At 36.7% G+C, this 138815-nt stretch overlaps 17 protein-coding genes and 1 long non-coding RNA gene across 22 annotated transcripts; 6 read left to right on the forward strand and 12 right to left on the reverse strand.

Annotated features, from left to right (window-relative positions):
* The first annotated feature begins 264 nt into the window (after positions 1 to 264).
* On the forward strand, positions 265 to 3444 carry LOC106155512 (uncharacterized). The gene is made up of 4 exons (XM_086994469.1): positions 265 to 414; positions 1267 to 1328; positions 1986 to 2049; positions 2890 to 3444. The coding sequence occupies exons 1-4, from the start codon at positions 395 to 397 to the stop codon at positions 3149 to 3151; spliced, it is 408 nt and encodes a 135-aa protein (XP_086850595.1). The 5' UTR covers positions 265 to 394; the 3' UTR covers positions 3152 to 3444.
* Positions 3445 to 7570: 4126 nt separating this feature from the next.
* LOC147760534 (uncharacterized) lies at positions 7571 to 10836 on the forward strand. Its single transcript, XR_015335677.1, has 4 exons — positions 7571 to 7616; positions 10009 to 10068; positions 10468 to 10529; positions 10790 to 10836. It is a non-coding gene; the product is annotated as an uncharacterized LOC147760534 (long non-coding RNA).
* Positions 10837 to 19037: 8201 nt separating this feature from the next.
* On the reverse strand, positions 19038 to 21355 carry LOC106155515 (uncharacterized). Its single transcript, XM_013530398.2, has 3 exons — positions 21217 to 21355; positions 20592 to 20787; positions 19038 to 19745 (listed from the first exon to the last, which is right to left on the reverse strand). The coding sequence occupies exons 1-3, from the start codon at positions 21217 to 21219 to the stop codon at positions 19510 to 19512; spliced, it is 435 nt and encodes a 144-aa protein (XP_013385852.2). The 5' UTR covers positions 21220 to 21355; the 3' UTR covers positions 19038 to 19509.
* Positions 21356 to 22992: 1637 nt separating this feature from the next.
* Positions 22993 to 26101, forward strand: LOC106173036 (uncharacterized). The gene is made up of 3 exons (XM_013554015.2): positions 22993 to 23181; positions 24653 to 24890; positions 25644 to 26101. The coding sequence occupies exons 1-3, from the start codon at positions 23179 to 23181 to the stop codon at positions 25880 to 25882; spliced, it is 480 nt and encodes a 159-aa protein (XP_013409469.1). The 5' UTR covers positions 22993 to 23178; the 3' UTR covers positions 25883 to 26101.
* Positions 26102 to 26107: 6 nt separating this feature from the next.
* Positions 26108 to 32120, reverse strand: LOC106173035 (uncharacterized). Its single transcript, XM_013554014.2, has 7 exons — positions 32064 to 32120; positions 31540 to 31715; positions 30956 to 31199; positions 30372 to 30533; positions 29993 to 30076; positions 27415 to 27630; positions 26108 to 27030 (listed from the first exon to the last, which is right to left on the reverse strand). Exons 1-7 carry the CDS (start codon positions 32116 to 32118, stop codon positions 26603 to 26605), a joined length of 1365 nt encoding a protein of 454 aa, XP_013409468.2. The 5' UTR covers positions 32119 to 32120; the 3' UTR covers positions 26108 to 26602.
* Positions 32121 to 32545: 425 nt separating this feature from the next.
* On the reverse strand, positions 32546 to 37628 carry LOC106173051 (uncharacterized). Its single transcript, XM_013554030.2, has 8 exons — positions 37527 to 37628; positions 36167 to 36351; positions 35618 to 35879; positions 34944 to 35105; positions 34547 to 34573; positions 34112 to 34141; positions 33378 to 33521; positions 32546 to 33111 (listed from the first exon to the last, which is right to left on the reverse strand). Exons 1-8 carry the CDS (start codon positions 37579 to 37581, stop codon positions 32732 to 32734), a joined length of 1245 nt encoding a protein of 414 aa, XP_013409484.2. The 5' UTR covers positions 37582 to 37628; the 3' UTR covers positions 32546 to 32731.
* Positions 37629 to 38257: 629 nt separating this feature from the next.
* Positions 38258 to 46594, reverse strand: LOC147760535 (uncharacterized). The gene is made up of 5 exons (XM_087018910.1): positions 46521 to 46594; positions 46000 to 46178; positions 40853 to 41075; positions 40233 to 40432; positions 38258 to 39842 (listed from the first exon to the last, which is right to left on the reverse strand). The coding sequence occupies exons 1-5, from the start codon at positions 46570 to 46572 to the stop codon at positions 39345 to 39347; spliced, it is 1152 nt and encodes a 383-aa protein (XP_086875036.1). The 5' UTR covers positions 46573 to 46594; the 3' UTR covers positions 38258 to 39344.
* A 2599-nt stretch (positions 46595 to 49193) lies between these two features.
* LOC147760536 (uncharacterized) lies at positions 49194 to 54369 on the reverse strand. 2 transcript variants are annotated; one of them, XM_087018905.1, is made up of 7 exons: positions 54262 to 54369; positions 53783 to 53961; positions 53295 to 53517; positions 51995 to 52156; positions 51619 to 51705; positions 50453 to 50632; positions 49194 to 50128 (listed from the first exon to the last, which is right to left on the reverse strand). In XM_087018905.1, exons 1-7 carry the CDS (start codon positions 54311 to 54313, stop codon positions 49683 to 49685), a joined length of 1329 nt encoding a protein of 442 aa, XP_086875031.1. In that variant the 5' UTR covers positions 54314 to 54369; the 3' UTR covers positions 49194 to 49682. The 2 variants fall into 2 exon arrangements, with proteins under 2 accessions (XP_086875031.1, XP_086875030.1); XM_087018904.1 differs by having other exon boundaries at positions 51613 to 51705.
* A 1703-nt stretch (positions 54370 to 56072) lies between these two features.
* Positions 56073 to 59887, reverse strand: LOC106179592 (uncharacterized). Its single transcript, XM_087018906.1, has 6 exons — positions 59765 to 59887; positions 58915 to 59090; positions 58306 to 58549; positions 57640 to 57801; positions 57210 to 57353; positions 56073 to 56926 (listed from the first exon to the last, which is right to left on the reverse strand). Exons 1-6 carry the CDS (start codon positions 59847 to 59849, stop codon positions 56529 to 56531), a joined length of 1209 nt encoding a protein of 402 aa, XP_086875032.1. The 5' UTR covers positions 59850 to 59887; the 3' UTR covers positions 56073 to 56528.
* Positions 59888 to 67337: 7450 nt separating this feature from the next.
* Positions 67338 to 72926, reverse strand: LOC106179590 (uncharacterized). The gene is made up of 8 exons (XM_087018814.1): positions 71786 to 72926; positions 71170 to 71354; positions 70256 to 70517; positions 69165 to 69326; positions 68914 to 68940; positions 68467 to 68496; positions 67999 to 68142; positions 67338 to 67693 (listed from the first exon to the last, which is right to left on the reverse strand). Exons 1-8 carry the CDS (start codon positions 71838 to 71840, stop codon positions 67338 to 67340), a joined length of 1221 nt encoding a protein of 406 aa, XP_086874940.1. The 5' UTR covers positions 71841 to 72926.
* Positions 72927 to 73303: 377 nt separating this feature from the next.
* LOC106179589 (uncharacterized) lies at positions 73304 to 76385 on the reverse strand. The gene is made up of 5 exons (XM_013563301.2): positions 76265 to 76385; positions 75781 to 75959; positions 75328 to 75550; positions 74735 to 74934; positions 73304 to 74407 (listed from the first exon to the last, which is right to left on the reverse strand). The coding sequence occupies exons 1-5, from the start codon at positions 76314 to 76316 to the stop codon at positions 73844 to 73846; spliced, it is 1218 nt and encodes a 405-aa protein (XP_013418755.2). The 5' UTR covers positions 76317 to 76385; the 3' UTR covers positions 73304 to 73843.
* A 319-nt stretch (positions 76386 to 76704) lies between these two features.
* LOC147760537 (uncharacterized) lies at positions 76705 to 82675 on the reverse strand. Of its 2 annotated transcripts, XM_087018907.1 has the most exons (6): positions 82571 to 82675; positions 81726 to 81901; positions 80507 to 80750; positions 79856 to 80017; positions 79412 to 79555; positions 76706 to 79083 (listed from the first exon to the last, which is right to left on the reverse strand). In XM_087018907.1, the coding sequence occupies exons 1-6, from the start codon at positions 82623 to 82625 to the stop codon at positions 78686 to 78688; spliced, it is 1179 nt and encodes a 392-aa protein (XP_086875033.1). In that variant the 5' UTR covers positions 82626 to 82675; the 3' UTR covers positions 76706 to 78685. The 2 variants fall into 2 exon arrangements, with proteins under 2 accessions (XP_086875034.1, XP_086875033.1); XM_087018908.1 differs by lacking the exons at positions 81726 to 81901; positions 82571 to 82675 and adding an exon at positions 81107 to 81161 and having other exon boundaries at positions 76705 to 79083.
* A 293-nt stretch (positions 82676 to 82968) lies between these two features.
* Positions 82969 to 87755, reverse strand: LOC106179580 (uncharacterized). Its single transcript, XM_013563284.2, has 8 exons — positions 87620 to 87755; positions 86548 to 86732; positions 85926 to 86187; positions 85288 to 85449; positions 84828 to 84854; positions 84373 to 84402; positions 83863 to 84006; positions 82969 to 83595 (listed from the first exon to the last, which is right to left on the reverse strand). Exons 1-8 carry the CDS (start codon positions 87672 to 87674, stop codon positions 83240 to 83242), a joined length of 1221 nt encoding a protein of 406 aa, XP_013418738.2. The 5' UTR covers positions 87675 to 87755; the 3' UTR covers positions 82969 to 83239.
* Positions 87756 to 90789: 3034 nt separating this feature from the next.
* LOC106179591 (uncharacterized) lies at positions 90790 to 94177 on the reverse strand. The gene is made up of 5 exons (XM_013563304.2): positions 94067 to 94177; positions 93583 to 93761; positions 92871 to 93090; positions 91984 to 92183; positions 90790 to 91610 (listed from the first exon to the last, which is right to left on the reverse strand). The coding sequence occupies exons 1-5, from the start codon at positions 94170 to 94172 to the stop codon at positions 91188 to 91190; spliced, it is 1128 nt and encodes a 375-aa protein (XP_013418758.2). The 5' UTR covers positions 94173 to 94177; the 3' UTR covers positions 90790 to 91187.
* A 915-nt stretch (positions 94178 to 95092) lies between these two features.
* Positions 95093 to 107896, reverse strand: LOC106179586 (uncharacterized). Its single transcript, XM_013563298.2, has 14 exons — positions 107547 to 107896; positions 107189 to 107271; positions 106526 to 106643; positions 105972 to 106104; positions 105255 to 105397; positions 104526 to 104702; positions 103977 to 104042; positions 103465 to 103673; positions 102935 to 103168; positions 99392 to 99573; positions 98930 to 99108; positions 97685 to 97907; positions 96645 to 96844; positions 95093 to 96282 (listed from the first exon to the last, which is right to left on the reverse strand). Exons 1-14 carry the CDS (start codon positions 107682 to 107684, stop codon positions 95575 to 95577), a joined length of 2793 nt encoding a protein of 930 aa, XP_013418752.2. The 5' UTR covers positions 107685 to 107896; the 3' UTR covers positions 95093 to 95574.
* On the forward strand, positions 107805 to 112435 carry LOC106172694 (17-beta-hydroxysteroid dehydrogenase 13-like). Of its 2 annotated transcripts, XM_087018912.1 has the most exons (8): positions 107805 to 107823; positions 108121 to 108421; positions 108880 to 109033; positions 109513 to 109598; positions 110113 to 110219; positions 110509 to 110646; positions 111086 to 111202; positions 111794 to 112435. In XM_087018912.1, the coding sequence occupies exons 2-8, from the start codon at positions 108206 to 108208 to the stop codon at positions 111873 to 111875; spliced, it is 900 nt and encodes a 299-aa protein (XP_086875038.1). In that variant the 5' UTR covers positions 107805 to 107823; positions 108121 to 108205; the 3' UTR covers positions 111876 to 112435. The 2 variants fall into 2 exon arrangements, with proteins under 2 accessions (XP_086875038.1, XP_013408959.2); XM_013553505.2 differs by lacking the exon at positions 107805 to 107823 and having other exon boundaries at positions 108017 to 108421.
* A 1622-nt stretch (positions 112436 to 114057) lies between these two features.
* On the forward strand, positions 114058 to 118838 carry LOC106179588 (uncharacterized). The gene is made up of 5 exons (XM_013563300.3): positions 114058 to 114596; positions 115355 to 115547; positions 115900 to 116136; positions 117015 to 117226; positions 118292 to 118838. Exons 1-5 carry the CDS (start codon positions 114264 to 114266, stop codon positions 118613 to 118615), a joined length of 1299 nt encoding a protein of 432 aa, XP_013418754.2. The 5' UTR covers positions 114058 to 114263; the 3' UTR covers positions 118616 to 118838.
* A 6397-nt stretch (positions 118839 to 125235) lies between these two features.
* LOC106179584 (uncharacterized) lies at positions 125236 to 133988 on the forward strand. Of its 2 annotated transcripts, XM_087018850.1 has the most exons (5): positions 125236 to 125824; positions 126005 to 126269; positions 126579 to 126674; positions 129464 to 129551; positions 132989 to 133988. In XM_087018850.1, the coding sequence occupies exons 2-5, from the start codon at positions 126219 to 126221 to the stop codon at positions 133561 to 133563; spliced, it is 810 nt and encodes a 269-aa protein (XP_086874976.1). In that variant the 5' UTR covers positions 125236 to 125824; positions 126005 to 126218; the 3' UTR covers positions 133564 to 133988. The 2 variants fall into 2 exon arrangements, with proteins under 2 accessions (XP_086874976.1, XP_013418743.2); XM_013563289.2 differs by having other exon boundaries at positions 125236 to 126269.
* The last annotated feature ends 4827 nt before the right edge of the window (positions 133989 to 138815 follow it).

The raw sequence follows: 138815 nt of genomic DNA on the forward strand, positions 1-138815 counted from the left end.
TTTGATTCCAACTTACTCGTATACTCACCAGCTTTTCTGTATTCTACTCATCGCCAGGAGGAGGCGCGGCATCCATTTAAGCTGATTGCACTCAACGAGAGCCTCCCCGGAGTTGGGTCGATCTAAGTAGACTGAAGGTGTCTTTGGGAATGGAACCTAAGGTTATTAATGAAGAGATGTAATCCTTCGTTTTCTCGTTAATAGCATCATTTTGATGATAGGTTTTCTATTGATTAATACAAGACAAATACTGTGTAATTAGCATGGGATGGAGTGTATTTACGTAGACCTAACGAAGTTGTATAAATAGAAGCAAGTTGCTGCACTCCTGCGCTGCTTTCAAATCTACGAACCAGCTACGCTTACGATTGCGACGACAGACCGAGAGAGTAAAATGAAGCAGAGTTTCATCGGGTAAGTTTTATTATTATAATTGCTATTATTATTTATCAAATATTTTTAAAAGGGATATTATGTTTTAAAGACTCCATTCTTTATTGAATTATTTATTATTCAGAAGTGATTGTTTTGAAAGGAGCAAGAAAATTATGTAGCCATGTACACAGAAAGCTTACAATACAATAAATTCACGTCCGACATGAAATACACGTGCCTTACATGTATTAAACCTTAAGTATTCTTTCTCTGACGAAAATCAATAAACAATTTTAAACCACATTGCCAAAGACAAACTAAACAAGAACATGTACAGATACTCGTTGATACAATATAGACAGAACTGAAGTAACAGGTAAGTGGACTAGAGAGAGAGAGAGGAGTTTCAGAAAAGAAGGGTGCTCAAGAAAACCTTTAAAAGGGTATATGAAATTTTAGTTTTCGTGTTGTATCACCTATAGTCAAAAACAGACCAAATATGGCGCCCACTTGAAATCATGCTGCATACGTTAGTTGAGCTTCTTATTAGATTAGATTGTTTCTTGGCGACTCCAGTAAAGTTGTATGGTCGCTGAGGAGGCATGTTTACAGAATCAGAATCTGACGACACAATGTTTACTTCACGGGAGCGTTCTTTCAACTGAATCAACTGATCCAAGACCAATGAGCACGCGAGATTAACATTGATCTGCCACTGCAGGAATGTTGCGCGCGGGAGGCGGGTAACCTTTTAGGGGATCACGCATCAAGCTATTAAGTAAGGTGCGCCATATTTGATATGCGGCTCAATTAGTCTGCGGATCAAGTCAGTTGTGGACAGAGCCATAGGCTAAATAACTGTGTAATAATTTCACTTTTGTCTTTTTATAGGATCTTTTTGGCTCTGACCATTGTATTTGGTCTTGTCTGGGACGTGACTGCAGAGTTAGAAGGTATAGGGTCAAATTAATATATAATGCATTGCCCGCAAGAAAATGCAGTAGTATCGAAGTAGCAAAGAAGCATTAACGCAGTAGTGGTGTGGAGCATATTTGCAGTAGAAATGCAGCATAGCCTACTGCAATTCTACTTCAAAAATTACATAGGGTTGTACAGAGGAGGAGCATTAATGCAGTAGATTAGCAGCATGATAGAAGCATGTTTCAAATATGCTAATTAGCTCCCCAATCGAAGCAGATTTGAAGCATGTTTGTAGTATGATTGCAGTAGTCTACTGCGCTGGAGTATCTACTTCGTTTTCGTGCGGGTGACGATAAGTTGCGCTCGAGCTGTCATAAATTATTAGTAAAATGCGATTTCTGTTAAAGGACTGTTAAAACACATAAAATATGTGCATGGCAAAAAAAAAAAAAAAAAAAAAAAAAAAATTAAACTGTCAATACTGTTGTACAATGATACTGATATCTGTTTTGATAATGTAATATCCAAAGATTACGAAGGTATTGCGTTATCAGAAAACTTCAGTCGTGGGTTATGGTGTGCTCACACAAATGTAATCAAACTTCAATGTTTTATTTACTTACCTATTGCTCATGTATTTATTTATTATTTTGTTTATTTAACCATTTATTTAACCATTTTTTATTTAGACGCAGATTTTTCGACTGAGGTTGAGAAAACGGAGAAAGTGGAAGAAGTGCACGTGTCCAAACGGTAAGACCATTCTATCTTGCACTCAACTCGGTCATGGTTTAGAGGCTGAGATAAATACACATCCCTAGCAGATTGCATCTTCTTTAATATTAGCCACCCTCTTAACAAGGGCAAATAACTGGCGAGTTTAGAAGTTAACAGTTCGACAACGTATTTAACCATGGTAATTTTCTCAACGGTTTCGGAGAATGTATTTTACTATATTTTGGCCATATTATTTCCATTATTTTTTCTACAGAATTTCCGCCTTAACATTTTCCCACTGTTAATGGGAATCGTTCTAGATAGCACAATGTCTCATGCCTTTGCATAACATCAAGCGAGATTATCGCGGGATTGTGAGGAAGGTAAATATGAAAAATAATGGCAAACTGTAGTGAGTGCGGTGCGGCAGCTTATAAAATTTATCCATATATATTCTTATGATTATTTTCACCTAATTGTTTTGTCGAGTTATTGTCTTGTGCACAGCAGTACGCACTCACCATGTTTTGCGTAATCTTTGTATTGCTCCCTGGGACGACATTCCCGCCTCACAGGCATTCTCGCCAGTTTTAAGCTATCTCGAACGATATCCATCGTAGTATGATCCTCAAATAGTACCCTCTACCAGGGCGGCAGATATTATATGCACTTTTCCACCAGCCACCCTGTAACTTTTGGCCAGTAGGAATCAATTGAATTTGCACTCGAGAAGAAGTCATTGTACCAGTTTGAAGATCGACCACATTAAGCCAGAGACATTATATGTGAATATCTAGTGAATAAGGCAATTAGTGGACCTGGTAGAGGGTACTTAAATACTGGGACCGTTGCTGAATGTTATATTCTTATTTATAGTGCCTTCACCGGCGCGGTGCTCCGTGGTGCTCTCAGAGCCCTAAGGTCAAGGCCGGCGCGGACCGTGTTGCGCAAACTGGCCCAATACTACGGGAAGAGAAGCAGCGTGTACGCGATCGTTGAGGTTATAGAAGAGGTGACCAAAATAATTGGAAGATATGAAATGGCGGTCAGCAGTCATTTCATAGACGCGGCCGTCCGTCTCGGTTTCAGTCGTGACTTTGGCCTGGCGGTTTTCAACCTTGTCTATTGGCTGATATAACACTGATTGAATACGCAAGCTGCACTGCTGTAGCCACACGGTATATTCAACCTACAGGCACAGCTATTTGTTCAATTAAACCACCTTTCTATCCCTGGCAGTACAACAGCATCGTAATAATAATAATAAAAAATAATGTATTGCCTTCAAGTGGTTATCTAAACTCGTTTACTTTTAGTCAAAATGATGTATCTGTACTAGTAACATATACTGTACAAGTCGACTTAAAAAGTAAAATAAAACTTCTAGCATGCAAATTAATGAAATTGTGCATGAGGATTTCCACAAAAATACATGCATGTTTTCTAGAGTTTTTATTTATTTGTTTGCTTATTTATTTCTTTATTTACTTTATTGTTCTCTGATACATGATCTAGTGTAACTAATGTCAAGACAAACGTATTAATTTTTTCTGGATTTTTTTTTTTTTTTTTTTTTTTTTTGATTAACCTAATGTAAATCACCGACCAAAAAAGCATTACAATGTCTTTCCCATACTGTATACCTATTACATGTAAGACAGAATCGTATAATTATAAATTGCCGCGTTTAATTATTAAAATTTTTGAAGTTTTCACTTTTGTAACATGCATAGTCAACTTTATTTGTAGTAAATATTAAATGATTTTCCTTTTATTCTAATCCAGCAGCGCGGGAAGTAATACGTACTATGAAATTCTATCTACACACACTGGACAATAGAAGTGTCGCCCCTACTGAACCAATACTTTGGGGGAGATAAATGACTGTAAATGATATGCTCCTGGTATCATTTTATTAACATCAAATTTCACAAAAAAAATCACAAAATGAGAACAAAATATACATTCTACCAAGATATGCAGTTTCAATTCCAAAATCAATACTTAGTGGCATAGCCACGTGACCTAATAATAGCTGCTAGTCTGCGAGGCAAGGATTCATATAATTGTCTGATGCTTTCAGGGCTTATGCTGGCCCAAGCATGAAACACTGAATCTAACATAGTTTGTCTGCTGGTTGAACGGGCATTTGTCAAAAATTTTGACATATCATTCCACACATTTTCTATTATGTTTGTATCCGGACTCTTGGCAGGCCACATCACCCTGTGAATGTCCTGTTGGTCAAACCAACCACCATCTGCTCTGGGCCTGTTACAAGGAGCACTGTCATCCTGGTGAACAAATGGATAATTCCTGTCACAAAACATGTTAGTAATAGTTGGTAGCAAGCCTGACTCCAAAACATCGATATATTTCTGGTGATTCATGTTTCCATCAACCACTACCAATTCGCCCACGCCATGGATGCTGATGTAGCCCCACACCATGATGGATATGCTGCTCCGGGTTCGCCCTCCACAATATGAAAAAATTTAGGGGCCCTTTTTATGCTAGGTTCTAAATATGTAAATACGTATACACTGTACAAAACAAAACAAAGTAAAAAGAATTAACTTGTATATTTGTTTAAGAGAAAGAGAGAGAGAGGTAGCAAGCAAATGAAACGTACACAATTCAGTGACACCATTATTTTTTGGACGTAAACTCTACTAGTATAAAATCATGATTAATGACTTGAGCGCATTTTAATCATTCGATATTAGGGATACTGTGGAACTCGAAATGTCCCTTTATCAGTTTGAACATGCGGTAATATAGAATTTCCAGGCTCTGACCCTGACGCCGACAAATCTAAGGTTGAAGGAGGAGATTTTTTCCAAGTCCTACCTCTCCCACCCAGACATACGAACAATTCGTTTTATGTACTTGTTATCAGATGAATCTCTGGAATTTACCAATAAGCTTTTTGATCCACAATTATTACTAATATAAACGCTGGTAGTCAATAATTTTAATTATTTAAAAATTTAAAAATCACTGATGTGACGAAAGCTTACCCGTAAAAGCTTTTCGATGATTTCATATCTTCAGGTATGCACTTTTAAACATATGGCACAGGAAAGATACTAACACTAGAAAAAAAAAACTTTCTGGTAACATATAAAACGATGTACTCGGTAAACTGTAATTGCACCCCATGAGGGAGGTGAACGTTTTTCCTTATGTTTATATTTAATTGAATCAAACTCCCAGTTAGAGCTTAGGCAGTTTTTTTTTTCAACTATAACTGGTTTTCTTAAATGATGTATTTATAGATAAACCATACAAAAAAGGCAATTCTAAAAGATCCAAATGAATATCACGATTTATGGCACATTCAGTCCTTTCTATATGAACTCTGAGCCTTTCTCTCTCTCTCTCCCTCTCTCTCTCTCTCTCTCTCTCTCTCATCCAAATTAGAGGAGATAAAAGTTTAAAACAAAGTTTGAATAAATCTTGATCGTTTATAGACAATTCAACTTGATGCATTAACTGAGCTAAGTTTTCATAGTAGTTCAAGAAAAACAACATGCTGTAGATTAAAGCTGAAAGGAAGAGAAGAATTTGAGAACTGGATGCATTAGGGAGATATTATCTCAATGTAGTGATTGAAAACGACCTCACATTTCACATAGCCTGAAATCTGTTTCATCGTATTTCTGAGAAGGCAACTCTAGACGAAATCAAAGTGCATGCGGCGACCTCACCTGTTAGAAGTGAGTTAGGTTTTGAAATCGTGCTGATGTCGAAGACAATTAATATGCCATTGTCAATTAACGAGTAGTAATGTATAATTTATTGCAGACGTGTCGTGTAACAAAAATGGACCCCAGAACCATCATACAGCATAACGCTTTAATTTTTTTTTTCTTTTTTTTGCACTGAAGCTAACAAAAAATAAGTAATAACTGTAAATACTGTCGTCGGTCATTTACAGCGATCTAATATATAGTCGTATAAAATGAACCAAAGCCCTATGACTTCATTTTTGTTTTTTCTGCATGCAGTCGAAATTTTGCAACTTGTTGTATAAAATGAGCTGTCTTAAGTTAAAAGATAATTTGGAATTCGATATTAGTTTTCAGAATAACAACAACATTTGGATTCTGTCTTACTTATCTGCAACATTACTTAGACCATTAGGGTATTCGATGCTTTTGTAGTTTCTATGTATATGATGTACGTTGGGTCTTTTTATAGCAAAATAAACTCAGCAATTATCCTTTTTATCAGAATATTATATCCTGTAAATAATATAAGTGGTAATTTTGTCAAAAGTTTAAGATATGGTGCATATACAGCTATTCCGTGGCGACAAAGGAAAAAGTGCTGAAATATTTAAATTCAAGATTGCAATTGAAGATGACACGCTTGTTACTATTTTACGTAAAATTCAGTGCTTACCTAAAATATTTAAAAATCAGTTTATTTGAAATCAATTTAAAATAATGTATTTAGTGAACAACGTGCTGATTTTATTAAATTCCCCTCTATTCAATATTACTGACACTATTTTTGTAACATTAATTTCATTCATTTTTAAAAGACTGCGAACTCACGCTACTCACTTAGCCTCTTCGGGTCTCTCGTTCTCTCTCTCTCTCTCTCTCTCTCTCTCTCTCTCTCATCGACTTTAGAGGGGTAAGGCATAACTTTTGCTCATGATTTAAGTCGCGACGAATCGACTTGAGAATTTGAGACATTATCGTGTTCTTGGGGATATCACGTAGACGTCTTGATTGTAAACAACTTAACATTTCAAATAGCCTGAAATCTGTTTCATCAAACTTCCGAGAAGTCAACCCTAGACGAAATCAAAGTGTATACATCTACCTCACCTCTTAAAAGTTCAGTTAGGTTATGAACTCATGTTTCAGTCTGTGACAATAAGCCTTAGTGTGTTATTGTCATGCAGTTAAAGGTTAGTAAAATAAAGTTTTGTTTATCCCTTAACTTGCGTAGGCCTCCAAACCTACAGCGTTGTTTAGCGTTACATTTACAATGCATCCAATCAAACCAATATCTGTTCACATTAAAGATAAAACGCTGCAAATAGTTCACGACTGTAAATCGTGATGTCCAAAGTTTACACAGGTATGACATTCAAAGTGATATGGATTTTATCAAAGCTTTAGGAATCCATTTTGTTTTCTCGTCATTTCACAGAAAGTTTATTATTTATATAGGACTTGGAAGGATTGAATAAAATCAGTTAGTTGGTAATTGTTTAAAACTTGTTTACGACTAAATACCTGGCTGATTTATTAAGAATGTATCATTAATATGACGGATAATTTTTTCTCTGCATTTCACGGATAGTAAGTATAATAGAAAGCTCCTTCAATCACAACACTAGCACGTGCTTATGTTTATTGTCTTTTTCAAGGAAACGTAGGGGTAAAACTTTCCTAGAACCCCAACAAAGAAACTGCGATGAAATGTGATTCATAGAATCAGATAGTCATCGAAATTACTTGAAAAGTGACTACACAAATGGTATATAAGAGAGATGGATTGGCTACTTAGCCATCATCTTCAATATCGCAAGACGATAGAGACACCCGGCCGAAAATACCAGCGCCAGACGTCCCTTGTTAAAGGTGAGAGTTTATTTCGTGTTCGTATGTTTTTTTTTAATTGTGAATCACACTTGTAGCACTTGATTTTATTAATTTCTAAAATATTACAAAAGCATCAAGCAACTAAAAATAGTAACCTGCAGCAAAATACGTCTCAAAGATTTTTCTCAAAGTCCGTTTATATTTTGTGTCAGAATAACTAAATTTTTTGCAACGAATTAAGTTGCTAAACTGATGTTCCGGTAAGTAAAGTGCCACTTGGACAATTATTTTTCGCTCGCTTCCTTTTAATAAAATAAAATATGCTTATTGGATTTATATATATATATATATATATATATATATATATATATATATATATATATATATATATATATATATTATAATCAGTGACTATGTTAAAATTTAATTGAAACAAGGTCCCATTCAGAGCTTAGGCATTTTTAAAATTGTAACTGGTTTCTCAATCCCGTCTGACCTTGAAATAGTATAAGAAAATTTGACAAAGATACAACTTAAGTTCACTTTACGACCAGGCACACAAAATATATATATTGCTGTATACTGCCATGTAATTAAGACAAAATATATGTATTGTTTTATACTGGCATTTAATTAAGACAAAATATATGTATTGCTGTATACTGCCATGTAATTAAGACAAAATAGAGGCGTTTGCCTTTTAAAATAGGGTTAATCTGAATTGCAGTCAGGTTTTAAAACAAGAAAACGTGACAAAATGTTTTCTTCGACCTCTGATAATCAAAATGTTTGGGAAGCAAGCAATATGGTCACCTGCCTTGCAATTTTTTTTACAACTTAACGAATGACTTCGTTGCCGATTTGATTTTCTTTATCAGTAAATGTATGAAGTATTTGATTTTATAGCAAACTTTCAATGCATTCCTTAAGGAAAAAAACGAACCCAAGGTATTCCTTCTAAAGCATTTAAAAAAGAAAGAAGCATATGTCTCAGATTTTTGATGTGTTTTTAATTACCTAAGATACACCAATTAACACTGTCACCACTTCAATTACTGAAACACTAAGAGTGCATTCCAGGAGATTTAGATCGATCCATCTGGATCGAACTAACTCCCTGGGGGTTCACGCTAGATTGCAGTCAGCCGAGATCGCACGACAGTTAATTACCCCCTTACAGCTTTTAGTAGGCGGGACAGACATTTAAGCCGGTTAAGCTGACACCAATCTAGTGAGACTCCCCGGGGGGATAGATCGATCTAAATATCTATGGAAATGGGGTCTAAGACAAAGCTTGGATCTAACGAATAAATAGGTTCTAATTAGTTTTGACACTAGCATACCTGAAAATCTCTCTCCAAGAAAACATATTAGGCGCTATATCTATTTGTTATAAAATTATGATATGAAATAAGTAGCTGTTGAAATAATCTTTTTTTCTGATATACCACAAGCTGGTATCTGTCTGCACATTGAAATGCTATTTAAGGGGGAATGTACCCAAACAGGGCTAAAAATCACGTTTATATAGATTAAAACAACAGTAAGTCTTTAAAGAAAAATGCCCGAATCCCTTTTGTAGTACTTTGTTCAAGCATCATAATACCATCAAAAGCATGTTTATAGCTGTCCAGGTGACTGAGAAAATCAGGAAACCAAAAAACATGTTTTTGCCCCCAAATTACCAATATTACGTCACACGATGAACTTGGAGCTGTGTTTCAAGCAAAATTAGATGTTTTGAAGATACATTAAATTGAATGCAACAGGAATAAAAAAGCTAAGACCTTTAATTTAAGATAAAATCTCCAAACTGCAGTCCTAACTTAAAAACTAAATGCACAGGAAAATGGCTTCACGAGGATTTAAACCCCTCAGATGAGTAGGAAGTGAATGGGGAGTTTGAAAAGTCATCTTACAGGTAGATAATGACAGCTCAGTTTGATAGCTTTTGAGAGATTTAAATTAAAACATACTGGCTCCCACCCTGTGAGACAGAATCGGCAACATTTACGTCACTCGACCACGTGACCGTGTAGCTCATTTACAGTTAGATCCATCAAAAGGAATACATTTTTAAAGCTCGGTATCTACAAAATGAACTTTCATTTTGTATATTTTGATTTAAAAAAAAGCATTAGTTTGGCATGTTTTCTAAAGGACATGCTCCATTTAAGCTATTCAGAATGTCTGTCTCTTATCATATTTTGAACTATTAAAATATTCATGTTCTTTCTAAGTCACTTACCGAGATGTTCTCCATACCGGTATTGTGATTACATTATATAAATATAAGAACAAAATATAAGTCTAATTGTAAAGCGGTTCATTTTGATATTAACTTTCTGTATGAAATTTATGTGTCACAATTAAAATTCAGTGGTGCTTTATACATGTATATCATATGACTTACGGAAAATACTTTTTTCAGTATAAATACGGGCAGTTGTAAAAGATATTGCTGAATCAACATGAAAACCACGTTGTTGGGGTAAGTATTTCACATTTGTAACCTGCGACTCATTGTTGTCAATTTTTCTTAAGCCTCTGTCTGTATAGGCCTACCATAAAAACGTAGAAACTTAGTGAGCATTATAATTCGAACTACTGTGCGTTATCGATGTATTTTTTTAACTTTATTTTATTTTATATATTATTTAATTTAATTATTTATTTTTTGTGTGAATCAATACTTGTTTAACATGGAAAGTGAACTTTGAAACAATTGTACTAGTGAAAGAAGTGTCTGGCGTCTTTTGAAATCCTGCCGTCACCTCAATGTCCTGACGCTGACCTGACAATGATAATGGTGACTTGTCCAAGTCCATTTCTATTTTAACATACTGTTGCGATGTGATAGCCACTCTGAGCAAATTTGTTTACGTTTCAGATTGTTCTTTGTTCTGACCATCACGTCAGGGTATGTCTTAAGTGAGGCTGTCAAGCTGACAGGTATGTAACCACAGATATAGTACAGAGATCGTATTTAGCCTATATATTTTACATGTATGTTATCCGAGAAAACAATGAAAATCCGTTTAAATGGAGTTTGCTTTGAAATAAATGTTAGACATTTTGGTCTTATAGATAATTCAACTACACACAAACAACAACAACAATAATAATAATAATAATAATAATAATAATAATAATAATAATAAACATTTTTTCTGTCTTTAATGTAGCATTCAAATCTACCATTTTTAATTCAGATGCAGAAAATGCCGTAGAAAAGACTAAGGAAGTCCACGTCTCAAAACGGTAAGTCTTTCTTGGGTGTCTCTGAGACGTGAAGTATCTGCATTTCAATCCCATTCTCATCATTTTTGTGTGACCTCGTGTTACTGATTGCGCATCACACACATCTCACCTAACATATTTTGACGCAAATAAAGAAAGAAAGAAAGAAAGAACGAAAGAAAGAAAGAAAAAAGTACATGAAACTCGAAGCGATAGAAAATTAATCTCGAGAGCTACTGTCTTTGTTCATATTTATCCTTTAGAAGAAATAACAGACATTAATTATTAAAAGATTGTACATCAGAAAACCAGCCAAACTGCAGACGATGCAACAAGGTGGGGGTCAATGGATTTGGTGTATTTGATCATCTGAACAATACCTGAAGTTGCAATATTTCCCAAAATAGATCCCTATTTAAAGAGATATAGTCAGTGGCATTTTGGGGGTCAATCAACCAAAAATTAAGCTGAAAAACAGAGCAATTTGGATATGCCTTTTTTTTTTTTTTTTTTTTTTTTTTTTTTTTTTTTTTTTTTTTTTTTTTTTTATTGACATCACAAAACAAAACATACATTTTCACACTAAACGCATATTACAACATATATGCAACAGACAAACTAGCATACAGTAGTCTCATTGGACATTAACAGCACAAGGGAGTGACAGAATACGTTGCACAAAATAACAGAAGTTAATAGTATACAATACACATAACACAAACTGATTAACATCGTAACATATAAACAAAACAAACCAGATTATTATCATATATGAGTCACACCGGATTCAACATATTACTAACGTACCATTTATACCACAGTCACAATATATATTATTATACCGATTGTCGGGAATAACAGAAAGCATCACTCACATGATCATACAGAACAAATAAGCGTACAATAGTCTTCACTTAGCTGTGAGCTCAGGTACACATAACAAGTTGCTACACATAACACGAACTGATTAACATATATGGTAACATATAAACAAACAAACCAGCTATTATCATATATAAGTCACACCAGATTCTACATATTACTAACGTACCATTTTTACCACAGTCACAACATATGTTATTATGCCGATTGTCGGGAATAACGGAAAGTATCACTCACTTACATGATCATACAGAACAAATAAGCGTACAATAATCTCCACTCAGCTGTGAACTCAGGTACACATAACAAGTTGCTACACATTACATAACCAACATATAACAAGTATCCATGAACAGTCTGGTGCAACACCAAAGACTGACAGTACAGACTATCGAGATGTGAACTTAGGTACGCAAAGATATTAGACATGCACAATTGGCTATGACTCCAAACAGTAAGAGATTGTCATACATTTACACTCGACACGTATTGTATCATTCTAAGCAAGTCTAAGTATTAAATTGTGCAAGCAAACGTACATGGCCTTAAGGTGGTCCGAATTCTGTACCGAGTCCAGATATTTTTTAGCAAATTCAACAAAAGAAATAAGTAATAATTGTTTGTTTCTGCACCTAAAGCTGTAGATATAGTATTTGATTAACATATTTAGGACATTATACGAATCTTTATTATTTTCATTTTTGTCAAGAATTCCAAATATAAATGTTTTTTTCTCTAAAGTCATATTCAGCTTGTCTTTGATTACATTTAAAAAGGTTTCAGTTACAGAACAATCCCATAGTACATGAATAATTGTCTCCGTCTCTTTCTCGCACCTTTTACAAAGGGGGGTGTTAACTAAACCAGTTTTTGCAAGATAACTATTTGTCGGTAATATATGTTGATTTATTTTATACTGGAACCATTTAAATTTAGGACTGATAGGAAGGTTGAAAGGCAGTTTATTTATTAGAGACCATTCTTTGTCATTAATATCAAACAATTTATTCCAATTTATTTTGCCCTTTGAAATAGAAGCATTCTTACTAAGAATTTTATAAAAATCTTGGCAGCCCTTCTTACTTTTAAAGAAGATACTTAAATACTCTGGGAGTTTAGGGAGCATTACTTCAGATTCGTTTATATCATGCAATTTCAAGTATCGCTTAATAATGCTTACCACCCCTTGATATTCTAGGAAGTTGGTCTGAATGCCATATCGCTTATTTATTTCTTCTTGTGAAAAAAAGGTAATTGTTTTAGTGTCTTTTATAAAGTCCCTTATTGTAGATATACCTTTATTAAACCAGTGCTTATAGTATATTACCTTACTGTCTACTTTTAGGGCTTCGTTATACCAGACAGGGGTGTCCAAAACGGGCTTGTTTTTCCCCCTTAACTTGTCTTCCTTAACCCTGAGTTCTTTCCATGCAAGTAACACATCCCCCCAGAACCGGTTTCTGCAAACTTTTAGACATTTATTCAAATACTCATTACCACCCACTGACAAAAGTTCAAAATTTAGATATTTAGCTACGATAATTTGCCATTTTTTCCTTTTTGTATAAATACGTCTAATCCATGTTAATTTTAGTGATGATATCAGTGAAGGCAAGTGTGTCATTTTGATACCACCTTCATCGTAATTTTTAATAATTATATCCCGCTTAACTTTATCGATCTTTGAGTTCCACAAAAAGTGGAAGAGGTCACTCTGAAGGTCATTGATAAACCTTTGACTAGGATTCGGTAAGGATATAAACAAGTGATTTAATTGGGAAATTATTAAGGATTTTATAATTATACACTTGCCGATGGGGGTGATCATTCTTCTGTTCCATCCATTAAGAATAGACTTAATTTTTACTAATTTCTTATCGAAATTAAGTTTGGGGATTTGAAATAGATTAACATGAAATTCAATTCCCAAAAGATTAAACTGGTGCTTTCCCCAATCAAGATGCATATGTGGCAAAAATTTTAAATTACTGAACTTCATACGTCCTATCCATACTATTTTTGTTTTATCTTTGTTTATTTTCAACCCTGATATTTTTGAAAATTTCTCTAATTCAATCATAAGTTCGGATAAAGACTTTTCTGAGCCATCAAGCATCACAGTCGTATCGTCTGCGTATTGGGTTAATAAAATGGGGGCGTCATCAATAGTGATACTTTTTATATTTTTGTTATTCTTAAGTATTATTGAGAGTATTTCTGCGCATAAAATAAACAAATAGGGGGCTATTGGGTCTCCCTGCCTGCAACCTCTTTTAATGTAAAAGGACTCTGAGAGATTGCCTCCTTGATTTATTGTTGCTTGTGCACCCTTATTAAAAATATTTATCCATTTAATAATACTTTCACCAAAATTAAAAAAAACTAGTACCCTGTCAATAAATTTCCACGACACAGCGTCAAAGGCCTTTTCGAAATCTAATAGCACTAACATTCCAGGAATATCGTTATCTTCTGTGTATTGCATAATATCGTATACAGTACGGATACTTTCCCCGATGTATCTCCCGGATATGAAACCGCATTGATCGTCTGAAATAAGTTTGCCCAGGTATTTCTTGACTCTGGATGCTATGACTCCGGAGGCTATTTTATAGGTAACGTTTAACAAAGAGATCGGTCTCCAGTTTTTCAAGTATTGCTTGGGCTTTTCACCCTTAGGGAGACACGTAATTATACTTTGTCGCTGTGTAATTGAAAGCTGGCCAGTCGAGTAACCCCAGTTTATGGATCTAACAACAAAATTGCCGAGCTGTGACCAGAATACCTTGAAGAATTCGACAGTGAACCCATCCGAGCCTGGACTCTTATTACTTTTCATTTTTTTCAGAATTTGGGAGGCTTCATTTAGACTAATTATACCCTCTAGTTCACTTGACTCAACGTCTGTGAGCCTCAATGGATAATTGTGCGGTAAAATTGTGCTTAAGTCAACATCAATCACTTCATTAGACTCTGCAAATAACTGTTCGTAGTAGCATTTAATTTCTTTTAAAATTAATGTTTGGGTAGTAATTTCTTCTCCGTTATCTTTAACTATCTTGGGTATTATTTTTGAAGTGAAATTTCGGTTTTCTAGGTTTAAAAAATATTCAGTGGGTTTTTCACCCTCTTCCAGCCACTTTGTCCTGGATCTTATCATACTACCCCTTATTTTATTTTCCCTGATGTATTTTAGTTCCTCTTGTAATCTCTCTATATTATTTGCGTTTAGATTGTAATTTCTCTCCAAATTACTTATTTCTGTTATCAATTTTTTTTCTCTGTCATCAACTAGTTTTTTCTTATAAGATGAAACGGAAATGGTTTTGCCCCTGATATGCCTTACTGTTTATACAAGTGCAACAAAGTGATTTAGTTTGGTGATGCTTTAAAACGTAAGGATAGGGGATTAAAATGAGATACCGCATATTGACATTGTTTGTTTCTATGGCAAAGAAACGATTTTTTTTTCTACGGGCTACGAATCCCACCCTATTTGAACACCTCCTTCTATGTTTGTCAATATCTTCATCTTCATCGATGGATTTGGAGGAAAGTAGAGTTAGAAATAATGACAAACTATAGCGAGTGCGGTGCAACAACCAATAAAATATATCCATGGATATTCTTATGATTATTTTTCTCTTAATTGTTGTCTTTTGTCCAACAGTGCGCACTCACCATGTTAACTTTTATATTATTGTCTGGGTTGACATTTCCGTTACACGCATTCTCGCCCGTTTTAAGCTATCTCGAATGATATCCATCGGACTATGATCCTATCATATTAGGACCGTTGCTGAATGCTATATTCTTATTTGTAGTGCCTTCACCGGCGTGGTGCTCCGTGGTGCTCTCAGAGCCCTAAGGTCAAGGCCGGCGCGGGCCGTGTTGCGCAAACTGGCCCAATACTACGGGAAGAGAAGCAACGTGTACGAGATCATTGAGGTTATAGAAGAAGTGGCCAGAATAGTTGGAAGATATGATAGGGCGTTCTCCAGTCATTTCATGGACGCGGCTGTGCGGCTCGGTTTTAGCCGTGACTTTGGCCTGGCGGTATACAACCTTGTCTATTGGCTGATATAGATAGAGTTGGCTGCAGTACTGTAGTCCTGCGATATATTCAACCGACAGGCACCTATCTGTTCAATTGAACCATTAAACTCGCTTACTTGTAGTTAAAATTATGTTCTAGTTACATGTACTTGTACAAGTCGACTTGAATATTAGAATAAAACTTCTAGCATGCAAAATGATGAAAATGTGCATGATAATTTCTGCAAAAATACAGTAGGTATCGAGGAAAGTTGGTCTAAATTTTTAGTCTGTTTTGAGCAAAGTTAAATCAGTACTACATGTAGTCAACTGAAATGGAATGCCTGTACTATAAATAGAGAGATGACTGACCAAAAAGTCACTTGAATATATAGACTATTTCCGTTTTTTACCAAAATTATGATTTAAAAGTTACGACCAAATTCAGTGTTATTTATTTATTTATTAGTTATTGAAAACGATACCAGCATATATACTAGACCAATAACACGTTGTTCTGCTCTTTTCGAATTAGTTCTTATATCATAACGTAAATTCTAATGGCCAATTTACGAAATCATCCGCTGTTTGATAACTATCAGAGTTTTTCGTCTTTTGTAGTTTTCTCACAATCAAATAATCTCACTTACCTCATTTAGTTTATTAAACTGTCAATTAGAAAATGTCACTTTATCATTTGATGTCAGGAGAAGAAAGATATTTAAATAGGTTTGCCTGATATAATGCATCATTAGATTAATTAACTGCAAAACCCGAGTACATGAAATTCCAAATTATTGACTAAATTTTAAAAAATCGTGTGATCACAAGGGGGTCTATGACGTAACTGAGAAGTTGGTATGGGACTGGGATAAATAATGTTCGCCTTGAAACAGTAGACGAGGATAATTGTACTAATACATGTACGAACGCTATATATAAATATGTAAGAAACAGATATGAAAAATGTGTTTGGTTCTGTCTTGTTGGCTTCGTTATATTGCGTTTCTATAGCTAGTTGTTGTTGTTGATGATGATGTTGTTCACATTGGTGATGGTGATATTGCTATTGTTGTTGTTGATGATGCGTTGTTGTTTTTGTTGTTGATGATAATGATGTTGTTATTGTTGATATTGTTGTTACTAGCGGTTGATGTCGTTGTTAATGATGTTGTTATTATTGACATTGTCTGACACTGTCTGTCGGGATATGCTATTGCAACTAAACAAAAACCACCCAGTCCGTTCAGAATGAGGGGTAAATTGCCACCAAAACGCATTTTTCAAGGCCCTTAGCGAACACCAAACTGGTTTTAGCTGGTTAGAATACCAGACGACTTCAGGGGAACCCACTGTAAACAGCAAAACATCGTTGTATGTTTCTCTAATGAATTGGGGACCCTGATCGTTTCTGAGTTGAACACTGAAACCTCGTGACTTTCTTTATTGAGGTCAGCTTTCACCTGTACCGCTCAACCAGTCAAAACAGAGTTTACAGACATCCAGAAGAGGCCAACGACTAAGCGTGTGCCGCGTCTAAAGTGACTAAGGTCATTAACAGCGTCAGTAATTGGAGTGGATACCACACTGGTGCCAAAACACCAATGATGGTCACCCACGAAAACCTGAACCAGATCAAATAAAGGAATAATCTGAGAACCACTTAACTATCATTTGATAGGGGGCACCTTAGGAACAATTTTAGGTTGCACGGTGGAATTCCCGGTACACACATAGCACTTTTAATAGCAGATTACTTACAAAACCAAGGGAATGAGCAGCTACCTTGGTAATCAAAATCGCCATATTTGAACCACATAGACAATATGTGGGTAGGCCATTACTCGCCGAATCAATGGTCACATGTCCTACAACAAAACTGGACTAAATTGGACAGATTTTGACCGATGCCTGGAATGTTATTCCAGATTGAACTCTAAAAACCTAACCCAAGGAATGCCTTGCCACTTGAGAGCGCTGCTAGCAAACAGAAGAGGTCAAGCGTAACAGCGACCGTTACTGTGACTAGACACTGACATGGGGGTTCTTTGTGAGGCGTGTATCTCTTTTACAGAAAATAATTTGGAAAATATGGAGATCCAAAATATCTCTTTTAATTGTTGTCGTCTGACATAGAATAGGCAATGTGTTTCTGTTTGCTTCTCTGGCGAATTCCATTAATGAACTGATGTCACAATGATATCAAAGAGATAATTAAAAGTTATTAAAACACGATTTTAATCTTTATTTTCATTTATCAGTCAGAAAAATAGAAAAAAATTGATGAAAAATGATTTGGAAAAAAATATTCCATATTAAATGTCAAGTCTGTAGTACAGGAGACTCGAAGCGTTAGAAAATTTATTTTTGAGAGCCACTGTCTTTGTTCAAGTTAATCCTTTAGAAGAAATAAAGAGAAATTATTAATCATAACAACTTTAAGTTGTGTTTGTATGTTTAATGTGTAATTATCTCAAGCATTTAACTATATTAATTTATTTTGAATAAAGATATCTTTCAGCCTTATACTAACACAAAATATAAATATAACACACGGAACATCTAAACTGCCATTATACCTCATTATATTTTTTCTCCAGCGCATTCGCCGCTGCAACCCTGAGGGCTGCTCTACGGGGGCTGAGGTCCAAACCAGCGCAGACTGTGCTCAGAAAATTAGCCGAATACTACGGTAAAAAGTCCAGCATCAGCAGAGTTGCCGACGTGATTGAAGAAGTCCTTTCTGTAATGGGAAAGTACGATACAGCATTCAGCTCTTACTTCGTGGATGCCGCTGTGCGTCTGGGACTGGGCCGCGATTTTGGGCTCGCAGTGTACAATTTGATTTGGTTTTTGGTTTAATTTTGTTGAATTCTGTTTGTTTGGAAAGGCTTCATATGGAGTGATATTAAATGAGTGTTTCAGTCTAACTCGTTTTTTATTATCATTTTAAATCCAGGTCCTACTAAAGAAGTTACTTTCGAATTTTTGGTGTGTGTGTGTGTGTGTGTGTGTGTGTGTGTGTGTGTGTGTGTGTGTGTGTTTGAGTTGAACACACACACAGAGAGAGAGAGAGAGAGAGAGAGAGAGAGAGAGACTGAGAGAGAGAGTGTGTCAGAGTCACGACCCATCAGTATCAAACATGTAAAATATCCAGATTAATTTTACTCAGGGTGGATTCGCGCGTTTCATTATGATTTCTAATGTGAAATATTATCTTTGTTCATTCAACAGTTCATTGATCTACCAGTACTTCCATTATCTTCATTTTACATCCTAAACCATGAAAAGACAATCACTTGATTATGTGGATCACTTATGAAACCCTTTAATAACTTGTTGAATCATTCTATTAATGTTAAACACAGAAATGTACAAACACAGAATACGTGTCATTTATTGAGTAAAAAGTACTAGTCCATTTCATAACGACCCTGAACATAACTTTTGTTCGAAAAGATAACCATTAATTGTCAACTGCAATGAAGATTTGACATTATAACTGAAAAAAAATTAAAGGGAGGTCTCGTTGCCTTTTTGACGCATGTGTATAACTGCAAGTTCTGTAAATCAAAGCAGAGTACTGGCCCTAGAGTCAACAACATGGTGAGAAAAACACCCGTTTCAAGCAAAATTCTAGATGGGCTGTTCTGTCTCAGCATTCTTAATTTCACATACACTAATACATGTACCTCATTATTCACGTCAGACTTTCAGTAATAATAATAATAATAATAATAATGACGAATAGAGAAAAAATCCAAACAGTTCATTTCTAAGCTCTCTCCAGCTTAAACTGCTGGTTCGCACCTCCGTGTCTGTCCCACAGTTTCACCTCTGCCCCCTGGTGGGTGGCGTTATTCATGACGTCAAGGGCATAGTTGCCAAGTTGCGTGACGATGGTACCGTCCGCGTTTGGTATCCAACGCTGATTTGCTCCGTCATTGAAGTCCCATAAGATGACGTCACATCCGGGATAAGCGTGACCATCTTTGACGTCAAGCACCTTACCTAGAACATAGAGTAACTTGTTCATGATTGAGATATGATATGTTTTTCTTTTTCTTTCTTTCCAATTTTTTTTTCCTTTTTTTTCTACCACACGGAATAATGACCAAAATCTTATAAAACTATATACAGTGTATGTATCCCAATACAAAGTAAATGCATGCAGGCACCAACTAACGGTTTTGATTACATATTGTTGTCAGCGTAACATGGATAGGGCCTCTCTTTGGGATCTACTAGTACATGTCAAATTGTAGTTAGTGCTTAAGGATCTAAAACTATTTTTACAATTTTATTAGAGTAACCATTGCAAAGTGCTGTTAAACATCTGTAATGTACAAACAGACACCGTATCAGAGCCTTTGCACCACTAGCCTTCTTTGAACTTCAATATAAACACAAGTGGCCGGTGGCGATAACATATACCAATCCTCTAGAGTTCAAGGATCAAGACAGGAATAATGCAGATTTATCAAATAATTCAGGTCAACTGACATTCATCAAATCTACCTTCGGACTGGACAGGTTCCCCCTCCCCCTGATTGTCCTTAATATCTATTTATCAAAATAAATTAGTCTGTCATAGGTCCAAGATAAAGGCTAGGGGGTGTCTTGTTGTGACCATCAAATAGGGGATCTAATTATATGCATAAGTAATCAATAGAATAATAAACACAAGATTAATACAAGATTAATAAATTAAAAGATGCTCAAGAAATACTAGTGCTCATTAAATCAAGGAATGAATGTATAAAAACGGTTAAGCCGACTAAAATGACATTGAACAAACCTTAATTAAACAAATAAATTTATGAATGAATATCATAAATAAATAAATAAATAACTCACCGTGCATTTTACTTTTAATCACGCCGTCATGGTATGTCCAGAGCTGGTTGTCCCCCCCGTTCTGCGGCCACAGGCAGATGGTGGCCCCGTTATGGCGGGCACAGTCCCTGATGTCTAGCACCATCCCCGTTGGTTTGTGTTTTACTATATAATATGCACCGTGATGGTGGCTGGCATGATGACTGTGGTCTGCGCCCTGGAGGATAATCAAGGATTAAATGAATAAACTCAAAGATGAGGAGATGAGGTTAATCAATTTTTTTAGAATAAGATGAATTAAAGCAATGATAAAATGAAGTGATATTTAAAAAAATACAAATAAAAAAAACGTTTTTGTCTAGATAGTTTATAATAGGTTCGAAAGCTACTTTACTGCGTTGGCTTTGTATGGGAAATTGGAAGGGAAATTTCAAACACAGTTTTTGCAACTGTTTCGAGCACTATTTTTACCATGTTTAGACTAATACATGTACTAATACAAACGCGCGCCGCATGCACTTTTTTCTGCTTATTACAAACAAATTTTGCTTTAAAACAACAAAAAAATGTGCGCAAGAGTGAAACAATATTCAGTAATTAAGCTGAACTAAAAATGAGTCAAACTGAATATAAAAGTAGCACTCACCATTGTTCTGTGTATATTCAGTTAGAAATCCACAACTCAGAGCACCTGTTTGCAGTCGTAGTGTTTGCAGCAGAGTAGGGGGCGTGTGCCTTTAATATAAGTGGACAGCATACATTGTTACTTCATATCGAGGTCTGTTTATACGAGATCCTTTCTGGACCGAAAACCGGGTCTAAGATGCGTCTTTAGACGATTTGGGACCGATTTGATGAAATCACCGTCGAAGTACAGTAAAAAGCTTGGTTAGCTTATTTTTTTCTCTTCGTCGCATTTTTTATTGCAGAAAATATAATGAAAAAGTATAAAATAATAAATTAACTGATAAAATAATTAACCTGTATGTAAACACTATTAGTGATACCAGTGGCGAGAAAATAATTTTATTGAGAGAAACAGAAAATAATAATAATGAGAAAATAATAATAATGAAAATTATAAAAAAGTATTCATTGAAAAAACAACGACACATAGCTAAGTAATGAATAACTTCACGACTAATGAGAATAAAGTCAGAAAGAAACTAGAAAAGCACTTCGAGAGCCGGACCTCCGCCAAGGCAGCCATTTTTATTATTATTATTATTGATTATTGATTGATAATTGATCCAGATCACCACCAAAAACTAATTATCTGTTCCTTCGCCCACTTCTGACACTTCCTGAAAATTTCATCAAAATCGGTCCATAACTTTTTGAGTTATATTGATGACAGACAGACAAACAGAAAGACAGACAGACAGACAAACAAACAGGGGTGAAAACATAACCTCCTTGGCGGAGTTAATAACCAAAAAGATAAAAAGAGAAAATATAGTTCGCTTATTCTTGGCCATGCTTATTTCACTTGAAATGAATATTTAAGGAAGTCAGTTACGATGACGACGGTCTGAGCAAGGCGTCCTCCCCCAGTTTAATCAAAACGGACTTCCATTTTAATATACAGTAAGGTTTCTGTGTAATCAGGTGTTTGTTAATGACGCAAGTTGGTCCTAATTTCGGTGTAAATGAACAGCCCCCGTCTGATGCTACCCCTATCAATGAACGATCAGAGCGCTATCTGTTTGCAGGAAGTGATAACGACGTCAGACTCATGTGATTTAGGATTGTGAGCAGCAATTCAGAGTCGTGTGATTTAAACGGGGTGAGGAAGAAGTGGGCGATATTTGAGTCATTTTAAGCATCATGCATTTAGTGATTTTTTTCTTTTGTTTAGACGTGACAGATTACAAGGAAGTCTGCGGTTTCAAAATGTCGAATAGATTTTTTGAAAATCTGACAATATCCATGGTCCATGTAGTCTTATTTTATATTGCTATACTTTATTTTATTTTGATGACGCAGTGCAAATTGATGGAGAGAAAATAAGTTCTGAACATAGTTGAAAAGTATATATAAAATGCTAATAACATGGTTGATTTTCAAAGTTGATCAAAGTGACCCAAATCGATCATATATAATTCGAACAAATTATACATCACAAATATATGATAACAGGAATATATTAATTAGCCTCACCTGATAGAATATATCAATATCAAAGTGTATTATATCGTGTAAACTGAAACAAGTTTTTTTTTTCTCAGTAAAGACGGAGGGGGGCAGTTATAAACACTATCTACAAAGTTAAAAGTGGCAACCTAAACTTCTCCCCCCCCCCCCCCCCAACCCCCCTCTTACCCCCTCTCCTTAACAGTCGCATTACACAAGACGCTACGTATCAAGTAGACACGCTATTCGGGTCACGTAAATCTGGTAAATATAGGCCTACCTACTTTAACATGTACCCGTGGCCTTGATGATGGCACGCTGACCGAGATACGCAGACCACGTGACTGTGATACAGCACCTAGTTGCACTGGGAACGGCTACACACCCCCTGACTGTTGAGGAAGAGATTTAAAGGAGGCTGGATCCAAGTTGAACCATCCACTAGCGTCTGGGAGTATTTCGATCTTAACCCAAAATGGTAAGGGGCAGAAATAGTTTGAAAACTGGTCGTTGTTTTCGTATTTAATAGTAAACAACTCAGTGAAAGACGTAAATAAAAAAAATAGAAAATCGATAGTTATACGTTAAAGACTGTAGGTTAAGTATACAAAGTATATCGCTGTGATCGTCGCAATATTAAGCGTTGTTGTCACCCTTACTCCATTACAATGTACATGTACCGACATAGCCTGTATGACGTACGTGACAGACGCTTTGCTTCATCTTAGCAATGGTAAAAATACACACGTTTATGTTTTGTCTGCTGAGGTGGGTCTTAGGGTCGGGTTGACATGGGGGTGGGGTGGGGGGGGGGGGGAGAGGGACCATGTCTGCTCTAGAGATGCCCTGCTCAAAAAGCTTAAGATTGACCCACCCGAATTGTCATTGTAACGCAAGCCAGCTGAGGTTATAAAGGGTTTATTGACATACGCACACATAATAATACAATAATACGGGGCACACAGCCGTAGAATGGTATGGCAACGTAACATGGTGCAGTGTAGGCCTACGTAGCGGAATGTACATAACGGAGTACTGTAAAAGAGTGGAACGCAACAAGTTCATTTTCGAGCCATATGTACCCATCCCACTGCCACCTTACCCCCGCAACATTAATTTCACGAAGCGATATTAGGCTGGTTATTTGTTCTACGGCTAAGAACCTGTTATCAGTGTAATGACTGAGAAAGTGAAAGCGGAAGTATTAGTAGGACTCATTAAAGGCTTTCAAAAGAGTTGTACTTTATTGCGTTAAACATTCCTCGTTGTGACAATTTATCAGATCTTAATCAGTGCTACTTATACGTCGATATGAAAAAGAATATGAGTTGTAATACAATTGGTATAAAATCTCAATTAAGGGTTTACCCCTCTGTGTCTCCGTGAAAAGTATTAATTCGCTAAGTCAAATAGTTGTTGTTGACATAGTAAGCTTTTCTGTTGTTAGGAAGCTATTTCGTGTGTAGCAGCAAAATATGTGTTGAGGGCAGCTTCTGCGTGTAAAATATTTAAAAAATTTTCTCACTTGACATCAAATCTCTATAGAAGAAGAGGGGGGGGGGGGGCAATGGATCATGCCCCTCCCCCCTTCATTAGATTCAGAGGCGCCATTCCCCCTCCCTCCCCCTTACCAACGTTATAATTGATAAGGACATGAAAGTTTAAAATGGAAAGAGAAACTGGAAGGGGAACTCTATCTAATAATGACAGCAAATAAACACGGAAACTTCATTATTTGCTATTTGAATATTTATTTATTCTAATTCATTTACATTATTTACTTATCTGTTTATTCAGTTATTGATTTATTCGATGATATACAAAAGAGAGAGAGAGAGAGAGAGAGAGAGAGAGAGAGAGAGAAGGGGGGAGAGCTTGTTTTTATATCTTTCTAACAGAGAGAGAGATTCCCTTCAACAATAGCAAACGCCCATTTTTTTCTGTTACAGTGGGGAAATCGCGGACATCACGGACATCACGGACATCACGGCTTCCCAGGTCCTTATCCTGGTCAATACCCTCCCCCTGAGACATATTACTACATACGTCACAGACAGACGGGAATGGTGATAGACATCCGGGACTGTGCCCGCCATAGCGGGGCCACCATCTGCCTGTGGCCGCAGAACGGGGGAGACAACCAGCTCTGGACATACCATGACGGAGTGTTAAGGAGCAAGATGCATGGTGAGAACAGGCTATCAGTGTTATTTATTTATTTGATTTTAGAAGGTTTGTGAAGGTTATGAACTTACAGTTATTTTTTTATCTGTCTGTATGCCTTCATAATGCTGGGTTTTTGTGAAGAGATGTTGAGATTGGTTGGGAGACGCTAAGCTTAAACAAAAAATGGGGCATCCGCCAGAACCTTTCTACCTGGATTCATATTTGTCTTATTTTATTCTTAAAACAGAAGTGCGAATTAAAAAGCCACGCGGCATTTAGTACCGCATTTGTAATAGCTAATAATTCACACAATATTTAATCCCCTGTATCTTATCACTATGTTGGTGAACTGAAGGTCAGTGGGCCCTATTGTACCTATGATAAAAGGATGTGTCTTTTGAAATATGTGCTGATACGGCGTGTTAGGACACATTTGGTACAATGTGCAGAATGTCATTGGTAAACAAGCATGCACCACGCGTGGGTGGGATGGGGCGTTGGGTGCTACTTCAGTGAGATTGGGGGGGGGGGGGGGGGGGGCACTGTGCGAGAGTCCCAGTACATGTAGTTGATGCCATTTTTAAATTGCTGTAAAATAAGGTTTATTTTACAGCAATTGAATTTTAATTTTGTAGTATTTGTCTAATATTTTCTTGTGGTTATGTAGAAATTAGGTGGTGTTGGGTTGGAGTGTGTGTGTGTGTGTGTGTGTGTGAGAGAGAGAGAGAGAGAGAGAACATGTAATAAAGCGCAACATGTAATTCGTCATTTTAGGGAAAGTCCTGGATGTGAAAGACAACAGGCCGCACCCTGGGAATGATGTCATTTTGTGGGACTACAACGGCGGCAATAACCAGCGTTGGCGCGTGGAGTACGACGGCACCATCGTCAGTTACCTTGGCAACGTGGCCCTTGATGTCATGAACAACGCCACTCACCAGGGGGCAGAGGTGAAGCTGTGGAACAGACACGGGGCGCCCAACCAGCAGTTTGTGCTTGATCGGGCGTATTAAGCTTAAAGGACGTTCTAACTTCTTTATACAGTGTCATAAAGTGTTAGAAAGACTGCTATTTTATTGTTGATTCTGGATTGAAAGGACATTGACAAACTTCACGTAGAATCCAGATATGGATAGATGTTTAAAAGTATTTTTATAATTTGACACCGAGGTTTGAAGGTTAAATGATAAATAACTGTAAAAGAGAATAGTAATAAATCCTTTTATAACAAATTTGATTTCACCATTTTATTACATTAGATTTTATTTTAAAAAAAGGAATACAAGCACTACACTGGGATAACTGTAGGAAGCAAATCTCTTCTTATCTATGATTATTTTTTGAAATTCTTAATTTGCTTTGATAAATAATTTCACTTATTTCTCACAAAATATTTCTCTCATATGGGGATAAGGATAGAAGATCGCTGATAATCATAAATATGAATATATGTAATACATGAACTGCATCATTCTAACAAATGAAGGTTTAAATCAGTAATCTGAAGCCTACTAGTAATCTCAAGGCTCCCCTTCGATGAATTGGGACTAATGATATATTGTATGAACCCTGACGCACAATCTTTACCATTTTCAACTTTCTTTCAATACGATATAAGAATTTCTAGTGACTCTGAAGACTGGGTTCACGGGGTCTATTGTCACGGGGTTTGTCTTCAACATAGTGGCTCTGCGTTTTCATCACCAACGTTACAAGACAGTTGGGCATTGTTTTTAATTTGCGTTTAGGATGCCTTCCATTTCTTCATACCTGTGGTTTTCCCTTTTCAGGCACACACATCCTTTTGTTAAGAATACTTTATTAGGCATGCACAGCCTAAGTTTTTCCCCGAATTTTTCTAGATCTTGTTCTATTTCATTTTTTTCTTTATTTTCTTCTGCGGGCCACTTAAGTATTATACCAGGTCTACAAAACGTACCGTCCATTAATTTGAGGATCAATTCATTAGTTTCATCTCTTTCAAGTTCATCTCGCTGGATCTCTTGGAGAATGATTGCAATGATTTTCAATTTTCCTGCGTTCACCTGATGTTGTGCAACTCCCAAAATGTCTTTGTGTTTCGGTGTAAAATACTTCTCGGAGACGAGCATGATGAACAGTCGACTTTGCATTATTTTTTTATGAAAATTGTCTTCAAGTACTGAAGCGAGAAAAAAAGTTATGGTGATTCAGTGCATGTTTACTCATTAATAACGATGTAGAGGGGATCAGTTATCTATATGTTCATAATATTTTAAGTAGGACTCTATAAAATCATAAAATCTTTTATTTAACTCTGAATGAATACACGCACGGATTCTTGTGCTTAGTGATATGTGTAGAAATCAGAAAATAATATTGTGTGAACAAACATACGTTATTATACGAAATAATGGGAAATTTTGTGTTAAGTCGGGAGTGTTTAAAGACGAAAAATGAATTAGAAAGGTAAATTACCTTCCGATTAAAATGGACTGTTATTATTATAATCAAAACATTTTTATTAACCGAGAATTAAGTATAAGTATGTATTATATCCACTTACTCCCGAAGACTTCTTCCCGCAGTACTATTTTGTAATCACCTCGATCTCTTAGGCGTTTAAGCTCGTTTAAGCACTTATTTAGCTTGTTCTTTTCATGCGCATTCCCTATTTCTTCTTCTGGCTCTTCTCCATCACCATTCCCTATATCTTCTTCTTGTTGCTCTTCATCTTCTTTGTGGTCATAATAGGAGACAATCGCGTCATACCTATATGAACCTGTAAAGAACAAACAACCCTGCGTGATGCACTTAGTGCAACCCACACCCCCATAGTCAATCATAGATACTGCCTCTGACTGTGAGTGGTTCATTCACACAGAAGACATTACAGAGATATGGTGCAAAAGAGAACACACAATTGTGAGTTCAATGTTTTGCTTATATATTCGGAGGTGGTATTTGGTTTTTTGGATATATACATATTAATATGGAATTAACATGGAATATTTCAGTTCTAAAGGTATACCTAGGTAAAAATGCATTCTTTTCTTAAAAAAAATTCAGATCTCACATAAGATATCTGACTGGAGAAGTATGAAGTCAGGTGTCTGGCTACCATTTAATTGACTACCAAGTCTGTTGCACTGCTGCATTGTGTAATTTGCAGTGGTTGAATTGGCTAGTGCTCCTTTGGGCTGGTCAAAGGTTGGCTTTGATGAAGCACGGTTCTGTCATAAAAGTATCCATATGTCGGCAACTACCGTAGGCCTATCGACGAATTTGACATTTTGCATGCAAACGGTCGGTTTTGTAGTGCTTAAAATGAGTTAAGCAGTGTTTTATAAAAATGTTAAGCTCTGTCAGAATGACGCTAAAAAGACAGAAAGTGTCAGACGGATTATTGTGTTAAACGGAATTAATGTTCTGTACAGTTTTATAGAGTAATACCCAGACTGATGTACCTACACAGAAACCACGCCCAATGTATCGACATCTTACCACCAGGACACAGGACTCACTCTCCTTCAGGATATGCTGCTGCAATTAAACCAAAACCACCCAGTCCGTTTTGAATGAGGCACAAATTGTCACCTAAACGCGTTTTTCAAGGCTTTTAGCGAACACCAAAATGGTTTCAGCAGGTTAGAATATCAGGTGACCTCCGAGGAAGCCACTGTAAACAGCAAAACAGCGTAGTCTGTTTCTCTAATCCCAATCTAGTCCAATTACTAACTGGCCTAGACCACATCCCAATTGCATCGTTAATAACATAATGAGCATGTTAATTGACCAAGTAATTAATTGGTGAACTGCCAGTTTGTTTGATTGGCATGTGTAATTAAAAAGGGGATGACATAGATCAAGGCATACATTTTGAAACCTACCGGTGAAACAGAAGAAATATAGTTGTATTCATTATAAGTGGTTTGTAAAGTACATCCGAGGACGATACTTTTAAAAATAATTGCATAAATGTTTAAAGAAAAAGCAGATTGATTTAGTACTTAATATAGGATTTTTAAATTAAAGTTAAGACACCATTTGTTTGTGTGTTATTTATTTAGTTTTTGTACAGATTATAGGAAAAAGTCTGTTTATTCATGTTTTGTTCAGCTTTTTTTTTTTTTTTTTTTTTGAAAATATTTTTTATCTTTAGGATTAATTACAAAAAAGAGTAAATTAATAGCTAAACCTCGTTATTTTGCAGGCTAATCTATTTGGTAATTTTTTTCAGGTGAAACAGATTATCATTCTTAAAGGAGGTTTTGATTAGCTTGATCACAGCCACGGCAACTTGTTGTCCATTTGAATTTTTCACAGCTGATTAATTAAAATTTAATAGATTAATTAATGCCACAAGATTAACCGACCTGAAATGTGTGACAAACCTTATCAAAGTCACTGTACTGTGATTAAAAGCTGCCTGAAAACGACTGTGAAATGAACAACAGTAGGTTGAAACGTTTGTATTTGGTATTATTTTTAACATGAAAATAGTTCTTGAATAATATTGCATTAGCATGATACCAATGGATTCCTGATCCTTATTTTCAAAATAAGCCTTCTTATCACTGTTTAATAATGTCATAGGTTAACATGTATATTTTTTCACTTGGATAAAATCCACGTTTTTGTTATTTAAATACCGGTTTACTCTTCATAAAATTTATACAAATATAAAACTGCTAGCTTTCCCTGCTATGCCCTTGATTAAACATCCTTTACGAGATATTTTAATTAATCTGTATTTTGATATGTCTTTTACATTGTATAAGATTTTAAAATTAAAATGTTTTCCCTTTAAATATTTATGCAATAATCTTTAAACATTAACGTCTCATGAATTCAACATTTTATACCTCGATCTATGACATCCCCTATTTCACTACACCTTTCATGCAAACAAACTGGCAGCGCACCTGTAAATTAATTGGACAATTTATATGGTCATTTTGCTTTTAACAATGCAAAGACCATATTGTGATGTGGTCTAGGCTGATTAAGTAGTAAACTTGATTGGGATCTGGCCTGTGACATGTCTACATATATATAATGTGCTCTAAGCCCGAAAGGTGTTTTTGCCAGTTATGTAAGCATACTTTGTCTTTTTATTACAGATTTGTCTTCTTATTACTTACAGCAACACGGTGAACAGCAAGCCAGTGAACAAAGGCAACAGATATCCTTCTTTGTAACACACAAAGCATCATCCCTCACAGGACCTGTCGGAATGAATAAAGAAAATATTAGCAACAATTAGGAATGTGTTTTCTCTTCAACTTATTTTGACAGTATGTTTTCATAAATAAACTTTCTTATTTCCTGAATGTATTTCTGAAAAGGTTTCCTACTTCCAGTGAAAGTGAAACAAACAAGTATTTCGATTTTTAACTATACCAACATAAACTTAAATAAATGCGCGAAGAGTAAAGTAATACGTTGTGTACACGAACATCACATGTCACTATTGCAATATTTGGGTAATGAGGCAAATTGCTATAAAATAATATAACAAACAGCATTGCCAGTTGGTGAAAAACATGTAGTTCCACTTCAGAACATAGAGGTTGTTAGGATGCTTCAGACACCACACTCGAAGACCGGTTGCAATCAGGATAACTAGTGTCAAGGCTATAACCCTCGCTATGATGGCCCATGGCAGGTAAGAGTTGACAATAGCTGCAATGATAGATGAAATAAAACGAATAATAAATGATGACAAACGTAACATGATGTGCTTTGATATCGAATGATTGAAAACAACAAATAATACAATTGATTTATCAATTATGATACCAATAAGTCGTTATAAAATAAGTCTACATTTTATTATTACAGTCTAAGAAATACGTAATGCATCAGTGATACATTCAGTTCGATATTTAAAACAAAAAAAAAACAAAAAAACATCTAGTAGTCGACATTTGAACAATGAAAACTGCACGCCATGTTACATCGAATCTGTTTTTCAAGAACAGTTATATTTGCTCAAACAATACAAATACATTTACATTCACCATTTTTTCACTTATCCGTGAATTACCATTGCCTCATCCTCTGTGCGTGTGTGTGTGTGTGTTTGTGTGTGTGTCACCACCTACCAGTCGGCAACGGGTTAACATTCTTCACTTCAGCATTACATCGGTCTTCATCACTACAGTAGCATTCAACACCTTCAAAATCTTCAAACTTTCCCGTTCTGAAGTAACTAAAAAACCTCTCGAATCCTATCATTCTCAAATCCGTTGAGCCTTTTCGCGCGTAATCCCCAGTCATGTAACGACATCCGTCTCCCTCGGGGCGCTTTGCGGCACAATACCGTAAGCTATAGGCTACCGTATGGTTCTGTGAACATACAAATGATAAAATTTGCATAATAATAATAATAAGAAGAACAATAATAATAAAAACGATTTATTTATCTAAATTTGTTCTTGTAGACTTTACAAGAATGCAACGTGAATAAAAAATATAAAAAGGCTTGTAAACGAAATGTAGCAAAGAGCTACATAATATTTATCACTTTTTGAGATTTTACCATTCTACAAGTACAGTTAAGTTTTTTACATTCAAAAAAAAAAAAAGAATAATAAATAAATAAATAAATAAATGTTAACGCCCCAAAACCCACCCCACCCACCCCTTTGATTACATCATTTCCTACGACATTTTTTGTTTAACTCACCTCCTGTTTATTTATATGTCGAAAAGAAAATCCCATCTGTACACAGCCTTCACTGCACTCGGCGGTCGTGTTCACGGTCGTGTGGCTGCTATTACAGCGCACGTCTCCTAGTGGACCCAACACACTAACGCCATCTATCTCAAGGTATTTGCAGTCGATGCACAGAATGCCAAGAACTGAAATTTAACACTGTGTTGATATCAAATTTAGCTGATATATATATATATATATATATATATATATATATATATATATATATATATATATATGTGCCCCCCTACCCCATCCGCGGAGTATAAATCTGGATCCGGGCGGTAACTAATTTTGATATGTGGCTCACTGCTTTGTCTGCTCGTTAGCAAGGATAAATAGCATGGGATTTTTGTTGATATGTTTTTGTCCCAGAAAGAATGGCGTTTGTACACATAAAAGTATCTTTGCTACAATTTCACATGTTTTAGACATGATCAGATGTTAACGAGACGTGACTGTTTTATTTGTGACCACGTTAGAGATTACCTTACCTCTGCGGTTGAATGTGACGAGAAGAAACACTGCAGCCGTACACAGCTGTCGCATGCTGGGTGTTAAATGCATTAAGCCACAGAGCAAAGAAAGTGCATGTAGTACACGTTTTTACTTCGAATCAATGCGCCTATAATACCAGCCATTGAATAAGACATTGATTTACTATACAAATAAATTGAAGTGTCTTTTAAAACGCTCCCCCCGGTTGCAGTAATTGTGTTTTTTAGCGAAATAATTAGAACCAGTTAATCTACTTTATTGATTTTTGGTTTTTTACTATTAATACTTGACGAGGCGTATTTACATAAGATAACGACATTTTCTACCGGTTATTGAACATTTCAACCACAGTAGGTCGGTTTTCATGTCATTACCTATACGCTGTAGACAGCTGGTTGAGAACAATGGGTTCGATTTTTTTAACAATCATACTTAAGAGTCGGGGAAAATAAACACAAAGCTTCACACAATGTTTCGCCATACCATATGATGTTTATTCATTCAAAATTATTTCAATAACGTGCAAATAAAAAGTATAGTTGTAACATAAGTGGTATATGTCATTGGCAGGGAAATAAGAACTTTTCTCAACGATTCTGTGCAACCGATTTTCAGTTCCACATACAGCCTGTTTGATGCAAACATAGACAAAGATATATCAATATCACTCGCCCCCGTTGCCATTAATCTCAACATCTAATTCAATTTGTTCTTGGTGCAGTCCGTCTCTATCAGCTCTTTCAGCTTGGTTTTCAAGCATTGGCATGAAGTCCACGATGTCATTAAAAAACTTATCCATAGCGTCTTCATTGGGTTTTTCAAAACGCGGCTGTTTCATTAGTTCTCTTACAGACGCATATTGTTTATTTTGTTTCAGTTTGCGGTCGAAATCTTCCAAAATTATTGGAATTATTCTTATTTTGTCGTCGTTTAGCTTTTTCCTTGCTCTTCCACATTGGTCATTCACGCCTTCCATTTCAAAATACCGCGGTGAGACGATCATGATGAACCGACTGCTGGCTTCAATGCCAATGTCTTCCTTTTCTGGAAATACACAAAATGTACAAATTTGAATGATTTACTCTGATAATAAACACACACACATACAGCGTGTATTGTTTGAGAACAATGGTCGAGGGTTACTACCCTGTGCTTCAAACTCCTCTTTCAAACCCAAAAATAATGGAAAACTTTCAACATTAAAAAAGCAGCTTACGTATGGACTTCAATCTTATGGCTGCAAATAAACACATTTGTTAACTACACGAGTTGAGCATTTGTATCTTTCATTAATATGAAATTCCGCTTACGTCTTGCAATATCCCCGACCCTTTCGTCGGGTTTATATATTCTAAAACCACGGCGTTCCAACTCTGGTATTAGCCTCCCTTTCACAAACGCTTTGTCCTCTTTTGCGTACTCATTGTACGAAATAAAGGCATGATAGTAGAATCCTAGAAAATAGAGACGCTTGATATTAGAGCATGACAGAGTTAAATCATGGAGTTGCTACTCTCTCTCTCTCTCTCTCTCTCTCTCTCTCTCTCTCTCTCTCTCTCTCTCTATATATATATATATATATATATATATATATATATATATACGTAAGAATTAAGTTCAAATCTATAAATTAAAAGATAATAACAGGGTATCAACCAAAAAGAATTTAACCATTTTCTCACAATCAACAGACTGAAAGATTTTAATATTAAGATTTAATTTTAATATAAAGTTTTAATTCTTCATCCAACAAACAGTATTCAGGGTAAACCCTGCAGGCGCAAATGGTCTGTAAGCATTTCACCTTCTTAACTAACCCCTTTTTAGTTTTAACAACAATATTTAAACTCTCATAAATGTTCGACGTTACCAAGATGAAACAACATACGAATATTGTATATTAATCCATTTTTTCATTGAGAAACTCAACACGTTTTGACAGCACATATTACCACAACGTTTAACGTTCTGCAGAATGCTTCCTGGTGACTGACTCTCAATTAAAGAATTGCTTTAATTTACCGTCATAGATGTCGAATATTACCTTTTATTTCACCGGTTTCTCTCCACTCATCTGAAAGAGTTATGGCAGAGAGCGTTAACATAAATATGAATCATTAGAAATCTGAACATGGATATTGAAGGACAATTTTTGTATTAAATACGTTGTTATAGATACGAAACATTTGACGATGGCGGGAGTTTCAGACAGGGTTTAAGTCATACAGCATGCTGTTTAAAAACAGAAACATAATCTAAAAACAGTTGTCCGTCTTATTGAGTTTCCTTCAGTCTTAACTTTAATATCTGGTCTTAAACCACTATGAAATAAGAAATTAAAATAAAACAGAATCCATGTCTGTTTTTCTCTACCTTTTTCTCTACCAACGCGTTTGGACAACATTTGTCAGTATACAAAATGCAAATCACTATTGTCTTATAACGCTAAGGGTTATCGTTAACGGCAGCTATTTTTTACCTTCGGCGTCTCCTTCTTTCAAATCATCTGGAACAATTCAAGCAACGATTACATAATAACAATAATAATAATAATTTTCCATTAAATGTTATAAAATTAAATTTGTTAAAATATTAGTTAAAATTATTTACAAAACTGATGACAAACACTGGGCGAATTAAAAGTTTTAGTCTTGCAACCTGAAACCTTCTAGAAAGCATTTTAGATACAGATGGTGGAAATGACAATGAGGCCTTCGAGCTGTTTTCTTGAAAATGAAATCATGAAAAATATACGCATGCACAATTAGAAAACAAAATAGCGAACAGCAATTGTCAAACGCCAAGATCTTATTCACGTTGAAATCAAAGTTGCAAATCTTGTAGTGCCTGACCACGGCGTGAGAAAATAAACTTACTATCGCCTTCAAAATTTCTCGTTCTTGCAGTCAACTTTACTCTAAGAATTATGCCTTTCCGTAGTGCCCAGATAAAAACTATTGGTGCTGAAACTATGATAACGATGCCCACGGAAGCACAAGGAATGATGATATTCAACGCAGGTCTCACACTGGGGATGGCTGCAATTAATGTAAAATAAATATAAACTAAGTTTAAAAACTGAATTCATACATATACACAATCCGTATTATTGCGATGTGTAATTATGTAGGACAGTATGTTGAATCGAATATTTTGCAAAGGAAAAACATTTGTTACATACTGCACCGGTATTGTTAGGCTACAGAGGTGTAAATGCCGACGATTTTCTTATACTTAAAAATTATATTGCATTTCATAAGGACAGTAGTTGACTTAAAATTATTTGAAGGCAGTTAAAGATTATTTCAACACCACCTCCTCACGTGGCACCATAGGGTTCCTTTGACAAAGATATCGAACAAACTTGTGGTGTTGCAGTTTTTGTTTCATCCTTTAGTTCATTTCTAAAAATCATCACCGGTACTTGAACGCAAGGGTCGACTATTGGAATTATAGAGACACTATAGCCGATAATACAATGTAACTGTCAGCTGTAATCAAAGCAAAATCAAAAGAAAAGAGCCGCTTAGGAAAAACACACAATGCCTACCCGTTGGGAGTGGGCCCAAATTAATGATATCTTTATTACACATATCACCGTCATTGCAGAAGCATTCTTTTCCCTGGATGTCCACGATAGTGAAATACTGAAATATAGGTAGCAGTTGATGTACGTCCGAAACAGCTTTGTGACTCAGTTCCTGAAACAATGGACTCTGCGCATCATTCGACATATCCCGACATCCGGGGGTCACCAGGAGCTCCACTGCGCAGGACCGGAAGTAAATTGTCATGTTCACAGCTTTGTTTACCTAAAGAAAAAAATGACAATTTATAACAATTTACTCTTGATTTCTTTTTTCTCTTTATTCTCTTCGCGAGTAGGTGTTTCTTTAAAAATCGGTATGCCATTAATTACATGTATGTTGCAACCACTTCATATTACATGTAAATATGTATAGGGCTTACATGCACTTGTGGTAATGAAAACGCTTACTAAAATGTGAGCCAACTTTCATAATAAATAGAGCCAGCCAGACTTTGTCACCTCTAATCTTTTATCTTAGCAGGCCCAAATATATGAAAGACACATATTTACCGATTCGTACACGGTTACCATGCTAACTTGGAACTGGATACATGCTTCGCTGCAATTTCTGGTGACATTTATAGCGGTCGGGCTGTCCATGCAGCGGGGGTCAGCTTGTAAAGCTCGGTTCATAAGGGCTATGGCACTCGTCTCATTACCCTCCAGATACATACAATCTACGCACTGTAGTGCTCCTTGAAAAAAATAACACGATGATAAGACGTTAATATAAAGACCAGCTATAGTTCTATGTTAGATAAGAAGTGCCTTCTTCAGGACTTCTCCGTGGATTATTCTGAATTTTTAGCAGGCACACTTGTACAAGCAGGCACACAAGCAGAAAACTTTAACAGATGTGGCAGCAACACCAGTCTAACAGAACCAGTTTGGTTGCTTGTGCATAGCATTAAAATCGGTCGTTTTATACAATTTGTTTTAAGCCATATTCGCCCAAGGTTCTAATGAAATGAAAACGAATATATCAAAATAGCCGTAATTAATAATTGCGGCAGAGATGTGGTTTCTCGGGAGAATTATGAGATTATCTTGGACAGAGAGAATAACAAATCAGGAAGTTTTGGAGAGAGCAAGAACAAAGCGTTTCCTTCTAAAAAGCATACGAAAGAGACAGTTGGAATTTTTAGGACACGTAATGCGGAAGGAAGAGCTGGAACATCTTAGTGTGACAGGCAAGATCAATGGAAAGCGAAGCAGGGGCGAAGCAGGGGCAGGCAAAGATTAACCTGGGAAAACATGTCCTATGGACGTGCATTCCCTGGAATGTACTGTCCTACCCGGACCTAGATTCCCAGCTGTATCTTTACGCAGCTAGGACATGTATTCCTGTCGGACATAATTTCCTTTCACAGTCTAGCTGGGAAAATACGTCCGACTAGGACATCGATACCTGTCTGCAGGACTTAGAATACTAAGTAATGGGTGTCCCCTGGACGTTAGATCCCAGGAAATTATGTCCTAAGACATGCGTTCCGAGGAATGGAAGAGCCAGGACATGCATTCATAGGACTTTGTGTCCGCAGGACATTCATTCCTAGGAATACATGTCCTACGGACATGCATTACGGCGGACATCCATTCCCTTCACACCGGCGGCACATGTAGCATTCATAGAACACATTCAGAACAGCGGACTATTGAAAAGCTTGCCGCTTAATTCTCGATTAGACACTGAATAGATTCCCAGCGGGGATTACGCAATAAGCATTCAAGTGGGGCGGCCATATTTGATCGGCCATATTTGATTCGGTTAGTCCGCTGTTCTGAATGCGGTCATACATGTACTAACAAACATGCAACTTTTGTTATCTTTTAGTTTCGTAAAAAGCCTCACGTTTTTACTGGTACTTACCAACATTCGGAATAACTATAAAATATAAAAGACAAAAAGCCTGCCATAAGTTCATTACGGATTCTTAGTTCTCACACTTCAAGAACTGACACTGCAGCAAATTTATTCTTGTACATGTACTAGTATGCGTGCGCATATTGCAATGTAAATATCGACTAATACCAATCGAAAAAAACTGAGCGCGGTTTGAAAAACGAACTTCATTCAGATCGACCCGAGAGGTTTACAATTGCGCAATCAATAAAATGATTGCGGGCCAAATTGGTCCGCTTTCACATTGAAATCTACGTAAACATATACATGTCAGGGACCATTCCCAGACCCTATCGTACTAACTGTGGATCTATCTATCTCCAAGGGGATTCTCGCTAAATTGCAATCAACTTAGGCGGAACAGATGTCTGGCACGCCTACTGGAGGTGCTAGGGGGTTATTAATTATCGTATAGCAGCTTCAGTACACTTGCCAGACATCTAAGCCGCTTAAGCAGAAAGTAATTTAGCGAGAAAAGCCTAGGAAATGGATCGATACTGTTAGATCGATCTAGGTGTGCGAGCCAAGTCTAATTCTTAACAATGTTTACGAAAGAACTAAAACGTCTGAATTAAGTCTTTCAGTTTGATGATCGATTTGCCTCCCCACTGTGCAGGGTTGTATTTGATCGTTAAAATTCCACTATCAATGACAGAACGACCTTCGGGTCATGTTATCTTATACGTTCAGAGCGCTGAAGGTTTTATTTCGGTTTTTGTTTCATTCGCAGACAATTGACAAATAACTTGATTTTCGGTTGAATTACTCCTCGCATTAAGTCCGACAATTTCCATTGTGCACATTTGTTATTCAAAACCACATTATAAATATGGTTGGAGACTTTCACGAGTTGTCTACGGGATTTAATATGTAAGATTCAGATTCTGATCTTAAATCTAATATGTAAGATCCTGAAAATATCTATCCATTCTTTCACCCATTTATCTAATCTAATCGGTGGATCCCAGATTTACAGGTATACCGGTATTCAACAAAGTATTTCTTAAATTATGATAGTGTTTTTATTACTTCACTCAATCTAAATCAACACTGTTTTAAGCTCATTCAACAACAACACAAAACGCCATGAGACGGAATAGAGACAATTATAATCACATTTGTTAGGTTAAGAACCACCCCAGCATTAGCTACATGTGCATTTACAGTGTATGTTGCACAATCTACACGCATCCTGTCCTATACGATATTGAAATATTTGAATGCAAATAATTTGGCTGTCGTTAAAAAAGGATATAATTGTAGCGGAGAACGTATTGACACGGAATGCTAACAAATAAACACTCCCAACTAAAGCATCGGTCATGCAGTTTCAAACAAAAAACTTCCAGTGACTGACATCTTTGTTTCAGTACTCTCATGGACACATGCACACATATTACCCTATCAGTATTATTTATTAATTAACCAAATGATGGATTGAAACCAGAATATGAAGCCCATTTCTCGCATATATATATATATATATAAACAAATGATGGATTGAAATAAGAATAAGTAGCCCATTTCTCCCCTATTCATTTACAGAATTTGGAGTTCACTCAGTGATTAACAGAAACATGACATAGTCAGAAAATTAACGAACGTAGATATTTCTAAATCTTCAAGATGCATGTATATATAGAATATATTATCTTTGTTATAAGTGCTACGGGATGAAGTATTTTCTGATGCAACAGTATGGTCCAAAAGAGATAGGCAGTGCATAAAAGTCACATATACAGGTAAGTGCACATGAATAAACTATACTTGAAACTAATCGTCATCTTAATACAAACACCATAACATGCAGTACGTGGCAGCCATTAGGGTGGTTAGCAACAGTTCCAGACTGCACACGCCGCTGCAGCTTGAAGTTTGAGGCTTGTGTGTAGCAGTAACAGCACTTGAACTGGTCTCTTTAATTCCTTTGGTAGATTTCGAAGACAAAGTCGTCGTGGGATGTGTGGGTTTTGTAGACTTAGCTGTGATCCTAGTTGTAGATGACTTTGTGGGCGTGGTCGGGGTCACAGATGATTTTGTGGGCGTGGTCGTGGACGTAGATGCACTGGAAAGTGTTGTCATCGGTCTGGTACATCCATTTTGGTTACATGTGCAGACTTCGGCTGATGTGGTGTGACTTTGTAGGCCGGTGCCAGTCAAGGCATCCAATGAAAACAACCCAGTCATGGCTGCGTCACTGTCTGTCAATCGTGAACATCTGTCAGCAGATTTACTCGCAGAGCATAACCGCTCCGTCAGCTTCATAGTGACGGTCACCAATGACTTAATTAAAGAAAGAAAATATAGTGAAAATAAAAAAAGCCACTTTAGAACCAACATGACAATCACTTTTTGTTAGTTGGTTTGTTTGTATTCTGTAGGAGAACAAAAAGAATCAATATAGACTTTGATTGGTGGCATGAAATTTAATTGACATTTTTTCTCGTTTACATTACTGTATTCCACTTAACGTGCTTCTGAAAATTTATGTTGCTTCACCTGCCAACATTTCACATATTCTATTTCATAATGGTTTCAGGCAATGGAATACAAAGCAAAACATATCTATTTATAAATGTGCTTGAACTTTCTTGTTTGTTTGTTTGTTGGCTCGTTATTTTTTTAGTTTGTTTGTTTGTATGTATTTTTTTTTTGAATAATTTATTTTCTTACCGCAGAAATCGTCCCTTCGCCCACAGAGCTCAGACATGACCCACGGCAGCTGACAGTCTTTGTCTGAGATGGATTCGACACACACTTTTGGTCCATTTCCCCCAGAAACCAGTTCCCAATAAGTCCTAGGAGTAACTGTACCATGAAGTCGCTGGAGGTATACTCCATGTACTCACATTTGGGGCATTGCACTGCTGGAACTTTTGCATAAATGATGGATGAATACCAGTAAATAAATAAATGAAATAATTGATTTAAAAAGAAACAAGTAATCATCATTTTTACAAACTAATGAAAATGAACATTATGCATTCAAATAAAACTTCCGTAAATATTACTTGTAAATCATACTAATGGAAGAGACCTATAACAGTATGACAAAAAAAGTTCTAAAAATGTCGATGATGATACATGTATTAGAATAATAATAACTATCATTAATAATAATAATAATAATAATAATAATCTTTATTGGAGAAATCGCAACCCGAAGGTTGAAGTTATACAATTACATATATGAATATTTAAGTCAAGGAATCCTGGTCATTTTTGCACTGGTGCACTCCGTAGGCGGTCTCACCTCCCTGGGGAGCATACATCATTAATATTGCAATCCCTACCTTGTGGTAATGTCGCAAGACTCGTGGTATCCACATTACATCGGTCTGAGTTACACACACACAGGCGTCCCTCCATGGCGGTCACAGTGGATACACTGTTTGGGAGGATGTTCTGAATGTCCTCCAGATTAGCCAAGGTCAGATTCATACACCCTTCTTCGACACTGGTCGTTGCTAAGCAACCGCGTACCCAGTCACGTGAGTTAAGAGCGGCGTTGGTGTCCTAGAGAGATAGATATTGGGGATAGGATTTAGGCCATCTTCTGAGTCTTCCAGAAGACGGTCAGATTTTCAAGTTTACATTGACGGGTATCTGTCTTTTTCTGTCGGAAGACGGTCAAAAATGGGGGATGGATCCACAAATATAATTTGGAAAACTGTCAGAAAATATCTCTGGATCCGCCCCTGCAGGTACACTGTACCGTATAGCCAATAAAAAACAAGACTACTGGTACGCGTTTAATCGATAACTGATTTAATACTCGTCAGATTACCATCCGCCCCCTTCCTTATGAATAGGTATTACTTTATTAATACAATGCAACCGACGTGTAGCCGCATGTTAGAAGACAATGTGTGTTACGCACAGCAGTAGGAGGCCGCTAGCCCTTCCCAGCAAGGAGTCAACTAAGCCGCAAGTTAGAAGACAATGCGTGATTACTAACAGCAGTAGGAGGCCGCTACCGCTCCCCAGCAAGGAGTCAACACAGCAGTGCGTAACCCGGGCTTAATTAGGGGTTATTAGTTGTCCACTTATGATCGGTATTGTTCGTCTTGATTGCAGCACACTTCCTACTCACTATTGGTTCGCCCGCCTCTTCTTTAAATGCTCTCTCAAACCATTCCTCAGTCAGCCGAGAATGGAAACACGTTTATCTGCCGATAAACTTCGTCGTTGATGTATTATTTGGCATCATTCTACAGTGGGTCATAAGGCTCTATCTATGATTTTTTTTCGTCTGGCATTTTACCAGATTAAGCTGACGCTTGAAAACTGAATTTAATGAATAATTTTCTCACGTGCACGTATCCAGCTAATTTTACGACAATAACTTCCAGGGCACCTCCGCCATTTGCAATTGTAGACGAACCACGTGTTTCCAACTGATAGGTCAATACAACTATACCAGACCCATTGCACGATAAAAAACAGTTTATATTTAATGAATTAAAAAAAACATTTGAGGATCGCGATTTTCTATTGATAAACTATCGATGGTATCCCTGTATTAAATCATCCACTGCTACCCCCTCTGTTGTAGTGTAGCATGACTCGTATCACAAGATGGTCTTAGAAATGAAGTAATTAAGACAGGCCTACACTCTGATAGTTTTAAGTCTATTATTAACCCTAATGTCGTTTAATTTCTTGTCATTCTTTCTAGAACTCCCTGAGCCATCGCAAAGTTATTTGCCAGGACATTAAAAGGCTACTTCTTAACGGATTTTTATTTTATTTTCACCGAGTCCAAAAATGTTCGAGGACGTCTCTGTCGTTATCGCCGTTTCTCGGACGTCATTTAAACGGCGTTGAACGGCAGTCCCAGACAAAGGATCGGCAGTTTCTAAATAAAAGAACTTGTAAATGCTGCATCTAGCCAGTTATTGTTCCTAAGTAAAGAGAGGCGATAATGATCTGTTCTTTCTTCTAGCTTAGTTTGTCGACTAAAATGAACAATTTTAGGCCTACAATGCAACCACCAATTATTACGACCATTAGGGCCTAATGAGGTTCTGTTCTTTGCTACACTCCCTTTCTTCATGATCGCCAAACCTGTGGGGTGCTGTGTTTTAAATATATAAAAGGGGTCTCGCGAGGTAAAGCTATAACAATGAACTAAAATCCTATGAATAGGCCTATCTAATAAACCATGAAGCACGTAGCCTAGGCCTCTTTGACCGACATCAAATTTTTACATTCTTTGTTATAATAAGGGGGCGAACGTAGTCTAATTTGTCTTTTCGTGGTGATTTTGCTCGAAATAGCGGAGTCAAGTAAATCGGTGATTTACCGTTGGTAAAATCATCGCTCCTGCGTCCTCACAGATTACTTTCTAATCCCCCGTAATTAACGCAGTCAGGAATAAGCGCTGAAATAGGGGATTTTGTATCAGGGAAAAAATTAGTATTTATCTTTTGTTATCACGTATCTGTATTATGTAATCCTGTAACTCATTTTCCCAAGGCAACCACCAATTATGACGACCATTAATGAAGTTCTCTGCTACACTCTCTCCTCATGATCACTTGCTCGATCGTGAAACCCTGGAGGTGTTGGGTATATATTTGGGGTAGTTTACTATAGCATGCTACACTCTCCTCATGATCACTTGCTCGATCGTGAAATCTGGAGTGAAACCCTTTGTTTGTCTAACAATGGTTTAAATAAATAAAAAGGGTGTTACGGAGGTGAGGTTGCTTAAGTCATAAGAATAATGAACGAAAAAATACGATGAACATTTAATACACCACGAGGCACGTATGTTTTGACCGCCATCGCCTTTTTTACATAAGATGTTTCATCAAGAGGGCAGATGTAGTCCAATATGTCTTTTGTTGGTTATTCTGCTTCAGGTGGCTGAGATTAGTTGATCGATGATGTACTGTTGGTAAGAGTAGCTATCATCACATCCGCGTCCTAACGGATTACTTTCCAACCCCCCATAATTAACGCAGCCAGGAATAGGCGCTGAAATAGGGGGTATTATATCTGAAATTAATTTTTGTAATTATCTATCCGTAAAATAAGAATCGTTACATTATCACGTATTTTTCCAGATTGAAAATATATTATAATATGCACACTGATCAAATTATAAAGAAAATCTCCAGATGTAAACAAAGGACAGTCAAGTATCACTCATCCCAGGCTGCAGGGCAGATAAAGAGAATTGAATGGAGCGCGAGTGATCTGGCAACCCTACAATTTCGTCATAATGATTCATGGGCAAACAATAGAAGCATGAAATTAACACCTTTTACAGTGTGAAGGACGACACCTAATGAGGCTTTTGTTTTCCCCCTGGATGGTTATTACAAAGTAAGAATGTTGACGTAAGTGTTATCTGCTTCCTGGTGAAGACTTTTGCGTGTTCAAAGGAACAATGGAAATGTCATTTCAAAACAAAGAGCCACATTTCCCTACTTAGGTGGCCAAAATTTTGTCAATGAAACGAAAAAAAAAAAAAAAAAAAAAAAAAAAAGAGACAAAATCACCAGCTGTTACTGACTGAGTCTAACTCAAATGCAAAAAGGTACGCACAGCGACAAAGCGCTATTGTAAACAGTGACCCGACGATGAGATCAATAGATGTATAAATGACTTATTGTACTATAAAATTGTACCCCTGCCCCTACTTGTATATTATTACACACATAAGGCCATCCTATACCAGAGTTGCAGATTGATTTTCCATTATGCAGTCTCTTGCACTGAAGAAAAATACTCATATATAATTTGCGGTCCTAGTAGAGGGTCGGTCCTCACTCAAATCAAAATAAACTAGCAAACATGAAAATTGACAAGCTGTATTAGGATGTAAAGTGTTGAGAACCCTTTAAACACGGTGTATGGTAATATGCACGTTTAGACAAATTTTAATTTTAATTTCAATTTAATTTAATTTTATTTTTAATTAAAATTAATATTACCGAAATGAGGAAATGTCGTTTGCGTCATGTATCAATATTTGTGCGCATAATAGTACCTACGTTATAAACATTCAGCAAAGATCTTTGGAAGGCCGATATTTCGTCGTTTATATCAAATGAAAACTATCTGATACCCATCGTATCAATCATTATACATGATGAGCGATTAGCATACTAATTTATGTCCCCAGTCATAATAACTTTAACAATTACAACAATCCTCCCTACTCTGCTTTTCGTTGCAAAAACAATTAGCCACAACTGTTTTAACATTAAAAGATATCAATAATAATGATAATTCCAAAATTTCAAAAGTACCTTTGGGGTACGAACTCCCGTCGGGTAGGTTACAACGTTTGCAACGACGTTAACCGTTATTCCACCAGTGCTATTACACTTTCACACCGATATCGACAGATCTGTATTGCCGCGCATGCCGAAGCTTTGCGGAAATTGCCGAAGGCTAGGAAAATTCTTCAAAATATATAATTTTATTACTTTTAATCAACTCTCTCACTGCCCTGAGGTATAATGGCTAAAACCTTTCAGTTGTCACCAGACTTTGTAATTTGGGAGAAAAAAGTGAAACAGGAACTTCTGGTGATGAATAATAGATTATAGTGCTGCAAGGTCTTGTTTTCTATCCCTGATGTACGAGTAGCTTTTTTACAGTTTCTATAATTCTCTTAACGTATGAAAATATGCAGGTTTTCTGATACAATAAGACTTTGATAAAATCAAAACCAATTTTACTTTTCAAGTCGGGAGTCGGGATAAATATCGGCAAGGTGGAGATATTTCTCGCCGGCGCTTCCGCAACAGCAAGACTGAAGGACGCAAGTTACAAAGCGAAACATATTTAGTCAAGTTAAAGACTTAATTACCGGCCTAACAGCGGCGATAGTGACTCCCGCTGTGAGCGACTTGCGCTGTCTATCGTAATCCCCCTATCATTAACACTGTCGGGGGCACACGCACGTTCGCCGTGCGTGTGCTATTAAAGTGACCGGGGACTAAATAGCTACACGGTACATCGAAATAATTACACATCCTCATATCCTCTTTTGTATATTTGTATCAGTATATATTAACAAATATTATTCATTTATGGGTTGCCACAATAAATTTACGTGAGCTAAGTCAAGGTCGCATACATTTTTTGTAATATTTGCAGTTTTGACTTTTCCCATTATCCCCGAAGTATAAATATTTTCACTGTTGACGTCCATAGTATCCATCAATGTGAATAGAAATCAAATATGTTTTGAATGTTCTATAAATCATCAGTGCAAATATTTCACAAAATACGGGGGTCACAGACATGACCAAAATGTTCATTTTTTTCTGAAATGGCACTTATCTGGTATTTTATTATTTTGAATATCGGGATAAGCTTTGGGGAAGAGAGAGAAAAACAAATAAATAGATTGGCGCCCTTCTTACTGCTCTACCCCTGATACCTGCACTACCAGACTTGAGACACCGTGGATACTTACTGTCTTTGTTAAGGACTGGGAAACCCTCAGATAATAGCAGGACCCACTGCACTCTCCAAAGCTTGTCGCCGCAGAGGGGTTATCCTCACACCGCCGGTCGTAATTCCGGTAAAGGGTTTGTGAGAGAGGGTCCAAGTTGTAACCAAATGACTGGCAGATAAGGCATTGAATGGCTGTTCCTAGTTTTGACAAATATATAAATTCAAAAGAAATAACAAGTCCCTTGCTCTCACGGGTCTTCCTCAAGTTTATAAGTTTTTAAAGGGGATTAAATAAACCCAACTCTTCTCCATACACCCTTTATATTTACATACGACTGGTTATTTGTGCAATAAAATAAGATAAAATAAGATTAAATAATATTAAATTGAATTCAATAAAATAAATAAAATTTAAAAATAATTTAGATCAGTCGCACTTCTCTCCCTCCCCTATTTTTTACTGTATTTGTACTATCTAAAGGCAAAACTATTTGGTCTATGTACATGTAGCATGAAAGTGCACAAATACATGTAATTTACCTGACTCCACAAAACACAGGAGGAACACCAAGCTTTGGCCAATAGAAGCCATGTTGAGACGACTGCACTTTCTGCAGTTAGTCAATCAACATATAATGCACACGGTGTTGTTTTACTTGCTCGTTTTTGAAAACAGGAAAAAAAAACGCATGCGCATTTTTGACACTTCCAAGAAGTGCAATAACAGGACCTTCAATGCGGTGCCTCATTCAACAGAAGTATTTTTTGATCAATTTGTTCGTGCAGTGACAAAACAGTTTTTATTGATTTCTGTTAAAACTTCTACAGTGTGGCTTCATTGATAGTACCTGTAGACTACTAAAACAGCTAGTTTACACAATCAGAGACAAAATGTCAATCAATTAATATTAGAGGAACTCATGTCAGTTAAGTATCCCAGTTCAAACTGTTGGGTGTTTTTATCATTAACAATCTTAAATGGTCTGAACATGTTGATTTAACTATAAAAAAGCATGCATACGATTATTTTTTCTGCGCCAGCTTAAACGTGCTAAACTGTCCTCATCTGATCTTGTTCAGGTATATCAGAGTTTAATTCGGACTGTGGTTGAATATGCTTGTCCTGTGTGGCACCCTGGATTAACTGGAGAACAATGTAAAATAATAGAATCCATCCAGTCAAGGGCACTTAGGATCATTTTCCCTGAATTAACTTATGTTGATGCTCTAGACAAAGCAAAACTTATTACATTAAAAGAGCGCAGAGTTGAACTCTGCAAATCATTCTTTGCAAAAATACAAAATGACACAGACAAGCTGAACTACCTTTTCACCTGCAATCCACACAGGAGACTAAGAAATAGCCTGTCAAATTTTAACATACCAAAAATTAGAACTGAACGTTTTAAAAACACTTTTATTCCTTTCTCTTTGTTAAACCATTAGTGGGCTAATTTTTTTCTTTTAAAAAATTATTTTGGCCTTTGTTGTATTTAATTATCATAACTCCATCCTCTTTTACACTAACTTTCAGATGCCTGTGCAAAAATTTACTTTGTTCATTTATTTTAATGTGTCCCTTTTTTATCTCATTAAGTTTTATTTGCATATCCTATATTATACCTGTATATTATTATTTTAATTTGTAAATTTTATTCTCACTCCATTTTATGTATAACTTCAACCTTTTGGTTGCCATGTCTTAATAAACTTATTTACATATTTACATTTAATAACTGATTTATAATCACTTTAAAAATAAGACTAGATTTTCATGCAACGATACAGATTAGAACCGACGGGTCGAAAATCACACAGCAAAGCGGGTAAATTCAGAATATATATATACCAACCAGCAAATGATAATACAGGTGATGATAAAACACAGAGGCAATATAACAACACAAATAACATTCTAGAGAGCTTTCAGTTTCTTACAAAGAGAAAAGAACAGAGAAAAGAGCGATTTATTTTGAGTAAGTCCTTATATACAAGTTCGGTTAGTACATGTTCGCCAACCAAATTAAATTATACAATGATCAGTTTTACCTATAAGAGAGTAGTATAGATTACGCAACGTTACAGGAAGAGATTCAAACTTGCACACCGGACTGTACTTTACTTAAAGAGACGTCTACCGGTAACAATACAAAACAATATCAACTAACACAGTACAGGTACTGTACCTATGATAGGCACACTTAGAAAGCTTTTTATTCTGAGAAATTAGAGATGGTACCATTCTACCGGTACCTTCCACCTTTCACCATCATATCCATCTTCCGCGGTACATCGACACTCTTTCTCATTGCATCCCTCTACACAGAACTTATTGTTGTTGTGACCGTAACCCCGGTGACCCATTACTATTGTGCTACACGTAACTTTACATGTAGGTCTACTGTATATAGTCTGTATGATGTACGTGACAGAAGCTTAGCTTCATCTTAGCAATGGAAGAAATACACATTTTGTTTGCTGAGATGGGTTTAAGGGTTGGGTTGACATGGGGGGGGGGGGGGGGGGGGACCATGACGGCACCATCGTTACTCACCTTGCGTAACTTACTCGCAATGCCACCCAACAGGGGGGCAGAGGTGAAGCTGTGGAACAGACACGGGGGGGGGACCAGCAGTTTATGCTTGATCGGACGTAGTTATACCCCCGTCACACTAGAGGCAGAATGAACAAGAATGCCGTCTGAAAGACAATTCTTTGTGCATTCCTGGATATTCAAGGAGCATTCTAAAAATTCTGAGTGCATTTCAAATAGTTTACCCATGTTTGTGGTCGGCCTGAATGTTAAAAACTTTCGAAGCGCATTCCAAGTGGAAAGTTATCGAATGGCATTTGAATAGTATTCTAACAGCAATGTGACTGCATTCTTAATATTTTCACGGCATTCCGACAACATTGAAAACATTCTGATCACATTCGAGGGATATTCGAACTGGCACGCGACTTGAGGGCCCCGTCGCACTTATTCCGAACCAGCAGAAATCAAGATAGAACCAGCCAGAATGAATAAATTGAAAAATTCCTGCCTTTATCGGGAGGGAATTTCAAATTGCAGTCAGAATATTCCGAATGAAATTCAAATGCCGTACGAGTGTGGTTTGACTGCTTATTATAATTTGATACTGAGGTATGAAGGTTAAATGATAAATGACTGTAAAAGAGAATAGTAATAAATCCTTTTATAACAAATTTGGTTTCACCATTTTATTACATCATATTTTATTTTAAAAAAAGCAATACAATCACTACACTGGGATAAATGTATTGCAGCAAGCCAATCAAATTTATTTATCATTATTTTTTTTTCTAAATTTGCTTTGATAAATAATTTCACTTAATTCTCACAAAATATTTCTCTCATATGGTGATAAGGATAGACGATAGCTGATAATCATAAATGACAATAGGAATTTAACTGCATTTTTCTAACATTGAAGGTTTAAATCAGTAATATGGTGTCTTCGGTAAACTGGGACTAATGACATATGATCCATGACGCACAGTCTTTTTTTTTCAACTTTCTTTCAACACGATATTAGAATTCCTAGTACTTGTGACTCGGGAGTTTCTGGGCTCACGAGGTTTATTTTGTTTCATAAGTTTATGAAACGCACATTGTGTTTAGCACTGTGGCTCAGCATTTTTCATCACCAACGTTTCAATCCTGTTGGGCATTGTTTTTGTTTAAATTGCGTCTTGAATTTCCACCCTTTCTTCATACCTATGGTACCTTGCCTCGTGGTTTCTCCTTTTCAGGCAAAAACATTTTATATCTAAGATATCCTTATTAGGCATACACAGCCGAAGTTTTTCCCGGAATTTTTCTAGATCTCGCTCTACTTCATTTTCTTCTCCGTTCTCTTCTGCCGGCCACCTAAGTTGTATAGTAGGTCTGCAAAACGTACCGTCTATTAAGTTGAGGATCAGTTTATTTGTTTCATCTGTTTCAAGTTTATCTCGGTCAATATCCTGGAGGATGATTGCAATGATTTTCAACTTGTCAGCGTTTACCTGGGCTTGTGCCACTGCCAAAATGTCTTTGTGTTTTGGTGTAAAACACTTTTCGGAGACGAGCATGATGAACAGTCGACTTTGTCTTATTATTACTTCTAAATGGTCTGGAACTAAATCTGAAATGAGAAAAGAAGTCATTATAATTTAATACATGCTTATTCCTTAACACCGATGCAGAGGGGGGTCACTGTGCATCCAGTTGTGACTAAGGTTTTATACAAATAAGGAATCTATAAAATCAAAGCATCATCGAAATAAGTTCAATAGTTGTGTTTACAAGGGAGTGTTTACAGTGTATTTACGATGGCAACGACATAAGTACAATATAGTGCACAAGCAAATTACTTTCCGATCACAATGAACTCTTTAAACATTTTTTATTGTAATCAAACCTTTTCTATTAATCGGAGATATGAATATAATCTATGTCATGTACCTACCCCCGGGGACATCATCCTGGAATTTCACGTTGTAATCACCCCTTAGGCGATTAAGCTCGTGTAAGCATTTCTTTATTCTTTCCTTTTCATTCTTATTCCCTATTTCTTCTTCTGGCTCTTCGTCTTCATCATCGGTGTCATAAAAAGAAACAACTGCGTCATACTTGTACGTATCTGAACCTGTCAGAATGAATAAGGAAAACAACAGAAACTGATAAGAATTATTTTACACTAATTCAACTCATTTTAAGATTTTTTTTCAAAAATAAACCTTCTTATTTAATGAATATATTTGTGAAAAGGTTTCTTTGTTCAGAAAAAAGTGAAACAAACGTGTATGTCCTTTTTTTTAACATTAACATTTAACATTTTTATTTGCATTTAAATTAACTTAAATAAGTATGTGAATAGTAAGAGTCATGCACGTTGATGCAAATGAAGTATACTAGAACATCACATGTCACTATTGCAGTTTTTTGGGTAAAGAGGCAAACTGCAATATAAAATAATATAGCAAACAACATTGGCTTTTGTTGTAAGCTTTGGAGAAATGGTTCCACTTCAGAACATAGAAGTTGTTAGGGTGCTTCAGACACAACACTCCTAGACTGAAGACACAGAAAACATTACAGAAATATGAAGTTAGAAATATGAAGATTTAGTGGTGCAAAAGAAGACATAAATTGTAAGTTCATTGTTATGCTCATATATTGGGAGGTGTTATTTGTTTTTGTGCTTATATATACATATATATCTTCGGCATAGAATGACCGTTCACAGACAACAAATAAGACAACCTAAATATCAGTGCATGTCTGTGAGTGGGCACATTAGGAATGCTCTATGAACTAAAACCAAGGACTTTGCGGTATTCCCATTTTATAAATTCACTAGGGAAACAACCCAAACAGAAAGGGAAATGAAAGAAAATCTATTCATTAATGTGTATAAACCTACACTGAATATATAAAAGCACTGGTAAAAGCAACAATTAAACACCCATTGTTACAGACGTCACATTTTAGCCTTCATGACATCACCTAGTAACAAATAAACAAAAACCCCTGAAGAAAGAATAAAACCGGTATATATATGATGTGCTCAAAACTTCAAAGGGTTTTTGTCAGTTATGTAAGCATATTTTTGTCTTTTTTACGTACAGTTACACTTGTGTAAACAGCAAGCCACTGAACAAAGCATATGAGTGCAGATAGCCTTCTTTGTATCACTCGAAGCGTCATCCGTCACAGGACCTGTCAGAATGAATAAAGGAAACAATAGCGACAGATAGGAATTATTTTCAATTAATTTTGACAATATTTTTCCGGAACAAACCCTTATTTTCTGAATATATTTTTGAAAAGGTTTCCTACTTAAAGTGAAAGTGAAACAAACAATTATTTCGATTTTTAAGTATGCCAACACTAACTTAAATAAATCCGTGAATAGCCAAAGTAATACATGTTGTTTACACGAACATCATATGTCATTATTGCAATGTTTGGGTAAAGAGGCAAATTGCTATAAAATAATATAACAAACAGCATTGCCAGTTGGTGAAAAACATGTAGTTCCACTTCAGAACATAGAGGTTGTTAGGGTGCTTCAGACACAACACTCGAAGACCGGTTGCAATCAGGATAACCAGCGTCAAGGTTATTACTGGTGCTATGATGGTCCATGGGAGGTAATATTTGACAATTTCTACAATGACATAAAACTAATAATAAATTATGACAAACGTAAAATAATGTATTTTATCCAATGGAAACAATAAATTATACAATTGTGTCAATGACATGTATTATACCAATAAATCGTTATAAAATATAAGTCTACACTTTATTAATATAGTCTAACAAATACGTAATGCATCAGTGATATGTTCAGTTCGATATTTAAAACATAAAACAACCAGTCGACATTTGAACAATGGAAACTGCACATTATGTTACATTCAATTTGTTTTTCAAAACATTTGTTGTCACTCAAATTTTACAATTGCATTTTTATACAGGAAGTGACTTGTGACAGTCAGTATCTGTAAGAAAGTAATGTAGGTTTCTCTCTCTCTCTCTCTCTCTCTCTCTCTCTCTCTGTGTGTGTGTGTGTGTGTGTGTGTGTGTGAAACAGACGCCAAGTCTCAGGAGTAATTGTAACATAAAGTCGCTGGACGTATACTCCATGTACTCACATTTGGGACATATTACACTGCTCGAATTGTAAGGATTTACATAAATAATGGATGAATACCAGTGTTTATACTAATGCAATATTTGATTAAAAAAAACAATTATCATTTATGCAAATTAATGGAAATGAACACTGTGTATGCAGTTATTAACTTTGGCTGAAATTTCCCCGTGGCTTTCTTCAACCCCAAGCAGAAATAATTGACCGACAACGAAGGATTTGATAAATGTTCAAACATACACTGTATTTTTTAGATTTTATAACTTATAAAAACAAAAGTGATAAATTTGGTGTTGTATCTAGATCATGGAGATTCAATGACATGAGGTCCATTAACTAAAATTGATTGCCCTCACGTGACTGCCTCTCGGCCAATCGGGAAGCTTCAAAATTCATGATCATGCAACACTACTTGAAGCTTGATTGGATCTTAGGGACATGAAATTATCATTTACAGTTGATGAGGGGTCCACTTCATTGCATTAATGCGTGAATGAGAAGACGTGAAAGAATATAAAACCTCCGTATATATTACTTGTAAATTATACTTATGGGAGAGACCTATAACTGTATGATAAAAAAAAATTCCAAAAAATGTCGATGATGATATTAAAATGATTATAATTATTATTAATATTGTAATCCCTACCTTGCGGTAATGTCACAAGACTCGTGGTATCGACATTACATCGGTCTGAGTTACACACACACAGGCGTCCCTCCATGGCGGTCACATTGGACACGCTGTTCGGGAGGATGTTCCGAATGTCCTCCAGATTAGCCAAGGTCAGATTCATACACCCTTCCTCGACATTGATCGTTGCTAAGCAACCGCGTACCCAGTCACGTGAGTTGACAGCGGAGTTAGTGTCCTAGAGTGATACTTTTTTTAATATTTATTTATCTATTATTATTTTTAACAACAAGTGAGATCCACAAGGGGGTTCATAGGTAGGTATATAAGGTGCAAAACTAAGAGTAAATACAAATGACCCTTATATATTACTGTTTTAAATATTACTGTTTTGGATATATAGCACAACTAAGCTAAGGAAAAATGAGTGAACAAAACCAAAATAGCCTGACCCCACCTCCTCAGTTCTTCTCAAGAAACCCACTACCACACCAGAGACTTACTGTCTTTGTTAAGGACCGGGAAACCCTCAGAAAATAGCAGGACCCACTGCACTCTCCAAAGCTTGTCGCCGCAGAAGGGTTATCCTCACACCGCCGGTCGTAATTCCGGTATAGGTTTTGTGAAATGGAGTCCAAATTGTAACCAAATGACTGGCAGATAAGGCACTGAATGGCTGTTCCTAGTTTTGAAAAATTAATAAAGTTAAACTCCTAACAAGTTCCTTGCTTTCACGGTTCGCAATCAAGTTTAAATTTGAAAAAGGGGATTAAGTAAATCCAAAACTTCTCCAAGCACTCTTGAAATGTAAACTTGGTTGTGTAAAACATACATGGAACAGTCGCGCCTCTCCTCCCCTCCCCTATCTTTCTATCATATGTGTACTGTTTATAGGCAAAACTATTAGGCCTATATATATATATATACTGGTATGTACCCCCTGTACCTGTAGCATGAATGTACATAAATACACGTAATTTACCTGGCTGTACAAAACACAGGAGGACAACCAAGCTTTGACCAATAGAAGCCATGTTGAAACGACTGTACTTTCTGCAGTTAGTCGATCAATATAGACCCTGCGTTAATATATTTGTCTCGTTTTTGAAAACAGGAAAAACGCATGCGCATTTTTGCCACTTCCAAGAAGTGCAATAACAGTGGTACCCTCAATGCAGTGTCTCATTCAAGACGGGGTTTTCAACAGAATAATTGCTGATCAATCTGTTCATTACAGTGACAAAATCGTTTTTATTGATCTCAATTAAAACGCCTGCAGCGCGACTTTGTTGATAAAACGTGTAGACTGCTGATAAGATAATAACAACCGATGTATAATTACTTTAAAACAAGACTAGATTGTCATGCAACTATACAGTTTAGAACCGACGGTTCAAATCTTAGACAGTGAAGCGGGTAAATAATAATACTAATGATGATAATATAAAACCGAGAAAATATAATAATTCAAAGAACTTACTAGACAGTTTTAAGCTTCTTACAAAGAGGGAAGAGCAGAGAAGAGAGATATTTATTTTGAGTAGGCCCCTACAATGAACAGTTTTACCAATAAGAGAGTAGTGTAGATCACGCAACGTTACAGGAAGAGGTTCCAACTTGCACACCGGACGGTGCTTTACTTCTTGAGAAATCTGCTGCTAACAATATAAAACTAGTAAAGCACTCCTAGAGCGCAGACCTCCGCCAAGGCAGCAAAGTCTCCACCCAATGCAGTTGCACCCCTAATTTTTTTTTATTATTATTGATTGATTATTGATTGATTATAGGTCCGGATCACCACCAAAAACTAATAACTTCTAAGTTAACCCATTTCTGACCTACCCTGAAAAATTCCATCGAAATTCATCCATAACTTTTTGAGTTCTGTTGATTATAAACAGACAGACAGAAAGACAAACAGGAGTGAAACATAACCTCCTTGGCGGAGGTAACAATCTCAACTAGCGCAGTACAGGTACTGTGCCTATGATAGTCACACTTAGATACTTTTTTATTCTAAGGCCTGGGAGATGGTACTGGTGCCATTCTTCCTTGCTATTTTGGCAATCACAACCTATTTATCTACACCGACCCTCTTTGTCATTGCATCCTTCTACACAGAACTTATTGTTGTTGTTACCCTAACCCCAGTGTCCCATTACTATTGTGCTTCACGTAACTTGGCATGTACTGTATATAGCCTGTATGACGTACGCAACAGTACGCTTAGCTTCATCTTAGCAATAGAAGAAATACACATGGTTATGTTTACATGTAGTTTTGTTTGTTGAGGTGGGTCTAAGGATTGGGTTGACATGGAGGTGGGGGAGTGGAGGTCATATCTGACCTTGAGATGCCATGCTCAAAAGCTTAAAGGACCGATACAGACGGTTATATTGCATAATAATGGATTTTTCTCTGAAACTTTGCCTATTTTCTCCTGAACCCAAAGGCATACTAACTACCTCACACAAAACAGTTGAGAAAATAACGATCAAATGATAGGTTTTTAAGATTACTTAAGGAAAAAAAAAGCGCAGCATTTTTTGTCTCCACTTCTGAAAAATTTTACGTAAAATACAGAAATAAATAAATGTTTAGAAATATATTTTTTAATTTGATACCGAGGCATGAAGATTAATTGATAAATTACTGTAATAAATAAAATAAGATAATAGTAATGAATAATTTTATAACAAATTTGGTACCACCGTTTTATTACATGAGATTTTATAAAAAAATAAGCAATACAGACACTACACTGGGATACTTCAGGAAGTCAACCTCTTATTTATTTATTTATTTATTCATTTATTTATTATTATTATTATTATTATTATTATTATTATTATTATTATTTGTAATTCTAAATTGACTTTCATAAATAATTTCACATAATATTAAAAAAAATATTGCTCTCCTATTGAGAAAAGAAACTGATAGTCATAAATATCAATAGGAATTACATGAACTGCATCATTCTAACAATGAAGGTTAAGATCAGTAATATGAGGTCTAATTTCAAAACTCCCCTTCGATGATGTGTGGGGACTAATGATATATGAACCATAACGTACAATCTTTACTTTATTCAACTTTAACACGATTTAAAAAATTCTAGTGACTCTGGGCGCACGAGGTCGATTTTGTTTCACTTGTTTGTGAAACAAATATGTGAAACTCATATTGTCTCTAGCACTGTGGCTCTGCATTTTCAGCACCGACTTTTCAGTCTTGATGGGCATTGTTTTATAGAAATCCCACCCTCTCTTCATTCTGATGGTAGTTTTCCCTATTCACTTTAGGCAAGCACAACCTAATTTTTTCCAGGAGTTTTTTTAGACTTTTTTCCCTTTTATTTTGTTCAAGTGCGTTCCTTTCTGCGGGCCACCTGAGTTTTACAGTAGGCTTACAAAACGTGCCGTCCATTAAGTCAAGGATCAATTTATTTGTTTCATCCTTTTTAAGTTTATCTCGGTCAATCTCCTGGAGGAAGATTGCAATGATTTTCATTTTTCCAGCGTTTACCTGGGTTTGTGCCACTGCCAAAATGTCTTTGTGTTTCGGTGTAAAATAATTCTCGGAGACGAGCATGATGAACAGTCTACTTTGCCTTATCATTTCATCTAAGGCTTCTGAAATTTGACCTGAAGTGAGAAAAAAGAAATTATGGTAATTAAGTGATGTTTACTCATTAACACCGATTAAAGTGGTTGGAGGTCTGCACATTTTCATCCATGTAAGTAGGACTGTATAAAAAGGTTTAACAACTGTGTTATGTACGGAGTGTTTACAGTGCGTTTACGATGGCAATGACATTATACCAATGTAGTACACCAGGAAATTAACTTCCGATCAAAAAATATTTTTTCTTAGTATAATCAAACTTTTTAATAGGGGATATTAATATAATGTATTACATCTACTTACGCCCGGGTTTACCAGTCTGGAGCATCACTTTGTAATCAACTTCTAGGCGTTTGACAAGCTCCTGTACGCATTCTTTTGCATCTTCCTCTGGCTTTTCTTCGTCGGTCTCACAAAAAGAAATGGCCACGTCATACATATATGAATCTGTCGGAATGAATAAGTAAAACAATAGTAACAAATAATCATCATTTTCCATTTATCTAATTTTGAGATTTTGTTTCAAAAATAAACCTAATTTTCTAAATATATATTGTAGAAAAGGGTCCTTCTCCAAGTAAAAGTGAAAAAAGTATTCGATTCTTTACTATACCAATATTAACTTTAATAAATGCGTAATACATGTAGTATACACGAACATCACATGTCACTATTGCAATTTTTGGGCAAAGAGGCAAATTGCAATATGAAACAATATAACAAACAGCATTGCCTTCTGCTGCTGCAGCTTCGGTGCAATGGTTCCACTTCAGAACATAGAGGTTGTTAGGAAGCTTCAGACACAACACTCGAAGACCGGTTGCAATCAGGATAACCAGCGTCAAGGCTATAACAGGTGCTATGATGACCCATGGGAGGTACAACTTGACAATAGCTGCAGTGGTAGATGACATTAAACGAATGATAAATGATGACAAACGTATCATAATGTGCTTTATCCAATGACTGAAAAAGAAATAATAGAACTGATTCATCAATTAAAATACAATAGATTGTTATAACATATAATACCACATATTACAATTATAGTCTAACAATTATAAAAAACATCAGTGATATATTCAGTCCGATACTGAAGGTACATGTACGTAGGCCTACTTATGCATAAAACAGCTAGTAGTCGACATTTGTATATGGGAACCATGCGACATTGAATCTGTTTTGCCGAACACTTATAATATATATTATTTGCTCGAACAATTGCATTTGCATTCAGCGTTTTGGCAGTTAGTATACATAAGTAGATCACTTTGTTTATTTCTCTTATCAGTGAAAAGCAGGTGATCTTCTCTCTCTCTCTCTCTCTCTCTCTCTCTCTGTGTGTGTGTGTGTGTGTGTGTGTGTGTGTGTGTGTGTTCGTGCGCGTGTCACCACCTACCAGTTGGCAACGGGTTAACATTCTTCACTTCAGCATTACACCGGTCTTCATCACTACAGTAGCATTCAACACCTTGAAAATCTTCAAACTTTCCCGTTCTGAAGTAACTAAAAAACCTCTCGAATCCTATCATTCTCAAATCCGTCGAGCCTTTTCGCGCGTGGTCCCCAGTCATGTAACGACATCCGTCCCCCTCGGGACGCTTTGCGGCACAGAACCGTAAGCTATAGGCTACCGTATGGCTCTGTAAACATACGAATGATAAATTTTACATAATAATAGAAAGAAGAACAATATTATTATTATTATTATTATTATTATTATTATTATTATTATTATTATTATTATTTATATTGAGTCTAAAACCAAAATTTGTTCCCGAAGATGACCAATGCAAATGCAACGTGATATATACATAATAAAAAGGCTAGTAAAAGAAATATAGGGTATACCTACGTGATATTTGTCACGTTTTGAGATTGTGTCATTCAACATGTCCAGTTATGTTTTTTACATACAAAAAGGACAAAATGTCAAAACCCCTAACCCTACCCTTGTTTACGGTATTTCTTAAGAGAAAGTAATTTGAATATCTCGTGATTAACCCACCTCCTGTTTATTTATATGTCGAAAAGAAAATCCCATCTGTACACAGCCTTCACTGCACTCGGCGGTCGTGTTCACGGTCGTGTGGCTTCCATTACAGCGCACGTCTCCTAGTGGGCCCAACACACTAACGCCATCTATCTCAAGGTATTTGCAGTCGATGCACAGAATGCCGAGAACTAAAATAAAACGCTGTGTTGATATGTAATCTTCAAAGAGTTTGTGGTCTTGGTTTGTTTATAATTCTTCTTTTTTCTCTCTGCCTGTCTGTCTGTCTGCATAATAATTAAGTTCGTGCCTTATCCGTAGCAACTAAAAAAATAGCAATTAATTCACTCATTTTCAAAACCAAAAAACAATATGATAATACAAAATAAATAAATAAAAAGGAAAAAGGGACGATATAGAACCAAATGTGTTGGTTCAGTCTATCTGTCCTCTTTATGGGACAAAAAAAATATATAGGACTTCTTTGTTTTTAAAGAATTACAAAATGTGCAGAAGACCAGGACAATCACCAGGACAATATACATATATGTGTGTGTGTGTGTGTGTTTGTGTGCGTGTGCATTGTATGCCCCATTTCCAAACCTCACAGCATAAATTTAGCTCCTGGCCCGTATTTTTTTGGTAGCTTAAAATCTAACATTTTATTTGTGTTTCACTCCGTCGTCTACTTGTTACTAAAAGACAAAAATAATGGACTTTATATCGATAAATTTTTGTTCCAGATAGACTGAATTTTTTGTACACATAAAGGTATCTTTGCTAAAATTTCACATGTTAAAGACACGGATCAGATGTTTACTAAACGTGACCGTTTTGTTTGTGACCACGTTAGAGATTACCTTACCTCTGCGGTTGAATGTGACGAGAAGAAACACTGCAACCGTACACAGCTGACACATGCTGGATATTTTGAAAGACCTAAAACTCATTTAGCCGCAGACCGACTTACCTGAGACTCATTTTTAAAATGGAATCAATGCGCCTATAAGACCCGCTATTGAATAAGACATTGCTTTACTGGGTAAATAAACTTAAGGGTAAGGGTCTTTCAAACACTACCCCATGTGCGGTAATTGTGTTTTTTTAGCGAAATGAAAAGAACCAGTGTGTCTCCTTTGTTGTTTTTAAGCTACTGTTTATGGTTGACCAGGTGTATTTATTTTAGCTACATGCTAATATATAACTTTCCAGCTGGGTTGTTTATCATGCTAATGCTTAAGACGCTGGTTATGTACAATGATTTGATTTGTCAAACAATGTTCACACTTAAAAGTAGGGAAATATACACAAAGCTCCACTCAATGTATCATGTTACGTTTATTCATTCGAACACGCACAAATAAAAGGTTCACTTCAAACGTTAGTGCTATATGTTAATGGCAGGGGTAAAGGAAATACATTTTATTCAAAGTTTTATGCAACCTCTTTTTTAAGTTTCACATACAGCCTTTTTAATGCAAACATAAACAAAGATATGTTAACATCTCTCGCCACCATTAATCTCAACATCTAATTCAATTTGTATCAAAGAGTTGTCAATATCTCTCGTACACGCTGCCATTAATCTCAACATCTAATTTAATTTGTATCAAAGAAGTATCAATATCTCTCGTACACATTGCTATCATTCTCAACGTCTAATTCAATTTGTATCAAAGAAGTATCAGTATCTCAAGGTAAAAAAAAAACAGTTGTATACATGCTTTGTGGATTTAAGTAAGGCCTTCGGGTGTGTCTGGAGGAAAGGCCTGCTTTTCAAACTGCTTAATCTAGATGTAGGCGGAAAATTCTACAATAACGTAAGATCAATACATAATACCGCATGTGTCAAAACCACCCATGGACTGACAAATTCTTTTCGCACATTTAGAGGAGTTAAGCAAGGAGAAACACTGAGCCCCTTCCTTTTAAATATATACATAGATGACATACTTAGACTTATAGATGAATCACAAAGCCAAGCCCCATCACTTGATGAGAAACCTGTTACTGGTCTTTTTATGCTGATGATTTAGTTTTGTTTTCGGCAAGTGCCTCAGGTCTTCAGTTTTGTTTAAAGTGCTTGGAAGAATTTTGTGACAGACGGAGGCTATCTGTTAACTTAAAAAAGACAAAGGTTGTTATTTTTAATAGTTAAGGAAAAATGCATGGTCACACCAGTGGCAACAGAGAAAATTTTTATTTTCATAACCAGTTGGTACCAGTAGCAGCAAGCTACCTATACCTAGGTCTCCTTTTCACAAGATCGGGCTCACTAGTCCCAGCACAACAAAATTTACACGATAGAGCACAAAAGGCCTTTTTTCAGTCTCAAACGCAATGTTCCTCTAGCTAGTACCATTCCCACCTCATTCAAAGAAAAGCTTTATGACACATTGATTTTCTCAGTTGCAGCATATGGAGCAGAAACATGGGGTTTCACTCCATTTAATGATAAATCACCAATAGAAAAATACATATCCAATTTTGCAAGCAGCTCTTAGGGGTGCATTCCAAGCCCTGTAATTATGCTGTCCGGGGAGAACTTGGGCGCCTACCAAGCTACACAAAGATCCAAATACAAGTAATTAAATACTGGGTCAAAATTTTACACTTAGACGATGATGTTTTACTAAAACGAGCATACATAGATGAACTAAAACACTTTGATCTTCTGTCAAACACTAACCTTCAAACCCCAAGCCACAGTATTTCATGGAGTGAAGGAGTAAAGAAAGCTCTTGTAGAAAATGTGTTTGGAGATGTATGGCTTAAACAGAAAGTAGACAAAAACTTCATGAAAATTTTTAGTGTTAGAGTTAGAGACAGTAGTGTACAACATTGGCAAAGCAGGATATCACAAGAAAATCTCAAGTTGAGAACGTATACAACTTCCAAGCTCCATTTTGAGAAAGAAAATATCTTGATATAATTCAAGATAAAGAAAAATGTAAAACCCTCAACAAATTTTAGAATCAGCAGCCACAACTTGCAAATTGAAACAGGTCGCCATGTCAAGGGTAAACCATCACCAGCAGAAGAAAGAAAATGCCAAATCTGCCACTCTGGAATTATAGAGGATGAAGAGCACTTTTTAATCACCTACACTCTGTATACAGAATGTAGAAAAGAACTCTTTCGAACAGTACAAAGCGCCCATACATGCTTTACACATTTAAACAACAAAGATAAATTCTCCTTCATAATGAACAACCCAAATGAGCCAGTGATAATATATTTGGCCAAATTCCTTAACCTCGCTTTTGACAAAAGAAACTGTGCTATATCTTCCACTTGTGATGTATAATTAATTACCATAAATATGTAGGTTTGTCTCACATAGCAGAAAACAGGCTCGTGCATAATTAATATCTAAATCTTAGTCATGTGTACAATACTTGAAGTGTGATGCTAGCGTATGATCAGTGCTGTGAGCAGTTGACTAGGCATTAAGACCGCACCTAGCTTATGATTATGAAATACTGGATATGTATGTATAATAATGGTACATTTCTATGTATGTAATTTTGGTGCTATTCATCTATGTATTTTATTATTATTATCATCATTATTATTGTTGCTATTATATCTCTGTACATTTTCACCAGCTCAGTCTGGTGCAGAAAGTATGAATAAAGCAAAAGTATCTCTCGTGCACGTTGCCATCATTCACAACGTCTAATTCAATTTGTATCAATGAAGTATCAGTATCTCTTGTGCACGTTGCCATCATTCTCAACATCTAATTCAATTCGTTCTTGGTCCAGACCCTCTCCATCAGCTTTGTTTTTAATAGTCCAAGAAATTGGTGCAGAAAAAAGGGTGAATTGTGCGTTTTTTACCTACAAGCATGAAATTTGCCACAGTTGTAGATAATGGAATTCTAAGCTTTTTTGGATATATGGGCATGTCTGAAAATTCCAGTATGGCCGCCAAATCCAATATGGCCGCCACAAATACTCTTTTAAATTAAAACATCTAATATATAGTCCTAAAATGGTTTAGAATATCATTTTATAGCTGGAAAATATCATGCTATGAATGAATTATCAATATCCGCTTCTACAGGTGTATAGAATTCCAAAATGGCCTCCAAAAGTAAAATAAGCAGTTTACTTACGCAAAATATGCAGCAGTTTTGTAAAATAATAATAATAATAATAATAATAATAATATTTATTTATAGTCTAAAATCCAACATGTGTTCAGTAGACTTTACAAAAATTATAAAATTCAAATTAAAAGAAAAATATTGCTAATGGTTATAAGATGAAAGGATATATAAAATGGATAAAAAAAAGGGGAAATTTAAAACTATGACTAAGAACAGTTTTTCTTAAGAAGTTTTTTTTTTTTCTTTTAAAGAATTTAAAGATAATATTGTTTAAAAAGGTGGGTTTTTAGTTCCTTTTTAAAATGTCCAGGGTCCACAATTTGTCTAAGACTGATGGGTAAAATATTCCATTCTTTTGGTGCTGCAAATTTAAAAGCTTTATCACCGTATGATACTAATCTTGCCTTATAAACCTTAAGAAGAAGGTGATCACCTGATCTGAGATTTCTTGATGGCACGTAGTGTGAAACAAGCTCATTTAAATAAGAAGGTGCAAGTTTATAAAATGCTGCATGTGCAAATGTTAAAAGTTTGAATAAAATGCGTGCTCGGACAGGGAGCCAGTGCAACATCATTAAAACAGGAGTAATGTGGTTGTCTTTTGGAGTGCGGGTCAGTAGGCGAGCAGATATATTCTGTACACGCTGTAGCCGTTTGATTTGTTCCTCTGAAGATCCATAAAGAAGGGAGTTGCAGAAATCAAGTCTCGATGTAACCAGGGCATGTATAACTGTTGCTGTAGAAGAGTCGGTTAAATGTTTTCGTAAGGAACCAATGTTTCTAATATTGAACATACATGTTTTGGATACGTTGGAAATTTGCCTGTTCATGGACAATGTACTGTCAAAATAAACTCCCAGATTTTTGGCGTGAGATGAGACTTGTACCACGCTGGCACCTATTGACATGCTAAGACTGCGGGCAATGTTCTTATTGTGTGGTTGAGATATTACTAGGAATTCAGTTTTCTCGTCGTTGATCTTGAGTTTGTTTCTGATCATCCACCCCCTTATATCAGAAATACAGTTGGCTATTTTAGTAATTGATGATTCAGGTTTTCTAATATTGCAGGATGTGTAAAGCTGAGTGTCATCAGCATAAATGTGATAACCAATCTCATGAAAACGAAGGATTGCACCAAGCGGTAAAGTATAAATACAAAATATGAGTGGTCCTAACACACTGCCTTGTGGAACACCAAAGACAAGTTGAGCTAATCATCAAGCACTTACAATTACAAGCATAAAAATTGGCACAGTTATGTAGAACATGATTCTAAGCAACGTTGGATATAGGGGCATGTCTGAAAATTCCAATATGGCAGCCAATTTCAATATTGCCCCCAAAATACCCTTTCAAGGTGAAAGTTATTTGTATAGTATTTTATAAAAATATCATTTAATGGTTAGAAAATACCATTGTATGTATGAAGTATCAGTATCTGCCAGTTAAGGTTTTAAAATTCCAAAATGGCCTCCAAAAGTCAGCAGACCACAACTATTGAATTGTAATCACTCGGGAATAGGCAAGTGGGCTTTGCAAAATACCTGTACAATCAGCATATTCCTACCTGTGCAGGAGCTATTCTACAGAGTTTTTAAAAAACCATCAAGCATGATACATTTATTATGTACTGAAAAAAGTCCTTCTTTTGATAAACCAACATAAGTAGTTTGACTTTTTGCTCTGGATTCTCATTTAGATCAATTCCCAGTTAGCAATCTTCTTATATGGCACTCATGAGTGACTCCCCCTTTCTAAGAAAAAAAGTATCGTGCAAAATCCATAAAATGTGAAAGAAACACCAGAATAACTTAGCCTTAAAGAGGCAAATATAAAAAAAACTTGGGGTGTACCAATTTTGTCTCTTGGTTATGATTCTTCAGCTAGATCAGTGCATGGCGCTTCATCAAATGCTCATAAATATAACAAAAATGACAGCTAATCAAACATACAGGTCTCAACAATTTGGTGTTTTTCATTGGTAAAGTACTAAAAGCAGCGCACATTTGCACTCGATAATGTTATGATGTTATCTTGTGCTTCAAAAATAAATTAGAAAAGCTTCTTATTTAAAAAATTGGCTTTAGTACATTCGCAGTAATGGCTACCGAGAATTTAGTGAAAATTTATGAGCAAAGAAATACCTGTACCCCAAACAGAGGGCAGGTGTTGATACGTGCTGTATCCAAGAGTTGCATTGCAGACTTCACACTTCGTGCACAAAAAAAGAAGCACTGATCTATAGGCGCCAAACTTTGGTTTTCATTTGATCATTTGGCAACTTGTTTAGTTACAAACTTATACTTTCAAAAAACTGAACATGAAAATAAAAGAATTAAAATCCTCCAGACAGTTAATACATACAAAACTTCAAAAAACGATGTATTCTGAGGATTACACCAAGAAATTAGTGCAATATGGACTTTGAAAGGTAAAAATTCATGAGATTTCCGGCATCATTGTCTCTGTGGGACAATCCAGAATGAAGCCACGAGGAGTATTCACTTACCCAGCTTACAAAATCTACCAGGTAGCTCCTACCACATCTGTTTGTAGTTATGTGTGCAGTTGCTAACTGTGGTGAGGGGAGTCAGAAGCATTGGAAGACTGGTGCTATAAGGGTTCACACTAGTAACCTACATCTACTAATATGCCCTTCCACACTTTCATGTTCCTATGGACCGTCATGCATGTAAACTGAGTCAGAAGCATTGGAAGACTGGTCCTATAAGGGTTCACACTAGTAACCTACATCTACTACTATGCCCTACCACACTTTCATATTCCTATTGACCCTCATGCATGTAAACTGATGCTTTCTGGTGTTAAAAAAGACCAATGCCTCTTGGTATTTTGTTGGGGAAAGTGGATTACATGTAGAAGCTTTAGCTTTAAGGAAATACTGGGAAAGCTGAGGGAAACACAACTACTAGTAAAGCTAGGCACACATTAATGAATGAAAATTATTTAACCAAATAAGTAGAAATTTCGGTGTAGCTAGCTGTTATCCTCTGTTCAGATATTGTCCATTTACTAAAGTAAAAGGTTGACCGCCCATAAAATGTGCAACACTTACTTGATAAAATAACTTTCGTTAATTTGAAACTTACTTGTGAAAATACCTTGACATTTTCATATCCTTGACATTTATAGAATTGCTGCATGTGGTGTCACAACTAGACCAAAAGGAGTCCTGTTCCATTTTTTATGGTCATTTGGGTCTAAATGTAACTAAAGGAGCGAAAAACCAAAAAAGAGTAAAGACTGTTGTCAGTCAGATTATATAGTAGTCTTTTTTTACTTTAAAGGGGTTTTAGTGGCCATATTAGAATATTCAGACATGTCCCTATATAACAAATTGCTTAGAATCCTGTTCTGTACAATTGAGCCAATTTTCATGCTTGTAGTTTTAAGTGCATGATGAATTCACCATACTGCTGCTGTGAGTGGCCTGTTTTTCTTATTTTTGGAGGCCATTTTGGATTTCTATACACTTAAAGAATCAAATATTGATACTTCATGCACACCATAGTCTTGTCTAACCATAAAATGTTATCTTAAGTTATTAAATGATTATATATACTTGAAGTTTTAATTTGAACGGGTATTTGTGTCGGCTATATTGGATTTGGGGGCCATATATTGAAATTTTTAGACATGCTCATACATCCAAAAGTACTTGGAATCCTGTTTTACAACTGTACCAAATGCCATGTTTGTAGTTTTTGATGAATTAACCACTCTGCTGGATATCTTGGATTAGTAGAGTGCTTTTTACTATTGGCGGCCATTTTGGATTTAATACACCTAAAAAAGCAAATATTGATTCTGAATTCATACTGTGGTGTTTTTTAACCTTTGTATGATATTTACGCCCTTAAAAGACTATATACTTGAAGTTTTAATTAGAAGCCGTATTTTTGGAGGCCATCTTGGATTTGAAGGCCATTTTTAAAATTTTGGATATGCCCATACATCCAAACTTGCTCAGAATTTCATTTTCCACAAACCTGCCAAATTTTATGCTTGTAGTTTTAAGTGCTTGATGAATTCCCCATTCAAATGGATATCTTGAATAAATGGTCTGTTTTTTTTACTTTTGGCGGCCATTTTGGATTTAATACACCTGAAGGATTCATACCATGGTGTCTTCTAACCTTTATATGATATTTTAAGTCATTAGAAGACTATGTACTTGAGGTTTTAATTTGAAAAGGTATTTTGGTGGCCATATTGGATTTGACGGCCATTTTGGAATTTTCAGACATGCCCATATATCCAAATTTGCTTAGAATTTTATTGTCCATAAGTGTGCCAAATTTCATGCTTGTAGGTAAAAAATGCACAATTTTTCACCAATTTCCTGGACTATAAGCTTTGGCATGTAGTCTACGATGTCGTCAAAAAACTTGTCCATTGCGTCTTCATTTGGTTTCTTCAAACGTGGCTGTTCCAAAAGTTTTCTTACAGATGTATAGTCTGTGCCGTCATTCCTTTGCAAAAGGTAGTGATCGAAATCGAAATTTTCCATGATTATTGGAATTATTCTCAATTTGTTGTCCTTTAACCGATTCCTTACTCTGCCACATAGGTCATTCACGCCATCCATATCAAGGTACTGTGAGGAGACGATCATGATGAACCGACTGCTGGCATTAATTCCAATGTTTTCTGGTCCTGAAAACGCAAAATATAGCTTAAACCCGTGAACAATAGGCACTGATTCATGCAGTAACGATAACAATATTTAACTATGTAAATTTTTAACTCACATATACAGTGTATATTGTTAGTGGTCGATGTACTTAACTCTGTGTTTCAAACTCTCTAATTCAACCGCAATAAATAATAACTATTACAAGACAGTCTATGTTTGGATTCGAATTTCATGACTGCATAGAAAAATTGTCAACTTATCTAATTGAGCATTTGTATCTGAGCTTATACTATATGAAGTATTTTGATTATGAACTGTCACATACGTTTTACAACTTTTCCAGTCCTTTCGTCAGGTTTATATATTTTATAACCGCGCCGTTCCAACTCTGGTATAAGGTGTCCTTTCACAAACGCTTTGTCCTCTTTTGCGGACTCATTGTACGAAATAAAGGCATGATAGTAGAATTCTGGAAAAAAGAGGAGTTTGACACCAGAGCCACAAAGTTGTTAATATATACACTCTAGAATTAAGATAAAATCTATAACTTTAAAGATAATGACAGGCTATTAACAGGAAGGATACTAACCATTTCCTTACAATGAACAGACTCAAAGATTAAGACGAACTTTATACAACAAACAGCATTAAGAGTAATTCACATGAAAATAGTAGATGAGTCCATTTCTTCATTGAGAAATGTTGCGGGTTGCACATATATAACCACAATGTTTTACATATTGTATGCTTGAGGCTGTCACAACAAATTGCTGTTATAGCTGTCAATCCTTACCTTTTATTTCTAAGGTTGCTCCGAGCTCATCTGAAAGAGTTGAGGCAACAAGCATAAATGCGTGCATGTGCATGATTTAGAATTGTAAACATGGGCCTTAAACGACATTTTTTTAAAGAAAATCCGTTATAGGTACGAAATATTTGACTATGGCGGGTGTGTCAGTTAGAGTTTCAGTCTGACATTAATTTAAGCTGTTTTGTTGAAATACAGAAAAATAAAGAAATAATCTGAAAACATCTTAGTGATTAATTTTCATTCAGTTTTAACTTCAATATCTGGACTTAACGATTTCGAATGGTAAAATTAAATAGAAGAAAACAATAAAGAACGTCTATTTTTCTCTTATGCCTTATTAACCCAGAGCGTTGGGACAACATTTGTTACAATACAAAATGCAAGTCACGGTGGTCTTAGGGTTTACTGATAATGGAAGCTATATCTTACCTTCGGGGTCTCCTTCATTCAAAACGTCTGGAACAAATTACACAATAATAAGAATACAGAAAAGCCATATTACTATAAAATATAAACAGCCTTACAAGTTTTTTTAAATAAATACACAGGTAGAGAATATTAAGCAATAATACTCAAACGCCAATATATATATATGTATTTCTTACGTTGAAATCAAAGAGAAGGTTGCAAATCTTGCAGTTTGCCTAAACCTCGGCGAGAGAAAATTGTAACAAACTTACTGTCACCATCAATATGTCTCGACCATGCGTTCAAATCTGCTCTTAGAATTTTGCCTTTCCGTAGTGCCCAGAAGAAAACTATTGCTGCTGAAACTATGATTACGATTCCCACAATAACACAAGGAATGATGATATTCCACGGAGGTCGCTCCCTGGGAATGGCTGCAATTAATGTAAAATAAATATAAACTAAGTTTTAAAACTGAATTCATAGGCATACACACATGATTACAATCCGTATCATTGTGATATGTGTTATTATGTAGGATATTTTGTTGAACCTAATATTTTTCAAAGGAAAACATTTGTCACTGCAACAACATACTTACAGGTGCCAACAACATTCTGTTACTTATTAATTGTATAACATTTCACTAGCTGATACCCGTCACATCAATCATTGCACCTTGATTAGAGATTAGCCTTCAGGTGCAAAAAGAATCATCAACAATAATAATAATAATAATAATAATAATAATAATAATAATAATAATAATAATAATAATAATACTTCAAAACATTAAAGAAAAAAGAAAACGAGACTACGTGAAAATCGAAACCGTGACCAGTGGTTATCCTGCTACCAGTATCTGATTGGTGTTATTAACAATATATGACACCTACCACACATGCCGAAGCTTTCCGTAATTGCCGAAGGATAGAAAATGCCTTCAAACTATAATTTTAATAGTCATGATCAAATTAAAACTACGACCACTATCTTTCCACTCCCTTTAGGTATTGCTAACACCTGCTAGTGGTGAACAGATAGTTGTAGTTTGGAAGAAAAACGTGCTAAAGAGACTTCGGCTTGATTTAAAATTAATTTAACGCAGTGAATGGTTATTTCAACACCACTTCCATAAGTGGTACCGTAAGGATCCTTTGTCAAAGATATCGAACGAATAGAACTTGTGTGGTGTTGCAGTTTTTGTCTCATCCATTATTTCGTTTCTTAAGTCATCAACGGTGGTTGCACGTGTGGGTCAATTTTTGAAATTATACGACAACTACAGCCGATACGACAATTAACTGTGATAAAAGTAAAACCAAAAGAAAAAAAGGGCTCTGGAAAAACACACAATGCCTACCCGTTGGGAGTGGGCCCAAATTGCTGATATCTTTATTGCACATATCACCGTCATTGCAGAAGCATTCTTTTCCCTTGATGTCAACAACAGTGAAAAACTGAAATACAGGCAGCAGTTGATGTACGTCCGAAACAGCTTTGTGACTCAGTTCCTGAAACAACGGACTCTGCGCATCATTCGACATATCCCGGCATCCTGGGGTCACCAGGAGCTCAACTGCGCAGGACCGGAAGTGAATTGTCAAGTTCACAGCTTTGTTTACCTAAAGAAAAAATGACAATTTATACAATTTGATGTTTTTTTTTCTTTTCTCTCCTAACTCCCCTCGCTAAAATTCGGTAAGTGTCTCTTCAAATATTAGTATACCATAAATTATGCTGCAAGCACTTCTTGTAAAGAGACTGCTCTAATAAGTACTCTTAGTACATACAGTAGGCTCCTACAGGTGGTGATCAAAACACACAGTTAAAGGCCAACTCCATGGGATTTACTCGCCAAGATGGATTTTCCCGGGAAATAAGTAATTTTCTTGTACTTACGAAACATTTATCTATTCCACGCTGCACTTGGATTCGACCTTTAATTAAATGTAATTAATAAAGGATTATTTAGTTTAAAATGTCTGGCCAGTCATTGTAACCAGCGACCCTATTCTTAAGGTCTGATAGAATTACCAGTGTTAACATCTGGTAAGCCTACGCTCCAGAAAAAATAAAATTATCCAACGGGCTTAATCTTTCAGTAGGTGAATGTTAGGTCTTAAAAGAAGCGACGGATGGAAAAAAATAAGCATTACGGGTATTTTCAAACCCATGGAGTGAACCTTGAAAATCTGAAAATGCTTCCAAGAGAGCCGACTTCCAGTTCCTATAAGCTTTGCTTTACACAAGTCGACACAAAAGAAACATATTTACCGATTCGTATACAGTTACCATGGAAACATGGAACTGTATGCATGCTTCGCTGCAATTTCTGGTGACATTTATAGCGGTCGGGCTGTCCATGCAGCGGGGGTCAGCTTTTAAAGCTTGGTTCATAATGGCTATGGCACTGGTCTCATTACCCTCCAGATACATACAATCTACGCATTGTAGTGCTCCTTGAAAAACACGATGATAAATTAATATTTTAAATTATTAATTGAATGACAAAATCAGTATTATGCATTATTATGCTTGTGAATAATCTAACAAATCTTACACGTGTAGGATTTAACAGTAGTGTCAGCAAAAGTATTTCTATCAGTAATAATGGAAACTCGTTTTTGTGACATTAACAGCCGTTGTTTAAACAATTTGTTTTATTCACCCAAGGTACTAATGAAATCAACACGAACACAAAAGTACGTAGCCCATCTTCTAGTAGTTAGTAAGCAGTGTATCTATTGCATGAGTGAGCATAACAAACACGACTGTGTTTCAGATAATGTACTGATAGCACACATACATGTACATGTACAAAAATATCAAACCTGCAACTTTTCCATAAAAGAAGTTTCGTAAAGAACCCCCGTTTTTAAACAGTACTTACCAGTATTCGGAATAACACCGAAAGATAAAAAACATAAGACCTGCCAAAATTCCATTGCTGATTCTTAGTTCTTACACTTAGAGTGCTGTCACTACAGCAGATTACTTCTTGTACATGTGTGCTCACGCATGCGCACATTGCATTATTGGCTTATATAAATGGAATGAGCACAGTTTAAAAAAGACTTTTCTCATTGAAACTTAATCGGGGGGTTTGCAATTGTGTAGTCAATTGAATATAAAGGCCGTGGGGCAAAGCAGGTCCGCTTTTTCGTTGGCACCAACGTAAACAAATGTCGGTACATACAATCGTTAACGCTGTTTACGAAAGAACTAGAATGTCTGCAGGCAAAATGCATTCTCGTTTCGACAAGAGATGATTATTACTTTTTATTATGCGTGTTGCATTGGAACGTTCAGAAAATTACTATACAGTACGACCCATGGATCATGATACCTTATACGTTCAGAGTGCTGAAAGTTTGATATCAGCTTTAATACTATTCACAGACAGACGGCTTTAACATGTAGGGTTGCTTTTCGGTTGAATTATTCTTCATATCACAAACGATAGCGACACTTTCCAGCATGCAAGATGTAAAACCGCATTATAAATATGCCTGGGGACTCTAGTGAGTTATCCAAGAGATTTTTTTATGTGAGCACTAAAGATCCTGAAATAAATCTATCCATTCAGTTTAAAAAGGCTTATTTCATTCAAATTTCTTCAGATTTCTTCCAGTACATGTGTGCTCATGCATGCGCATATTGCACTATTGGCTTATATACGAAACAAAAGAGCACGGTTTAAAAAAGACTTTTTTCATTCAAACTGAAGTGGGAGGTCTGGAGTTGTGCAATCATTGGAATAAAAAGACCATTAGGCAAAGCTGGGGCGCTTTCACGTTAGAACATATGTAAACATGTACCGGTTGGTGCAATTGTTAACAGTGTTTACCCAGGACGAAAGAACTGCAGTCGAAATGTGTTTTCTTTTCGACAAAAGTTGATTTGTTACTTTCCATCGTGCGGGTTGTATTGAAATTCAGATCACAATTACAGTATGACCCATAGGCCATATTAGATTTTTGACGTTCAAAGCGCTGAAGGTTTAATATCAGTTTTAATTCCATTCGCAGACAGACGGAAAACAGTACGGTTTGCTTTTCGGTTGAATTATATATATATATATATATATATATATATATATATATATATATATATATATATATATATATATATATATATTGAATTATATATATATATATATATATATATATTTTTTTTTTTTTTTCATCAAAACCGACAATTTCCAGTGTGCACTTTTGAAATTCAGAACCACATTATAAATATGCCTGGAGACTCTCGCGAATTATCCAAGAAATATATTATGTAAGATCCAGATCCTGATCCTAGATGTCACATGTAAGATCCTGAGATGAATCTATCCATTCGTCTACCCGTTTATCTAATCTAATTGGTGGATCCCAGATTTTATCTATTGGTATTCAACAAAACATTTATTTAATCATGACCGTGTTTTTTATCACTTAAAATGGTACATCCATTGTTTCATCCAAATCAATTCAGCTTTAAGCTAATTCAACAACACCACAAAACGCCATGAGACGGAAAAGAGACAATTAAAACATTTACATTTGATAAGGTAAGACCAGCTACATGTACATACAGGATTGCTTCTGAAGCTTTTTTGTAAGACACTGACTGTTGGAATGCAAATAACTTAAGTAAGCTGTCGTGTGAAAAACAATTGTAACAACGGACTTATATTATACACAGAATGCTGGTACCATTCTCACACAAACACAAACACACACACACACAAACTGAAATAGTCGGAGAATTAACGAACGTGGTTATTTCCATTCACGATACACAGTATATACAATGTATTCTCTTGTCTAGATGCTATAGGGTGTAAATGTGATGTAATAGAATGGTTAGAAAGGGGTGGGTCACACTCTTAGGCAGTAATGACCATGTACAGTGTATAACATATATATATATATATATGCTATAATTGAAACCGATTGCCATCTTAATACAAACACCATAACATGCAGTACGTGGCAGCCATTAGGGTGGTTAGCAACAGTTCCAGATTGAACACGCCGCGGCTGCTTGAAGTTTGAGGCTTGTGTGTAGCAGTAACGGCACTTGAACCGGCATCTTTAATTAGCGTGGTAGACCTCGAAGAATGAGTTGTCGTGGAATGTGTGGGTTTTCTGGACTTAGCTGTGGCTGGTGAGCTTTCATAGTGCTCAGGCTTATTGGTAGAATGGGGCGTGGTCGTCTTGGTAGACACATGGTTGTCAGGTGTCACTCTTGTTGGTGTGATACTAAAGGGCGTGGTTTTTGTGGGCGTGGTCGTGGTCGTAGATGAACCAGAAACTGTTGTCATTGGTCTGGTACATCCATCCTGGTTACATGTGCAGACCTCGGCTGATGTGGTATGACTCTGCAGGCCGAAGTCAGTTAAGGAATCTAATGTAAACAACCCAGTCATGGCTGCGTCACTGTCTGTCAGTCTTGAACATCCGTCAGCTGATTTACTAGCAGAGCATAACCGCTCCGTTAGCTTCATAGTGACGGTCACCAATGTCTTAGTTAAAAAAGAGAATAAAGCATAAGTAATAATCCACATGAGAACAAACAAGCGTCAGTTATTTTTGTTTGCATTCTGTAGGAGAATAAAAAATAATCAATATGGACTTTGATCGGTGACAGTACAGTTTTTCCTTTACATTACTGTATGCCATTTTATGTACTTCTGAATTTTTTTGTTATTGTACCTGTCAACATTTTCAAAAATACTATACTACAAGTGTTTCATGCAACGGAATACAAAGCTAAACATATATTTTTCTTAAAATGCTTTAAATTTTTCGTTTGTTCGTTAGTTTTTTATTTAGTTTTTATTTTTTCTTACCACAGACATCGTCACATCGCCCACAGAGCTCAGACAGGACCCGCGGCAGCTGACAGTCTTTGTCTGAGATGGATTCGACACACACTTTTGGTCCGTTTCCCCCAGAAACCAGTTCCCAAGAAGTCCTAGGAATAATTGTACCATGAAGTCACTGGAGGTATATTCCATGTGCTCACATTTGGGGCATTGCACTGCTGGAACTGTAAGGATATGCATATATAATGGATTAATACCAGTAAATAAATAAATGAAATAATCAAACGGATATAACTCTTCGTAAAGATCTATGTTTCACAATAAAAACATTGTGAACAACTCACAGAAATATAGTATATTCTGTTTTACCACAAAAACGGCAGTCATAGCTATTATTCTGATATCCGAGCTTGTCTTTGACCACGGGACCTCTATTGATGGCTATACTCTGTTATAATCTATTAAGAAATACGTGAACGAAAAGATGTAAAAAAAAAAACACAAACATTACTCCGTAAACATTACTTTAAAGTTATACTAACGGGAGAGACCTAAAATAGTATGATACAAATTCCTAAAAAATTAAGATGGTGTTAAGAAAAAAAAATAACCCCTACCTTGTGGTAATGTCACAAGACTCGTGGTATCCACATTACATCGGTCTGAGTTACACACACACAGGCGTCCCTCCATGGCGGTCACAGTGGATACACTGTTCGGGAGGATGTTCTGAATGTCCTCCAGATTAGCCAAGGTCAGATTCATACACCCTTCCTCGACACTGGTCGTTGCTAAGCAACCGCGAACCCAGTCACGTGAGTTAACAGTGGAGTCGCTGTCCTGGAGAGATACATATTTTTTTCTATTTTTCATTTATTATTACTTCATTATTATTTTTTTTTTCTGAAATGACCATTATCTATTATTATTTTGAATAATTGGAATAATACATGTACAGCACAACTCCTAGCTGCGGAGAAGAGAGAGAGGGAGAGAGCGAAACCAAAACAGATTGAACCCACCTCGTCGGCTCTACCCCAGAAACCCACTCTACCACACCAGATACTTACCGTCTTTGTTAAAGACTGGGTGACCCTCAGATAGTAACAGGACCCACTGCACTCTCCAAAGCTTGTCGCCGCAGAAGGGTTGTCTTCACATCGCCGGTCGTAATTCCGGTAAAGGTTTTGTGAAATGGAGTCCAAGTTGTAACCAGGTGACTGGCAGAGAAGACACTGAATGGCTGTTCCTAGTTTCAAAAATTAATAAAGTTAAACTCCTAACAAGTCCCTTGCTCTCACGGTTCGCCATCAAGTTTAATTTTGAAAAGGGGATTAAATAAATCCACAATAAATCCAAAACTTCTCCATGGACTCTTCAAATGTAAATACAACTTGGTTTTGCAAAACATTCATGGAACAGTCGCACCTCTCTCTCCTCCCTCATCTTTCTATCACATATGTACTATTTATAGGCAAAACTATTAGGCCTATACATACTGGTACGTACTCCCTGTACCTATAGACTGAAAGTGCATATATACACGTAATTTACCTGACTGTACAAAAAACAGGAGGACAACCAAGCTTTGACAAATAGAAGCCATGTTGAGACGACTGCGCTCTCTTCAGTTAGTCGATCAACATAGAATAATACACCCTGTGTTGTTTTATTTGTCTCGTATTTGAAAACAGGAAAAACGCATGCGCATTTTATCACTTCCAAGAAGTGCAATAACAGTGCCCTTAATACAGTGCCTCATTCAAGACGGGGTTTTCAAAAGAAGAATTGTTGACCAATTTGTTCATTACAGTGACAAAATCGTTTTTATTTATCTCAATAAAAACGCCTGCAGTGCGATCTCTGTGATAATTAAAGCATGTAGACTACTGATGCACTTATTACAACCGCTTTTTAATCACTTTAAAAATAAGACTAGATTTTCATACAAAGATACAGTTTAGAACCGCCGATTCAAAAATTACACGGCAAAGCAGGTAAATCCAGAATATAATGACAATAATAATAATTTATTGATCATAACAAGCTCTCTAAACTACAGTTTTACATGTACATAAGTTCGCACATAAGCTTAAATAAGTATAACTTCTTTAGATCATTATAACATCAAAATGCATATAAGCTAACTACGTGAGACATATATCTCACAATAGTTAGGCACAATCTTATAATACTGGATATAGTATTATTTGCAATATGCATTTGTTACTTTGACATAACTGACAGACTGTAGGCCCTATAAACTTGGTCACTACTGATGCACTTGCATGACACGAGAATTTGTATTATTTTGCTATCATCACCAGTGCCTGATAGTCCAGAGAATCCTGACAGGGAATATATACACCACCCAGCAAACGATAATACTGATGATAATAATAATGCACTGAGACATTATAATAACACAAAGAACTTAGGCCTACTAGAGAGCTTTCAGCTTCTTACAAAGACAGAAGAGGAGAGAAGAGAGCGATTTTTTTTAGTATAAGCCCTTTTATACCGGTACAAGTTTGGCTAGTAGGCCTACACGTTCGCCAATCAAAGTAAATTATACAATGAACCGTCCTACCTGTAAGAGAGTGGTATCACGCAACGTTACAGGAAGAGGTTCCAACTAGCACACCGGACTGTACTTTACTTACAGAGGCATCTGCCGGTAACAATACAAAACAATCTCAACTAACACAACACAGGTACTGTATAGGTGCACTTAGAAAGCTTTTTATTCTGAGTCAGGAGAGATGGTACTGGCCCCATTCTTCCTTGCAATTTTCGCCATCACACCCTATCTATCTACACGGACCCTCTTTGTCATTGCATCCTCTACACAGAAATTATTGTTGTTGTCACCCTTACCCTGGTGTCCCATTACTATTGTGCTTCACGTAACTTTACATGTACTGTATATGGCCTGTATGACGTATGTGACAGACACTTAACTTTGTCTTAGCAATGGAACAAATACACATGTTAATCAGAAATGTTTTCGTGTAGTTTTGTTTGTTGCGGTGGGTCTAAAGATCGCATTGGCATGGAGGTGGGGGACTGGAGGCCATATCTGACCTTCAGATGACCTGCTCAAAAGTTTAAAGGACCGATACAGATGGCTATATTGCATAACGTTAAATGGATTTTCTCTGAAACTTTGCCTATTTTCTCCTGAACCCCAAGGCAAAGTAAGTACCTCACACAAAACAGTGGAGAAAATAACGATCAAATGATAAGTTTTTAAAATCACTTAAGGAAAAAAAGCGCAGCATTTTTTTGTCTCAACTTTTGACAAATTTTACGTAAAATACAGAAATAAATAGATATTTAAAAGTATTTTTTTTAAATTTGATACCGAGGTATGAAGGTTAAATGATTATTTACTGTAATAAAAAAGATAATAGTTATAAATGCTTTTATATCAAATTTGGTTTCACCATTTCATTACATGAGGTTTTATAAAAAATAAGCAATACAGACACTACTCTGGGATACTTTACGCATTACAGGAAGTCAACCTCTTATTTATTTATTATTTATTTATTTATTTATTTATTTATATTTTGTAATTCTAAATTGACTCTGATTAATAATTTCACTTTATTCTCACAAAATAGTGCTCTCCTATGTAGATAAGAATAGGAGATAAACTGATAATCATAAATATTAATAGGAATTACATGAACTGCATCATTCTAACAATGAAGGTTAAGAGCAGTAATTGCAGATGTAATTTCAAGACTCCCCTTCGATGATGTGTGGGGACTAATGCTATATCAACCATAACGTACGGTTTTTACTTTTTTAACTTTTCAACTTTTTAACACGATTTAAAATTTTCTATTGACTCGGGAGTCTGGGCGCAGGAGGTCGATTTTGTTTCACGTGTTTGTGAAACTCACATTGTCTTTAACACTCTGGCTCTGCATTTTCAGCACCGACTTTTCAATCTTGCTGGGCATTATTTTATAGTAATCCCACCCTTTCTTCATTCTGTTGGTAGTTTCCCCTCTTCACTTTAGGCAAGCACAACCTAATTTTTACCAGGAGTTCATCTAGATATTTTTCCATTTCATTTCGAGCAAGTGCGTTCCTTTCTGCGGGCCACCTGAGTTTTACGGTAGGCTTACAAAACGTGCCGTCCATTAAGTCAAGGATCAATTTATTTGTTTCATCCTTTTTAAATTTATCTCGTTTAATTTTCTGGAGGATGATTGCAACGATTTTCAACTTTCCAGCATTTACCTGGGTTTGTGCCACTGCCAAAATGTCTTTGTGTTTCGGTGTAAAATAATTCTCGGAGACGAGCATGATGAACAGTCTACTTTGCCTTACTATTTTATCTAAGCTGTCTAAAATTGAACCTGAAGTAAGAAAAAAGAAATTATGCTAATTTAGTTATGTTTACTAATTAACACCGATTAAGGTGGTTGGAGGTCTGCACATTTTCATCCATGTAAGTAGGACTGTGTGAAATCAGATCATTATTTGTTTAAAGCTCATCGAAAAAAGTTAAACTTTTGTGTTAAGTAGGAAATGTTTACAGTGCGTTTACGATGGCAACGACATAAGTACAATGTAAAACACCAGCAAATTACCTGAAGACCACAATGAACTTTTTAGTATAATTAAAATAATTTAATCGAAGAAAAAATATAATGTGTTAACACAGATGTAACTACATCTCTTTACCCCCAACGTTATCAGTCTGCTGTACCACTTTGTAATCATCTTTTAGGCGTTGAACAAGCTCCTGTACGCATTCTTTTGCATCTTCCTCTGGCCTTTCGTCCTCAGTCTCACAAAAAGAAATGACCACGTCATTCACATATGAATCTGTCGAAATAAATAAGGAAAACAATAGTAACAAATAATCATCATTTTCCATTTGTCTAATTTTGAATTTTTTTAAAAAATAAAACTAATTTTCTAAATATATATATTTTAGAAAAGGGTCCTTCTCCAAGTAAAAGTGAAATAAGTATTTCGATTCTTTACTATTCCAATATTAACTTAAATAAATCCGTGAATAGTCTTAGTAATACATGTAGTATACGCGAACATCAAATATCACTATTGCAGTTTTTTTGGGTAAAGAGGCAAACTGCTGTAAAATAACATAACAAACAACATTGCCTTTTGCTTCTGCAGCTTCCGTGAATTGGTTCCACTTCAGAACGTAGAGGTTGTTAGGGCGCTTCAGACACAACACTCGAAGACCGGTTGCAGTCAGAATAACCAGTGTCAAGGTTATAACAGGTACTATGATGACCCACGGGAGGTACAACTTGACAATAGCTGCAATGGTAGATGACATTAAACGAATGATACATGATGACAAACGTAACATAATGTGCTTTATCCAATGACTGAAAAAAAATAATACAGCTGATTCATCAATTATAATACGAACAGATTGTTATAACATATAATTCCACATTTTACAATTATAGTCTAACAATTATAAAATACATTAGTGACATATTCAGTCCGATACTGAAGGTACGTACTCATGCATAAAACAGCTAGTAGTCGACATCTGAATATTGGAACCATGCGACATTGAATCTGTTTTGCCGAACACTTATAATATACATGTATTTGCTCGAACAATTGCATTTGCATTCAGTGTTTTGGCAGTTAGTATACATAAGTAGATCACTTTGTTTATTTCTCTTATCAGTGAATTGCAGGTGATCCTCTCTCTCATTCTCTCTCTCTCTCTCTCTCTCTCTCTCTGTGTGTGCGTGTGTGTGTGTTTGAGTGTGTGTGTGTGTCACCACCTACCAGTCGGCAACGGGTTAACATTCTTCACTTCAGCATTACACCTGTCTTCATCACTACAGTAGCATTCAACACCTTGAAAATCTTCAAACTTTCCACTTCTAAAGTAACTAAAAAACCTCTCGAATCCTATCATTCTCAAATCCGTCGAGCCCTTTCTCGCGTGATCCCCAGTCATGTACCGACATCCGTCCCCCTCCGGCCGCTTGGCGGCACAGAACCGTAAGCTATAGGCTACCGTATGGCTCTGCAATCATTCAAATGATACATTTAACATAATAATAGAAAGAAGAACAATATTATTATTATTATTATTATTATTATTATTATTATTATTATTATTTATATTGAGTCTAAAACCAAAATTTGTTCCCGAAGATGACCAATGCAAATGCAACGTGATATATACATAATAAAAAGGCTAGTAAAAGAAATATAGGGTATACCTACGTGATATTTGTCACGTTTTGAGATTGTGTCATTCAACATGTCCAGTTATGTTTTTTACATACAAAAAGGACAAAATGTCAAAACCCCTAACCCTACCCTTGTTTACGGTATTTCTTAAGAGAAAGTAATTTGAATATCTCGTGATTAACCCACCTCCTGTTTATTTATATGTCGAAAAGAAAATCCCATCTGTACACAGCCTTCACTGCACTCGTTATTGTTATTGTTGTTGTTGTTGTTGTTATTTTGAGGTCTAAATTCTACATTTTTCCAGTAGACTTAACCAGAACAATGCAACATGAATAAATAAAAATAAAAAAATAGTAAAAGAAATATAGTTTATAGCTACATGACATATATCACCTCATTTAAAAGGTATATGTACACTGTATATGCTTTACCTGCAAAAGAGACAAAATGTCAAGACCCCCTTAACCCCACCCCACCCACCTCCTTGGTTACAGTTTGTTCATAATCGTTTGCAATTCCAGTATTTCGTGTTAAAGGACCCGTTCACATAATAACCATCAGTCAATGTAGATCGATCTAATTCTGCGTGTACTCTTGCTTAGAGCAATCGGCTAAACTGATGACAAACCTCTTGGTTCTAGAGTGCTCATGTAATCATCGGCTTTTGTGTTTTTTACCCAACACCATTAGGAGGCATAGGGCCTATGTCATTCAGTGCAGCTGATTGCGCTCAACAAGTCTCCGCAGAGTTGAATCGAACTAGTTAGACCGACGGTGGCTATGGGGTTGGGGCCTATCTCACCTCCTGTTTATTTATATGTCGAAAAGAAAACCCCATCTGTACACAGCCTTCACTGCACTCGGCGGTCGTGTTCACGGTCGTGTGGCTGCCATTACAGCGCACGTCTCCTAGTGGGCCCAACACACTAACGCCATCTATCTCAAGGTATTTGCAGTCGATGCACAGAATGCCGAGAACTGAAATTAAGTGTTGTGTTGATAGCTAATCTCCAAAGCATTTGTGGTATTGATTTGTTTATAATTCTTTTTTTTCTTCTCTCTGCCTGTCAGTCTGTCTGCCTTATCATTAGCAACTACAAAATTAGCAATTAATCCACTCATTTCCAAGACCAAAAACCAATATGATAAAAAAATAAATAAAAAGGAAAAATAGACGATATAGAATCAAATGTGTTTGTTTAGTCTATAAGTCCTCTTTATGGGACAAAAATATTATATAGGACTTCTTTGTTTTTAAAGAATTACAATATGTGCAAAAGACCAGGACAATTACCAGGACAATATACATATGTGTGTGTATGTGTGTGTGTATGTTTGTGTGTGTATGTGTGTGTGCGTGTGTGTGTGCGTGTGCCCCCTTTCCACAGCCCACAGCAAAAAACTAGCTCCTGGGCAGTACTTTTTGGTAGCTTAAAATCTAACATTTTATTTGTGTTTCACTCCTTCGTTTACTAGTTACTAAAAGACAAAAATAATGGACTTAATACCGATACGTTTTTGTTCCAGATAGACTGAATTTTTTTACATATAAAGGTATCTTTGCTACAATTTCACATGTTTAAGACATGATCAGATGTTAACGAGACGTGACCGTTTTGTTTGTGACCACATTAGAGATAACCTTACCTCTGCGGTTCAATGTGACGAGAAGAAATACTGCAACCGAACACAGCTGCCGCATGCTGGATATTTTCAGGTGCCTTTAGCTGAACAAGCCTCAGAATGAATAAAGTAGGACACATTTTTACACCGCATCAATGCGCCTGTAAAACCCGCTTTTGTAGGACAGTGGTTTACATGACAAATAAACTTGAGGGTCTTTCAAACGCGACCCCGTGTGATGTTATTGTGTTTTTTAGCGATGTGAAAAGATCTAAATATTCTCCTTTGTTGATTTTGGCTATTATTTATGCTTGACGAGGTGTATTTACATAAGATTACGGCATGCCGCGTCTATATTGAACATTTGAACTGGGTCGGGTATCATGCCACTACCCATGCTGCAGACTGCTGGTTGAGAACAATGGTTTTGACTTTAAGAGTCCGGAAAATAAATACAAAGCTTCACACAATATTTCGCCATACCATATGATGCTTATTCATTGAAATCTATTCCAATAACGTACATATATAAGGTATACTTCTTACGTAAGTGATACATGTATATGTCAATGGCAGTAATATAGGAAATGTTTTTCTGCACGATTTTATGCAACCTCGATTTTTAGTTCCACATACAGCCAGTTTGGTGCAGACGTAGACAAAGATACATCAATATCGCTCGTTGCCATGAATCTAGACATCTAATTCAATTTGTTCTTGGTGCAGACCGTCTCCGCCAGCTCTTTCAGCTTGGTTTTCAAGATTTGGCATGAAGTCCGCGATGTCATTAAAAAACTTATCCATAGCGTCTTCATTAGGTTTTTCAAAACACGGCTGTTTCATCAGTTTTCTTACAGAGGCAAAGTCTTTATTTAGTTTCAAATTGCGATCAAAATCTTTCAAAATTATTGGAATTATTCTGATTTTGTTGTCGTTTAGCTTTTTCCTGACTCTTCCACATAGGTCATTCACGCCATCCATATCAAAATACTCCGGCGAAACGATCATGATGAATCGACTGCTGGTTTCAATGGCAATGTCTTCCTTTTCTGGAAATACAACATATAGATTTCATGGTCTACTCTGATATTCACTACACATATACAGTGTCTGTAGATAAAGAATAATGGAATAATGTTTTAAAACTGCTCGTTTAAACCGAAAAAATGGAAGATTTTCAACAATAAAAACACAGCGTACATAAGGACTTTTCACCTTATGGCCCCAAATAGTTAAATCTGTTAACTACACAAGTTCAGAATTTATATCTAAGCCTATACTATTGGAGCTACTTTTGAATATGAAATGGCACATACGTCTTGCAATATCCCCGACCCTTTCGTCAGGTTTATATATTCTAAAACCGCGGCGCTCCAACTCTGGTATAAGTCTTCTTTTTACAAACGCTCTGTCCTCTGGTACGGACTCATTGTACGAAATAAAGGCATGGAAGTAGAATCCTAGAAAATAGAGAAGCTTGTTATAATGCATGACGGAACTTAATCACAAAGTTGCTACTATATACAGCAGCTTAATCGCATCACCCAGACGGAAGTTGAGTACTTCTTGCAGTCTGGAATGGTCTGTAAGCAGTTCACCATCTTTACTATCTCCTTTTCAGTCTTGACAACAATATTTTAACTTCCATAAATGTTCGGAAAAAGAGGCGACATATGAAAAGCGTATATGACTCTATTTCTCCACTGAGAAATTCAACACGTTGGGGTAGCATACATTACCACATTTTTTTTTTTTTTGTATTGTAGAATGCATGCCTCGTGGCTGGATCTCGAATTGCCTTAACCGTTACACTCGTTGATTCTTACCTTTTATTTCACCGGTTTCTTTCCATTCATCTGAAAGAGTTGAGGCAACGAACATGAACATACATGTACATATATAAGGCTTCTGAACATGGATATTGGACGATAATTTTTTTTATTAAAAATACCATTATGGATACGAAACATATGACGATGCCAGATGTTTTATCCAGACAACATTGTTTTTGTTGAAAAATAGAAAATAAATAATCTGAAAACAGTTGTTCATCTTATTAATTAAGTTTTGTTCAGTTTTAACTTCAATAATTCGACTTAACGACTTTGATGAAATCTAAATGAGAATAATGTTTATTTCTTTATCTTTTTTTTTTTTTTTTTTTTTTTTTTTTTTTTGCCTGATTCACCCAACTGCTGGGAAAGCATTCGTTACAATACAAAATGCAAGTCACGATGGTCTTAAGGCGAGGGGTTTACTGTTAATGGATGCCAGTCATTACCTTTGGGGTCTCCTTCCTTCAAAACATCTGGAACAAATCAAGCAGAGATTATTGTACATAATAATAATAATAATAATAAATTCAGTAACGGCATATTCCTTTTAACATATCAATAAGCCTTGCAGGATATTTAATTTTATTGAAAAATCTGAAGTTAAACAATCTTATAAAAGAACAAACAATACATATTGAACATTTACTGAAACCTCGATTGAATTAATCGTTGTAATCGTCCAAATTGAAAACTTCTAGAATACATTTTAGATACAGATGGTGGAAATGACAACGAGACATTCGCGCTGTTTTCTTGAAATCGTAATGATTATACACATGCATAGTTAGAAAATAAAATAACCGAACAACAACAGTCAAACGCTAATTTCTCACTCACATTGAAATCATAGGTTGCAAATCTTGTAGTTGGCCTGGCCTTAGGGTGATAAAATCGTAATAAACTTACTATCGCCTTCAAAATGTCTCGATCTTGCATCCAGATTTGCTGTAAGAATTTTGCCTTTCCGTAGTGCCCAGATAAAAACTATTGCTGCTGAAACTATGATTACGATGCCCACGGAAACACAAGGAATGATGATATTCCACGGAGGTCGCTCCCTGGGGATGGCTGCAATTAATGGTCAATAAATATTGATTTACAAAGTAAATTGAAGTCATACATATTAACGTGTGATCACAAACCATATCATTGTAATATGTGTTATTATGTAGGATCATTTGTTAAATTAACCATTTTGCAAAGGAGTTTCTGCATCAACATACAGTACATACGTGTGAAAATACCAACAATTTAGTATATTTCGCTATTTAATTTCATTACATTTCATAAAGACGGTAGTTAAAATAATTTGATGGCAGTGAATGATTAGCATACGTGGTACCGCAAGGTTCCTTTGACAAAGATTTCAAACAAATGTGATGTTGTGTTTTTTTTTTCGTCTCATCTTCCTTTCATTTCTTTCATTATTGCCTGTACTTAAAAAAATACTGAAATTATACAGAAACTATAGCCGATAGTAACTGTCAACTGTGATCAAATAAAACCAAAAAAATACCCGCTTTGGAAAAACACGCAATGCCTACCCGTTGGGAGTGGGCCCAAATTACTGATATCTTTATTACACATATCACCGTCATTGCAGAAGCATTCTTTTCCCTCGATGTCCACGACAGTGAAAAACGGAAAAATAGGTAGCAGTTGATGTACGTCCGAAACAGCCTTGTGACTCAGTTCCTGAAACAACGAACTCTGCGCATCATTCGACATGTCCCGGCATCCGGGGGTCACCAGGAGCTCTACTGCGCAGGACCGGAAGTGAATTGTCATGTTCACAGCTTTGTTTACCTAAAAAAACGGCAATGTATTACAATTACATTTTTAATTCTTTTCTCTCTTTACTGCCTTAGCTAAAATTGGGTGTTTCTTCAAATATCAGTGTTACATTAAGGATATCCTTAACCTTTGCCAATAACTCCGTATTTACTGCCTTTTATACTTTCTTTTGTGTAAAAGATAAAAAGTCAGTGTTCAGTGATTAAATTAATTAACATTCTCACACGTTTCACCTTAAGGGGGACGTCATAATTGCGATTTTGAAAACACAGTTAAATATGAAATACTTTCATAATAAAGAGAGCCATTCCGACTTTCTGTCCTCGCTAGCTTTCATCATAACAGGCCTAAATATAGAATAGATATATTTACCGATTTGTATACAGTTATCATAGTAACTTGGAACTGGATGCATGCTTCGCTGCAATTTCTGGTCACATTTATAGCGGTCGGGCTGTCCATGCAGCGGGGATCAGCTTGTAAAGCTCGGTTCATAAGGGCTATGGCACTCGTCTCATTACCCTCCAGATACATACAATCTACGCACTGTAGTGCTCCTTGAAATACAAGATAATGAAGTAATATTTTAACCAATTAATTAAATGAGAAAACCGGCATAATGTGTAAAATCATAGCTTGTGGATAATATAACAAATCTTACACGTGCTGGCTTTAACAGAAAAAGCTTCATCATGGTCACCGCCTTGATCTTGTATAAGTAAATAAATAAATTACGCTGAAAACGCAACTATAAAGATCAGTACGGCTGTACATGTAGGCCTATGCTACTGTAGATAAGTGCCCGAACTTTTGGCTTGTGTGTTTTCTTCAGGGACTTCTTCGGGGATTATTCTGATTTTAGTCTCTGAAAAACGCACACAAGTCGACAACTTGGGCTTTAGCAGAAGTACGTAACAGCAATATCATTTCAGATTCTCTCAGTAGGCCTACTACATGTAACTTGGTTTCTTATGACATTAACAGCGGTCCTTTAATACGATTCGTCTTATTCGCCCAGGGAAATATCAAAATAGCCGTAATTTAAAATAATCAGTATATCCGTTGCATGACTATGAGTGTCATAACTTACATGACTGTGTGGCAAACAATGCACTGATACATTTTCTACAGGCAGCACTCACACACACTAGGCTTACACCCCTTTCCCCGAGATAAGATCGACCTACTTTAGATCGACCTAACTCCCTGGGGGTTCACTCTAAATAGCTGTCAGCCGGGCGGACACGAAAGTTAATTACCCCCTTACAGCTTGTAGTAGGCGGGACGGACATTTAAGTCGGATTATCTGAAAGTAATCTAGTGAGACTCCCGCGGGGATAGATCGATCTAAAATCTATGGGAATAGAGCCTTAGTATCAAAACTGCTAGTTTTCAATTTAAGTAGTTTCGTGAAGAAGTTCCTCACGTTTTTACCAGTACTTACCAACATTCGGAATAACTACAAAGGATAAAAAAGCAAAGACCTGCCATAAGTTCATTGCTGATTCTTAGTTCTTACACTTAGAGTACTGTCACTACAGCAGATTTCTTCTTGGACGTGTTTACAGAGCGCATGCGCATACCGCAACGTGATAACATTGGCCTATGTAAAGCGAAACAATTGAGCACAGTTTAAAAAAAAGTTTCTCTAATTCAAACTTAGCCGGGAGGTTTGCAATTGTTCAATCAATTGAATATATTAAAACCCTGGGACAAAGTTGGTCGGCTTTCACATTAGCACTTAGGTAAACATATACTAGTATGTACCTGTAATTGTTAACGCTGTTTACGAAAAAACTTGAACGTCTGGTTTCGACAAAAGATGATTGATACTTGTCATCTTTCGGATTTCATTTGAACGTTCAGAAAATAATTACAGCACGACCCACGGGTCTTGGTATCTTATACGTTCAAAGCGCTGAGGGTTTTATTTCGGTGTTAATTCTATTCGCAGACAGATGGCATAAACACACGTATATAGGGTTGCTTTTCAGTTGAGTTATTCTTTACATCAAAACCGATCGCGGCATTTTTCAGTGTGCTCGATGTAATTCAAAACCACATTATAAACGTGCCTGGGGACTCTCGTGAGTTATCCAAGAGATTTTTTATGTAAGAGCTAAAGCCACTGAAATAAATCTATCTATTCGGTTTATAAGACTTATCTCATTCAAACTTAACCGGCAGGTTTCAGTTGTGCAATCAATTGAAAAAAAAAGACCGTGGGACAAAGTTGACCCGCTTTCACGTTGGGACTTACATAAACATGCACAGAGTTCCAGTACCTACACGTAATTGTTAAAGCTGTTTGCGAAAGAACTAGAACTTTGCAGTCTGAATGCATTCTCGTTTCGACAAAAGGTGATCTGTTTACTTCTCCGTCGTGCAGGGTTGTATTTGATCGTTAAAATTCAGACAACAATTACAGTACGACCCATGGGACATGTCATCTTATACGTTCAGAGCGCTGAAGGTTTTATTTCGGTTTTAATCCCATTGGTAGACAGACTGCAAAAAACTTGATTTTCGGTTGAATTAATCTTCGCGTCAAAACCAACACTTTTCAGTGTGCACATTTGCTATTCAAAACCAAATCATAAATATCTGCACGTCCACGATACTGGGTAATAACAACTGGACATGGGCATCAAACTTTCAACATGGCGCCGATCTTGTGAGCACGCTTTCCGCTTACATGTAGAATATGCATCGTATTTTGCTTTATATTCATAAATTGTGGAAATTGTAACATCAAACGCATACAAAAATTATCAGGAAATAGTTCACCTAAGTTCACAGAGTTGGGAAAGCACGCTGCAATCCTGAATCGGCGGTTAAACAGCGATGACATGAAATCGTCTTTCGTGCGCACGCTTTCCGCTTAGAATATGCATCGTATTATGCTTTATATTCATAAATATTAGAAAATGTAACATTAAAAACATAAAATTTATCACCTAACTTCACAGAGTTGGGAAAGCACACTGCAATACTGAATCGGCAATGACGTGAAATCGTTTTTTCGTGAGTTACACACCAAAAAGTGGGAACCGAATATAGCTAATTTAATTAAACTCATTTAATATTCATGTGACCGGGTCATTACGTCAATAATGGAAATCTTTACAATTTACGCCGAGCCCCTCGTACGAATCTGAATGGGAAAACAAAATGTGGTTTCCCTGTCGTGCGTGACTGAAGAAAACGTAACAGGACTGGGTCATAACATCTGTGATTACACTTTCCGATGAGAGGATTTACTTACAGATTGATGTTTTAAAGGTACATACGAACCGAGCATCGGTGGAGCGTGGATTCCCAGTATTAAACACATGTAAACCACTTCTACTAGTTTCTTATACGACTCTAATAAATTCGACATGCCCAGGGATAAACTGAATAAATCACCCGATCAGCCATAAAAGAGCTTTAGAGTGCTCCTTTCTTTAAATTTTTGGTTGTCAATTTAACCTACTTTCGTAACCTACTTTTCTGCCCCATTGACATACAGCATAGAATGCTAGCAAAAAAAAATCTGTTCAAACATCACTTTCGGGTAAAATTAAACAATGCCTTTTAGTAATTCTTTTATACTACTTGAAACTGTATGCTGGGATTTGGTTGGTTTTTGTGACAAAAAATTGACTTTGTATGTATCTTTAAAAAGAGAAGAGTGTATTTTAGGTATTTAAATCCCGAAATTGAACGATTTGTATAGTTCACGTGTATGAGAGATAACACTTTTTAGTAAAGTTGAAAACGGAAGCGATGGTAATGCACTACAATTCGTTTTCTTCACCTATCAAGTTTTGGCGAAGAGCAATTTTTGTTTTACTCTAGCGTGTGTGGGTACACGATCCCTGTGATGACCAAAACATGACAATACTATTCTGAGACCTTTCTTTTCCCTATTGTACTGCAAAACAGGCTGGCATGTCTGTGCCCAGATTTTAACCCTGATTTAGTGTCTTTTTTCTGCTAAGAATAATAAAGTTTAAAATACACAGAAATGTTTGGAAACAAAAAAAAAATTGTTCAAAAATGTTCATTAGCTTGGTTGTTGGATATACATGAAATTCTCAAACACAAACCTCATTTTTTTTTCATACCGTTAGCTTACCACGCTATACCACCTAGCGGTCAGTGAGTATGAACAACTTCTCACGTCAGTCTGATGAAGGCCTTCGACCAGGTTGGCCGTAAGCTAACGGTATGAAAAAAAATTGAGGCTTGTGTTTGAGAATTTCATGTATATAAAGAAATTGTTGTAAAAAGACAAAACCACCCCCTTTCATATGAACGCACCCCATCGAAATCCAACACATAGGAATATTTTGACAGATTTTCAAAGATGATAACCCATTCTTTTTGTCCAGTAAAGATATGCTTGGAGACCCTCACGAATCATCCAAGGTACTTTTATATAAGATCCAAAGACCTTGAAATGAATTTATCCATTCGTTCATCCATTTTTAAAATCTATTTGGCGGGTTCCAGATTTAATCTACCAACAAAGCAATATTTTAATTGATAATCGTGTTGTTTATAATTTAAAATATTTTATACTGAATCCAAATCAACTCAGTTTTTAGCAACAACACAAAACGCCATGAGACGGAATAGTGACAATTAAATTATTCACATTTGTTAAGTTAAGAACCATTCCAGCATCAGTTACATGAAACTAATACAGCGCATGTTACACAATCTATACGGACTCTGTCTTATAAAATACTGACATATTTGAATGCAAATAACTTTGTTTAAGCTGTTGCTTTAAAAAGCATATAATTGTTACAAGCTTATTTACACAGAATATTATAAAACAATTTATCAGTGTAAGATATGTGCATATATATGTGACCAAAGCAAGAACCCCAGCATTCACACATACAGTGTAAGTGCACAGCAGTCACAGATACTGGTAAGTGTATATGTACCCCTGTATATGTATATGTTATGTATATGTATATGCGTATGTATATGTTATGTACTTGTGACCGATCGTCATCTTAATACAAATACCATAACACGCAGTACGTGGCAGCCATTAGGGTAGTTAGCAACAGTTCTAGATTGCACACTCCGCGGCCGCTTGAAGTTTGAGGCTTTTTTGTAGAATGGGGCGTGGTCGACGTGGTGGACACGTGGTTGTTTTGCGAATGCGTCACACTTGTTGATGTGATGCCATTTGGAGTGGTTTTAGTGGGCGTGGTCGTAGATGCACCGGAAACTGTTGTCATTGCTCTGGTACATCCATCCTGGTTACATGTGCAGACCTCGGCTGATGTGGTGCTAATTTGTTGATCGTTTGAACCAAAAGAAAACAACCCAGTCAAGGCTGCGTCACTGTTTGTCAATCTTGAACATCCGTCAGCTGATTTACTCGCCGAGCACATCCTCTCCGTCATAGCCAAGGTGAAGCTCACGAATAACTAAGTAAAATGAAAGGACTTTGTAAAAATGTAAAGAACCGTATCTGAGAACAAACAAGTGTTATTCATTTTGTTGTTGTTGTTGTTGTTGTTTGCATTCTTTAGGAGGATAAATGAGAATCAATATGGACTTAAACTGGCGACAGTACAGACAGTTGTCATTTGTGTGTTTATAACTGTATTTTTGTTAATGTACTTCTAGAAATAAATGTATGTTACTACAACTGCCAATATTCAAACATTCTATTTCATCAGAAATTAGGACAACTGAAACATCATTTATTTACTAACTTATTTGTTCGATCGTTCGTTTATTTATTTATTTATTTTATTCATTCATTTATTTTTTAATAGTTTGTTTGCTATTCCCTACCACTGACATCCTCCCTTCGCCCACAACGCTCAGACACGACCCGCGGCAGCTGACAGTCTTTGTCTGGGATGGATTGGACACACACTTTTGGTCTGTTTCCCCCAGAAACAAGCCGCCAACAGTATGCAGAATTGACTGTGTCCAAGAGTCGTCTGAGCTGTATTGCATGTACTCACATCTGGGGCACTGCACTGCTGGAACTGTAAGGATTTGCATAAATAATGGATGGATACCAGTAAATAACCACCTAAATGAAATTATTAATTCAAAAGAAGACAAAATATCATCTTTTTTGCAGTCTAACAAACATGACATGTGTATATGTACATGTGTATATTCATCTCTCTGCTGTCCACTCTACAATAATTGCATTTGGCTGCGGAATCTTAATTCTGGGCTAGGTTCAAGCCCAAGCCGGGATAATTAACCGACGCCAAAGACTTTGTTACATGTTTATTATCTTTGTCAGGTATTGTAACAAAACGAGATGTTTTTTAATGCATATAAACCATGCAGCGGAGAAGGTCAGAGGTGGTGGAGTGAGTTGACTAGAAGGTCCATTAACTAAAATCATTAACCTGACTTGACCGCCTCTCGTCCAATCGGGAAGCGTCAAAATTCATGATCATGTAACACTCTTTGTAGCTTAATCGAAGGGACATGAAAATTTTGTTAAGTCTCGCTGAGGGTCTGCTTTTAATAATTTTAAAGTGGATTGTGAAATGTGAAAAAAAAACATAAAACCTCTCTAAATATTACTAGTAAGTTACTAGTTTACTATTGAGTGAGACTAAATAAAGTATGATAATTTTTTCCAAAAAAGCAAGATGATGATATTAGGTAATAATAATAATAATAATAATAATAATAATAATAATTACCCCTACCTTGTGGTAATGTCGCAAGACTCGTGGTATCCACATTACATCGGTCTGAGTTACACACACACAGGCGTCCCTCCATGGCGGTCACAATGGACACGTTCGAGAGGATGTTCTGAATGTCCTCCAGATTAGCCAAGGTCAGATTCATGCACCCTTCCTCGACACTGGTCGTTGCTAAGCAACCGCGTACCCAGTCACGTGTGTTAACAGCGGAGTTGGCGTCCTAGAGAGATTCATATTTTTTTTTCACATCTTTTAACACAACAAGTGGTGTCCACAAGCAGTACGCAGATAAATATAACATGTAAAACTTACACATTCTTATACCCCGTTTTCTCTGTTATTATTTTTAATCTAATTATTTTTTTACTTGTCATTTCACAGGGAATTTAACATGAGTCAAGTCAGTGACGCAAAGTTTTTTTTATATAATATTTGCACAATTTTGACTTGTCCCATTTTTCACTGTTTATTTCCATGGTACCTATCATTATGGCAATGAAAAATTGATATGGAACAGTTATGTAAATATTACACAAAATGTCTACCTGTATATTTTTTTCTGCAATGAAACTTGTCAATTTTTATTTTGAATAATTGGAAATACAGCACATCTCCTAGCTGCAGAGAGGAGAGAGAGAGAGCAAATTCAAAACAGACTGACTTCCCGTCGTCGGCTCTTCCCCAGAAACCTACTACAACACCAGATACTTACCGTTTTTGTTAAAGACTGGGTGACCCTCAGATAGTAACAGGACCCACTACACTCGGCAAAGCTTGTCGCCGCAGAGGGGTTGTCTTCGCATCGCTGGTCGTAGTTGTGGTAAAAGTATTCTAAGAGGGAACTTGCCTTATTTCCAAATGACTGGCAGTCAAGGCACTGAATAGCTGTTCCTAGTTTCCAAAAATTGATAAAGTTAGATAACAAGAAAGAACCTCGCTCTCACCCTTCGCCCTCAATTTAAGTTTGAGAGAAGGGGGGGGGGGGGGTCAAATAATAAACAACACTTCTTTAAGCAGTCTTGAAATGTAAAATAAAACTGGTTGGTTGTGCAAAACAACCATGGATCAGTCGCGCCTCTTCACCTCATCTTTCTATCATGTAGGCCCCTACTGTATGTACGATTTATAGACAACACCATTACGCCTATATTAATATGTATATGTAGCATGAATGTGCGCAAATACATGTCATTTACCTGACTGCACAAAACACAGGAGGACAACCAAGCTTTGATAAAAAGAAGCCATGTTGAGACGTGAGCGCTTTCTGCAGTCAGCACAGAAAAATACACCTGGTGTCATTTCATTTGTCTCGTTTTTTAAAACAGAAAAAAAAAACGCATGCGCATTTTCGTCACTTCCAAGAAGTGCTAAAAGTAGTACTCTCAGTGGAGTGCCTCATTCAAGACGGGATTTTCAAAAGAAAAATTATATATATATATATATATATATATATATATATATATATATATATTTGTTCGTTAAAGTGGAAAACCGTTTTTGTTGATCTCAGGTATAACGTCTGAAGTGAGATTTCGTTTACAAAATGTATACACTACTGGTACACTTATAGGCACAAAATAACCGATTTTAATCACTTTTGCCGTTTAGAACCGACGGTTCAAATCTAGGCAGCAAAGTGACCAAGTACAAAATACATACACCAACCAACAAATGATAATGATGATGATGATGATAAAACACCGATGCAAATTTATAGGAAAGGAACTAAAGCCTGTAAATGAACAGACATACATGTCAAAACTTATAGAATTAACCTTGAGACAACACAGTATATGAACGCTCTTCAGTCACACCTGGAAAATGTCAATTTGTGAAAAATGACAAAAATTCACAAACGCACACCCACACACTAAGAGACAAAAAAGCCATCGGTTGATGTTCGATTTCCCAACAGTTTTTAATCTTCTGAATCAATAAAACGTGTTTTAGTATAATTAACACTGTTGATCGTGTTTGATTGCATTAACAGATCAAAAAATCCAGAAGAGCACATGTTGACGACTGGGACCGTGATTTTCCGTAATAGACATGGAAATGCAATGGCGGAGGGGGAAGGGGGGGGGGGATGCTGTGACGTATCCGATTTAAGTAACAAAAATAGCACAGTTTTGCACCGGTGCCACTGGGCAGTGAGGTAAGCGTTTTAGGACACCAACATTTTCTTGCGTCCATCATTAACCGGATCAATGAAATGCATGTACCCTAGCAAAGTGATTACTTTATTACTGTACATTATTCCACGTGCGTGCAGTGGATATTGTTACAATTTATTAACTTTATAGTAGGATGGCCAATTTAAGTCCAATAACTTGATGAGACGGAACAGAGACAATTAAATTATTCACATTTGTTAAGTTAAGAACCATCCCAGCATCAGTTACATGTAGGCCTACTGGCACTGTGTATGTTACACAATCTATACTGAATCTGTCTTATAAGATACTGAAATATTTGAATGCAAATAACTTTGATTAAGCTGTTGTTTTGAAAAGCATGTAACAAGCTTATTTACACAGAATATTATAAAACAATTTATCAGTGTAAGATATGTGCAAATGACCAAAGTAATAGTTCCAGCACTATAAGGGACACATTCACACATACAATGTGGAGTGCACAGCAGTCACAGATACTGGTAAGTGCATATGTATATGTTATGTACTTGTGACCGATCGTCATCTTAACACAAACACCATAACATGCAGTACGTGGCAGCCATTATTGTGGTTAGCAACAGTTCCAGATTGCACACGCCGCAGCTACTTGAAGTTTGAGGCTTGTGTGAAGGATTTACAGTACTTGAACTGTTATCTTTAATTCCTGTGGTATATCTCAAAGACAAAGTCGTCGTGGAATGCGTGAATTTTGTTGACCTTGGTGTGATACTAGAGGGCGTGGTTTTTGTGGGCGTGGTCCAAGTGGCAGATGATTTTGTGGGCGAGGCCGTCGTCAAATATGATTTTGTAGGCGTGGCCGTGGTCGTAGATGACTTTGTGGGCGTGGTCGTAGATGACTCTGTGGGCGTTTTCGTGGTCGTAGATGACTTTGTGGGCGTGGTCGTGGTCGTGGTCGTAGATGACTCTGAGGGCGTGGTCGTGGTCGTAGATGACTCTGTGGGCGTTTTGGTGGTCGTAGATGACTTTGTGGGCGTGGTCGTGGTTGTAGATACAGCGGAAAGTGTTGTCATTGGTCTGGTACATCCATTTTGGTTACATGTGCAGACTTCGGCTGATGTGGTGTGACTTTGCAGGCCGGTGCCAGTCAAGGAATCCAATGAAAACAACCCAGTCATGGCTGCGTCACTGTCTGTCAATCGTGAACATCCGTCAGCAGATTTACTCGCAGAGCATAACCGCTCCGTCAGCTTCATAGTGACTGTCACCAATGACTTAGTTAAAGAAAGAAATTATAGTGTAAATAAAAGAGCCACTTTAGAACAAACAACTGCTTATCATTTTAGTTAGTTTGTCTGCTTTCTGTAGGAGAAATGGATCAATATGGACTTTGATTGGTGGCAGTACAGTTTATTGTCATTTTTTCGTTTACATTACTGTGTTCCGCTTAATGTACTTCTGAAAATTTATGTTACTGCACCTGCTACATATTCTATATCATAAGAGTCTCAGGCAATGGAATACAAAGCAAAACATATCTATTTATTAATGTGCTTGAAATTTCTTGTTTGTTTGCTGGCTCGTTATTTTGTTAGTTTTTTTTAGTTTGTTTGTTTGTTTATTTTTTTTTTCTTACCATAGACATCGTCCCATCGCCTACAGAGCTCAGACATGACCCGCGGCAGTTGACCGTCTTTGTCTGGGATGGATTCGAAACACAATTTTGGTCCATTTCCCCCAGAAACCAGTTCCCAATAAGTCCTAGGAGTAACTGTACCATGAAGTCGCTGGAGGTATACTCCATGTACTCACATTTGGGACATTCCACTGCTGGAACTTTTGCATAAATAATGGATTAATACCAGTAAATAGATAAATGAAATAATTAATTCAAATTTTTTGTAAACCAATAATAATTAGTTGCCCACACCTTAGCAAAATGAAAGTTTTCAGCAATATTGCACCAAATTTAATGTTTGCGGCAACGAGTTTGCAAGAAAATTTATTGCTGCTTACATTCAGATATATTGCAGCAAATATGCCGTTAATTTGCAAGAAGGAATTGCAGTTTGCAGCAACAGTAGAGCAAATTCGCTGCAAATTTGCAACAGGGCTGATATTTTGCTAAAAAGTATTATAAACAGTTTTTAACTTTGCCTGAGATCTCCCCATGGCTTGGTTCAACCCTAAACTGGTTAACCCTAACCCTAAACCCTAAACTAAATAGGTCCTAATTGAAAGACACCGGAAAATTTGTTACATGTTCAAGATGTTTTCACATATTCATTGTAATTTATTAAGACGCACCGATAAGTTATTGGTGATGCACCTAAACCATGCGGTGGGCATCGAAATCCAAGATGGCGGAGCGAACTGACTGGGGGGTTCACTTACAAAAAAAAAATGACCTCACGTGACTGCCTCTCGACCAATCGGGAAGCGTCAAAATTTATGATCATGCAACACTACTTGCAGCTTGATTGGATTTTAGGGATATGAAATTTCCGTTTACAGTTGATGAGGGGTCCCCTTCATTACATCAATACGTGAATGAGAACATGTGAAAGAACATAAAGCCTCTGTAAATGTTGCTTGTAAATATTACTAATGGGGAAGACCTATAACAGTATGATTAAACAGTTCTAAATGTAATAATAATAAAGATAAAAACCCTACCTTGTGGTAATGTCGCAAGACTCGTGGTATCCACATTACATCGGTCTGAGTTACACACACACAGGCGTCCCTCCATGGCGGTCACAGTTGACACACTGTTCGGGAGGATGTTCTGAATGTCCTCCAGATTAGCCAAGGTCAGATTCATACACCCTTCCTCGACACTGGTCGTTGCTAAGCAACCACGTACCCAGTCACGTGAGTTAACAGAGGAGTTGGTGTCCTAGAGTGATATATATATATATATATATATATATATATATATATATATATATATATATATATATTACAACATGGGTGGTCCACAAGGGGATAAACAGGTAGGTATTACGTGCAAAGCTTCGAGTAATTACCAATTTTCACATCCCCTATTTAATGTTTTTTTAAATCAAATTATTTCTTTACATGTCATTACACAGGGAATTTTACAAGTCAGTGTCACAAACATTTTTTTTTCTGAAACGACCCTTATCTATTAATATTTTGAATAATTAGAAATATAGCACAACTCCTAGCTGCCGAGAAGAGAGAGAGAGCAGGGCCGTAGCCTGAGCAAAATGCCGGGGGGGTGGGGGGTGGGGGCAGTAAGCGGACAGGAGGGGGCGAAGCCCCCGAGGGGGGGGTGTGGGTTGGGATGTCCCCCTCCCATGGTGTGGAAACTGTTTTAAAACTGTATGTATAATACTGCATTCTGGTGCCTTTTAACTGTTATTTATTGCTCAATCAGAAGTCAGAAATTGTAGGTTTATTTTGCCATAAGTACAGTCATTTTTTCAACACAACACGCCAATTGGACTTCATTTCGTAGATTGTCTCAGGATCAGGAATAACGTTTCAAAACAGCCCTCCCAGCTTTGTTGGGCAAACAGTCAGGGTAAACAATAACCTGATAACAGCCTGGGGGATCGCTCCCTAAGGGAGGGTGAGCTTTTTGACATGAACTGAGTTGGCTAAAAACAGTACACCTTTGTAAACATATATATTGAATGATTGTCTAGTGGCCATGAGTGCATTTTCTTACAGAATTGATACCAACTTTGCAATTATTTTTTTTTTACCTTTGCGATTATTATTATTATTATTATTAATTTTTTTGCACCTCAAATCTCAGGGGGGGCAGCTGCCCCTCCCCCTGCCCCCCGGAGGCTACGGCCCTTGAGAGAGAGCAAAACCAGAACGGACTGACTTCACCTCCTCAGCTCTTCCCCAGAAACCCACTGCCACACCAGAGACACTCAGACTTACTGTCTTTGTTAGAGACTGGGAGACCCTCAGATAGTAGCAGGATCCATGGCACTCTCCCCAGCTTGTCGCCGCAGAGGGGTTATCCTCGCACCGCCGGTCGTAATTCCGGTAAAGGTTTTGTGAAAAGGAGTCCAAGTTGTAACCAAATGACTGGCAGATAAGGCACTGAATGGCTGTTCCTAGTTTCGAAAACTTGATAAAGTTAGATAACATGAAAGACTCTCGCTCTTACGCTTCGCCCTCAAGTTTAAGTTTGAGAAAAGGAGGATCAAATAATAGACAACGCTTCTTAAATACTCTTGAAATGTAAATACAACTGGTTGGTTGTGCAAAACATCCATGGATCAGTTGCGCCTCTTCAATTCAACTTTCTATCATATATGTACGATTTAAAGACAAAATCATTACGCCTACATACATACGTACACGTAGCATGAATGTTCGCAAACACATGTAATTTACCTGACTGCACAAAACACAGGAGGACAAACAAGCTTTGACCAATAGAAGCCATGTTGAGACGACTGCACTTTCTACAGTCAACACATAATAATACACCCGGTGTCATTTCATTTGTACGTTTTTGAAAACAGAAAAACGCATGCGCATTTTCGTTACTTCCGCGAAGTGCAATAGTGCAGTGCCTCATTCAAGACGGGGTTTTCAAAAGAAAAAAATGTTTATATATTTGTTCGCTAAAGTGGAAAACCGTTTTTGTTGATCTCAGGTAAAACGTCTGAAGTGAGATTTCGTTGATAAAACGGGTAGACTACTGGTACACTTATAGGTACAAAATAACCGGTTTTTATCACTTTTACAGTTTAGAACCGATGGTTCAAATCTAGACAGCAAAGCGGCTAAATACAAAATACATACACCAACCAACAAATGATAATGATGATGATGATAAAACACAGAGACAAATTTTATAGGCAAGGGACCAAAGCCTTCAAATGCACGAACATACATGTCAAAACTTATAGAAGTAACCTTGAGACAACACAATATATTAACGCACTTCAGTCACACCTGAAAAATGTCAATTTGTGAACATTGGCAAAAATTTACAAACGCACACCCACACACTAAGAGACAACAAGCCATCGGTTGATGTTCGATTTCCCAACAGTTTTTAATCTTCTGAATCGAAAAAACGTGTTTTAGTATAATTAATACTGTTGATCGTGTTTGATTGCATTAGCAGTTTAAAAAATCCAGGAGAGCACATGTTGACGACTGGGACAGTGTTTGTCCGTAATAGACATAATAATAATAATAATTTATTTTTCTATGGCGCATTCCATTAAAAATCTCAATGCGCCTTACAACATTCACTTAAAAGAGCTAAATAACACAATACTAATATAAGAACACATTACAATTTTAAAGGACTAAGAACTAATTTAAAGAACCAATTATTCATATTCTAAAATGATAAGAACCTAAAGTGACAACATTTAAAATTAATCATAAAATTACAGTACACCTTATTAAAAACTAAAATGAACTATATGATATTTACTGATAGGCTATTCTAAAAATATGAGTTTTCAAAAGCTTTTTAAAAGTATTTATGTCACCTGCTGCTCGTATTTCAGAGGGTAAGGTGTTCCAAACTTTGGGTGCATATATCATAAATGCCCTTTCACCGTAAAATTTACCAGCTTTTTTCTCTAAGACACTGTGTTCTAAAAGTAAATGGCTAAAAGTTGAAGACCTGGTAACTCTTCCATGCTGATGTTGCTTCATAAGTTCTGAGATATAAAGTGGTTTATTCTCAGTGACTGCTTTAAAAATGACACATAAAATTTTAAATAAAATTCTCTCTCTTACTGGAAGCCAGTGAAGTTCCATCAAAACAGGTGTTATATGCTCTCGGCTGTTCCATCCCATTTTAGTTACCAGCCTAGCTGCAGAATTTTGAATTAATTGAAGTTTGTTCAGATGATTTTTGCCTAAACCATATAAGAGACTGTTGCAATAATCAAGCTTAGAAGTAATGAAAGCATGGACTAGTTTTTCAGTTGAAGTTTTGTCCAGTAAGTCACGTATCTTACTAATTCGCCAAAGTGAGTATGATGCCGATTTGCAAATTTCAGAGATCCGTCTATCCATAGTTGCATACTGATCAAAGGTGACACCTAAATCTTTCACATAGCTAGATGGATTGATGTTGACACCACCGATACAAAGATCAGATTTCATTGCATTTCCCCTGTCTGGCTTAGACCTTGATGTAAACCATATTAGTTCAGTTTTTCCATCATTTAGTGCTAGCATGTTTGTTTTCATCCAATTTCGGATCTCAACTAGACAAGTTTCTATTGAGGTGATAGCCATGGAGCGATTACTTTCACTTGTGACATAAATTTGAGTGTCATCAGCAAAAATGACAGTGTTGAGACCATGTTTAACTATAATGTCTTCTACTGGTAGCATATACAATGAAAAGAGCAATGGACCTAGCACAGACCCCTGAGGGACACCATACTCTACAATAGTGGGCTCTGATAGCAACGACTCAATTGACACCTTTTGTGTTCAATCTTTTAGATATGAGGTTAACCAATTAAGTGCTAAATCATTTACTCCAAATCGGTACTGTAGTCTGTGCAGAAGTATGTTGTGGTCAATGGTGTCGAATGCAGCAGACAGATCTAAAAGGACTAAAATAACATCTTTTTGTTTGTCTAAAGAAAGCATGATGTCATTATGAACCCTTAGGGGAGCTGTTTCTGTGCTATGTCCTTCTCTATAAGCTGATTGAAACTTGCCATATAGACTGTTTTGAGCTAGATAGTTATTCAGTTGTATACATGCCATTTTCTCAAGAAACTTCCCTAAGAAGGGCAAGTTTGATATTGGTCGATAATTTTTAAACACTTGTTTGCACAGGCCTTGTTTTTTTTTAACAAGGGACATGGAAATTCAAGGGTGGAGGGGGGGGGGGGGGTGATGCTGTGACGTATCGATTAAAGTAACAAAAATAGCACAGCTTTGCATCGGTGCTAATGGACGGTGAGGTAAGCGTTTTAGGATACCAAAATGTTCTTGCGTCCATCATTAACCGGACCAATGAAATGCATGTACCCTAGCAAACTGATTACTTTATTACTGTACATGGTTCCACGTGCGTGCAGTGAATATTGTTATAATTTTTCTTTTTTACTTAATTTGTAGGATGGACAATTTCAGTCCTATAACTTGATGAATCTCTTTTTTGTCAGAATTTGATACCCCCTACTCCTACTAGAAACATTGCTAAAATAATCGTTTTTTTTTTTTCTTGAATTCACGTTCTCTTCGGTTCCTTACCCCGAGTTTGTATTGAGTGGTAGATTGCTTGCGCCCTTCACACGGAACTCACATACCCTACCTGGTATCCCTCCAAAGATATAATATAGGAGCATTAATTTTGAAAAGGTAGATGATAGGCATTAAAAATCGATTTCTGAAAATAATTTCAAAAAGGAAGACAATGGAGCACACATGGTTTCGTACTAATAGGGTGAACAACGCCAACATAAAAAATTTAATAAATGAAAATACTTTTGTTAATAATAATAATAAAAATAATAATTTTTGTTTAAAAAAATCCCATTATGCTCACTTCTAAAATTTTAACCAAGTTAAAAAACAAAGTTACGTAGTAAATTCAAAGTAGTACTCTCAGTTTGGCAGTAATAGGGACTGATGTGTTGAACGGCAACTACACGGACAGACACGGTACCTGTGCATGAATTTGTTTGCAGACACTATTAGATAGGTATTCATTAAATTCCTTCTATTTATTATTATTTTTTGGCTTAGTAAGTATCAGTATTACAATAAAAGAGCAGTATTCATTCCATACATGTACTACGCAAAATAAATATAAAAACCATGTGTCTTTACTACAGTAGCAAGTGTTCTTGCTATTGATTCAGTAGTTTACACGTAGATATATAAAAAAATACATAAAAATATTAAGAAAACAAATAACTAAACATTTCTTCCCAAAGTTAAAGATCATCATCGCCCATATCCATCCTCCCGGGCTCCGCCGTTTCCTCGTCCCGACATTTAGCGTTCTGAAGTTCTCTCCGTATCTCCGGCGTTATCTGGTGGTGTACATGTACACGCAACAGTTCAAATAGTCCCTCTTTCTGTTCGCTAGAAACATCCTGTTTGTATCTCTGTACAAATGTCAAGAAACACTGGTGCCAGAGGACCGGAAGTTCTCGCTGATCTGTCTTGAACCTGGTGTAGAAATTAAAGAACGTGTACTTATTTAAGAAAGTTGCTTCTTGGGCTGCAAGTTCAGGGCAATGGGTAGCCACCATGATAGCTTAAAATGAGGCTGACGGCACTGCGTCGTTTGAAAACAAGACTGAATTTAAAAAACGTGCGTGAACTTCCATTCCTGATTAAAACCCCCTTTTACGTGAAAATTGCAATTACTAAATTATGTATCATTGGTTCAAAATATCAATCTTGCACCTCTTTTTCTTCTTTTTAACACCATTTATTTTCTCATATAAAACCTCTTACATTACCTTAAGAAATGAAAAACCATCGCATCCACCACTCTGTAAGGCAGGGCGTACTTCTTATCAAGAAGAGTCCTTAGAAAAATACTGTTGGCGCCATTGTAGTCCATTTCGGCAATTTTCAAGATGGCGGCGGCGGAGTGAAGCATAGGGATAGAGTGCTTTCCCAACACACTGGACAGAATTATAGCTTCACGAAGAGTGCAGTTACCAGCCTTTATGTAACACAAAATAATAAATTCTACTATCTTACATACATATGTTTCTTTATATAATCATTTTCATTAATTTATATGCCTTCTAATATGTCTATAACAAATGTAAAATCCAAACCTTGTTTTAGAATTGATTAAAATCATTATTTAATATTATAATAAGTGTGTTTTTTTTCTTTTCAATACAGGAAACGTGGGCAGTTTGAGATCTTCAGTCGAAATCTTCATGTAAATCTTTTAATAAAAGCTAATATAGGCTCTTGCAAAAAAAGTTGGAAATATTAAGTAAAATTTCATCTTCACCTCGCACAATGGTAATAAGATCCCCTTGAAAAATGCTGCTGGCTTGAAAAGAGCTTTCTTCAATGCCTGGTAATAAAGCAATTATATCAAGTAACACTTCTCTGGTTTTAAATGTATTCTTCATTCACAATAAAAAAGAAAATATATATATATATATATATATATATATATATATATATATATCAATTCACATAAATCCTACTAAATCTGATATTTCATCTTAAGTGTGAAACAATAATGAGCTTACATCTCCACTTTTGGTTATAATGAAAATTGGTAAAACAGGCTTTTCTTGTCACTAGCATAACGGTGGTAAAAAAAGTTAATAATTTCTTTAGACATTAACATGACTATTTTCACCTGAGGCACATAAACGAGTCAGTCACAAGTTGTAGGTTATGATGAAAGGTTGCACCATTAGATTCAGGGACACAAAAAATTGTTTTGTCTCTTTGAAAACAATTTACTTTTTTATAACACAGAAATCATTTCACATTCTGTCATATTCTTCAACTTGCATTTCAATATGACATCATTCCCAAGTCCTACCATATAAAGATGGAAATTCAGCCGCTTGTACTCTGCAATATCGTCCCGTATCCTTGGCAACAGGACCAGATTGAAGAACCTCTGAGCCATCTTAGCGTTGAGATTGGAGGCAAAGATTCTGGTGGCCTGGTACATGGCAGCTGCAGACCACGTCTCTGGCTCAGTGACATATAGGATCTGTTTGGAGAAGAAATTATCATAATATGAGAAAATGTCACACACTTGATTTTGGGATGTGAGAAGAAAATGTAAATCCAAATGGATCAGTAGCCTTACAAGTAGGGGTTTAAGGATGCTTAAATCTGGGAACTGCCATAAAGTAGATTTAAATCAGAATAAAATGTCTGATATTACCGATGGTAAGGTAAATGGTGAATTTAAATGATGAATTGGCAAACTGTTAATAAGTGCCAGAAAAACTATTTTTTTCTTGATTTCTTTTTCTAGACAGTTATTTTTTTTCATACAACCTACAACCTCAGTTGTTTTTTTTTCGCTTAGCCAAATCACCGTTTTTTGTCAATTTGTTATCCAAATGGTATCAATTTGACTAAAATGAGTCAAATCAAGCCCTTATTGTTTAGCCAAGTTAAGTCATTTTTAGCATTTGGCTAAATTGGCGAGTGTTAGCGCTACCCCAGCTACATCATTTAATTGTGTTAGGTGTGCTTGTGATCAGTAAAAGGTGATTGTGTTTGTTGTGATGATGTCACAGTCACATCACATTACCTGCTCCCAGTTAGCCAGTGCTGGGACAATCTTGAAAGCTTTGGGCAGTTTACCACTCCTGTATCTCTGTAACACCTGTTTGATTTGTTTGTACATGTTCACCACTCTCTCATCTAGCTCTTGTAAATTAACGCTGGCATTATCTGGAAAATATGAAAAAAAAAACAATGTTTTATAATTCACCAAGGGCCCTTGATGCACACATATTGGCTTTACTATGCTTTCAAAAGATTTTTTTATGTGGAAGTTACTGGATGTTTATTTATTGGCTACACTGCAGTTTGTTTCTTCTACTTGAAATTTTATAAGCATTTTATTTATTTATTTTATTGGGTATAAAATACTGAAATGAAGTGGATCACATTAGAGCTATTAGACCTGCTGTAGCCTGGCCTGCTCCATTAGACCTGCAGAGGTCTAGCAATAAAACCAGAGCTGTGAACTAATCCATTTAATGGCAAGTGCTGTAGCAGGGACACCATCAGCAGATTAGTTGGCTCTGCTTTCATGTAGGGTCCCCCATATTTGATCCGTAGATCAGTAAATTGGAGGATCATCTGTTGTGAATGCCCCCAGACAGTGTCAACATGCATGTTCCACATGCTAGTATAATATAAAATATCATAATCCATAAATGCATATTGTGCTAGGTAGTATTGTTATAATATTAGACAAAACTGTGTTGAATGAAACCAGAAAATCCATAGCTCTATTTACCTGACATCTTGGACTGGACTTCTGTCTTTTTCTCAGTGATCTTCTCCTGAATTATGTCTGCCAGAGTTCTCTTCACTGGAGGGTTACTGGACATAAACATCTCTAGAGCTCTCTCATCTTCCTGGTCAACTTCCTACCAATTGCAATAATAATAATAATAATAATAATAATAATAATAATAATAATAATAATAATAATAATATATTACTACTACTACTACTACTAATAATAATAATATTTATCTATAGTCTAAAATCCATATATAAAATGTTCAATAGACTTAACATGGGTAAAATGAACAGAATCAGATGACTAAAATAAATTTTAGGTGGTTAAAATATAAGTTATGAACTAAAGATGTGAACTAAAATGTAATTGAATTGATATTGATTTACTGCATATGTAAAATTAATTTAAAATGTTCAGTAGACTTTACCTAAAAAAGAGACAAGTACTAAAAAAGTCAGGCCCCGGTTTCACCTTAAGTTAGGTTCCCTGGCTAAAAACTTTATTACTAACATGACAAGTCACATGAACACAGTACAATGACTTACCACGTGTTCATACTCTGCCTCATTCCCAGACAAACTGTCGTCATCATCTTCAGAATCAGAGTCTGCCTTTGATGGCCCTGAACCCAGTGATACGCTTTTAGGCTTCTCTTTCTTTCGTCTAATTTGAGGGACCAGACATTACAAATACACATATCAAATTGATATAAAGAAGAGTAAGAATATAGCATATAGTTAACTTAGGGTGCTTTCCCAGAGATTTAGATCGATCTAAAGATTAAGTTTTAGATCGACCTAACTCCCTGGGGGTTAACGCAGTCAGCCGAGCGGGCACCATAGTTAATTACCCCCTTACAGCTTTTAGTAGGCGGGACAGACGCTTAAGCCGGCCAAGCTGACAGTAATCTAGTGAGACTTCCCACTGGGATAGATCGATCTAAAAATCTATGGAAATGGGGTGTTAGACTTTATCCCAATAAATTAGCAGGCACAGACCAAACAATTTCTTACAGAACATTGTCTCAATGGTAATACAAGTACTTTACTCTGAAGTTGGCTGTACTTTGAGAAACTACTAAGGCATTGTTTTTTTTTTTTTTTTTTTTTTTTTTGTTATTATTTAATATAATATTTGTTTTAATGTATAATAATAACTATTATTATTATAATTTAAGAAATAGGAATGTTAAGGGCAGAAAATATTACCTGACTCCATATTCCTCCTCCATTTCCTCCTGCTGTAGCCTGGCCTGCTCCAAAATCTTCTTAGATAATTTGTCATCTACAAACTAAACGAAATGCCCCTAAATTGTCTGTTCATTCGTAATTAAATATCTTCAGACGTTCTGCGCTGTCTTAACTGTCACGAGAAACAAATACGGCTATGACTATATCACATATAATATCAACTTTAACTCACTGTGCTAGAGCTAGAATTAGTCCCAATTACTATACAACTAAGTAACAAAATACAGATCACATGTAGTCTATGTGTACAAGCATTTAACTTAGATTTTACATGTGTGTACTTAGCACTGGTCTCACATTACATTACACGGGTTACCTCGTCATCTTTGTCTTTTCTGTCGCGTTTCTTCTCTCGTCCTGGCTCTCTAACCGACTTATCCTCCGTCATTTGATCACCGAGAGGAGCATTTCGCCCTTCTGCTCTGCCAAATCTGGCTTTTTTGCTCTTCCCCATCTTCTCCAACACGTGTGCTCTCTATGAAATGGAGGTAAGATATGCAGGAAGAGAGGAAACTGGCTGCATTACATGGTCGTACCTCCACAAACCACTACATTCCAACTTGGGTCATCTCACTTGGATCGGGTATACTTCAGTGAGAATAGGGGCCTATGTTTTAAAAATAAACCCAAAACAATCTTATCCTCTGGGTTTTGAATACTCAAGGCACTGGATAATCTGAAAAAGAACAATTAATAAATAAGCACTTGCACGCAAACACGCAAAAAATTCTTAGCGGTCTCATCGAGTTTGTTTTTTGTTTGGATTTCATAGCTTTTATTGGATACATACATAAAGTGTTAAGGTGCGCGTAGTGTAATGTAAAAGATGTATTGAAAGATGGAAGTTTAGTACACGTAAACTAATTATCCTGTGACCCATTTAAAACTAGGTCAATGGCAACAGCCTGGTACCACATCAGGCGTTCTCGATCTGCTGATTAACGGGGACTTTAAATTCCTACGATCTGCTGCAAGATGGATGCCCCGAGCTTTAAGGAAGTCGTCACCCTCTTACTGAAAGTGATCTGGGAGTTCATCCACGCCGGGTTCCGCCTTATTGTCCCGTATCCAAAGAAGAATATCAGCGGGGAGATCGTCTTGGTGACGGGATCTGCTCACGGCATAGGGAGAGAACTAGCCTTGAGCTTCGCCCGCTACGGGGCCACCTTGGTGCTGTGGGACGTAAACAAGGTACATATTTAACTTGGTTTAATAGTTTGCCGTATAGTGTATTGTATGGAACTTTCTGGGGTGTGTAGCATAGTACATCAATCATGGGCATATAACTTTATTAGTGTGTATGTGGGTGTGTGTAGATGTGGGGGGGGGGGGGGGGGGCGCAGGGGGAGAACTGGAGACACGTGCAGTGAGTAGAAGCTGGACTTATAAATAGTAGCAGTGCATGTACGTGATAGGCTACTGACTGAGCAATGTTATAAAACTGTAATCATGTTTTTGTATGAGAATAAAAATACCGGTCATTTCATGCACATTAATTGTGCCCTGGATAATTAAACTGCGGTTGCTACATCCTGGTTATGCAATTAAGCGATTTAAACTTTTTGAAAAAAAAAACTTGTAGGAAAAAACGACAATCACACAGACCTATTAATGTTATAAATTAATTTGCACCAATTAATTATTATCAGGATGGAAATGAGGCTACAGCTGATGAGGTGCGTAAACAAGGAGGCACGGCTCACGCGTATCTGTGTGACGTCAGCAACACTGATGACGTAAAGCGTGTTGCTGAGAGGGTGAGGAGGGACGTGGGAGACGTCACAATACTGGTGAACAATGCAGGTATATCAGTAGACTTACTACTTCATATTCTAATAAATATTATATAATCAGGCTTCATTCAAGAAGAACATTTTATTACTATTTTTTACAAAAATTATTTTGAACAGCATTGCATCAGTTCAAAATGTTTTAATTATTAAATGAGTTTTCTCACTAAGAATACGTTTATGGTGATTAAGGTGCAATGGTTTCATTTTATTTTGCTTCATTGTATTTTGTGTGTGTGATTTAAAAGAGGTTACTGTGAATGTTTGAAAACCTAACAATTCACTATAAAATGTCAGACATACACTGTATTTCTATTACATTCTAATTGCACCTTTTTATTTATTTATTTATTTATTTATTTTTTACACAAGACAATAAATTTACAGAAGAGCTATCTTTGACTGATGAGAAAATTAAAATGCATGTACTGTGGAATGTCAGAAAAATAATACAGTTTAGCATAAAAGTTCTTATATATATCTACATTTCAGGAATACTGCATGGGTTAGATCTCCTCCAACTAACTGATCAACAAATTAGAAAGACTATAGAGATTAACACTATGGCACATTTTTGGGTTGGTGATAGCCTCTCTTTTGTAAAAACTTAAATTTCTGCTCTCTCTTTTCAGCCTGATTTTTCTGTGTTTGCTCTAGAATTTTGTTTTCTTTTAACAGAAAAAAATGTATTTTTATTAAAGTGAATAGTGGACTGGCTATTTTTATATTTTGTATTTCTTTTGTATTTGCTTGAGACTGAGTTATTCAATTAAAATTTTTATGAAAAAAATTTGAAATTTTAAAGGTTTCCTTGTTCTGTTATTTTCCTTTGAAAAACGGCTTTATATTTTTTTACAATGTCTCATGTTGCTTGCAGTCTATGGTGGTGAAGTTTTAAGTTGATTTTGCTGAAAACAAAAACTTTTAACTTTGTTTTATTTTAATTTATTTGTACCACTAGGCATGTCAGTTTGACTTTTCACTGATTTGTTACAAAACAATTTGTTTTTTTGAAGTTACCTGGTTTACATTGTCTTATGATAATTAATTATGTTTTAACAAAGCAACATTGAATATTTTTGTATTTTTCAGACTGTGAGGGAATTTCTACCAAAAATGCTTGAATTTGACCATGGTCACATAGTGACTATATCATCAATGTCTGGGTTTTATGGGGCGTCTTACTTAGTGGATTACAGGTGGGTCCAGTTGGGTTTTTTTCTTTCTTTCTTTCTTTCTTTCTTTATTTATTTATTCTGGAAACACCTGGATATGGTAACACTTGCCAGTTTCTTTCTTTCCACCTCTCTCAAACACACAAAAATACACCTCTCTCTCTCACACACACACACACACACACACACCTCTTTCTTTACCTAGAGGGAGATGAAGAAAGGGTTATAAAAGCTGAAACCAAAAAACTCTGCATATCTTCTTGGTGTCACTAATACTGCTAATAATTTCTGCATTGCTTTTCCTTCACTGTAGCACCTCAAAGTATGCCGTCCGAGGTTTCACAGAGGCCTTGGCGGAGGAGATCAGAAGATTGGGGAAGACTCAAATAAAAACAACGACAGTGTTCCCCATGTTTGTGGACACAGGACTCGTAACAGGAATTGATCAGAGGTGAGTACATATAGTATATTAATAAATATAAAATGAACAGAGAAATGGATAGGTGGATAATAGATTTCTAAATCAGCAGGTGACTAAACAAATTAATTAATAAAAGATGAATTATTTTATCTGTAAAATAAATTGATAGATCAGCTTGATTGAACAATAAATTGTAAATAAAAAGATAAATAGATGAGTAGATGAGTAAAAGTTGAATACTAGGAAAGAGGGCAAAATGTTTTTCTCCTTGAAATATTCTAAATCTGTAAGAGAAAGAGAAAGTTGAGTATTTTGCTGCATTTTACATTTGACTAAAAGGGTGGTTTTTGTATTCATGGGTCAAGAACTACACCAGTATGTATTAACTTTCATATACAGTATAAGTATGTATGTATATATATAGGTATGTATGTATATATAACTTGTTATAAATTGTTCTTTAATTCAGGTTTGAAAAACAATTAACCCCACAGCAAGTGGCTAAAGCCACAGTCAGCGGAGTTCTGAGAAACAGATTACACGTCTTTGTGCCTAGAAAATGTGACTTCACTGCAAGATTAAAAATGTAAGTATTGTGTTGTTATAATAATATATATTATAATTATATTTTTATTGTTATTATCTACCAAATAGATTATTTTTCTGTCAGTTGGTTTGTTAGGAACTGACCTTACTCAAAACATTCTGGACTGATTCTCATACAAGTGTCTGGATGGGTCAGAAATAGGGTAACTTTAAATAAAAATATTTTTATGATCCCCTTATTAATAAATTAGTTAAGTAATCAAAATTGAGTTGCCTTGTTGGAGCTTTGTGCTCGCTGTTTTTTATTATTGTTCATTTTATTGCTTTTTAAAATATTTTTCATTAGTTTGTCCTTGGAAGGCACGTGTAGCTCACTTGAGTTAAAATTGTGATAGATGTCAGCCTTCTTGATCTGTAAAGAAGTTAAAGATAAGGCCAAGTTAGGTGGTATTTTAGACAAAAAAAAAGAAAAAACAATTCTGAGACAAGTGGATGAACTTATTTTCTCATGAAAAAGTGTAGAATTTTAGAAACCCACATTCTCAGTGTCAGTTTTTTCTTTGTCAAAATTTGACTTTTAAATTTAAAAAATGTACTTGTACACATTTAACATATTTGTTTTTTATTCCAGGTTCTTACCTACAAAAGTTATTAATTTACTCATTGATTTTGGAAACAGCAAAATTCAGCTGCAAGAAAAAAAGTCAAAATGACATCACTAGCGGAGGTCGCAATCAAGAAAAACGAAAAATAACTGAGGGTTAATGGAAGATGAAAGCGAATCTTTAATGCGATTTTTGTTATCTGGAATTGCCCATTTACTTTTCAATGTCATGCTAGATTCTTTACATATAACCTTTTATTCTGATTTTTTAAAGTAACTGCCCACTGAACTTATTTAATTGTTATATCGCTTCATATCTAAGACATTATGTATTTTAATTTACCTTCATGATCAACGATCTCCTTTTGTACAAATTAATCCAATTAGGAAAAAAAGAAAATTAATTATTTAAACGTGTTTTCGTAGGCAATCAAAGTCATTTTATAGTACAAGTTACAGCGCTTATATAACTAAATTGGAAAAAAAAACATCTGTGCAATAACTAGTATGCATGTAACGGTATTTTTAATTGATTTAGTGACGGTACATAAAAGTTTATACTGATCTACAAACTGTCACAAACTTATTTTATGATTTAAACATTTGTATATTATTTATATTATAAAGCTGACATATGTATATTCACAATAAAGAATTTTGTATTCAGAAGGTGTTCAGGGTAATTGTGTATGCTTAGTGATCCAGACTTGAGCTTTTACCACAATTTACGTAAGGTGTTTGGTTCTACAATAAATCTTCAGAGTTTTTTTTTTTTTTTTTTTTTTTTTATATAAAACCCCGGGCCCATGTCTGTGATCCCTTTTAAACAGCATTACCAAAGCAAGCTACATTGTACGTTATGTGTTTGTGTTGCGCACGCGGCGATGCTCGCGTTCGCGCATCACATATGTGTAACTGTATTGATAAGTAATCCATAGATCACGTGATAGAGTGAAAATCAAGAGAGCATGGGCTCTCCATTGGTCAATGAGTTCAGTACTGTTTGGGGTACTTTTCTATATATTCTCTTATCTGAGGTGCCTTATCAGAAGTCGTAACCTTATTGAACTAGATCGTCTGGGGCATGTGGAGCGGTATATCAAGGACCTGAAGTCAAGGACGGGACAATACGGGGCTGCATTGTATATTTGTCTGTTTTTAAAAAAGGTTAGACACCACCAATTTAAAGGGGGGGGAGGGGGTGCTGGAAAAAGTGCATCTTTTACCATGAAACTTTCGTGTACATTGATTAAAATTCTAATTTAATTACATTTTCATCAGAGGGGTCTTTTTCTCAACATAAGTGGTGATTCGTTTGAAGCCTCCCCCCCTCCGGTTCCGGGCCGTGAGCTCCCCTTGAAAGAGATTATTTGACACCAAGGCGATAGTGGACGCAACTAACATTTGCGCGTGTCACGAAAACCACATAGCTCACTGACTAAAAAAAAATTAGTGAACCATTAACTGTACTGAGTAGTGAACCATTAATTGTACTGATAGTCTTCGAAATTTGCATATATGAGATATGCATAAATGTAAATCAAGATATAATTTCAATGCATCTACAATTAAGTTAATGTATATAGGCATGGCATGTTGCATGTCAGTAAGGAAGTTCATTTGTAATAACCTACCGGTTTGGTTATTCAGGTTTTTTTATTCTTTTTCACCAATAAGACAACTGAAACAGGCAGGTATAGTTTCTGCTATATGATTTATTCAATTGACTGTACAACTCGGGTCTCTGCTCTCTTCCTCCATCTCTCTACAGGTATCTATAACTATATCTCTATCTTACTATGTCCATCTATAAGTCTATTATATGGCTCTCTATATCGCTCCCTGTAACTCAGTCGCTACTTTTAAACTCTATCATAATTTACATTTCAAATGAACTTTCATGAATAACTCATGTAGCAGAAACCATACCTGCCTGTCTCAGTTGTTTTATTGGTGAAAAAGAATCAAAGAACCTGAATAACAGAACCGGCAGGTTATTACAACGTTGCAGGGTTTGAAATAAATTAATACCGTTAGACCTTAACATCGGATGAGACCAGCCACTCTCAAAATGACCAGCGTCCAACTCAACTCCCGACCCAACTTTCATTCCGCCAATTTTCAAAGGAGATGCTGCCAGCTGCGAGGAATGCAATGTCACCACAAACTTCCCCCCCCCCCCATCCATCCACCCACCCACCCCATGCAAAGAAACAGCGTGCACCAGTAGCTACCAGCGATAACGGGGGACTCCATATACATAAAAAGGTGAGATTTTGCTACTGACCAATGACGGTGTGCCACGTTTAGGACGTTGACCTCGGTGAATGTCCGCTTTGCATTCCTTGTCTTGAAATGCTCTCCATATCAGCCGCACTTGATGCCTACGTGACTGTTATAACATCCGCCGGTTGCTGAGGGATTCACCGCCACTCCGATTTCCAAAATTATTTCCTGGTACAATTATCCTTACGTTTGATGTGACCCCTCCTTAAAAATGACGACTTTTAATAGGATTTTCGTGTTGGCCAGACAGTACTTTCTTTTATTTCTTGATTGGTTTTGCCAGACTTTCTTAGGCAGGCGACTCATCCCGCTTACCGAGGAGAGTCTGTTAAAAAAATTCCCTCCAGAAGACCGTCGTCTCTTGCTGTCGGAAACTCTAACTCGTCGCTGGTGGTACGAAGGATTCACCATACTTTTGAAATGTTTTCGTGAAGATGAGACGTGTACCTTGGCCGGGAGGCAGGTTATTGAAACAAGATGGACAGAGATTCTCCGAAATCGCTTGGCAATATCAAAGCACTTGGCATCTGTTGACTTGACCAAGGTACGTGTGCATGTGACGTACTGTTATATGTTTATATATATTGATCGTTTACGTGTGTGAAACGGTATTTATTTATTTATTTATTTATTTATTTATTTATTTATTTATTGTAAAACGAGAAATAACACTGGATGATGAACAGATAGGGTAGAAATTCGACACACGAGTTCTGCATGGATAAAACACAAAGAGAGACACTTCGTCTTGTGGCGTGAAATTTGAAAAAGGTAGAAAAAATGAGACACGTAGATGTCCAAATAACTTCATCAGGTTTTTTGTTATAAAAGGTTTCATTTTGTTAAGGGTCATAATGCTAGTACTTATGCATGTGCAAGTATACTCAGCAGCTAGTAGCGTCACGAAGCAATAAAACAAATATTTCTTCTCTTGTATTTCAGAGAATTGACAGGTACATGTGGATATGAAAATGAAGTAACTTTCTTTTAACCCCCCTGTACACTGGACGGCGTCCTTTCTGCGTCCTTTGTGCGATCATGAAACTGGCATCGCTGTGGTCGTAAAAAGGAGGCACAAGCACCTCTATGGTCGCAGACTGAATACTCAATGACCGGCCAGTAACTGTTGTCGGCACGTGAAGTTTTATTTATTTTTTGTTGTTTTTTTTTAACTCTCAAACGGGACCGTACTAAGGGAGGCAGAAAGGACGCCGTCCAGTGTAAAGGGGGCTTTAGCAACTGTTGCACTTGGTTAATTGAAATCATAATATCACATTTGTCTTTTTTTTAACAATTCCACAGTGCCCAATCACAAAACCAATCTTCATCATTGGATCAGCACGAACTGGTTCCACATATTTGCAAGCCCTTCTGAACCAGGACCCACAAAATACCTCTCCGTACTACTATGAAGTGATGTGCCCCGTTATAGAGGGCAGCACCAGTAAGCTAGGACACGAGGATCTACGTACTCGAACATACGAACGCCAACTAGGTATTGCGATTTTCAACTAGTACTAATCGAAAGAGAAAAAATGGGGTTAAGTGTAGTGTTGAGGTTATCAGTCAGTCCCGTAGATATCAGTTTTAACTGGGGGTCTTTATCAGAAAATGTCGACCTTTTTATCCTCTTTATTGACCCACCTTGAGCAATGGCACAAAACATAAAACAAATTTTGATTTTGAACTCAAAAGTGGCGTTTTTTTCTGAACCCCTTGGATCCCTGCCTGCGACCCTTTGGTCACTTAATAATGCAAGTGGCTTCAATTAACGTAATTTATTATATTATAATATATTATAATATATTATAATATTCATAAACAATATTGTTATCTCCTCTCTCCAGCCTCCGTGTACCGGAACCTCCCCTCTCTGAAGGCAGCACACAACATCAACCTCCAGGGACCATATGAATGCTTTCGTTTGCTTGACAACACGGGCATTTTCAAATCATACTTCGTTTTTACCAGAAATAACAGCGGTTACTTGGACTGGGTCTTGACAAGGACCAAAGACGAAATGGCGGAGATGTATCAACTGCACAAGAAACAGCTTCAGTTGATATTTCTCAGCAGGGATTCAGGTGAGACTATGGGGTGTTTTAGAACCTTTTCACATAGATGATATACCTGTTTTTACCTAAGCGATGCAGTCTGTGCCGGTGCAATGTCAGGGGATGATTGATTATTCGAGGGATTTTTCATTCTTTTAAATCAGCACAAAGGTACTAGTAGATGCATTATTGAATTATTAGATGCAGGATAAAAGTCATTATCGTTTTCTGGATGATAATAAGGGTTACAGTGTCCTTAACGGTATTTTGATCGTTAAAGGGATAATAACTCTTCGTCTTGGCCAAAAAATGAATTTTCCTGGAGTTAACAACAATTTTCCCATACTAACCAATGGTTAATGAATCCATTTTTACATGCTAATAAAGTTAGTCCCTGTTTTTTTTTTTTTTTTTTTGTTTTTTTTTTTTTTTTTTGTCTAAAAAGTTTTATATATATATAATCTCTTAAGAGATTATAACAGAGTATAGCCTTCAATGGAGGCCACGAGGCCTAAACACAAGCTCAGATATCAGAATAATAGCTATAACTTATGTTTTTGTCGTAAAACAGAATATATTATATTTCTGTGAGTTGTTCACAATGTTTTTTATTGTGAAATTTAGATCTCATACGAAGAGTTATTATCCCTTTAATTATCATTCTAGATACCGAAAATGAGATTTTTCCTTCGTGTATTTATTCAATGATGCATCTTTTTTTTTTTTTTTTTTTTTGCTGTTTTAAAACAATAAAAATCCTCTCGAAAATATAAAATATCGGCGTTTATATTTCTCGCTGCTGAAAATAAGGTCGTGTGTATAGTTGTAATTACATCACAGACATTTTTTTATTTAATAGATTATTTAATAAGTATATTTATCTGTCGTTGTCTATGTCTCTGTCATAGACTCAACCCCCGAAAACCGCCGCGTGATTCTGAAAGATTCCCTTCACAGCGTATACCTAGAGGCCATATTGGATGCTTACCCTGATGCTGTCTTCATCCACACGTACCGAGATCCGGTGGCAGTCATGGCGTCCAGCTGCTCTGTCGTTGAAGCTTTCAGAGAGAGTTACGGTTATGGTTCTACTGCAATTGACAGGAAAGCGTTGGGGAAGGTATTTTTATTTTGAGCCATTTGTTTACATTTTTGATGCGTCCAGAGAGAGAGAGAGAGAGAGAGAGAGAGAGAGAGAGAGAGAGAGAGAATGAGAGTGAGGGGGGGGGGGGGGGGACAAGAGAAAGAGAGGCCAGGGTAGAGAACAAAAGGAGAGATAGATAGAGACGTTTCGTCTCATCCTCCACACGGCCCTTTTTTCTCAGATATCCGACTTAAATGCTATGTGTGAATAAATGAATGTTATAAAGGAAAAGTCTAAATAGACCTAGTGATTTGAAAAGTTCTCCTCCTGTTTGTATTATTATTTCAGTGATCTATAGACCTAACATGCTGCATTGTATAGCCTACATTACATTTGCCATGTGATGACCGTGCAGTGCTGGCAAACTGCATGTAAATGCCTTTAGTGCTTTGTCTGTGCGGAGGCAGGCGTTGGACGTACGAAATCGTATAAAATCGTACAGAGTCATGGCCTGCCTAGCCTCTACGCTTTTTTTCGAGCTAAAACTTTTCACAAATTTTTGAAACCGTAGACCGTAGCTTCATCATAGATTGCTTTGCACAGTTCCCCGTTGTGCAGTGGACTTGCGATGATGGTGATAATGGTTGAACCTGTTTTTGGTCTCTCTTCTTTCCTTCTATGGTGGTTTAGGAGGCAACATAACGATAGTAAAGATGTTTGCAACTTTGTGTAATTCACTTGCATAAATTTGAAATTGTGAGTTTTGACCAAGTGGATGAAAAAACCGCATGCTGCTGACTCTTCAAAGAAACCACACGGAAGACGTGCGTCAGCAGCACTAATATAATACTGAAAAGGCTCCGTACGATCACTTTTCAGCCGAAAACCGACTTTTCCCCTTGTGACATCAAGGTCATGTTGGAAAAACGGCACAGCGCCGGCAGATAATGTAAACGCCGTAGTCCTTACGGTGTCAAAAATCGTACAGAAATTCGTATATGTTTTCTTCGTGCGGCGCCCAGGGCAAATGTAAACTAGGTTTAAATATCAGTTTATTGATTCAATTTTTGATTTAGTACAATTGAAAAAACTTCATTCCAGGAGTTACTCTACTTCCCTTGGGGCCACGGCGGAAAAGAAATATTGAAGTTCAGAAAGGATCATCCCGAGGAAGAGCACCGGTTTATTGACATAGCCTATGCCGAACTGGTAGCGTCACCAATGGATATTGTAAAGCGGATATACGGGCACTTTGGCCTGAATTTAACCAATTACGGGAGAGAGAGAATGGAGAGATACGTCCAGGAAAACCCGCAAAACAAACATGGCCGCCACAAATATGATTTAAGTAAATATGGCCTTACGAAAGATGAAGTATACGAGCATTTTAAAGAATACATTCAGTATTTTAACATACAGTGTTGATTTTGGACATTTTAATGAAATATTTGCATATATGTACAAGGGACTGAGTACACGGCATTATCTTGAGGGGCAATGTTAAAGGTTTCGGTTAAAACGGTTGAGCACGTAAGTTCATCATAAAAAAACATAAATTTAAATAAATAAACATGAATAAAAAACATTCAAATGTGTAATTACTGGTGCGATTTTCATTTAAGAAATAAATTGGGAATTTTGAGTAAAATATGATTGCTAAATAATTCCGCCGAGATGATATCGTTTTTCCGCTGAACACGGTAAACAGGTGGTATGCATGACGTGCTGTTATACCGGAAAAGCTACTCAATCAATTCAAGATCGATCGCTTTTATTGATAGGCCTGCTCGGAACGTTCCTAGTTAGATGACTTCAGATGCTTTTATTTTCATTTTGTTTTGCACTGAGATAATGTTTGGTTTCACCTTTGACGTTATAGAGCACGATGAAGTCCACGGCTGTTCACAACTGGGCGGTTTTAGAATTGAGTAATGTTTACTCTTTCAAATGTCGACTTCGGACTTGCCCCGGATATTGTATGATGATATGAACAATCTTGAGCAACAAGGGCCCAAGACAGGAAAGGAGGGGCATGAAAAGAGGAAATATATGCCTGTTTAAAGCAATAGAGGCGACGCCACTTTTGTAAAAAATGAATATTTAAAAGATTCTCTCTGATAATCCCACAAAGAAAAGAAAACCCAGTTTGATGAAATGGTGTACACACGGAGCTTGTAATAAAGGACGAAGGTCAATGACAATTTCCAAATCAGCACCAACAGAAGAAATGTTATTGATCTCTCAGACTTTATGCTAATGGCGTTTTAAATCGATCACTTCATGGTAACTTTCAGTAGCATACCGTATTAGCCTTTTTCATCTTTTCCGGAAATTGAAATTGCATTGTGGGTAGGGGAGCCCTGCTACGTCGAAACACTTACAGCGGTGCTAAAAACCATGGCTGGGTTTACGTGCTTTTTGTCCCGCTACTACAATAACAGTAAGCGAGATCGACACATGAGGTTTAATAAGTTCCCAACAAACCCGTTAGAATGAAAAATATGGTAGAAAGAAAGGAAAATATAGCAGGTTTGGATCAAAAGCAGGGCACCGCGTTTGCGCTGAACATTTCGGGAAGAAAAACTATAATATTAGGAGATCAACGGTGCTTTAATAAAATACAGAAATGCTTAGTTAAACAACGGATATAACGAACTATCGGCAAATAGAACTCGGGGGTAAAAAATGCGAGAAAAAAAAACATTATAAAGATTTGAAGAAAAAATTGAAGAATAGGCCGGGGCCTAAAAATTAAGAAAAGACTTCAAGCATGAGATTATGGAAAAAGAAAGTAAAAGCTGTGAAGTTTTACACGGGGATTCTACTTACAAAAAATTCAAGAACTTTCACGACTTTTTGTGTAACAACAAAGAGAAGGTTTGAAAAGTTTTGTATGTAATATCCTTTTTGTGTGTGTTTTATTGATAAGTGATCATTTTAAATGTTGTAGGCCCATCACAGGTTTTAGTCTCTCATAACCCTTAGCAGGGTGGGTTCTATTTTTTTTTTACCTGAGACGTTAATAAAATTTTTATTATTATGTATTCAGTCCCGTATACGTATTACTGATTTGTACAAACGGGGCTCATATATCAAGATCAACAGAGACATACGAAGAAGAAAGTAAATCGGCTCTTGTTGAACGCGTTATTGGCGAAATAAAAAGTTATTTATTTCTGAACTCAATGACAAGAGAATTGGAAAATACAAAAAATGCAGAAAAGCCTTTCTGTAAGCTACGCGTACATAATACATGTATGGTAAAGACAAAATGGATAAAAAACATAATCCAACAACGTATTTGTAAAGTAATACAAATATGCTTAGTATTAAAGTAGGCCTACCTATATTTAACTGTCTTAGATAGTGGAAAAGTATGAAATGTGTGGGAAACACTTTATTTGAATGATTTAATTGTCTGTGATTGAAAACGATGAAAATACGCATGAAAACACTTAAAAGTCAAATAATTTGGCCTCTTGCCATAATTTTGTTTTTGTTTCAGTTTGACAAAATTTTCATACTTGTCAGACCGAAAGGCTGACATTTTTTACCTGTCGTAAATTTTGTACATATACTAGAGTAAGACACGGTAAACTTTAATTATCGTCTGGGAAAGAGTTGAGAATTCCTGTCTCACCTATTTAACACTTAAAAGGTTTTAATTACAGAGGAAAGGTCGTAGTTGTTGTCTGTGTGAAATAGGGGCATTACCGAACAATTGAACAAGTAACACCTGATGCCTTATCAGGTACCAAACGATTTAATCAGTTCACCGACGAACGATCTGCGTGTCAGTTTTACCTGTATACACAGTAGCTACGAGTCAAACAATGCAGGAAATCTTTTCATTTTATCACTTTAAAAATCTCTTAAGATATCCTTCAAACAAGACATAAAAATCGTAATGAATTGACACTGCCGGTACATGAGGTGATATCGCCACAGCTTGCATATATACATGTACAAAATTGTGAAGACGTAGGCCTGCGCACCTGTCCACACTCTTGAAAGCTGTGTACGAGTCTACTGGCTATTTTGATTTTATATATAAAAAAATAACGAGTCTCTTTCGCAAATCTTTATTATCGGAAGCATTAAAAGAACTCCAAAGCTTTAGTTCGTCATCACTATGGAAAGTACAGCCAAGGCTCGGACGCTTAGGTGAAGTCTAGTTGTAAAGCGCATCGTATTTAAACTGAGAAAGAAAATATTTAATTGCTTGATTCTCCGTCCAAATAGCTGTTTCTTGCCTACAGTTTACGCGTTTCTGTGCTTCAGCCACCTTTTTAGTTTGACAGAAAGCAATGCACGCTTCATACGACCTTTTTATATGCGCACCTTGTACATCATCTACACCTAGCATTGCCATGCTGGAAACAGCAGAGGACCACTATGACCCCTGTGGCGCGCGGTTCCTGTCATGCGCACTTCGTATTTCCGCAAAAGATGAAAAAGGTTAATTTTTATGCAAAAGGTAATTTGCTAGGACCCACGAGAGCCCACATTCGTTCTCGCTCATTCTCGCGACATCCCGAATCAAGGGCCCGGTCGTTGTCGTTGTGGACTACTGACGTGCCTCATTCGGGACTCGAACTCGTGACTTTGTGTTACCATGGTTGATGACGCTTTGGTTTCTTCATTTGCATCCAAGCACGCTACCGACTGCGCCGTGACTGACCCACCCACCCTCCCCACGTACAAGTTTCCTCTTATAGTAACCAATCGCAATTTTTAAAATTGAATTCTGGCAAAAAAATGAGATTTCATCAACTAGGGCTCGAACTAGCGCACAAGTTACTGCCTGTGTCCTAGGCAGCAGAGTTACCACGGAGCCACGGCAGCTACGTTGACATGAGATGATCAGATGGAAACTTTCAACCTTGTCATGGAGACGACCAGATTGGATGTATATGTATATATCTGCTATCCCTATCGATAATCCGGGTGCCGTATTTCATCCCACGCAACCCCAGTCCACGACCATGGTTTATCATGAACGGGAAAGTTTATGATGTACAGGTGACCGTCTTTGAAAACCCGACACGGAGCTCGGAGATTCCTTTATATTAGATTGATTTTGGCTTTACCTATGATATTAAAGAGTACAACGGGATCAAAAGCGGTTAAGAACAGGCGTGATTCACTTTTAGCTAGTCCTTTAGAAGAGGGTATAATAAAAAAAATACAACTGTGTAATTACTGGTGCGATTTTCATTTAAGAAATAAATTGGGAATTTTGAGTAAAACATGATTGGTAAATAATTTCGCCGAGATGATATCGTTTTTCCGCTGAACACGGTAAACAGGTGGTATGCATGACGTGATGTTATACCGTATCAGGGGCCCGGTGGTTGTCGTTGTGGACTACTGACGTGCCTCATCCGGGATTCGAACTCGTGACTTTGTGTTACCATGGTTGATGACGCTTTGGTTTCTTCATTTGCATCCAAGCACGCTACCGACTGCGCCGTGACTGACCAGCCCACCCTCCCTACGTACAAGTTTCCTCTTAAATTAACCAATCGCAATTTTTAAAATTGAATTCTGGCAAAAAAAAAAATGACATTTCATCGACTGGGGCTCGAACCAGCGCACAAGTTACAGCCTGAGCCTGTGTCCTAGGCAGCAGAGTTACCACGGAGCCACGGCAGCTACGTTGACATGATGTGATCAGATGGAAACTTCCAACCTTGTCACGAGACGGCCAGATTGGATGTATATGTATATATCTGCTATCCCTATCGATAATCGGGGTGCCGTATTTCATCCCACGCAACCCCAGTCCACGACCATGGTTTATCATGAACGGGAAAGTTTATGATGTACAGGTGACCGTCTTTGAAAACCCGACACGGAGCTCGGAGATTCTTTTATATTAGATTAATTTTGGCTTTACCTATGATATTAAAGAGTACAACGGGATCAAAAGCGGTTAAGAACAGGCGTGATTTAATTTTAGCTAGTCCTTTAGAAGAGGGAATAAAAAAAACTGCAAATGTGTAATTACTGGTGCGATTTTCATTTAAGAAATAAATTGGGAATTTTGAGTAAAACATGATTGGTAAATAATTCGGCCGAGATGATATCGTTTTTTCCGCTGAACACGGTAAACAGGTGGTATGACGTGCTGTTATACCGGAAAAGCTACTGAATCAATTCAAGTTCGATCACTTTCATTGATAGGCCTGCTCGAAACGCTCCTAGTTAGATGTCTTATCTCATTTCTAAGATCCTTAGTGAAGTTTTGACAATCAATTACTGGACAGAAGAGATTTTTTGACATCTTAAAATTATTTAAATGAACTAGCACAATAAAAATAAACTAATATCCGGGAATGATTTATTTCATATGTAGATATTCATATGACATGAAATCATATAAAATAAAACGAGAGTTATAAGTTACTGGATCGGTAAAGGTGCGAAATTATGGTAGTTTAGGGCATGATTATCTTTGCACAGTGTATGCTGTCTTAGTAAAGAATAAAGAAGTGGCACGCAAAACGTATTGAATCCGTACTGCTGTGCTATAAACTCTAACTAGTCAGAACTGAAGAGGAAATGACCACAGAAATATCCGTGGTTGAACATGCCCCAAATGTTAGCTTACACATGCATCTGTTGTTGCACCGGGCTCACTAACTCGCTCATCTACATTTTATGACTCGGCACACTCTCCTTCAAATCCTGCTGAACCTCACTAGATGTTATGCTCGTGAGTCGTGAGACTTTGTTGCCATCTCGGATGGTTGTCATTGATAACAGGGTGGAGACGCTAGCAACATCTCACCAGGTATGTCACACACACACACATACACACACGCTCACACACACACACATACATGTACTCTCTCTCTCTCTCTCTCTCTCTCTCTCTCTCTCTCTCTCTCTCTCTCACACACACACACACACACACACAATTGGACAAACTGGAGTTCCCAATAGTGCTATCCTACCGCCATCTGTTGACCCAAACCAACACTCCTTATATTAGATAGGGTCTACTCCTTTCAGTTCTTCACTAGGGGCAGCTTTTTTATAGATATGCATACATATCTGTGAATTAAATTTCAACCACATTTATTAAACAAATAAATAAATGAATGAATGAATGAATGAATGATAATAATAGAAGAGGAAAATGAAATAAAAACCAGGTTGTCTTTTGACCAAAAGAGAGAGAGAGAGAGAGAGCGTGAGAGAGAAAGGTTCTTTGTAGCATAGCGCCATCTAGCGCCTGTAGACAAAACTTCCATCCACGGGGATTCCGTATCAATTCCTAGCCCAGGGCGTCGTTAAGATGACTTCATAAGCGTAACAGTGGTAGCTCGTTTGTCAACGTTTATTGCTGCTCAGCCCTCTCCTATCTCTGGCGTGAGAGCAATTTCTCAAATGTCGGAACCCTTTAGAAATTTTATCAAACGCACTGTCGCATGGTGGTGTGAGTTGCTCGAGGCTCTCGCGGACGTTGATGACGGAGGGTGACTTTTTGTCATGGTTTTGTATAGTACACAGGCTTTGTTAGCAACAGGCACGAGATCGGTGTTGAAAAAAGTAATTTTCTAAATGTTATACTCCTAAAATGCACTGAAATGTAATACCGCCGTTTTTGTGTGTCTTGAGAAGATTCTTGAGGTGCCTTTAGCAAAAATGATGCGCCTCTAGAGCGTACCTCTACAGTTAAAATATTAAAGATACAAGAGGCTAACTTAATATATTTCGACACCAAAAACGATTATTTTAATGTTTTAAAAATACGTTGGCTTTGTAATTTTAAATGAAACAAATAGGCCATTTGAGTAAAGGAAAGGAAAGAAATTAGATTAAATCCAAAGCATTGACAGAGCGCACAACGTGAAACATGTTTCAAATGCTAACATTGTCGAACATTGTATTCTAAGTGACATAATTTACAGGATGTCAGGACCGCTGTTTCTTCAAAATCACGGGCACGTGTGTGTGTGTGTGTGTGTGTGTGTGTGTGTGTGTGTGTACATTTTAAGAACCCCCCCCCCCCCCCCCCCCCCCCCCCCCGAAGTACAGACGCCGTCTCGCTGTTCTTTCTGGAGTCAGTGACGTTAAATGGCGTAATTTTGTCCGTCAGCGTTGTAACTTAGATCTGTGCAGCAACGTGTACATATAAGCCCTACGCAACGTGTGGGCAACATTTGCTTTTTGGGTTAACCCATTTCTTATTCATATTTCCCCCCTGTGTCTACGTTCACTGCTATAAATACCGCCACACACCGTCATAGCCTTAGAACGCCACACTTCGCGCGTGCCGCAGTCACTGATACGCGCCCTGCCCCTCTCGGGTGTCAAAGAGTGACACTTTCGATCCTCACACGCAGGTATTGGTTGATCACTTCACCTACAAAGACACCTTCGAATGTCAGTCAAGAGTATTATTGGTCGGTCTCACCAGTGGAAAGTGACACTAGACCTGACTGGAGTGGAGTGAAGTAGTATTCGACTAGAGCACTTTTAAAAGCTAAACATTGCTGTTTCCGACCCCTTCTAGGTGTGTATTTTGTGTCACGCGAGATACACCATCGCTGTTGTCGCAGGTCTCACGTATAAAGCTGTTATCATCGAGGAAGTAGCTACTGCGACGCCAGCAGAAAAGAAGCGGTATTTAGTGTTGTTACATGTAGAAAGCCACGTTTAGCAATTCCAACCGTCGTTTTCGAATAACCGTATTTTTGTTAGACATTTTCGCATCGGTTGGTTTATCTACAAAGAATACCTTTGCCTTGAAAGAAGAGCTTGAAAAAAAGTGATTTTTTTAGTATTTTGGGGCACTTCTTTCAGGCTGCAGGACCTAAAAGGCGTTTGACAGTAGGAAAACGAACGCTGCACTGTTGTTGTTGCAACCACTGTAACCAAACTGCACTGCAATTGATCCTGTTGTGCCCTCCCTGACACTGAGAAACTGCTGTAACATTGTTGACGCTATTGCATTGTCATTGTTGCCGCTGTCTTGTTGTCAACACCGCTGCATTGTATCGTCATTGTCATTACTGTCATGCCACCAAGAACTCGGACTATGCACGCTGAACCTGCCTTACATAGGAAGGTACGTATTTCTTCTATCAGTTGTTAAACATCTGATATCTTTTTTATTTATTTATTTATTTATTTATTTATTTATTTATTTATTTATTATTATTATTCGTTTCTTTCTTTCTTTATTTTTTGTTATTATTATTTGTAAAATTTTACGTTTTTGTTAATCAACCCTCAATAGGCTGATTTGTAAATATTTGGTTTACTTCACATTTATCCTTTATCATATTTATATCGTATCAAAAAAGATTGCACATGTTAGGAAACGATTTTGTTTATTTAATAAAATAATTTCAGATAAAAACCTTTACTTCTACAGATTAACAAGCCAATAGCAGAGAAGAAGAGAAGGGCTCGTATCAACAGCAGTCTCCTGGAGCTGAAATCTCTGCTGTTAGAAGTCGTGAGAGACGATGTAAGTTAATCTTGTTATCACCCCCCATCCACTCAATCCCAGTCACATCCATCCACAACCACCCTCCTGCTACCCTCAAATTTGACTGCTGTCTTTAATATTCATATCAGTAAAATGTTTGTCCTTTTTAATCATATTTTGAAACACACCCACCAACTCACCCACCTACCCACCCAATGGCACCCATCCACCCACCAACACACCCTCCTACCAACCCATCCACCCACCAACACACCCACCTACCAACCCATCCACCCACCAGCACACCCACCTACCAACCCATCCACCCACCTACCCACACAATGGCACCCATCCACCCACCAACACACCCTCCTACCCACCCATCCACCCACCTACCCACACAATGGCACCCATCCACCCACCAACACACCCTCCTACCCACCCATCCACCCACCAACACACCCACCTACCCACCCATCCACCCACCAACACACCCTCCTACCCACCCATCCACCCACCAACACACCCTCCTACCCACCCATCCACCCACCAACACACCCTCCTACCCACCCATCCACCCACCAACACACCCAACTACCAACCCATCCACCCACCAACACACCCACCTACCCACCCATCCACCCACCAACACACCCACCTACCAACCCATCCACCCACCAACACACCCTCCTACCCACCCATCCACCCACCAACACACCCACCTACCAACCCATCCACCCACCAGCACACCCACCTACCCACCCATCCACCCACCTACCCACACAATGGCACCCATCCACCCACCTACCCAGTAATTTCCACCAAAGGCCCCTTCTAACTGCTACAATTTCGGATGAAGTCTTTAATTCTCCTATTCTGTGACTGCTACAATAGCTAGAAAGGGCTCTGTTAGTCCGTAAATTTTGAAAACAGAAATTTTGCATCCTCCACTGTCTTACACAGTGCCAGCAGTTGACATTAGAAGATTTGTATAGCACTAAGAACCGTTATAGGGGCTACCTGGACTTGTTTCAAGAAATAGCTTTAGCCCAAAGATCTGTCTAAACTTTTAGATAAAGGTCTTAGTCTTTTTTGATCAGAAATAAATGAGAAGTAGCATACATAAATACATTATTTTGCCTGTTTTTTAAACAATTTTAAAAAGACAATTGCTAACGTTTAAAACGAATATTTACTTTTATTTAAGTGGACAATTATGGCTTTGTCTTGAAATGAAGTAGACCAATGTTTTTTAAAGGTTAGACCTATTTTTGGGCTAAAATCCTCTTGTGGAATCGGGCCGTATATGATGGCGATTTCGACGTAGTCTTTACATCAGTTGTCTGCCTGTCTAATCTGAAATACAAACTTTTTTCGACAATTTTGTTGGTAATACAGATGAGAGGAATTGTTTGCCAAGATTTTGCACTTCAATAGTCAACAAGTTCTGTTTTCATTTATTATCCCAGCTGTTGAATCTTTTTTTTTAAAGTAGTTTTGAGTCATGTGACTTATAATTTCAAATTGAACGCCGCTCCTAGTTTGATAAAGAAAAAGATTAAAAAATGATAAAATCACCGATTTTTATCAAGTATGGTGAAAGATGTAGTGCCACCTTAGATTAAAATGTTTCAGTTGAAAAATGCCTTGGTTTATAGCATCTTCTCTACGGTCGAGACCCCCCTCCCCCCTCCCCCCCCCAGCTCCCATCTCGGGGGGGGGTGGGGGGTCCAAGGGGCGCAGTCTTGGGAAAGCAAAATATTCTACGTCGATAAAATAAGAGGAGAAAAAGGAAACTTAAATCGAATGAAAGACGGTAGCAATTTCCATTCGGCAATCGTGAATATGTTTTTTTCTTTAAAAAATGAAGGGTGTGCAAATAAAAGTAAATAGCGGCAATGTAAAGGTTGCTGAACCCGTTCCAAAATAAACATTTTACTTGGTGAACGCAAAGAGCGGAGCAAAGAGTGCATTTTGAGGTCAGTCTTAGAGAACAAATTCGAGAATGGGTGCCCATCTGTACCAAGTCTGCCCCCACCCCACTTCTCCAGCTCTGCCGTGAAAATTTCCCGCGGTATTTTATGTGTATCTATATCGCTAGAGAGCCAGAGCCTATACCGTATCCCTCGTATTCATCGCAATCAGTGGTGATTAGGCTTCAACTACAGTTATCTAGCTAGTATGGTTTTCCAAGGGGAAAATCACGGCCTGTCATTTGACCATTAGGAAACAGAACCGTGGAAAATGTTTTTTTTTTTTTTGTGTGTGTGTGTGTGTGTGTGTGTGTGTGTGTGATCACTGTTTCCCTATACATATAAAATATATTTTTACTGATCCATTTTTCGAATGTTTTCGTAACGGCTCTTTTTACATCTTTAACAACCCGGAAATCATATTAATCAACTTCGTGTTCATTATTTTATTTATTTTTTTTCACAGTTTTCACGCATGTGTTAAAACCAACAGACTGTCTTATTTCATTGTATGGTTTGGCGCCGCTTGACACAAAGACGTCACGCCGGTAGAAATTTACAACAATAATTCATGAAAATAAAATTGGTAAAATCAACTTTTTTTCAAGAATAAGTCTGGTCGGGTCATCTGGGTCTGAAAACACAACTCTCTTTCAGATACACATCGCCGTTTCTTTCCAACAATTTCCTGGCTGGAATTCCAGTTTATGAAGACCTTGTGAACCAACCACCCTTTTAAAATTTCACAGTCTATAAAACTCTTTTTCAAAATAGTCTGGCAGGTTATAATGTTTACCAACACTTTTTATTTTTTGTCAATTTTATTCTACATGAATTGTTTTCTATTGTGCTTAGGGTTTGCGCAACTCTCGCCTGGAGAAAGCTGACATCTTGGAAATGGCTGTCGCGCATTTGAAGAAAACGAGCAGACGTGAGAATGCGGGTAGGTATGCTTTTCATTAGTAAACATTATTTTTGGAGAAAAAGATGCGGGCATCCATTAGTGAACTTGAACACATTGTCTACACAACACTTCGTGTCGACATTCAATCTGCCAAAGGGATCATTTTCTCGTAGGGTCATATTTTATACCAACGCCAGTCTCCGTTTCAGTGCAAATTTAACTGCGGGGTGTGGCGTAGACAACGTTTGAAAAATGAAGACGCGTTGATTCTGTTAAGGGGGCTGGAGGTGGGGGTGGGGGTGGGTGGGGGGGGGGCAAAGATAGATGTTGTTTGCCTTTCGTCGATCTCACAGTAAACTGTAGGAGAGAACAGTATGAGAACTGTATGTGAACAACAGGGTTGGGGGGGATAGCTCGAAATTGTTTCGTTTAGCTCCTTAAACTTGATTTATTAGTACATCATGCAGAGGGGGGAGGGGGGGGGGGGGAGAACGGTCATCAGTTAATTTGTTTCAGATATGTAGAGGGGCTAATCCGACAAGGTTTAGTTATACGTGTTTAAGAAAAAGTAGACGAGGAGATGGTAAATATATTATATAGGGCACAGAGAAGAAAATGCTTCTTGATTTTGTCCTGTTTCGCTTGCAATGCTGTTATTTGGGGGATCCCTGAGGGTAAATGGTGGTGTGTGTGTGTGGGGGGGGGGGGGGGGGTCGGTGGGGAGGGGGGGGGGAGTCTATGCCCTCTGGGCCCGCCATTAGACAAGGTTTTATATTTAAAGTTAATGATATTCAACGTTGTCGGCTGACGTAAGATGAAATTTGGCACAATCATGCTAATTGGTTCAAGAAGCTTATCAATCACCCGTCTGACACATCTCAAATTATGAATCTCTTTTTGGACTAATAATTTCCAGTCAGTTGTTATTTAAATTTTATGTATAGAAATGCATTCATACTGTACAAAAAAAGATAATTGTGGGAATGGTCATCAAGAACATTTCTTTGTGCTTCCATCTATCGTTATTTTCCTTTCAGACTCCAACAAATAACAGTTGTATTGAGAGATAAGGGTCTATAATTAAATGATTCATAAAGTACCCGCATATGCGAGTTTTATAGTGGTACACTACCATATTATACTATTATGAATTTGTACTCAGTAACTTCAGGAAAAATTTATATCTATGCTGGCATACTACTATATATTTTGTGTGTAAGAGTTTCATAAGGGTATACTATATTGGTATCAAAATTATTTAAATTTGATGTTTTTAAAATCTTCTTTAAAAATTGATTGATCAATTTCATGTGTGTACAATTTAAAAGAAAACGTTATATTGATCAAAAAATTAAACTTAAATTTAATTTCAATGTTGGCAATACTATTGCATTGGGCTCTGACGGGTAGCATGACAATTACAATGTGCGGAATATGTCATTTAGCAGAGAGAGTCCAGATATTCATTAGCTTGGCTTAGACAGACATTGCATTTTTTTCGGCAGACAATTCTTCGTTTAATCTACGTTTTATCTCTTTTGTCACAGTCAGTAAAAAATAAATAATTCCCATATCCTTTACATCCCTAAGAAAAGAAAAGGGGGAGGGGGGAAAATAATAAAACTGCCTTACCACTACCTTGCTTACATAAGCACACATGTTCACACGCGGGCGCGCGCGCACTCGCTCACATATACTCTGACACTCTTGCCTTAACTCTGAGAGATGCCCTGAATTCTTAAGCCCCCCACCCCGCCATTTCGATCCTCTTTCTCTTTTGACTCTGCCCGTTAAGCTAACAACCCATATCGTGATCGGGCTCGTTCCAATAAAACAGGGACATTATTTAAGTCCGTTTTGCTATTTCTACAGTCCAAATTGACCCGCATGGTAATATCAAATGTCCGACACAAGAAATGCCGGGGTGTAGTTTCACGGATCACTCTATCCGCCAAGTGCACTGTGCGGTTCAGTGAACAGGTTAAGATGTCTAAACAGCCTGTTTCTTTGCATTTTTTTTTTTGAAACGAGAAGTCATTGGACTTTCTTGAGGAGGATGAGGTTTAAAGCTAAGATAATGAAAAGACGCGGAAAAGTTATGTTCATCCACCTCCCCTCTCCGATACGAATTTCAGTTTGGACAAATGCAAGATGTCTCTCGGGTCGTCTTCAGGCTCTTAAGGAGAGTGGGGTGTCGGGGGGGGGGGGGGGGGGGGGGGGGGCGTAAGAACTCTTTTGTCCGTTAAAGATGTATTTTGATTCACTGTATGATCGAAGTTCTCTGCCATTTCTCAAGTTGGAATAACTAAAAAGGAGGGGGGGGATTCCACTTATTTTTCAGAAAAAAACCCTCTTTAAAATTGCTGGCCACATGTCTGTCTACATATTAATTGTTCAATTGAAGAGTTCACGTATTGCTTTGTTGAACCCAAAAACTTTGTGTATTTCAGCACAGGGTTTTTCAATTTTTGAAGAAACTTACTTTGGTAAATCACTCGCTATTTTAATAATCTGTGAGCGTTAAAGTTAACCTTTTATAGATACATATTCGGCCCCGTCTCGATTGTAATCATAAAACCGCTGGGTTAAGCAGGTGTGCATTTTTGTGTGGTGTTGTTCGCCCACAAAAGAATAATTTACCCTCTGACAAATGAGCGTGCGACCAAGGGATCGAGTTAGCTTAGATCTCTGTTAAATAATTGCTCGGGCCGTTTATTTGCTGAAACGATCTGTTTGTCAGTAATTTTGCCGTATCCGCACGCACGCTTTAACGTGAAAATGAGGAGAGCGAAAATTGTACGTTGTCGAAATGTAATTTGCCTTCTGATTTTATAAAGACTTAATTCGCGTTGTCTGTGTGAAAGCACCACGCTGTAGGCGTGCTACGAATACAGGAAGACCATTGTTAAGATTTTAATAACTCAAATTTAAATTTTCACACGAACTTCTTTAGTGTCAAATGTCTTAGTGTGAAATGCATCTGTGCTTTATAATAACAATAATAATAATAATAATAATAATAATAATTATAATAATCATAATCATAATAATAATAATAATAATATTTTATACTCTGTTGTTTGTCTTAAAAGCCAATAAAATTAGCTAAAATCAGCGAAGAAATATATCTGTAGCCGGGTAGCTACTCCATCTAATGCACAAAAGAAATGAGTAGGCTATAAAATGCTTTATAACATAAGAACCTGCAACACTTAACCGCCCCCGCTCCCCCTCCCCCCCCCCCAAAAAAAAAGGATTATTAAAATTTAAAAAAAAATCAAAGTAAAGCGTGGGAAGTTTCTTATTTAAAAAAAAAAAAAAAAAAAAAAAAAAAAAAAAAAAAAAAAAAAAAAAAAAAACGAAAAGAAAAAAAAAAAATCTGTGCATGAAATTATTATTACGCGTTTATCGATTTATTCATTTGTTTTGAACGTAAACTCTCAGTATATCTAAGAAATATCTCTTCATTTTTCCAGGCGGTATTACCCAGCCTACGGATAGCAGCGACCAGTTCCGGGCAGGCTACGTGGACTGTACAGCAGAGATCACACGCTTCCTCAGTACCACTAAGGACTCCGGGGGAGGACTGCGCGAGGCGTTGTTCCAGCACCTTGCCAAGTCCATAGCGACGCTACCGAGAAATCCCACGAGAAACAACGAGAACATTAACTACAGGCTGGGAGAGCGTTTTCAACACGAAACGCCAAATTATGGACCCATGATGGTGGGCACTTCCCAAAATGGTTGCAACCCCGTGGGCGTCAACTGTCCGTGCCTGTGTGCGCATGCGCAGTTTCAAAATGTTGGAACATATGCGTGTTTCGACAACCACAGCGCTATCCCAATGCAAGTGCAAAGACGATCTTACCCAATCCCCCGCCATCAGTTTCCTCTTTTATCAGGAATCGCTTCTGACGGCTTGGAAAGTGGCATTGAATGTCACGTTAAAAGGGACGCCTCAAACGAGAACTTTAATTTTCATAACGAGGCTGTGTCTCCGAGAGGAAATTGTATTGGCAGAAACCACACAAGGCACTGGCGGCCATGGTAAAAATTGCGCGTGCGCAAGGCTTTTATTGATCGTTTGAAATACACGTGCGGGGAATTATTATGCGCGTTGGTTTTCGCACTGATATTCTTCTTCGTCACTCTTAAATTGAGAGAGAGAGGAATGAAAGACATTTCTAATCTGAAAAGTCTGTGTAGGCTAATGTACAGGCGTAGATCTAGGTCTTTTTTTTTTTTTGTATTTAAGAGACTCTTTGCATCTCTGACATGATGCAAAACTTTACATTTATGGGATATACACGGAATACGCCATTGTAAATCTCAATTCAAAATATATTAACCTGCAGATATGAAAACAAATGCATATATTATACAATAATGGATTAATGCACCTACATCGCTTTCGATACACGTGAAATAACATTATCAGTATATTATCATATATTGCTTGAATTGACAATAAATAAGTTTTGAAACATGTTTTTCGCTTTGATTACTTTAAATGTCTAAATGGATAATATAAGAAATTAACTTAGAATAACTGTACAGCAAACCGAATAACATGCGCCACTTAAAGTGAAAAAAGTTTTGATTAAGAAGAACGACACTTAAAATAACTATGAGTCTATGGTGATCAAAAAATTTGTATAGATTTAAAAAAATGTGTAATACAAGGCCCGTATGTTTGAGTTTAAAAAATTTCTTACTATTGACCAAAGGCATTTCTAGAGCGAAGTAAAACAAAAACTGAAAAGCCGCAACAGATCTCATTCAAAGAAAGCATCAGTACTGAATTTCCAGAAACATAACTGATTAAAAAAGATATTTTCACTGTCATAAAACTCATTGTTATGGTTTAGATGTGATTTAACATTTCTTTTACCTTTTTCTTCCTCTTTATGATTTAAGGAGCTTTAACATTAATGAAAAGACACTTTACGAAATATTGCCACATTCTATGCAAAGTACGACTCAAAATACGGCGATAATCTAGCAGAGTCTCAAAGATCCAAAACATTTTAAAGCGCCAAGAAATATTCCATTATCATCCCCACCTGTCCCTGGGACAGTGACGAATCTCTCGTGACTTCAAATTAATTATGTCAACCGCTGGTGGTTGGGAAGCGTCCCACTGGGTCTCGACATCTCTCCAATAGCGGTTAATAAGGCCTCGGAACACACTTTAATAAAGTTGGCGCTTTAATATACAGACGCGGAGTTGATCTTTGAAATGTAGGAATTCAACGGGAGCTAATCACGCGTGCACTGGACATCAAGTGTGGGTTGAGAGAGGGTTATAATATGTTTGATTAATCTTTTTTGTTTTCTGATCGAGTTCCCACGTGAAGAAAAGTATGGGGGCAGCCTTTAGTTTTTTTAGGATTGTGTATGTGTGTGTGTGGGGGGGGGGGGGGAGTTTTAGAAGGTCTGGCACATCATAGAAAATTGTCTAAAATGATACCGTGAAACACATTTCCTAATGTGGTTATTTATTTATTCATTTTACTTTGTTTGTTCATTTTGTTTCATTTCTTGATATCTTAATTCCTATTTTAAATGTTCACATTTATCTATCTATCTCTTATGTAAGCTGAATCCTTTCTTTATAAAATTGTTTGCACAATTATTTATTGATCACAGTTGTCACAAACTACAAAGGCTAAAGAAACTCTTTTCTAGTGAGATTATGCGACCAAAATTCCTTTGACTGCGTCCCTCTTCCCGTCTTTATACAGCTGCTCATGATGTCTCAGTGAAAACGTACATTTGAATCAATTATTAACGTATCAATTTGTATTAGAATAAATCACAGAGGTCAATTGTGTGTGTGCGACGAACAAATTTCAATGGGTGACATTTTCTTTCATTTCTACTTTTAATTCTTTTGCACCTGGGGATAAGACTTACATTTCAAATAATGAAAAGGAATAGCTTTTTTTTTAAGAATTGAATTTTGTTTTTCATTTCTACTGATCTTATTAGACATCTATAACCTATTAATCATACTTTGGTATCAAGGGCTTTCTTCTAGAGCCTTCAATGAAAATATCTAGCACTGTGGCCATTGCTCTTTGTATATTACTGGGCGAGTTCTCAGTGCTGTGTGTGTGTGTATGAGAGAGAGAGAGAGAGAGAGAGAGAGAGAGAGAGAGAGAGAGAGAGCAGATAATTGTGTGTGAGAGAGAGAGAGAGAGAGAGAGAGAGAGAGCAGATAATTGATATGGTCACTATTTCTTGTAAATACCTTTAAAGAGCAGATGAAACTTTTGTTAAATATTAATCAATATTCGAAAACCTGTACTCTGAGCAATGGCACATTTTTTAAAGAAAAAAATGCTACAAAACAAGATTTAATAACCTAATAAATGTATAGAATAAGTCCCCTCTTTTTCAAAATTAAATCTCGTCACACACATTTCAACGCGAGTATTACGTTACACAAACCAAGCTCAGAGAGTGAAAAAAAAAGTCCACCCCTGCGTCGGGTCCGTTGAAACCCAACCCGCCAAGCGACGCGTTTGCGTCCTATAGGTGACAACAATAATTGTCCCTGCCACCGCGTTCCATTACGCGGCCATTGTGTTCCTTTCCCCCGTCAGACAGATGGGACGAGAAGTAATAAATTCCGACAAACAGACACAATTTCTCGTGAAATAGTTGTAAGCAATATCATGGCGTCGTTGCTCGAGGGTTGTAATGTATACTACACATTACTGAGCGATCTGCTATAATAAAGATGTTACGTTTTTAATAGCAGCGAGAGAGGCCTTGTTTAGCGGTGTCTGCTTTCGGAAAGAGGATATTTGATCTGTTGATTTCAGCTGTGATATGAGAGGCTTTTTCCCCCACAATTTTTGATTAAACTGGTTTATTGAATGTCGTTTCTTTTTATTAAAATAATATCAAAAAATACATTTTTTTATGGATGCGACCCCTTATTTATTAATTTTATGAATGAATAATTTTTACTTTTTATTTATTAATTATTATATTTTTAAAATTCTTATTAATTTTTATGATTTTAATGATAATAATCACTTACTTTGGAGAAAAAAAATTACGTGAGACGGCTACGTTTCGCTCTGCTTATTTCTTTATTATAAAATGCTTATTTGTTTGCTATAAATGCCAATTTTAATACTGCAGAGAGACAACATAAAGCATCTATCTAGTCTTTATAATAGTTAGGCGTGAAACTGGTGATAGATTTATTCAATATGAAGAACTTAATTCAAATTTGTTAAATTTATGAAAATTACTACGAGTGTTATTGAGTGCCACGTTCTAGTTTTAACTGAAAACATTTGTTGCAAATTCTTTGCATAGGAAATTGGTTGTACATTCGAATACGTAAACTTGTTACACAGACCTTGTACATTAACCTATAACTGTTCTGAAGAGGGCTTGTTTGAGACTCTTATTACCTCCGCCAAGGAGGTTATGTTTTCACCCCTGTCTGTCTGTTTGTTTGTCATCAACATAAATCCAAAAGTTATGGACCAATTTTGATGAAATTTTCAGGGTAGGTCGAACATGGGTTAACTTAGAAGTGATAAGTTTTTGGTGGTGATCCGGATCAATAATAAAAAAATAATCAATATTAATCAAAAATCGCTGCCTTGGCGAAGGTCTGCGCTCTCGGAGTGCTTTTCTAGTTATACTTTTTTTTAAATATATTTTGTTAATTTATCGTTTAAATTCATAACAGCAAACTGTGGGTGTGTGTCTGAAAACGAAACGAGTATTGTGAGTGATAACTACAACATGGTGTCGATAGGTAGTATTAAAATGTTAATTTAGAATGGCAAAAATAAATAAATAAATAAATAAATAAATAAATAAATAAATAAATAAATAAATAAATAAATAAATTAATGAATTAATTAAATAATTAAGCAGGCCATGCCTACTTGTTTCTTCAAAACAACTGATGTGATCAGCGTTAATTGTCCACCACTGTTTCCTTGTCTATCTATCAGGCAGACTCCCTGATGAATGTGACTTGATCTACACTGAGATACAATTCTGATCTTAGTTGATTAAAAAAAAAAAAAAAAAAAACAAGTACAGTAACTATTTTGATAAAACAGATGATCTTTTAGGTCCTACAGTTTTAACTTAAGTCTTTAAGAATTCCGAGCTCAAGGAAACCTATGGTACAGAGAAAAAAGTAATAAAACAGTTGTAGGATAGAAGACAACCCGGTAAAATTTTGCAATTCTATTCACCTGTGGTACAAACAGTTTATTCACCTAACCGATTATTTGTAAAATGCATGTACTTGATTGCACTATGAAAGACTACATAGCTAAGATAGCACACCTAGCACAATGGGCGCAATTTAGCCGTCACAACCCAACACATTTCCCAGGTGGCAGCACATTCCAAGACACGAGTGCCGTCATTGGCGTTTGATATCAACAAAACTGTCATGATGAAAACAGTTCTCTGCAAAAAAGATTATAAGAACTCTTGTCCCTTTACTTACTGGAGTTTGTAAGTAACGGTAAGTATACATAGTGTAGATAATCAGAGAGACCCACCGTATGTTTTAAAGTTATTATGTATTTATTTATTATTTATTATTATCATTATTTTTATTATTTTACAAATTTATTAAACGCTAAAGCTCAACCGGAAAAGTGCAACAACAACAAAGCGCAACTGTTTTACACGGATAAATGACCAATAATGTTTTAAAGGTCGTTAGTCCCCGTATTTTCATGTTAATGTGAAGTTGGTAGGAAAGTAAGTGTGTAAGCTGCTAATTGTAGTAAAGTTGGAGCGTTTTGGTGGATTTCACATGGTTTATTACATGTTAACGATGCTGATACATGTAAATTTTATTTTTAGTGTCCAAGATAGGTAGACTCTACTGCCCGAGTGGCGTAAACTGCCAAAACGATAAAGTTTCCATCGTGCACATCGTTCGGGGGGGGGGGGGGGGGGGGGGGGGGGGGGGGGGGTTCGAAAGAATCACCCCTTTTGCTGGGAAAAGGTCCACTCTGAGTAAAATTTGATCTAGGTACATGAAGTTTTTATGGAAAAAGGTCCACTTTTTCAGAAAACGAACCCCCCTTTTGAAATTGCTGGCTACGGGCCTGGTGCATCAGGCATATATCAGACAGACAAATGGATGCTTTATACTTGTTTGCACGATAAGAAAGTGGTTATACTCCTTCTTGATGTGTGCCACATTTAACTTATTTTTACAGCAAGAGCAAGACGTAGAAAGTGTCATATCTTGTCCAAAATTGACCCCATTATGCTATTTTTTTGTCATTTTTAACACCA

The sequence above is a fragment of the Lingula anatina genome, chromosome 8 (genome assembly GCF_051362555.1).
Source record: "Lingula anatina isolate TDL-2025a chromosome 8, LinAna3.0, whole genome shotgun sequence".
In the NCBI taxonomy this organism is placed as follows: Eukaryota; Metazoa; Brachiopoda; class Lingulata; order Lingulida; family Lingulidae; genus Lingula; species Lingula anatina.

Coding starts and splice junctions, on each gene's coding strand:
- LOC106179586 (XM_013563298.2), bottom strand. CDS start 107,684: ATGGGGAAGAGCAAAAAAGCCAGATTTGGCAGAGCAGAAGGGCGAAAT. Junction 107,272..107,546: donor GAAAAGACAAAGATGACGAG/GTAACCCGTGTA, acceptor CATTTCGTTTAG/TTTGTAGATGACAAATTATC. Junction 96,845..97,684: donor TCTTGCGACATTACCACAAG/GTAGGGTTTTTA, acceptor TTTATGCAAAAG/TTCCAGCAGTGGAATGTCCC.
- LOC106173035 (XM_013554014.2), bottom strand. CDS start 32,118: ATGCGACAGCTGTGTACGGCTGCAGTGTTTCTTCTCGTCACATTCAAC. Junction 31,716..32,063: donor CGTCACATTCAACCGCAGAG/GTAAGGTAATCT, acceptor GTTAAATTTCAG/TTCTTGGCATTCTGTGCATC. Junction 31,200..31,539: donor GACATATAAATAAACAGGAG/GTGAGTTAAACA, acceptor GTATGTTCACAG/AACCATACGGTAGCCTATAG.
- LOC106155512 (XM_086994469.1), top strand. CDS start 395: ATGAAGCAGAGTTTCATCGG. Junction 415..1,266: donor ATGAAGCAGAGTTTCATCGG/GTAAGTTTTATT, acceptor GTCTTTTTATAG/GATCTTTTTGGCTCTGACCA. Junction 1,329..1,985: donor CGTGACTGCAGAGTTAGAAG/GTATAGGGTCAA, acceptor TTTTTTATTTAG/ACGCAGATTTTTCGACTGAG.
- LOC106173051 (XM_013554030.2), bottom strand. CDS start 37,581: ATGAACTTATGGCAGGCTTTTTGTCTTTTATATTTTATAGTTATTCCG. Junction 36,352..37,526: donor TATAGTTATTCCGAATGTTG/GTAAGTACCAGT, acceptor ATTTTTTTCAAG/GAGCACTACAGTGCGTAGAT. Junction 33,522..34,111: donor AGAAACCGGTGAAATAAAAG/GTAATATTCGAC, acceptor TCTATTTTCTAG/GATTCTACTATCATGCCTTT.
- LOC147760537 (XM_087018907.1), bottom strand. CDS start 82,625: ATGCGGCAGCTGTGTTCGGTTGCAGTATTTCTTCTCGTCACATTGAAC. Junction 81,902..82,570: donor CGTCACATTGAACCGCAGAG/GTAAGGTTATCT, acceptor ACTTAATTTCAG/TTCTCGGCATTCTGTGCATC. Junction 79,556..79,855: donor GGAAGCTGCAGAAGCAAAAG/GCAATGTTGTTT, acceptor TTATTTCGACAG/ATTCATATGTGAATGACGTG.
- LOC106155515 (XM_013530398.2), bottom strand. Junction 19,746..20,591: donor GATTAAAAGTAAAATGCACG/GTGAGTTATTTA, acceptor TCTATGTTCTAG/GTAAGGTGCTTGACGTCAAA.
- LOC106179592 (XM_087018906.1), bottom strand. CDS start 59,849: ATGAGTTTTAGGTCTTTCAAAATATCCAGCATGTGTCAGCTGTGTACG. Junction 59,091..59,764: donor CGTCACATTCAACCGCAGAG/GTAAGGTAATCT, acceptor GTTTTATTTTAG/TTCTCGGCATTCTGTGCATC. Junction 58,550..58,914: donor GACATATAAATAAACAGGAG/GTGGGTTAATCA, acceptor GTATGTTTACAG/AGCCATACGGTAGCCTATAG.
- LOC106172694 (XM_087018912.1), top strand. CDS start 108,206: ATGGATGCCCCGAGCTTTAAGGAAGTCGTCACCCTCTTACTGAAAGTG. Junction 109,034..109,512: donor AATACTGGTGAACAATGCAG/GTATATCAGTAG, acceptor TCTACATTTCAG/GAATACTGCATGGGTTAGAT. Junction 109,599..110,112: donor ACACTATGGCACATTTTTGG/GTTGGTGATAGC, acceptor TGTATTTTTCAG/ACTGTGAGGGAATTTCTACC.
- LOC106179580 (XM_013563284.2), bottom strand. CDS start 87,674: ATGAACTTATGGCAGGTCTTTGCTTTTTTATCCTTTGTAGTTATTCCG. Junction 86,733..87,619: donor TGTAGTTATTCCGAATGTTG/GTAAGTACTGGT, acceptor TTGTATTTCAAG/GAGCACTACAGTGCGTAGAT. Junction 84,403..84,827: donor GAAGGAAGGAGACCCCAAAG/GTAATGACTGGC, acceptor CAACTCTTTCAG/ATGAATGGAAAGAAACCGGT.
- LOC106173036 (XM_013554015.2), top strand. Junction 24,891..25,643: donor GTTAAGGAGCAAGATGCATG/GTGAGAACAGGC, acceptor TCGTCATTTTAG/GGAAAGTCCTGGATGTGAAA.
- LOC106179584 (XM_013563289.2), top strand. CDS start 126,219: ATGCCACCAAGAACTCGGACTATGCACGCTGAACCTGCCTTACATAGG. Junction 126,675..129,463: donor TAGAAGTCGTGAGAGACGAT/GTAAGTTAATCT, acceptor TATTGTGCTTAG/GGTTTGCGCAACTCTCGCCT. Junction 129,552..132,988: donor GAGCAGACGTGAGAATGCGG/GTAGGTATGCTT, acceptor TCATTTTTCCAG/GCGGTATTACCCAGCCTACG.
- LOC147760535 (XM_087018910.1), bottom strand. CDS start 46,572: ATGGCTTCTATTGGCCAAAGCTTGGTGTTCCTCCTGTGTTTTGTGGAG. Junction 41,076..45,999: donor CCCAGTCCTTAACAAAGACA/GTAAGTATCCAC, acceptor CTATCTCTCTAG/GACACCAACGCCGCTCTTAA. Junction 39,843..40,232: donor GCGAAGGGACGATTTCTGCG/GTAAGAAAATAA, acceptor TCTTTAATTAAG/TCATTGGTGACCGTCACTAT.
- LOC147760536 (XM_087018904.1), bottom strand. CDS start 54,313: ATGGCTTCTATTGGTCAAAGCTTGGTTGTCCTCCTGTGTTTTGTACAG. Junction 53,518..53,782: donor CCCGGTCCTTAACAAAGACA/GTAAGTCTCTGG, acceptor GTATCACTCTAG/GACACTAACTCCGCTGTCAA. Junction 50,633..51,612: donor CTGTTTACACAAGTGTAACT/GTACGTAAAAAA, acceptor TCATTCTGACAG/GTTCAGATACGTACAAGTAT.
- LOC106179589 (XM_013563301.2), bottom strand. CDS start 76,316: ATGGCTTCTATTTGTCAAAGCTTGGTTGTCCTCCTGTTTTTTGTACAG. Junction 75,960..76,264: donor CCTGTTTTTTGTACAGTCAG/GTAAATTACGTG, acceptor TTTTGAAACTAG/GAACAGCCATTCAGTGTCTT. Junction 75,551..75,780: donor CCCAGTCTTTAACAAAGACG/GTAAGTATCTGG, acceptor GTATCTCTCCAG/GACAGCGACTCCACTGTTAA.
- LOC106179590 (XM_087018814.1), bottom strand. CDS start 71,840: ATGGAATTTTGGCAGGTCTTATGTTTTTTATCTTTCGGTGTTATTCCG. Junction 71,355..71,785: donor CGGTGTTATTCCGAATACTG/GTAAGTACTGTT, acceptor GTGTTTTTCAAG/GAGCACTACAATGCGTAGAT. Junction 69,327..70,255: donor TTTGGGCCCACTCCCAACGG/GTAGGCATTGTG, acceptor CATTAATTGCAG/CCATTCCCAGGGAGCGACCT.
- LOC106179588 (XM_013563300.3), top strand. CDS start 114,264: ATGACGACTTTTAATAGGATTTTCGTGTTGGCCAGACAGTACTTTCTT. Junction 114,597..115,354: donor CATCTGTTGACTTGACCAAG/GTACGTGTGCAT, acceptor ACAATTCCACAG/TGCCCAATCACAAAACCAAT. Junction 116,137..117,014: donor ATTTCTCAGCAGGGATTCAG/GTGAGACTATGG, acceptor TCTCTGTCATAG/ACTCAACCCCCGAAAACCGC.
- LOC106179591 (XM_013563304.2), bottom strand. CDS start 94,172: ATGACACCAGGTGTATTTTTCTGTGCTGACTGCAGAAAGCGCTCACGT. Junction 93,762..94,066: donor CCTGTGTTTTGTGCAGTCAG/GTAAATGACATG, acceptor TTTGGAAACTAG/GAACAGCTATTCAGTGCCTT. Junction 91,611..91,983: donor GCGAAGGGAGGATGTCAGTG/GTAGGGAATAGC, acceptor CATTTTACTTAG/TTATTCGTGAGCTTCACCTT.